The sequence below is a fragment of the Eleutherodactylus coqui genome, chromosome 2 (assembly GCF_035609145.1).
Source record: "Eleutherodactylus coqui strain aEleCoq1 chromosome 2, aEleCoq1.hap1, whole genome shotgun sequence".
NCBI classification, from domain to species: domain Eukaryota; kingdom Metazoa; phylum Chordata; class Amphibia; order Anura; family Eleutherodactylidae; genus Eleutherodactylus; species Eleutherodactylus coqui.
The window spans coordinates 233,633,744-233,766,577 of NC_089838.1; the positions used below are offsets into that span (position 1 = coordinate 233,633,744).

The 132,834-nt window shown below is 45.6% G+C and overlaps 2 protein-coding genes across 2 annotated transcripts; one reads left to right on the top strand and one right to left on the bottom strand.

The window, feature by feature from the left end:
* Positions 1-45,146: 45,146 nt before the first annotated feature.
* SLC24A5 (solute carrier family 24 member 5) lies at positions 45,147-95,497 on the top strand. Its single transcript, XM_066589971.1, has 9 exons — positions 45,147-45,297; positions 66,885-67,064; positions 69,658-69,741; positions 75,637-75,740; positions 77,570-77,670; positions 79,348-79,634; positions 84,915-85,121; positions 94,554-94,655; positions 95,170-95,497. The coding sequence occupies exons 1-9, from the start codon at positions 45,147-45,149 to the stop codon at positions 95,490-95,492; spliced, it is 1,539 nt and encodes a 512-aa protein (XP_066446068.1). The 3' UTR covers positions 95,493-95,497.
* Positions 95,498-99,316: 3,819 nt separating this feature from the next.
* On the bottom strand, positions 99,317-119,677 carry MYEF2 (myelin expression factor 2). The gene is made up of 18 exons (XM_066592613.1): positions 119,433-119,677; positions 110,379-110,584; positions 109,344-109,396; positions 108,522-108,529; positions 108,326-108,419; positions 107,960-108,151; positions 106,155-106,308; positions 104,706-104,755; positions 104,539-104,599; positions 103,607-103,708; positions 103,481-103,525; positions 103,302-103,373; positions 101,487-101,591; positions 101,313-101,411; positions 100,801-100,869; positions 100,092-100,297; positions 99,951-100,002; positions 99,317-99,829 (listed from the first exon to the last, which is right to left on the bottom strand). Exons 1-18 carry the CDS (start codon positions 119,555-119,557, stop codon positions 99,666-99,668), a joined length of 1,857 nt encoding a protein of 618 aa, XP_066448710.1. The 5' UTR covers positions 119,558-119,677; the 3' UTR covers positions 99,317-99,665.
* Positions 119,678-132,834: the final 13,157 nt, after the last annotated feature.

The window sequence follows — 132,834 nt, forward strand, 5'->3', positions numbered from 1 at the left end:
TCTGCTGTAGAAGAAGGCCCATCTACAGATAAGGGAAAGGAGTCTATGCCAAAATATTCCTGTCTGAAAGTAAGAAGGCAAGTCAAAGTTAGATGTAGGCTTGACCTTCTTAAACCAATTAATTTACAAAAAGAAATTCAAAATAGAGACAATTCGCTCAGTGCTAGAGGAAGGGGACTTCCTTGCCAATATAGACCTCACAGATGCTTACCTTCATGTGCCAATCTGGTCCAGCTACAAGATGTTTTAGAGAATTGCAGTTCACTAAGGACACTGGATTTCAACATTTTCAATTCACATGTCTGCCATTTGTCATATCATCAGTGCTGGGTGCATTCATGGTAGTACTAACATCAGCTCACTGAATTCATGGTAGAAATGGTATATGCATCATATCATTTCTAAGCAATTGGCTAGTGAAAGCCTGCTCAAGTAATTTACTGTAGCGAGATCTTTAGGTTACAATTCAACTCCTGCAAGACCATGGATTTTCAATCAATCTCAACAAGTTTCATTTCATTCCCTGTCAACAACTGAATTACCTATTGTGGTCTCCCTCCTGTTCCTAGTGAAAACTGTCTCCAGAGAGAATAGCGTCAATATTATGATCAATAAAGACCCTTAAATCCCATCAGAACTATGGCCTGATTTGCTATGAGAGTATTGGATATTCTAATTTATGCCACAGTCCCCATTCCACGGGCAAAGGCGCACGTTTGAACATTGTAGAGTAATGTTCTTTCTCCTGGAACAGATACTATAGGTACCTACACAGCGCCATATTAATCAACCCTTCCATTTATCATGCTCTACAGTGGTGGTTACACACTGTGGTAGGTTTCTGGGTCCCCAGTTTCCTCACTACAGATGCCTCCTCATCAGGCTAGGGTGCCCATGTGGACTAATTTTGTGGTCCAAAGGATGCGGAAGAAGAAGGCTTTATCCTCTAACATGAAACAATTGAGAATGATCAGACTAGCCCTGTCCCACTTTCAGGCTTATGTCCATTATCATGTTCTAGTACAGTCGGACAACTTGGGTCCCTTTTACATGGGCTGACAGTATTTTAAACGGCTGCATAAATGCTGACATTACCGCTAAGCTCGTCAGCGCTCATGCAGAGCATTTAAACAGAAAGACTTGCCGCCGACTCGCTGGCTTCTCATCCGCTTCTCACTCAGCGTTTCACCTTCTATGGAAAGCGCTGAGTGGGGAGCATATATATATGGAATGACAAGCCAGCGAGTCAACAAGGTTTTTTAAGCTGACTGAAAAGTTAGATTAAAACAAACGCAAACGACAAGTGAGCGATTTTTTTCACATTCACACTGAACGATTATCACTCAAATTCATTTGTTAGAACAAATTTTGAGCGATAATTGTTCCGTGTAAATGGGTCTTTACCTGCAACCAAAACCAACAGATGGCAAGTGAATGTAGGCCAGTTATGCAAAAAAATATATACTGGGGATCTCGGCCATTCATATGAGGAGAGTCTAAAATATCAAAGCAGACTATCTCAGCCACAAGAGCCTGCATCCTTTAGGATGGAGTCTCAATTCAGCATTATTTACACAGATAGCGTGGAGGATTGAGAGGGCAATGTTATGCTGACAGAGGAGAGTGCCAAAGTCAAAGTTTTGCTCTCTTAGCGACCTCAGGCACTAGACGGTCTTCTGATAGCTGGAGAGGAAAGTATACATGCACCCTTCTCTCCCTCTCATACTCAAAGTATTGAGAAAAGTGCTAGAGTTGCAAAACAAATTGATCCGTATCTTTCCATCATGGCCCCATCGGACCTGGTTCTCTTTGGCATGGGTGCTATCAAGGGCAACTATTGGAGATTTCCATTCCCAGTGGATCTGTTTTCCCACAGGGTCATTCTGCATCCATATCCTCACAGACCACATCTCACAGCCTGAATGCAAAAATTTAAGGTTTCCATAACAAAGTAATCCCTATTATGTTAGCTGCTCAGAGACCGTCTACCATCAAAGTATATAATAAGAGTCCGGGGTCTCTTCAAAACATGGTGTGATCAAAACAGCCTCTCCCTGGATTCTCTGACCGCTATCCTACAAATCAAAATTACAGAATGGCTTAAAGAAAAAATAAAACCTTGAAGTTGAATCCACTCAAAGTGCAACTTACAGCCACCAATGTAGAGTTACAGGGGAAGAGCTCTAACAATTACATGGTTAGAATTTCTAAAGAGCCCTGAGCCTTCCAGGCTCCTGCATATGATCTAACTGTGGTGTTCGTCTTTTGTGAAAAACAACAGTTTGAGCCAATGGCTAGCTGCTCTGAAATTCTTAACCTTCTGAGAAACAAATCAAGCAGAAAATAAAGCATTATAGTTGGGGGCCCCGTTACAGGTTTTACATTGGGGCCCAGAAGCTTACCTCCAGATCCACAGAAGAACAAGAAAAGCAGCATACTCTGGATGTCAAAAAAGCAGTCTTACGGTATATCCATAGGACTCAGAGAAACTATTACCACCAAGTTCCCAATCAAGGACAAAAGGCCAGCAAAGCTACCCTTGCAAGGTGGGTTAGAGGGCAAATCGAAAAATGTTCTGACCTCCCAGGGCTACCTTCCCTCATGTATATAAGAGCAGATTCTACAGCTACATCCTGGACTAAAGTTGTACATGAACCATTAGATCAATCCTGGCAAGCTACCACGTGGTCACCTTCATCCGTACTACAGGCTAGGCAAATTCTCAACAGAGGGCTTGAATTTTGGCAACAGAGTGCAAGAAATAGCGTCTGCTGTCCCACTTATATAAAGCAGTATTATTGCTTTACAAATCGCATTCATGCTTGTGCTGCCATAAGTCGATCAAGAAAGTGTAATATTACTTACCAAAATTTCCATTTCCTTGAGTCCATAGGCAGCACAAGTCTCCCATACTAAGTTATAATTTATTATTGCTTTATTATGCTATACAGATTCTAAGACCTCTGCCTTGCTTTATGGGATAGGCTAAATGACTGATTAATCACTGTAATTAACCAATCTTTGTTTGGTTGTACCTAGGGGAGTTTACCCATTCATGCTTTTGCTGCCTATGGTCTCCAGGAAATATGTCCTGCAAAAAAACAAGCCCTAGTGTGGGACTAGGTCACGGGAAAAAAATTAAAAAAGTTATGGCTCTTTGAAAAATGTGAAAATGAAAACCGAAAAAAAGGCTGGTAGTTAGGCCCTCTGTCCACGGACGTGATTTCGCCGGCGGTAAATCGGCAGAGAATCACGCCATCAGAAGCTTTTGCATAGCATTGCTATGGAAAGCGCTGGCCCCGTGTCAATGAGCAGAGAATCATTGCAAATCTCCGCTCGCGGCTGGCAATTCGCAGCATGCTGCGAATTGCCACGATTCTCCGCGGTCAGCCTGACCGGCGGAGATTCGTCTGCCGGCTCCTGCTCCCGGGCGGCGGCTACCACGGCGGAGATCCGCCGTGGGATACCGCAACGCCCGTGGGCAGGGGGCCTTAAAGGATTAATCACGTTTGTCTCTTTTTATTATCCTAGTCTGACTATGAATCTAACCATCTGAACTTACAACATCATATTGCAAAACTGTGCCCTTATTATACTTGTGTGAAGCTAGCCTTAGGCGACATTCACATCTGCGTTTGGCCCTTCTGTCAGGTATTGCCACTTCTCTTGGATAGATTATCAAGGATGTCATCACTGTTGATAGTAAGAAACATGCTTTTTGCCATCAGAATGCTAGAGGTTTCAATGGAACTCGACAGACACCATTATAAATCAAAGGGGACCATTCAATACACCCTCATGGCTTCTGTTATAAACAGATGTTATATGCAGATGGAAGCTTTCTTACGTTTACAATATTGCAACTACAGGGATACCTTGGGTTAACAGTGCCTCAGCTTACAAGCTTGTTGACTTGATAGCATTTCTCTGATTTGAGAGCAAAAATTTGCGTTAGAAGTTTACCGGTTACCACTGCTGCGGGCGGCCCCATTGAAAGCAATTGCCTGCCGGCAACCCCTGAAGTGATTTTCGGGGAAGGGCTTTAAATATAAGCCCTTCCCAGAAAATCATCCCTAGCTGTAGTAAAAAATATATACTCACCTGTCCGCTGCTGCCGGGGCTCAGGCGTGTCTTGCCTCCGCTTGTTCTCCCTGCATTCTTAATTCCCACCTGCTGAAAAGCTTCACAGCAGTGCAGGGAGAACAAGCGGCGGCTAGCGACGCCTGAGCCCCGGCAGACAGGTAAGTGTATATTTTTACTATAGCTAGGGATGATTTTAAGGGAAGGGCTTGTATTTAAATCCCTTTCCCGAAAATCACTACGGGGGTGCCGGCGTCCTATTGCTTTTAATGGGCAATGACATCCCAATTGAAATCAGTGGGAGAGCTTCACGATCCGGAACGGACTAATGGCTTTTCCATTCATTTTAATGGGGAAAATTGATTTGACTTATGAGTGTTTTGGGTTAAGAGCTCCGTCATGGAATGAATTATACTCTTAACCCAAGGCACCACTGGATATATAAAAATAAGAGCAATAAATAATGAAAGCAAAGAAATGAAAAAAAATTATAATAAATTATCAGCATTTTCTATTAAAAAAAACTTTTCTGAATACGTTAAAACAGAAGTAAAGACGTTTCGATTCAAGAGACAATGTGACATTTTTTCCCAGTATCCATCACACAACACTAAAGTCTACACTATGTGCAGTAAAAATAACATAAGAAAGTGCAGCTTCATTTGACCTTCAGCTTTCTAAAGCCTCCCAGGTGTTATGACAGTACTCCCCCATGCTCCACCGAGGAAGATTATTAAAAACCTCTGGCTGAGGGAGAGTTTCAGATGTGAACCATGCCTGGCACGTCAGTGACTTCTGTTCAGCGGATTCTGTAATAGCTCTCTTCAGTGAGCAGAGATTGTTTCTGTGCAAGATGCAATATCCATCGCATTTCAAACTTTAGCCTCTGGCAAATCTGTCACATCAGGAGCATTCCCCCATTTCTTTGACAGATTGGCCTAAGGCTGGAAGTTAATCTTATATGTCAGAAAAGTAGAAGGAAAGAAAGAACACAATTACTACACTAGGGCAACGTTATTAAAACAATGTTCCAGAGCAAAGGAACACAAATGAGTTCCAACATATTCTTAATGTGCCATGATGCCGCAGCAGGGAATAATTAGAGTTTGGATGGCAACTTCCATGACTTGTCGAATCTCCACAGTACAGCTACTTTTAGCTGATTATGTTGGTACTGTACCACATCAGATACTGTCCTTGCAAAATGAGCTGTAAATTCTATACTTTTTTCTTTTTTTTTACCAGGTCCTGGTTTATACAGGGACATCAATCAAAGGTAAGTAACACACTTTTGCAGCTGCTAGAAAAAATATATAAAACAGTGTACTTTAGTGGTTTGCTACTTCTGGGCTAATTTAGATCTTACACGTTAATTCTGCAGTACTACAGCCAGAAAAAAGTCACATTTCTGCAGGAACTAATATCTGCCCACCTGCCATGAGTAACGGTTTTCTAGCATAATAGTGTAGAATGAAAAAATTGCAAATTATAGCAGGTGGGTGGGGGGACGGGTGACTCAAGAATATGGTTTTTAACGGGGCTATTTGCGTCTTCCTTTTTATTTAGCACATTCATTGGAAACGCTCTTGGATACTGTATTAGCCTATGAATGATAGATGCCACTGTATGCACTGACATAACTATAGGGGATGCAGTTGCACCCGGGCCCAGGAGCCTTAGTGGGCCCATAAGGCCTCTCTTCTCGATATAAGGAGCCCAGTACTATGAATAAAGCATTATAGTTGGGGGCCCATAAACATGTTTTACATTGGGGCCCAGAAGTTTCGAATTACGCTTCTGTCTTAAGGGGTTAAGAGAAGTTGGGGGGGCCCCAAGGTAAACTTTTGCACCCAGGCTCATGAGCCTTTAGCTACACCCCTGACTGTATGGCATACTTCACATGGATATATTTAATGGATTGGTTATAAGATTTTCATCACGGGTCCATTTGATAGATGCCCAATAGTGGCATCCGTCACCCACAGGCCTGATGATATCCCTTCACACTGGTGATCACGATATCGCCGCAAGAAAAATGGAAGCAAAAAAAAAAAAATCACAGTTTTGCTCATGAGATGTCAGCTTCAGTGATGCTTTTTCTTGCAAAAACATCGCTGTCATTTGCAATTTTCTCCCACTGTTTTTTCACACGATTTTTAAACATAAAAGTCAACAGGATTTTTTATGTTAAAAATGTATCGTACAAAAAACGCGAGTTTGTGCTTTGCGATGCGATAAAAAGGAGGCTATACAGGGAAACATGGGAGATTTAAAAAAAAAAAAAAAAAAAAGGCGCAAAATGCAGAAAGAAAGGACATGCTGCGATTTTTTTATTCCTCGCAACATCGCATGAGTGAAAACATTGCAAATGTGAAGGAAACCATTGAAAATCATTGGTTTCATAATTTTGTGTTTTCACTCACTCCCGCATCGCACAGAAATCGCAGCATTTTATCGCTGTTGTGAAGGCGCCAGAACAGATTAGTCATGAAAAAACTCACAATGTATGGGTTGAATGGATACCATATTAGTCTATGGATGATGGATGCCACTGTCAGGCATCCGTCAGAACCTGTTTAAAATATATACTGAGAGCTCTTCCCAATAAATGTACACAAAAACCGGGAGGTAAACAGCCCCTAAGTGCCAGTTTTGCATGACTAATATACCGTACCGATCTTTACACTACTTCAAATCGTGTCTCTCACACACAGCGTCCGAAATATGCATGCAAAAAGAATGCAGCATGCACTATCTTGGCGCATATTACGCATGCAGACATGCAGATAATGTATGGGGATTTGTTGGAATGCAGTAGTATGCTGCGTGCTCCCCACACGGGAGATACACATGCGGTAAACACTCTTGTGAGAGAGCCTGAAGGAATAAGATACTCAGGGGATTCCTTAAAAATTCATACTCATACAAATGTGGCAAGCCCATAAACACCCGTTAATAACTCCCAGAATCTTTTTACGGTAGCCACTAATGGGCTTCCTTCTAATGCAAATGATTTTTTATGCCGGTGTATTAGAAGCCCTGAATGTGTGTCCCATACCAGTAAAAGCAGGCGCTCAGCTCTCTGATGACAGCTGGGCCCCAGCTCTAACAGCCGGGATTGTGCATGTGTCGTGTGTGTGGTGAGGGGAAAGAGCTGCAGCCAAAAGCTTGCCCACTTACTCAGTACCGAACTTTCCACCAATTATAAACCAACATTAGATGACACATTAATGCCCATCCCTCCTATGTGCACACCAGATTCTATACTCTCATTAACAGATGGAATCTCATGAAGAATTCTAATATCCAGAACTTAGACAGCACCTTGTCACGTCTCATAAGCCTGGTCTATTACTGGAGGTAACAAAGTCTGTAGCTGTACATGGGGTCAAACCAGTGGTCAGATAGAAGGGATATATTTGGTCTAACGGAGAAAATTATAATTGACTGCAACAAGGTACTGTGGCAATGGAAACCAAGCTGGACTGCCCCACAAGTGGCGCACCCGCTCCGAAAAGGGTGATCCTAGTGCGGGAGACCCGGTCTAAGATGAACTGGCAAGACCAACCACCGAATGCCAATGCACAAAGTACTTGGGTTCAAAAGCACAGAGCAGATCAACTAAGCACTACAAACACAGAGCACAGAACTCACTGGCACAGCGTGCTAGGCAATATGCAGGATGCATAACCGGCAAGGCATGAATCAAAGGGACAGTTCAAGTACTCTAACATAGAACTTGATATGCTGACTGGGCTGGAGGACAACTTAGCCAGCCTATTAGCGCTAAAACCAAAAGGAGTTGGTGTCCAACACAGAATAACAGCATTATGTGGTTCGGGGTTGATGTAGTGGCAACAACTTGGACCCACATCCAGCAACCCGGAAGGCACAGTGCAGTTGATCCCACGGCACACCTCTTTCATAAAACTTCACATTTAGGATCTATTACAGAGGTTTCTCCAGAAATAACATTTAGGGCATATTCACATATGGAATTGTATGTGTAAAATCTGAAGTATACTACAGCTCCAATAAAGTGGATGAGACTGTAAGAAATTTGCAGCATGACAATTTGAGTAAAGGACAGGGAAAAAAAAAAAATCAAAAAAAAAAATTCGGTGCTACGAGTTCATAAGGCAAAGTATAACCAGGGTCCACGTAGTTGGAAATATTCCATTTATGAGAAGCACAGAGGGACAAAGGACCAGACTAGTTCTATTACTGGCAGCATCTTATGTCAGCTGACTGGTCAGGAAGGCAGTGCGCCCTGCAAATATGCCACGGGAGCATAAATTCCAAAGGCAGACCAAAGCTGGACATAGGAGGCAGTTCTGGGCAATCGTGAGGTTAGCTTTTACATATATAGAATAATTCTACATGTTAACTGCAAAACCATGTTCAAAAGGTGAAAGAGATTACTTTAAAAGGAGCACTAACCTTTCAGACAACTTATGCTCATCTTCTAGCTTATGATAGTCTCATCATTTCTGTAATATACTGGCATTAAACATTTTGTTGCTTTAAATCACGTTTGAAGTGGCTGCCACTAGGGGTCTCCCTTCAAGCTTCTCTGCAATCTACTCTCTGGTGTAGGTACAGAACATCTGGGATCATTTAGTGAATCCTGCACTGAGCAGGGGCTTGGACCCGATGACCCTGGAGCTCTCCCTTCCAACTCTACCATTCTATGATTCTAACATCTATAGTAACAAGCACACAGGGACATTTTCATAGCAACAGGCACAAGTGCTATCTTCACAGGCGGCTGTCGTGCACTCACAGGATGCAGTCTGACAGATCTGCGGACATTGTGAAAACAATCTCCACAATCTCTGCCTCTCCTGGGTATATGTGTGTCTTTGTGTGTACATACATTATATTGGGTTTTCTGACCATTTGGCCAGAATATCTGAATAATCCTGGGAGAGCAGAGGATACTGCCCCCCTGCTGACTGGACCACAGACTGTGCAATGCAGCATAGGAATTTAGGGCAAGGACGTGCAGGACAGTGGACTACTGGCAGAATGCTAGGCTTGCTACAAAGTGGATTGCACATAGCAGAACAGAAAAGTTGGGAAGACTACCTGAAAAATCTGAATTTACAGACATGAAACAAGGTGCAAACAGTAGTAAATAAGGAGAACATGGTGTACTTTATAACACTTGTTGAAAACTTAGGGCTCTTTCACATGAGCGTAGCTATTTTCAGTCAGCTGTGTCACGGGCACAGCGTGACCAAAAATCATGTGAACGGGCACACAAATCTGCTTTGTGTGCCCATTCAGACGATCCAGGTCCGGTGCATATCTGCCGAGCCCGGAGTTCCGTCGGGTGGGGGGGGGGGGGGGGGAGGATTGCCTCCCCCTTTCTGCCCCCTCGCCGGCTCTCAGCAAGGGAAGGGGGCGGGAGCTAGTATGCTAAACTCCTGCCTCCTCGTCGGCTGCCAGCAATGGGAGGGGGTGGAATGGGAGCTTAGCAACTAGCTTCCGTCCCCTCCCATTGCAAACAGCCAGCAAGGGGCAGAGAGAAAAGGGTGGGAGTTCAACAGACATGCTGCTAATCTCCCTTCCACCTCCCTTCTCCTACAGCTCCCATAGAAGCCGCCGCCGTAGTATTCCAGCCAGGAAGATACTTCCTAAACAATCTTTCCTGGACGACGTTAAAGCGCCCGGCCGTAATGTGCTAATTAGGGCACTTTTAGGCCGCGGGAATACGCCCATCTGAACTGATGTATTGTAAACCAATGCAGCAGATGGGCAGCGTATATCGGCTGGGTGTGAAAGTGTGGCCGATATACGCTCATGTGAATGAAGCCTAAGGTCCGCTTTAAAGGCTCTGATATTTGTTTCAATCGTTCCTACTTACAATTAAGGTAATTCAGCTATTAAACTACATAAAAGAATTTCTGATCATGCTGTGTCCTAGTATTGTAGTGACCGTAAACTAGAGGTACAGCATTACATTTTTACCAACAAGTGCCTTTTCAATGCTGGATTGTAGATGTCTTCACATGCCAGTCTACAAGTATTCCCTTCACAAATACATAGACTCAGCTGGAGTTCACAGCATATTTGGATATGGTTAGGAGTTTTTTTTTTAAACCATGATATTTATTTCTTACATACACTTGTTATCTTTCTCTGCTTTTCCACTTTTTGGGGACATTCTCCTGTCTGCTTTATCTATTAAATAAAGCAGACAGCTCTTATCAATACGGCTATATGCAACATTAACACAATTATCAGCATAACCATACGTTTTTTGAAGCTTGACCTACATAATAACATAAATTGCTTTGTCACCACCTTTTATGACTTCTGTAGTTTGAATAGAAACGAATGAACGGGTTTCCATCCTGCCTAAACGAGTGACACATTTATACCCCCACACCTGGCCATAAAAAATTACAATGGAAAAATATAACAAGCATCAAATACCACCTAAAGGGTACGCATCTGCAAGAAACCAGATTAAGAAGACAGGGATGAACAACAAAAAAGTGTAACTCCTTAATAGCATCAACTGCTGCTTCACTAATCACAGAGAAAACATTGCCTTCTGTCTCAGCTTAGTGCAGTAAAGCATATCTGCACTATTGAAGACCTTCATTTGGAGTAATTAGAAGATGGAGAATACCAGACATTGTGCACATCATGTGATCAGTTAACAATATCAAGTATTAAAAGCTCATATGCTTCAAACCTGCAGACAAATGAAAGATAAGCACAATCAATTCTTCAAAGTGTAAGGTGGAAACTCTGAACAGTGTAGCAGACAGGCACATGTTCAAGCCCCACTTACTCCGGTTGGGGACTCCGCCAGGAAGGGAACTGGCAGAGCAGGGTAGCAGACGAAGCTTGCCATTTCTGATCTGTCAAGCTCGGCAGTGCTGTGTAACAGACTCCCTTCTGCCGGCCAGAGCCACAGCCAGAGTGGGGAGGCAGAGAGGCACATGGCACCATTTTGTCATAGCCTCTTAGAGGCTTCACATGGAGGCTCCGCTCCTAGTGATGTGCTGTAAAGCTAGTGCATCACTACTATCAAGGAAAAGAGTGAGTGCTGAATCCCAGCCCCCAGTCCCAGAGCTCAGGAAAGTTTGGCACCAAGGAGGTACGCTATAAAAGCTTAGATGCTGAGTCACAGCTTCAGTGGCAGGTTTATTATTACCATGTCAGTGCAGCAAGCCCCAGAGATTTTCCTGAAGTAATTTGAAGTGACAACGTGTACAGTGGCACAACAACTGCGTGTCTTGTCCAGCATTTTAGCACTAGAGCTGTCCACGGAAATCTTCCAGGGTTTAACTGCATGTTCAGTGCAGCAAACCCTGGAGATTTTCTGGGCGTGCCACTAAAGGGGCTAAGGCTGCCTATCCATGGGCATTGCAAAATCACGCGGCGGTTCTCCGCCGCCCGGGAGCAGGAGCCAGCAGACGGATCTCCGCGTTGAGCCTATCTGACACATAGGCTCACTGCAGAGATCGAGACCGCACCATCAAATAACATCCACTTGCATATTTCATTTTTGGCGTAGTTGGCAGAATTGAGCAACCACTGGCAGGCAGAGTTTAGCAACTAATCCCTCAAGGACTTTGTATGGCCTTTGCAGAGTTTACAAGGGTGGCAGTCGAAAAATGAGGAAGAAATGTAAGGTCACCCTTATCATAGACTCACAGAATGGTAGAGTTGGAAGGGACCTCCAGGGTCATCTGGTCCAACCCCCCTGCTCAATGCAGGATCACTAAATCATCCTAGACAGATATTTGTCCAGCCTTTGTTTGAACACTTCCATTGAATGAGAACTCGCCATCTCCTGTGGTAACCTGTTCCCCTCATTGATCACCTTCACTGTCAGAAAGTTTTTTCTAATATCTAATTCGTGTCTCCTCCCTTTCAGTTTCATCCCATTGCTTCTGGTCTTTCCTTGTACAAATGAGAATAGGGCTGATCCCTTTGCACTGTGACAGCCCTTCAGATATTTGTAGACCGATATTAAGTCTCATCTCAGCCTTCTTTTTTGCAAGCTAAACATTCCCAGATCCTTTAACCGTTCATAGGACATGATTTGCAGACTGCTCACCATCTTGGTAACTCTTTGCTGAACTTGCTCTAGTTTGTCTATGTCTTTTTTAAAGTGGGGTGCCCAGAACTGGACACAGTATTCCAGATGAGGTCTGACTAAGGAAGAGTAGAGGAGGAGAATTCCCTCACAGAATCTAGACTGTCTGCTTCTCTTAATACATTCCAGAATTGTGTTTGCCTTTTGGCTGCTGCATCACATTGTTAACTCATGCTCAGTTTATGATCTATTAGTACACCCAAGTCTTTTAGTCTTTTTGCTGCTTAGCCCAATTCCTCTTATTCCGTATGCGCTTTTTTTTTAAATTGTTCTTGCCCAGATATAGGACTTTACTTTTCTCCTTGTTAAATGCCATTCTGTTAGTCACTTCCCACTGTTGAAGCTTTTCTAGATCTTTTTAAATACGCTCTCTTTTCCCTAGTGTTAGCCATCCCTCCTAGCTTTGTGTCGTCTGCAAATTTAATCAGTTTCCCCTTAATTACCTCTATCCTAGTCTCTTTAACTGCTTCTCATTCTTCCTTTTTTTAGGAATTGTTAACGATTGTGCTTTGAGAATCTCATTTCACAATATTTCCCAACCTTCTTGGACATTTCTGTCCTTAAGAACATCCAGCCATTGGATTCTTCCTATCCTCTTTCTGAGTTCATTAAAATCTTTCTGAAATCCAACCTTGAGGTCTGAGTCTTCTCAGGTCCTCCTCCTCTTGTTATGCAAAATTCAAGGATAGCATGATCACTGCCTCCTAAGGTCCCAGTCACCCTTACTTCCTCAACCATTTCCTCCCTGTTAAGAATTAGGTCCAAGATAGCAGATCCCATTGTTTTTTCTTCTACCTTTTGGAAGATAAAGTTGTCAGCAAGAGCGGATAAGAATACTTTTGCCTGAGAGAGATTCCCAGCAAAATCTCCCATGCTCACTATGTCATGCTTTATTGAGAGCTTGGCCATCTGATGTAGAAAGAGTTCATCCATATCTTCTGCTTGTCCAGTTGTCTGTTGTTCTCTCCTTGCATTCTTACCCAAACAGTTTCTACAGAACTCCCATGCTCTGAAGCTTGAATCTCTGTGGAGATTAATGTTTTCCTAACATACAACACAACACCTCCTCCCCTTTTATTAGGTCTGTTTCTTATAAATAAATGTATCCTTCAATCACTGTATTCCAATCATGTGTATCATTCCACCAAGTTTCCATGATGCCTATGACATCATATTTCTCTTCCTGTGTTAGGAGCTCCAATTCTCCTTGTTTGTTTCCAATGCTCTGGGCATTTGTGTAGAAACATTTTAGTTTGTGATCGGTGTCTCTTGCTCCTCTACTTTCCTTCTGAATTTTCTTTGTCTTTGTTCTTTCTTTCCATTTCTAATAGCGAGTTTCTCAAAATGTATTAATTAGCTGTATTTATTTCAGATAAGGAAGCTGTGAACCCCAATGGGGATAAGAGTGATATGAATATGACATTGCTATATTGGCAAAGGCAAATAATTACTGTAAATAAATAGAAATGTATATCTTATACAATTTGCAATATTCTTATAAAGAACTTATTGAAGTTATTTAGTTGCAATGACAAGACCAATATCACTAGAATAACCTGTAACATTCTGCAGAATGATGGAGTTCTTCAAATAACCGCATACTGGCAGAAGATCTGTGTGTTATTTCATGCACATTGAAATATTGTAGAAATCAAGATTAACAATTCCAGCTGTGTAGAAATGAAGATTTAAGCACTGGATTTAGAAGAAGTGAAATGTGTTGCCGAAAAAAAAAAAATATTCCCACAGAGCTCAGTTTCATTCTTTGATTCAAGGTGCAGAACATATCATAAAAAAAGAAATAAAAATTGCATTTTGATAAAGTATATCGCTGGGTCATTATTACACATATTGACATTGTTTGTCTTCGGCTTTGGCATTTCAAGATTTTGTTCTGTCAGAATTCACATTCACCTTTAAAGTGACTTCATTAATCGTCTGCTGGCTCTGCTCATTCAACAAAATGAACAGATCTAATCTAGAAAATATGACACGGCTTTGTTTCCTCAACGAGAAAGGAATTCTGTATGTCATACTAACCAAGCTGTACAATTTTACAATCACCACATCTATGGTGCATTTATGATGCTGAAAATAATGGTTACCAACTGAGATCTGCTACAGTGTCTGTGAGACTGTGTGGGACTGGACAAAGTCTGGTGGGTTTTGGTAGTAAATATAAAAATCATACAATTTAATTTACTACTGTCTGAGAAACACACAAGTGGGTCGTGCAAAAGCATGACATTCCCATAGGAAAGAATTGCTTGTATCAAATAAAAGCATTGTATTTTTGCCATTATTGTGAAAATTGTGACAAAAATTCATCAGCTTGATACTCCTATATGTATAGAATCCATTAAGGGATTTGTCAAAATCAGACTTCTTAAAGGGGTTTTCCAAGACTGAATAGTTGATGACCTCAACATTGGTTATAAATAGTGACCTTGTACTCGCACCGATTTCGCTATTCGCCAAGCTGTGCAATGCCGATTTGTTGCTGAAAAGGCACAGCTCCACACACACTGCAGTGGCCCGTGATAGTATTGCAAACACAAATGAGAAATGTGCTCAATGGACTGGCAATTACCTGACTAATGGAGGTTGCAAGGCAGTGGACCCCACCGATCAACAATATATTTTGCTGAGTTTAAAGACAGTTTTTAAGATATTTAAGTCTCTGCAACAAGGACAGACTTTCACAACAAGTTGATACCACCACCTGCTAAAGTCTGGATCAGGAAAGGGAACTCCTAGAGTAGTCTTCTATGCGCCCAATCCTAGATTGGATGTTTTAAACTGGAGATCTAATGTGGTTGGACAAATGTTCAGTTTAATGCTATAGAAACTCCCTACTGTATTGCAATAGAGGCAATTATATGCCGCATGATAGTGATGCATACTTCATGTCACTGTATTGTAACTGTTTAATAGGGTATTCCGGACACAGACTAATATTTTAAAATCTAATGTACATCACAATAAGTCATGTCGTAATAGGCCCACTGCATCTGGTCTAGATACTTTATTTTCTATCTCTCATGTGGCCCTCAACCTGAAAAATATCTCCACTTCCTCCCCTGTTTATAGCTTCCAACATCTTGTGAGCAGTGCATGATGGGAGGTCAGGAGCAGACAGGTTTTATTGCTCATGTGCAGTTCAGAGTGCCGGAAGCTCCTGTCTGTCGGCTTCAGCAGCTTTCTCTGGCTCTCAGTAAGAGGGAGGTTAGTGCTGGTAAGTTGTAGGACCTGTGATATGTGGGAAGAGCTACAGAGCTGGCCAGTAGACAAGCTCGGTACTGTTGTATCTTGTCTCCACCAGAGCACCTTCCCGCTGTTGTCACTGTCCCTGCCGCTTGCATTTATCTGCTCCCCGCTCCAGACAAGCACTCTTCATCGGTAATCTTACCTCCCCGCTGCTGTCACTGTTGTAAATTGTGAGTGTCCTCAGCGGCCTGCCATCAGCGCTGCAAGATCTGGCAGCGCTGATGTGAGTTCGGCATCGAGAATGACAGCGGGGACCAAACAGCAGCAAAGCAGAGAGGGGAGAAGGAACAGCGCTGGGGACAGTGACAGGTGACGGAAGGGGAGCCTGAACGTGCCAGACATATTGCAATGCTGATGGCAGGCCGGCGGGGAGTGTCACTATGGACAGTGCTGGAGCAGGGAGCCGATAACTCCAAGCGCCAGTGACAGCAGTGGCGAGGTGAGATTACCAGGAGACAGTGGTTGTCCCAAGCAGGGAGAGGATAAATCCAAGCGGCATGGAGAGTGACAGCAGCGGGGAGGTGAAATGACGGGGTGGAAATTCACCTAGAAGTCGGGGACCAATAGCCAGCTGTGGGCATCCAATGTTACTCCAGCAGCACAACCCCGTGTCTCCACTGACAGTTCCGGTGGAGACAAGATACAACAGAACCAACAAGCTCTATGCATGCTGGGAGTGGTAGGCAACAGTCTGTGGTGCATGTAAACACAGCGGCAGATCAGCGGCTGCATGGGACAAAGAGGGTCCAGAGCTGCAGATAAAAAGTGCAGTTTGCTGCTACATAGCTGTACCTCCTAGATTTCAGCATTTTCAGAATTTCCATTTTGTACCCGGAAAACCCCTATAAGCTATAAATAGATTAATTTGGAGCAACTGTTTCCCAGTTATTTTTATCCATAGCAATTCTAAATAGGATCTGTCAAAGCATCCAGGCTTGAAAAAAATGATATAGAGATCTAGCCATAATTATTACAAAAGCTATTAATATAAAAACAAGCATACATTTGTTGTAATCCACAAAAGGCAATTAATGAAATAAGAAGAATATACCTTGCAAATAGAAAGTAGTCAACGTGTAAACTCATAAAGTGAACTGCAAAGCATGTAACAATCAACAAATAGATTACACTACCGTTCAAAAGTTTGGGGTCACATTGAAATATCCTTATTTTTGAAGGAAAAGCACTGTACTTTTCAATGTAGATAACTTTAAACTAGTCCTAACTTTAAACAAATGCACTCTATACATTGCTAATGTGGTAAATGACTATTCTAGCTGCAAATGCCTGTTTTTTGTGCAAAATCTACAAAGGTGAATAGAGGCCCATTTCCAGCAACTATCACTCCAGTGTTCTAATGGTACAATGTGTTTGCTCATTGGCTCAGAAGGCTAATTGATGATTAGAAAACCCTTGTGCAATCATGTTCACACATCTGAAAACAGTCTAGCTCGTTACAGAAGCTACAAAACTGACCTTCCTGTGAGCAGATTGAGTTTCTGGAGCATCACATTTGTGGGGTCAATTAAACGCTCAAAATGGCCAGAAAAAGAGAACTTTCATCTGAAACTCGACAGTCTATTCTTGTTCTTAGAAATGAAGGCCATTCCATGCGAGAAATTGCTAAGAAATTGAAGATTTCTTACAACGGTGTGTACTACTCCCTTCAGAGGACAGCACAAACAGGCTCTAACCAGAGTAGAAAAAGAAGTGGGAGGCCGCGTTGCACAACTAAGCAAGAAGATAAGCACATTAGAGTCTCTAGTTTGAGAAACAGACGCCTCACAGGTACCCAACTGGCATCTTCATTAAATAGTACCCGCAAAACACCAGTGTCAACATCTACAGTGAAGAGACGGCTGCGGGATTTTGGGCTTCAGGGCAGAGTGGCAAAGAAAAAGCCATATCTGAGACTGGCCAATAAAAGAAAAAGATTAAGATGGGCAAAAGAACACAGACATTGGACAGAGGAAGACTGGAAAAAAGTGTTGTGGACGGATGAATCCAAGTTTGAGGTGTTTGGATCACAAAGAAGAACGTTTGTGAGACGCAGAACAAATGAAAAGATGCTGGAAGAATGCCTGACGCCATCTGTTAAGCATGGTGGAGGTAATGTGATGGTCTGGGGTTGCTTTGGTGCTGGTAAGGTGGGAGATTTGTACAGGGTAAAAGGGATTCTGAATAAGGAAGGCTATCACTCCATTTTGCAACGCCATGCCATACCCAGTGGACAGCGCTTGATTGGAACCAATTTCATCCTACAACAGGACAATGACCCTAAACACACCTCCAAATTGTGCAAGAACTATTTACAGCAGAAGCAGGCAGCTGGTATTCTATCGGTAATGGAGTGGCCAGCGCAGTCACCAGATCTGAACCCCATTGAGCTGTTATGGGAGCAGCTTGACCGTATGGTACGCCAGAAGTGCCCATCCAACCAATCCAACTTGTGGGAGATGCTTCTAGAAGCGTGGGGTGCAATTTCACAAGCTTACCTCAACAAATTAACAGCTAGAATGTCAAAGGTGTGCAATGCTGTAATTGCTGCAAAAGGAGGATTCTTTGACGAAAGCAAAGTTTGATGTAAAAACAATGTTATTTCAAATACAAATCATTATTTCTAACCTTGTCAATGTCTTGACTCTATTTTCTATTCATTTCACAACGCATGGTGGTGAATAAGTGTGACTTTTCATGGAAAACACAAAATTGTTTGGGTGACCCCAAACTTTTGAACGGTAGTGTATATAACACTGCAACAAACAATAATAGACATTTTAGTATCAAAAGGAGAAGTCGTATTAACTCACCGGAGACTCTGCTGTTTACTTCCATAGCACTCCAACATGTCTGTGAGACTGTGTGGGACTGGACAAAGTCTGGTGGGTCTGGGTGGACATGCCTGGACATGAATGGGTTCCCAGTGACCAGTAAGGAGACTCCTTGCATCTGCAACTTCCCTATAAGACCGAAGGCACCTACTCGTTTTTTTCTATTACTATTTAATGTACTATATACTCCATACAGATTTCACTGTGATGCAAATCCATGACTCCACTGTTTTTTCTTCGTCTAATAAAATAGCAGTTCTGCAAGTCACAGTAAGGGCTTAAACAGACGGGCGCCTGAGCAAATACGCTCACTGCAATGGAGTGCATTTAATATCAATATGCAGGAAAGAAGGGCCATCTATGCACTTAAGAGCAACAAGGAAATCACCATTAAGCCTGCAGATAAGGGTGGTGCTATAGTCCTCATAAATACATCGGACTACAAGAAAGAAGCAGACAGACAGCTAACGGACACCAGATACTACACCAAACTGAATCAAGATCCGACTCAGAAATATGTGAGGGAATTAAGAAGGATCATCAGAAGCCTGTGTGTGGGCTCCCCAAATTTCTGGACTTCATACCGGAGAACTCCAAGGTTGGAACGTTCAACATGCTTCCAAAACTACACAAAGCTGGCAACCCAGGGAGGCCGGTTATCTCGGGTGTGGGAACCCTCACTGAAGGAATCTCAGGATGGGTAAAAGGTGTCCTCAAACCACTGGTGAGGAACACAACCAGCTACTTGCAGGACACCACGGACCTACTGAACAAACTATCAACCATAGGTCCCCTCTCCGGCCATCCTGGCCACTATGGATGTGAAATCCTTGTATTCCAACATCCCCCACGAAGATGGGCTAATCACCTGCCAGGCACACCCTGAGGCCAATGGGGTTGCCTCTGATGCAGTGCTACAACTCACAAGATTCATCCTCAAACACAATTATTTCTCCTTTGGCAAAGATATATTCCTGCAACTCACCAGGACTGCCATGGGCAGGAAAATGGCCCCACAATATGCCAACCTTTTTATGGCAAAACTGGAGAGTGACTTTCTGGCCTCCTGCCCCAGCAAACTATTGGCCTACTTCCGCTACATTGATGACATCATGACCAACACCGAACAAGAATTAATAAAATTCCATGAGAGATTCAATGCATTCCACTCCACCATAAACCTCACATTAAGCTACTCGTATACAGAAATCAACTTTTTGGACACCATCATAAAGATTTCAAACAACTCAATACAGACATCCCTATACCGAAAACCGATTGATCAGCCCATATACCTCAGATAGGACAGTTCCCATCCTAAACACATCAAAAAGTCCATCGTCTACAGCCAGGCCATCAGATACAACTGGATCTGCTCTAACCCAACAGACAGAGAGGAACATTTATACTATCTTAAAAGGACATTTTTAAATTAGGGCTACCATTCCACCTCAATTGATGACCAAATCACCAGAGCCTCCAGGATACCCAGGAATCAAATACTGCAATAGAAGGAGAAGTAAAGGAACAATTGTGTGCCTCTAGTAGTGACCTACAATCCGCAACTAGAGGTACTAAGGAAAACCGCAAAGAAACTCCATCACATCCTACACAAGGATGACCGTCTGAAAACCATATTCCCAGACCCTCCCCTTCTGTGTTACAGGCAACCTCCTAACTTGAGGACTTTATAATCAGGAGTGCATTACCCTCTGACACACAAAAAGGAACTTATCCCTGTAATATAAAGAGCTGCAAGACCTGCTCACATATACTGACTGCGGACAAGATACAAATGCCCAACACACAACAGGACGATAAGATTCCAGGGACATTCACATGTTCCATGTCCAATGTTGTGTACCTGATCATGTGCAGTAAATGTCCTGTTGGGGCCTTTATGTTGGAGAAACAGGGCAAAAACTTAGAGCAAGGATGAGATCTCATTGCCACACAATTAATCACAGAAAGACAGAATTACCTGTGGCCGAGCACTTTTCTAACCATTGACATGACGTAGGAGATATGAGAGTTTTGATTTTGAAGGTTGGTTTCAAGTCACAAAACCACAGAAGAATTTGTGAATATAAATTGATAACACCTTTGACACGCTGAATACTGGGTTAAATTATTCACAAGGATTTATGGGTGAATGGGAGATATGAGACATTTATTGCACAGATAAGACTGCTGGCCTGGTAAAAACCACACTTCAACAGTAATTCAGGGACCATAAACTTATAATCCCTTATCAGTGTCTAGTTAAAAATGTTTGTGTACCTCTTGCAGCATTCCAGGCCTGACGCCACCCCCCCCCCCCCCAACAGTAATTCAGGGACCATAAAACTTTCACTCCGTTATTAGCGCCTAGACAAAAAAGTTTGTTTTCTGTTCTAGTATTCCTTTTAAGTGCAAACCAATCACATCCATGTCTGTGCCTTGTCATAAGTATGTATGTTATAAGTGTGTATAAATATTTATGCCTCTTCAGATCTATTCCATTTTTAGCCAGACGAAGAACCCAAGAGGTTTGCAAGCTCGCTATAACATCATGTATTTTTGTTAGCCATTAAAAGGTTTCATATCTACAGGATTACGTAGTTTCTCTTAGTGGGAACAATCACATTTTGTTAATTATCACACTGGCTATCAATTAACACAGTGACAAATGCAGTGATCATTAGAATAAATATGCCATTTTCTGATGATACATTCCTTCAAGCATATATGGAATAGGCATAAGTCCCTCGTTAGACAACTTCCAAGCACATATAAAACAGAAAACAACAATAGAAATAATATATGAATTGAAAAAAAAATTTGGATACACATAAGGTCAAACTTGAAGGACATCTGGGTGTTTAGCCGTTTTCACATTTCTATGGAACAATGCAATATTATCCTTGTGATAATTGCATTGATAATTACCTATTAACACATTGAAATAGCAATCACACAAGACATATGGTCAGCAAAATGTTCATTGAGGTTTTCCATCTGTTTCACAATTCTTGTGCGAGTTCCGAAGGCATCTTATTTAACTGTAAAGTATCAATCATGAACTAAGATGAGCATTACACACACAATACAAATATCCTACTCTATATTGAAAAAAAACAACTGTGATATTAAAGTGTTGTACCAAGAGTGACCAGCTACCAATGGGATATGAGATAAAACTCTGATTGGCGGGTGCCTCACTGCTTAACCCCACAGGACGTAAATGTATGCCCTAGCAAAGGGGTAGTTAACGCAACAGGATGTACACTTACGTCCTGTGGATAGCGCACGATCAGAAGAGATGTCGCGCTATCCCGTAGCGGGAGCCAGGTGTCACTGATAGCCGGTCTCCCACTGCAACAGCGGGGGTGTATCGGGACAGCGAACCCCGCCGTTAACCCCTTCCCTGCTGTGATCTATGTAGATCGCAGCATGTAAAGGGTTCATCGGACTATCGCAATGAAATCGTAGAAAGGTTGCCATGGCAACGGGATGCCAGATACCGGCGTCCTGCATTGCCAGTGCCTATGATTGCTAATACAAGCAATAAGGCATTGCAGGACAGAAACCTGCAATGCCTTATCATAGTGATTATAGGTGCTATTGTACAATTCCCCTACAGGGACATAAGAAATGTGTAAAAAAAAACAACAAAATGTTAAAACCCCTTTTTTGTGCTTTTTCCCATATTAGCAGAAAACGGTTTTTTTTTTTAATCCCACAAATTTGGTATTGTCGTATCCATAACAACTTGCACAATAAATTGAACATGTTTTTATCCTGCACGGCAAAAAGCGAAAAAAAATAATAAAAACACTAAAAATCTGCAACTATAGTGATCAAAAAAGCCATATGTATCCCAAAATGGTACCAATACAAACTACAGCTCGTCTCGCAAAAAATAAGCCCTCACAGAGCTCCGCCCATGGAAAAATAAAGAAGTTATAGGACTTTGAATTTAGCTAACTAGAAAAATTAATTTTTTTTTAAAAAAAAGGGGGGTTTTGCGGAAAAGTGGAAAAACCTAAAAAAATAAGAATTTTGGTATCGTAATCATACCGGCCCGCAAAAAATATTTATGGTGTCAATTATGCTGCATGATTAACTCTTTAAAAAATAAAATAAAATCTATGGCATTGATGTGTTTTCTCTCCCTACGATCATAAAAAAAATTAATACAAATTTTACAATATAGTCTTATGTACACAAAAATGGCACCATTAAATCTACAGTTCGCCATGCAAAAAACAAGCCCTTATATGGCTGCGTAGACTGAAAAATAAAAAAAGTTATGGCTTTTGAAAAATAGAGATGAAAATCTGCCAAAAATCGCTGTGTCCTTAAGCCCAAAATAGGCCATGTCCTTAAGGGGTTAAACCTCTTCTGATCCTGGGAATGAGGGTCCCAGGTCCTTCTCTTTACATCACTGTAGGTTCATGGCTGGCATCTGGTTGCCATGACAATCCATCAGCCCTCCACAATCAAATTGTCGAACAATCAAACAAGCCGCTCTACAAGTGGTCTGTCCTGGGAATTCTGAGCCAAGCTGCCTGTGTCTGTCCCCTCTTGCATCCACTGGTCCCAACACCTGCTAACAGTCTGGTCAGAACAGTCCAGATGGCGACAATTTATCAATACGACCAGACAGCTTCCTGCATTCCAATAATGCGCCCCTCTCAAACTCTGCTAACTGCGCAAAATATCTTTGATTGCATCGTAGCGGTGTCTAGTGGTCAACAAGCTCTACACAACCGGAAGAAGAGGTCACTACACACAAGGAGCCTCTGAGAGCCTTTTATAGGCCAAGGGGGGAACCATTTTTAGGGCCTCAGGTGGTAAGACTGTTCATCTAATCACGCCACAACTCTAATCATTTGCGGATCTGCCTGAGATGTAACTGCAGTAAAACAACAACTTCTAGGTGCTTGATTTTTATTTACAAACAGTATACTTATCACTAGCTCGTTACCAGTGACTTTGTCCACGTTGAATTTGTATTTTTTATCTAATCTGTGTTTTGCTGTATATTGGAACGTAAAAAGTTGAAATAGTGAAAGGAATCTAACTGTATCATGCTGTACACAACGTTTTTGGTCGTGTCATTTTTGCTAGGATATAAATGGTCTCAGCAGCTCTAAAGGCATGCGTGACGCTCAGTATCTAGGGTCCGGTAGCCCTGAGATTGCTCCAATGTCTGTGTAGCTCTAAAAGACGCATTGCCAAGACCAAAAACAAAAAGTTTCCCTGCGCTCGTTTAAACAGGCGCCCCAAGGTGACCACCGTTATTGTCCGTTAAAACTTATGTTATTCTAACAAATAGAATAACATGGGAGCAACGTGTTTCAACACTCTGTAGCACCTTTAAACGACGGTGCAAGAAATACAAACAAAATTGTGTACTGCGCATGACCACCTGTGTGAGTACGCAGTTATGCGCAATACATTACACGGCCGTACGCAGGGCCACAGCCGGGCTCACAGCTGGGATCCACTGTGGGCCTCAGCAAGCAGATTCCACATACGCTTGTTGAGCGCCTTCTGTGAGATCGCCGCACCTCAGCGAGCCTACGAAGCCTCGCAGAGTGCCACTTTTTACACCCCGTCCCTGCCGCTGAAGTCAAGAAGTACCCCCCCAAAAAGCATGGGAGCAGGAGGGATATCTGGCTTCATTGCCCCATGTGCCCATCCCAACTAGGCCACCGTAATTACACCTGTCTTCACACATACCATGCAGTTTACATTATTACTTTTATCTAAAATTTAGGGAACACCAAAAAGAGCGCAGAGGGGGGGTGGTGGTGGGATTATTTTTAGGGAGTCAATTTTTATTCCACACAAGTGAGCAATGGGGCCTGGAATTTATTCAGTTGTGCCCCGAAATCCAACGGGTGTTCCCTCCATTATAGGCCTAGTCATGTGTCCTGTACATAGATTAGGGCCACAATGGATACATTTCTGAACAGGGGACATACAGGGGTATCCATTTTGGGGGGCAAGTCTTCATTCATATGTGTGCTGTACAAAAAAACTGTTTTTAAATTGACACAATTGCCACAAAAATAAAAATCGTAATTTTTTCCTACTGCTTTGATTAGATTCATTCAAAAACTGTGGGGTCAAAATTCTCAGTACACCCCTAGAGGAATTCGTTAAGGGGTCAAGTTTTCAAAATGGGGTCATTTGTGGGGGTTTTCTGTCGTTTTGGTCGCTCAAAAGCTCTTCAAGTGGGCAATGGGGCCTAAATCACCTTCATGTAAAATTTCTGTTCTGATAGCCACAGGCTACTCCTTTTGGTCTAAATTAATTTGTTAAGGGGTCTAGTTTTCAAAATGGGGTCGTTTGTGGGGTTCTCTAACTTTTTGGCCACTCATGGGCTCTACAAGTGTGCTATGGGGCCTAAAAGGACTTCAAGCAAAATTTCTGTTCTGAAAGCCACCGGCTGCTCCTTTCATTTTGAGCCCCGTTGGGCATCCAGACATAAGGTTAGGGCCACAATGGGTATATTTCTGAACACAGGACAAACAGGGGTATCCATTTTGGGGTGTAAATTCTCATTTTCATTTGCACTATAGAAAAAAAATGCCTTTAAAATGTCGTATTTGCAAATATGAAATTTTATTTTTTTCTCCTCTAAATTGCATTAATTTCTGAAAAAAAATGGTGGCGTCAAAATACTCATGAGCCCCCTAAGTGAATACATTAAAGGGTGTAGTTTTTAAAATGGGGTAATTTGTTGGGTTATCTATCATTCTGACACCCATGAGCCTTTGCAATCTTGGCTTGGTGTAGGAAAACAAAGTGTTTATCAGAATGTTTATAATTAGAGATGAGCGAACGTACTCGTTACGAGTACATACGCACCCGAGCACCGCCATTTTCGAGTACAGCAGTACTCGTGCGTAAAGATTCGGGGGGCGCCGTGGCGGCACGGGGGGTAGCAGTGGGGAGTGGGGGGGAGATGGAGAGAGAGAGGGCTCCCCCCTGTTCCCCGCTGCTACCCCCCGCACCGCCGCGCCTCTCCCCGCCCCCCGGCGCCCCCCGAATCTTTACGCCCGAGTACTGAAGTACTCGAAAATGGCGGTACTCGGGTGCGTAAGTACTCATTACGAGTACGTTCGCTCATCTCTATTTATAATCAATGTTAAATTTGTACATATCCAAAATGGTTTTAAAAAAAAAACAAGTTTTTCAAATGTGCGTCCAGAATAAAGTAAACAGATGGAAATATATATCTTATCAAAAATTTGTACAGCATGTTTGTACATATTTAAGATATTGCAATTGAAAAGGTGAAAAAAAGATTATTTTTTCAAAATTTTCCCAATTTTGGCGCTTTTAATAAATATGCATAAATTCTATCAGTCTATTTTTATCACCTAAATGAAGTAAAATATTTGCCGAAAAAACATTGTCAGAATCACTAGGATATGCAAAATCTTTATGGAGTTATTCTATGTCAAAGTGACATGTCAGATTTCCAAAATTTGGCTCCATCACTAAGGCGCAGACAGGCTTCGTCACTAAGGGGCTAATTATGTTAAAATAATTGGTGGCAAACTCTTTATTAAAAACACAGCTAGTGCGTCTATCTATTCAATTGACTGCCTTCCAGGCACACCTTGAGGCCAATGTGGTTGCTTCTAAATCTGTGTTACAAGTCTCAAGATTCATCCTCACACACAATTATTTCTCCTTTGGCAAAGAGATATTCCTGCAACTCACCAAAACTGCTGTGGGCAGTAAAATGGCACCACAATATGTCAACCTTTTCATGGCAAAACTGGAGTGACTTTCTGGCCTCCTGCTTCAACAAACCATTGGCCTACTTCTGCTACATTTGATTACATCATAATCATCTGGACCAACACCGAACAAGAACTAATACAATTCCATGAGAGATTCAATGCATTCCACCCCACCATAAACCTGACATTAAGCTACTCGTATACAGAAATCAACTTTTTGGACACCACCATAAAATTTTGAACAATTCCATTCAGACATCCCTATTCCGAAAACTGATTAAAGGGGTTGTCTCGCGGCAGCAAGTGGGGTTAAGCACTTCTGTATGGCCATATTAATGCACTTTGTAATATACATCGTGCATTAAATATGAGCTATACAGAAGTTATTCACTTACCTTCACTGCGCTGGCGTCCCCGTCTCCATGGCTCCGTCTAACTTCAGCGTCTAATCGCCCGATTAGACGCGCTTGCGCAGAAGGGTCTTCTGCCTTCAGGAGGCTGGAATCGGCACACGTGAGGGGGCGGAGCTACGCGATGGTGCGTAGAAGGGGGCGGGGCCAGAACACCGCTGCTGCCGGACAGACCCGAAGGCAGAAGACCCTTCTGCGCAAGCGCGTCTAATCAGACGATTAGACGCTGAAGTTAGACGGAGCCATGGAGACGGGGACGCCAGCGCAGTGAAGGTAAGTGAATAACTTCTGTATGGCTCATATTTAATGCACGATGTATATTACAAAGTACATTAATATGGCCATACAGAAGTGCTTAACCCCACTTGCTGCCGCGAGACAACCCCTTTAATCGACCCATATACCTCATGGGACAGTTCCCATCCTAAACACATTAAAAAGTCCATAGTCTACAGCTAGGCCATCAGATACAACTGGATCTGCTCCAACCCAGCAGACAGAGAGGAACATCTATATAATCTTAAAAGAACATTTATAAATCAGGGCTACCATCCCACCTCAATTGATGACCAAGTCACCAGAGCTACCAGGATATCCAGGAATTAACTACTCCGATACAATTAGAAGGAAGGAAATGATCGTGTACCTCTAGTAGTAACCTACAATCCGCAGCTAGAGATACTAAGGAAAACCGCAAAGAAACTCTATCATACCCTACACAAAGATGACTGTCTAAAAACCATATTCCCGGATCCTCCCCTGCTATGATACAGGCAACCTCCAAATTTGAGGAACTTTATAAATCAGGAGTGCGTTGCCCTCCGACACACAAAAAGGAACCTATCCCTGTAATATAAGGAGCTGCAAGACCTGCTCACATATACTGATCACGGACAGGATACAAATCCCCAACACACAACGGGACTATAAGATCCCGGGGACATTCACATGTCCCACGTCTGATGTTGTGTACCTGCTCCTGTGCAGTAAATGTCCTGTTGGGGGCCTTTATGTTGGAGAAACAGGACAAAAACTGTAAGCGAAGATGAGATCTCATCGCCACTAGAGATGAGCGAACGTACTCGTCCGAGCTTGATGCTCGGGCGAATATTAGCGTGTTCGGGATGCTCGTTACTCTTAACGAGTACCACGCGATGTTCGGGTTACTTTCAGTTTCCTCTCTGAGACGTTAGCGCGCTTTTCTGGCCAATTGAAAGACAGGGAAGGCATTACAACTTCCCCCTGTGATGTTCAAGCCCTATACCACCCCCCTGCTGTGAGTGGCTGGGGCGATCAGATGTCACCCGAGTATAAAAGTCGGCCCCTCCCGCGGCTCGCCTCAGATGCCTTGTGAGTTAGCTGAGGGACAGTGATGCTGATGCCGGAGCTGCTGTAGGGAAAGTGTTAGTAGTGAGTGTAGGCTTCAAGAACCCCAACGGTCCTTCTTAGGGCCACATCTATCCATGTGGAGGCTGCTGTTAGCAGTGTTGCCCTTTTTTTTTTTTTTCAAAATCGGCTGTGCAGAACATTGCGCCCTGCAGTAATACTACAGGGACAGAAGTGGTGGTTAGGCAGGGAGAGTGTTAGGAGTGAGTGTAGGCTTCAAGAACCCCAACGGTCCTTCTTAGGGCCACATTTAACCGTGTGCAGTACTGTGCAGGCTGCTGTTAGCAGTGTTGCATTTTTTATTTATTTTTTTTAAATCGGCTGTGCAGAGCATTGCGCCCTGCAGTAATACTACAGGGACAGAATTGTGTAGGCAGGGCCAGAAGACATATATTATTGATTGAATATACGCAGTGGGCCTTTTCTTTAACCAAAAAAAGGGAAACATTCTATTTGGCCTGCCTCTGACAGTCCTCAGCGTTCTGGGTACGTGTGTGGTGGGTGCAGAACGTTAACAAAAAACATACGCAGCCAGCTACGTTTAACAGCAGGCTTGCGCCAATTTCTTTCCTGCCTGGGAAATCAAATCACTGGTAATACACCATGCTGAGGGGTAGGGGTAGGCCTATAGGATGTGGACGCGGGCGAGGACGCGGAGGCCCAAGTCAGGGTGTGGGCACAGGCCGAGCCAGTGCGGTGGCCAGGGGTAGAGGCAGGGCCAGACCGAATAATCCACCAACTGTTTCCCAAAGCGCCCCCTCGCGCCATGCCACCCTGCAGAGGTCAAGGTGCTCTACGGTGTGCAAGTTTTTCACAGAGACGCCTGACGACCGACGAACAGTGGTGTGCAACCTTTGTCGCGCCAAGATCAGCTGGGGAGGCACCACCAACAGCATGCGCAGGCATATGATGGCCAAGCACCCCACAAGGTGGGACGATGCCCGTTCACCGCCTCCGGTTTGCACCACTGCCTCTCCCCCTGTGCCCCAACCTGCCACTGAGATCCAACCCCCCTCTGAGGACACAGGCACTACCGTCTCCTGGCCTGCACCCACACCCTCACCTCCGCTGTCCTCGGCCCCATCCAGCAATGTCTCTCAGCGTAGCGTCCAGACGTCGCTAGCGCCACAGTTTGAGCGCAAGCGCAAGTACGATGCCACGCACACGCACGCTCAAGCGTTAAACGTGCACATTGCAAAATTGATCAGCCTAGAGATGCTGCCGTATAGGCTTGTGGAAACGGAGGCATTCAAAAGCATGATGGCGGCGGCGGCCCCGCGTGACTCGGTTCCCAGTCGCCACTACTTTTCCTGATGTGCCGTCCCAGGCCTGCACGACCACGTCTCCCGCAACATTGTACGCGCCCTCACCAACGCGGTTACTGCCAAGGTCCACTTAACAACAGACACGTGGACAAGCACAGGCGGGCAGGGCCACTATATCTCCCTGATGGCACATTGGGTGAATTTAGTGGAGGCTGGGACAGAGTCAGAGCCTGGGACCGCTCACATACTACCCACCCCCCGAATTGCGTGCCCCAGCTCGGTGGTGGTATCTGCGGGGGTGTATGCTTCCTCCACTAAACCACCCTCCTCCTCCTCCTACGCAACCTCTGTCTCGCAATCAAGATGTGTCAGCAGCAGCACGTCGCCAGCAGTCGGTGTCACGCGGCGTGGCAGCACAGCGGTGGGCAAGCGTCAGCAGGCCGTGCTGAAACTACTCAGCTTAGGAGATAAGAGGCACACGGCCCACGAACTGCTGCAGGGTCTGACAGAGCAGACCGACCGCTGGCTTGCGCCGCTGAGCCTCCAACCGGGCATGGTCATGTGTGACAATGGCCGTAAGCTGGTGGCGGCTCTGCAGCTCGGCAGCCTCACGCACATGCCATGCCTGGCCCATGTGTTTAATTTGGTGGTTCAGCGCTTTCTGAAAAGCTACCCCCACTTCTCATACCTGCTCGGAAAGGTGCGCCAGCCCTGCGCACATTTCCGCAAATCACACACGCACGCTGCCACCCTGCGGACCCTGCAACATCGGTTTAATCTGCCAGTGCACCGACTGCTGTGCGACGTGCCCACACAGTGGAACTCTACGCTCCACATGTTGGCCAGACTCTATGAGCAGCGTAGAGCTATAGTGGAATACCAACTCCAACTTGCGCGGCGCAGTGGGAGTCAGCCTCCTCAATTATTTACAGAAGAGTGGGCCTGGTTGGCAGCCATCTGCCAGGTCCTTGGAAAGTTTGAGGAGTCTACCCAGATGGTGAGCGGCGATGCTGCAATCATTAGCGTCACCATTCCTCTGCTATGCATCTTGAGAAGTTCCCTGCAAAGCATAAAGGCAGACGCTTTGCGCTCGGAAACAGAGCCGGGGGAAGACAGTATGTCGCTGGATAGTCAGAGCACCCTCCTGTCTATATCTCAGCGCGTTCAGGAGGAGGAGCATGAGGAGGATGAGGAGGAGGGGGAAGAGACAGCTTGGCCCACTGCTGACGGTACCCATGCTGCTTGCCTGTCATCCTTTCAGCGTGTATGGCCTGAGGAGGAGGAGGAGGAGGAGGAGGATCCTGAAAGTGATCTTCCTAGTGAAGATAGCCATGTGTTGCGTACAGGTACCCTGGCACACATGGCTGACTTCATGTTAGGATGCCTTTCTCGTGACCCTCGCGTTACACGCATTCTGGCCACGACGGATTACTGGGTGTACACACTGCTCGATCCACGGTATAAGGAGAGCCTTTGCACTCTCATTCCCGAAGAGGAAAGGGGTTCGAGAATGATGCTATACCACAGGGCGCTGGTGGACAAACTGATGGTAAACTTCCCATCCGACAGCGCTAGTGGCAGAAGGCGCAGTTCCGAGGGCCAGGTAGCAGGGGAGGCGCAGAGATCAGGCAGCATGTACAGCGCAGGCAGGGGAACATTCTCCAAGGCCTTTGCCAGCTTTATGGCTCCCCAGCAAGACTGTGTCACCGGTCCCCAGTCAAGGCTGAGTTGGCGGGAGCACTGTAAAAGGATGGTGAGGGAGTACGTAGCCGATTGCAGCACCGTCCTCGGTGACGCCTCCGCCCCCTACAACTACTGGGTGTCGAAGCTGGACACGTGGCCTGAACTCGCGCTGTATGCCCTGGAGGTGCTTGCTTGTCCTGCGGCTAGCGTCTTGTCAGAGAGTGTGTTTAGTGTGGCTGGGGGAATCATCATGGATAAGCGTACCCACCTGTCAACCGACAGTGCCGACAGGCTTACACTCATCAAGATGAACAAAGCCTGGATTTCCCCAGACTTCTCTTCTCCACCAGCGGACAGCAGCGATACCTAAGCAATACGTAGGCTGCACTCGCGGATGGAAGCATCATTCTCTCTCACCATCCAAAACGGGGACATTTCTGCTTCATCAATCTGTGAATAATATTCCTCCTCCTCCTCCTCCTGCTCCTCCTCCTGAAACCTCACGTAATCACGCCGAATGGGCAATTTTTCTTAGGGCCACAAGGCTCAGTCATATAATTTTTCTAAACAATTTTTATACGTTTCAATGCTCTTAAAAGCATTGAAACTTTAACTTGAACCAATTTTTCGTTCAACTGGGCTGCCTCAAGGCCTAGTTACCACTTAAGCCACATTAACCAAAGCGATTAATGGGTTTCACCTGCCCTCTTGGTTGGCCATGGCCAATTTTTTGGATGTACATTAGTACTGTTGATACAGCAATTTTTGTGGGCCCTCGCCTACAGTGTAATCAAATGACTTTTTAGCCCACCTGCATTACAGCTGACGTTACATCCGCTGTGTTGGGCAATGCAATGTTATATTTTTATGTACCGCCGGTGGCTTCCTGGCACCCACCCATGCTGTGGGTCCACAGAGAATTATAAATGCATCTGAAACCACATCTAAAGAACCCCAGTCAGACTGGGGCATGCAGTGTGGGCCGAAGCCCACCTGCATTAAGCACGACATTACTACCTCAGCTGTGTTGGGCAATGCAATGGGATATTTTTATGTACCGCCGGTGGCTTCCTGGCACCCACCCATGCTGTGGGTCCACAGGGACTTCACAATAGGGAGTTGTACCTGCCTGTGTCTATGAATTAAAAACCGCGGTCTGACTGGGGCATGCAGACACCTTGACAGAATGAATAGTGTGTGGCACATAGGTTCCCCATTGCTATGCCCACGTGTGCAGCTCCTGATGGCGGTGGCACAGGATTATATTTCTCATTGCTTCTGTACAGCATTGTGGGCTACCGCCCCGCCCCTTTTAAAGAGGGTCGCTGCCTAGCCGTGCCAACCCTCTGCAGTGTGTGCCTGCTTTTCCTGTGGCAGACGCACTTATAAATAGACATGAGTGTGGCGTGGCATGAGGGCAGCTGAAGGCTGCGCAGGGACAATTTGGTGTGCGCTGTGGACACAGGGTCGTGCAGGGGGGGTTGGGCAGCATGTAACCCAGGAGAAGTGGCAGCGGAGTGTCATGCAGGCAGTGATTGTGCTTTGTTGGAGGTAGTGTGGTGCTTAGCTAAGGTATCCATTGCTAATGAGGGCTTTTCAGAAGTAAAAGTTGTTGGGAGGGGGGGGGGGGGCACTCTTGCCGGTATTGTGGCTTAATAGTGGGACCTGTGAACTTGAGATGCAGCCCAACATGTAGCCCCTCGCCTGCCCTATCCGTTGCTGTGTCGTTCCCATCACTTTCTTGAATTGCCCAGATTTTCACACATGAAAACCTTAGCGAGCATCGGCGAAATACAAAAATGCTCGGGTCGCCCATTGACTTCAATGGGGTTCGTTATTCGAAACGAACCCTCGAGCATCGCGATAATTTCGTCCCGAGTAACGAGCACCCGAGCATTTTGGTGCTCGCTCATCTCTAATCGCCACACGATTAAACAGAGAAAGACAGAATTACCTGTGGCCGAGCACTTTTCTAGTCACGGACACAACATAAAACACATGAAAGTTATTATACTTAAAAGCAATTTCAAAACACAAAGCCCCAGACAAATTTGGGAGTATAAATTTATAACAGGTTTTGAGACTTTCAATAGAGGGCTAAATTCTTCAGGAGGATTCACACTTGACTCGGACATCTATAACACAGATAACACTGCTGGCCTGGTGACCCACTAACACCAATTCAGGGACCATAAAACCTTCACATTCTTATCAGTGGACTATTTAAGTATTTATTTATTTCTCCACACATCCTGTTGTGGTATCCTTTTAAGTGCAAATTAATCACATCCATGTCTGTGCCTTGTCATAAGTGATATATATATATATATATATACACACACACACACACACACACACCTCTTCGGATCTATTTCATTATGCCTGAGGAAGCAACCCAAGAGGTTCGAAAGCTTGCAATAACATCATGTATTTTTGTTAGCCATCAAGATTGCTTGGTTTCTCTTGCTTGGAACAATCACATTTTTATCTATTCAATATAACAATTGTCCATTAACAATTGCTAAGCTATACAAAACCACAGCTGCAGATGGGTCATAATGTGGTGCAATGGCTGCTATTAAAACTTAAAGGAGTTGTCCGGCCACACAGGGTAAAAAATTTTATAATGCTGCTGCTTTCCTTTCAGTAAGGATAGTAACAGACAGCATACAGGGGCTCAAACCGGCCGGCAGATCAGCTGCAATGTCAGTTTCTTACCTTAGATTCTGACTTCACTGCAGCTTTCAAAGATGGCGCCTCTGTGTGCGCGCTCCCGATGGTAGTAAGAGACATGAATTTGTGTCTCCCTCAGCTCACGTCCTAGCCCCGCCCACGACACGCCCACCTCTATCGAACTGCTCTACAGTCTCTCCCCGCCCAGGCCCCGCCCCCTGCTGCATACTATAATCAGAGGGGGTGTGGCCAGGGGAGACGACGTTATACACTCATGTCAGGAGGGGGGAGGGGGGAGGAGCGAGCGGCAGTGATGTGTGTCTGTGCAATGTCAGGATGGATGGATGGATGTGTGCAAGTGGCTGTCAGAAGTCCCGAGGGACGGGGGGGGGGGGGAGGATGGATGGATGTGTGCAAGTGACAGCCACTTGCTTGCACACATCCATCCATCCTAAGCCCCCCCCCGGACTTCTGACAGCCACTTGCACACATCCATCCATCCATCCTGACATTGCACAGACACACATCACTGCCGCTCGCTCCCCCCCCCCCCTCCCCCCGGGTCTCCTGACATTGCACACATCACTGCCGCTGCCCCCCCCCCCCGACTTCTGACAGCCACTTGCACACATCCATCCATCCAGACATTGCACACACACACATCACTGCCGCTCCCCCCCCCCCCCCGGACTTCTGACAGCCACTTGCACACATCCATCCATCCATCCTGACATTGCACACACACACACACATCACTGCCGCTGCCCCCCCCCCTCCCCCCGGGACTTCTGACAGCCACTTGCACGCACACATCCATCCATCCATCCCCCCCCCTCCCTCCCTCCTCCCCCCCCCACGAGAGCCCGCCCCTCCTCTCATTCTTACCTTGGAGATGAAGAGCCAGCAGCCACGCCTCCTCAGGCAGAACTGAGCTTCCCAGGCTGAAGTTCTTCTGCACATGCGCAGAGCTGTGCTGGAGAGGCGCGTCCCCGGTCGTCCCGACAAGAAGAGGACTAGAGACTTGTCGGAACCAGGAACCATGGCAACCGAGGAGCAACACAGGGGGGGCAGTCAAGAGGTAAGTGAATAACTTCTGTTTGCCTAATTTACAATGCACAATGTATATTACAAAGTGCATTGTATTGGGCAAACAGAAGTAATGAGACCTAATGTTTATGGCCGGACAACCCCTTTAATCTACACAGCCCCGGTGACATGTTTTGCCGCTACTCCAGAATCATCAGAGGGTTTGGCTAATAGGAAGCTCCGCCACTTGATGACATGGAAGATGCTGATGTAGAATTATTGAGCCAGACCCTTTGGCTGACTGGCACATTACTGTGATGTGGATGCTGCCTATAGGGTGGTAACCAATCAATCAGTTGGGTCCATTCTAATTGGACCTGATGCACACTGATGATGCAAGGAGGAGGGTATATAACTGAGCCCGACCCTTGGATGATGATGCTGCAGTAGCAGCAAAACATGTCACAGGGCCTGTGTAGATTAAATTTTAATAGCAGCCATTGCACCACATTATAACCCATCTGCAGCTGTGGTTTGTATAGTTTAGTAAGGGCAGAGTCAAAGCAAATGAGCAAATACGCTCACTGCAGAGCAGGGTATTTGCACATGGTAAGAACAGGTACATAATCTCCATGTTGCGGCTGTCTGCGCATATTACTGTAATTTTTGCGCACACAAGGCCAGTTCACATGCGTGTGTGACACACCATTCCCGTAGATTTATTGGCAAATTAAAGCCTAATAAGGTCCAGAGATGTTCTTTTTCGTGCATTTTGCGCGTGCGCAAATACGGTTGTGTGACGAAGTCCTAACTGTCAATGAACAATTGTTATATGGAATAGATAGACGCACTAACTGTGGCTTTAATCGAGTTTGCCACTAATTATTTTAACAGAATTAATAAAGGTTCCGTTTTAGCAGCAAGTAACTTAGAAGGGCCCTTATTTCTAATGCGCAAATTAATATATACTCTTTCTGTTAACAATGATGTGATCAACATTGATCGTGGCACATAAGGCGTTAACAGCCAGGATCAGAGATCTCGCCGATTCCTTCAGTTGCAGTGGGAGGGCACCTATTAGTCATAGCCGTCCTGCTGTGGTTGGCGAGCTCAGCTCCTGGCCCTGCGCCACATTCGTGCTGTAAATATGCTGCATTTCGCCTTAACCTCTCGCTTCCCATGAAGCACATGTACGTCTTTGGGTGTGAAAGGGTTAACTACTAGAGATGAGCGAGCACCAAAATGCTCGGGTGCTCGTTACTCGGGACGAAATTATCGCGATGCTCGAGGGTTCGTTTCGAGTAACGAACCCCATTGAAGTCAATGGGTGACCCGAGCATTTTTGTATATCGCCGATGCTCGCTAAGGTTTTCATGTGTGAAAATCTGGGCAATTCAAGAAAGTGATGGGAACGACACAGCAACGGATAGGGCAGGCGAGGGGCTACATGGTGGGCTGCATCTCAAGTTCACAGGTCCCACTATTAAGCCACAATACCGGCAAGAGTGGCCCCCCCCCTCCCAACAACTTTTACTTCTGAAAAGCCCTCATTAGCAATGGATACCTTAGCTAAGCACCACACTACCTCCAACAAAGCACAATCACTGCCTGCATGACACTCCGCTGCCACTTCTCCTGGGTTACATGCTGCCCAACCCCCCCTGCACGACCCTGTGTCCACAGCGCACACCAAATTGTCCCTGCGCAGCCTTCAGCTGCCCTCATGCCACGCCACACTCATGTCTATTTATAAGTGCGTCTGCCACAGGAAAAGCAGGCACACACTGCAGAGGGTTGGCACGGCTAGGCAGCGACCCTCTTTAAAAGGGGCGGGGCGGTAGCCCACAATGCTGTACAGAAGCAATGAGAAATATAATCCTGTGCCACCGCCATCAGGAGCTGCACACGTGGGCATAGCAATGGGGAACCTATGTGCCACACACTATTCATTCTGTCAAGGTGTCTGCATGCCCCAGTCAGACCGCGGTTTTTAATTCATAGACACAGGCAGGTACAACTCCCTATTGTGAAGTCCCTGTGGACCCACAGCATGGGTGGGTGCCAGGAAGCCACCGGCGGTACATAAAAATATCCCATTGCATTGCCCAACACAGCTGAGGTAGTAATGTCGTGCTTAATGCAGGTGGGCTTCGGCCCACACTGCATGCCCCAGTCTGACTGGGGTTCTTTAGATGTGGTTTCAGATGCATTTATAATTCTCTGTGGACCCACAGCATGGGTGGGTGCCAGGAAGCCACCGGCGGTACATAAAAATATACCATTGCATTGCCCAACACAGCGGATGTAACGTCAGCTGTAATGCAGGTGGGCATCGGCCCACACTGCATGCCCCAGTCTGACTGGGGTTCTTTAGATGTGGTTTCAGATGCATTTATAATTCTCTGTGGACCCACAGCATGGGTGGGTGCCAGGAAGCCACCGGCGGTACATAAAAATATACCATTGCATTGCCCAACACAGCGGATGTAACGTCAGCTGTAATGCAGGTGGGCTAAAAATTCATTTGATTACACTGTAGGCGAGGGCCCACAAAAATTGCTGTATCAACAGTACTAATGTACATCCAAAAAATTGGCCATGGCCAACCAAGAGGGCAGGTGAAACCCATTAATCGCTTTGGTTAATGTGGCTTAAGTGGTAACTAGGCCTTGAGGCAGCCCAGTTGAACGAAAAATTGGTTCAAGTTAAAGTTTCAACGCTTTTAAGAGCATTGAAACGTATAAAAATTGTTTAGAAAAATTATATGACTGAGCCTTGTGGCCCTAAGAAAAATTGCCCGTTCGGCGTGATTACGTGAGGTTTCAGGAGGAGGAGCAGGAGGAGGAGGAGGAATATTATACACAGATTGATGAAGCAGAAATGTCCCCGTTTTGGATGGTGAGAGAGAACAATGCTTCCATCCGCGGGTGCAGCCTACGTATTGCTTAGGTATCGCTGCTGTCCGCTGGTGGAGAAGAGAAGTCTGGGGAAATCCAGGCTTTGTTCATCTTGATGAGTGTAAGCCTGTCAACACTGTCGGTTGACAGGTGGGTACGCTTATCCGTGATGATTCTCTGACAAGACGCTAGCCGCAGGACAAGCAAGCACCTCCAGGGCATACAGCGCGAGTTCAGGCCATGTATCCAGCTTCGACACCCAGTAGTTGTAGGGGGCAGAGGCGTCACCGAGGACGGTGCTGCAATCGGCTACGTACTCCCTCACCATCCTTTTACAGTGCTCCCGCCAACTCAGCCTTGACTGGGGACCGGTGACACAGTCTTGCTGGGGAGCCATAAAGCTGGCAAAGGCCTTGGAGAATGTTCCCCTGCCTGCGCTGTACATGCTGCCTGATCTCTGCGCCTCCCCTGCTACCTGGCCCTCGGAACTGCGCCTTCTGCCACTAGCGCTGTCGGATGGGAAGTTTACCATCAGTTTGTCCACCAGCGCCCTGTGGTATAGCATCATTCTCGAACCCCTTTCCTCTTCGGGAATGAGAGTGCAAAGGCTCTCCTTATACCGTGGATCGAGCAGTGTGTACACCCAGTAATCCGTAGTGGTCAGAATGCGTGTAACGCGAGGGTCACGAGAAAGGCATCCTAACATGAAGTCAGCCATGTGTGCCAGGGTACCTGTACGCAACACATGGCTGTCTTCACTAGGAAGATCACTTTCAGGATCCTCCTCCTCCTCAGGCCATACACGCTGAAAGGATGACAGGCAAGCAGCATGGGTACCGTCAGCAGTGGGCCCAGCTATCTCTTCCCCCTCCTCCTCATCCTCCTCATGCTCCTCCTCCTCCTCCTGAACGCGCTGAGATATAGACAGGAGGGTGCTCTGACTATCCAGCGACATACTGTCTTCCCCCGGCTCTGTTTCCGAGCGCAAAGCGTCTGCCTTTATGCTTTGCAGGGAACTTCTCAAGATGCATAGCAGAGGAATGGTGACGCTAATGATTGCAGCATCGCCGCTCACCATCTGGGTAGACTCCTCAAACTTTCCAAGGACCTGGCAGATGGCTGCCAACCAGGCCCACTCTTCTGTAAATAATTGAGGAGGCTGACTCCCACTGCGCCGCGCAAGTTGGAGTTGGTATTCCACTATAGCTCTACGCTGCTCATAGAGTCTCGCCAACATGTGGAGCGTAGAGTTCCACTGTGTGGGCACGTCGTACAGCAGTCGGTGCACTGGCAGATTAAACCGATGTTGCAGGGTCCGCAGGGTGGCAGCGTGCGTGTGTGATTTGCGGAAATGTGCGCAGAGCTGGTGCACCTTTCCGAGCAGGTATGACAAGTGGAGGTAGCTTTTCAGAAAGCGCTGAACCACCAAATTAAACACATGGGCCAGGCATGGCATGTGCGTGAGGCTGCCGAGCTGCAGAGCCGCCACCAGCTTACGGCCGTTGTCACACATGACCATGCCCGGTTGGAGGCTCAGCGGCGCAAGCCAGCGGTCGGTCTGCTCTGTCAGACCCTGCAGCAGTTCGTGGGCCGTGTGCCTCTTATCTCCTAAGCTGAGTAGTTTCAGCACGGCCTGCTGACGCTTGCCCACCGCTGTGCTGCCACGCCGCGTGACACCGACTGCTGGCAACGTGCTGCTGCTGACACATCTTGATTGCGAGACAGAGGTTGCGTAGGAGGAGAAGGAGGGTGGTTTAGTGGAGGAAGCATACACCCCCGCAGATACCACCACCGAGCTGGGGCACGCAATTCGGGGGGTGAGTAGGATGTGAGCGGTCCCAGGCTCTGACTCTGTCCCAGCCTCCACTAAATTCACCCAATGTGCCGTCAGGGAGATATAGTGGCCCTGCCCGCCTGTGCTTGTCCACGTGTCTGTTGTTAAGTGGACCTTGGCAGTAACCGCGTTGGTGAGGGCGCGTACAATGTTTCGGGAGACGTGGTCGTGCAGGCCTGGGACGGCACATCGGGAAAAGTAGTGGCGACTGGGAACCGAGTAGCGCGGGGCCGCCGCCGCCATCATGCTTTTGAAAGCCTCCGTTTCCACAAGCCTATACGGCAGCATCTCTAGGCTGATCAATTTTGCAATGTGCACGTTTAACGCTTGAGCGTGCGTGTGCGTGGCGTCGTTCTTGCGCTTGCGCTCAAACTGTGGCGCTAGCGACGTCTGGACGCTACGCTGAGAGACATTGCTGGATGGGGCCGAGGACAGCGGAGGTGAGGGTGTGGGTGCAGGCCAGGAGACGGTAGTGCCTGTGTCCTCAGAGGGGGGTTGGATCTCAGTGGCAGGTTGGGGCACAGGGGGAGAGGCAGTGGTGCAAACCGGAGGCGGTGAACGGGCATCGTCCCACCTTGTGGGGTGCTTGGCCATCATATGCCTGCGCATGCTGTTGGTGGTGCCTCCCCAGCTGATCTTGGTGCGACAAAGGTTGCACACCACTGTTCGTCGGTCGTCAGGCGTCTCTGTGAAAAACTGCCACACCGTAGAGCACCTTGACCTCTGCAGGGTGGCATGGCGCGAGGGGGCGCTTTGGGAAACAGTTGGTGGATTATTCGGTCTGGCCCTGCCTCTACCCCTGGCCACCGCACTGGCTCGGCCTGTGCCCACACCCTGACTTGGGCCTCCGCGTCCTCGCCCGCGTCCACATCCTATAGGCCTACCCCTACCCCTCAGCATGGTGTATTACCAGTGATTTGATTTCCCAGGCAGGAAAGAAATTGGCGCAAGCCTGCTGTTAAACGTAGCTGGCTGCGTATGTTTTTTGTTAACGTTCTGCACCCACCACACACGTACCCAGAACGCTGAGGACTGTCAGAGGCAGGCCAAATAGAATGTTTCCCTTTTTTTGGTAAAGAAAAGGCCCACTGACTATATTCAATCAATAATATATGTCTTCTGGCCCTGCAAATGTGTCACAGAACTGCAGGGTTGCAGAGTTATTAACTACAGCAGAGCGGTGATTTTTCCCAGGCAGGAAAGAAATTGGCGCAAGCCTGCTGTTAAACGTAGCTGGCTGCGTATGATTTCTGTTTACGTTCTGCACCCACCACACACGTACCCAGAATGCTGAGGACTGTCAGAGGCAGGCCAAATAGAATGTTTCCCTTTTTTGGTTAAAGAAAAGGCCCACTGCGTATATTCAATCAATAATATATGTCTTCTGGCCCTGCCTACACAATTCTGTCCCTGGAGTATTACTGCAGGGCGCAATGCTCTGCACAGCCGATTTAAAAAAAAAAAAAAAAAAGCAACACTGCTAACAGCAGCCTGCACAGTTCTGCACACGGTTAAATGTGGCCCTAAGAAGGACCGTTGGGTTTCTTGAAGCCTACACTCACTCCTAACACTCTCCCTGCCTAAACACCACTTCTGTCCCTGTAGTATTACTGCAGGGCGCAATGCTCTGCACAGCCGATTTTGAAAAAAAAAAAAGGGCAACACTGCTAACAGCAGCCTCCACACGGATAGATGTGGCCCTAAGAAGGACCGTTGGGGTTCTTGAAGCCTACACTCACTACTAACACTCTCCCTACAGCAGCTCCGGCACCAGCATCACTGTCCCTCAGCTAACTCACAAGGCATCTGAGGCGAGCCGCGGGAGGGGCCGACTTTTATACTCGGGTGACATCTGATCTCCCCAGCCACTCACTGCAGGGGGGTGGTATAGGGCTTGAACGTCACAGGGGGGAGTTGTAATGCCTTCCCTGTCTTTCAATTGGCCAGAAAAGCGTGCTAACGTCTCAGAGAGGAAACTGAAAGTAACCCGAACATCGCGTGGTACTCGTTAAGAGTAACGAGCATCCCGAACACGCTAATATTCGCCCGAGCATCAAGCTCGGACGAGTACGTTCGCTCATCTCTATTCACTACATATTTGGTATTAGAATTTTATTCTGCTTTATCTTCCTCAAGTTTTCTACCATAACAAATACATTTAGTGTGTTTCTTATGGCTGTCCAATAATCCAGAATATCTCCGAAACCCCATTAAATTAATTTTCCTGTCTGTAGCCAGACTCGGTGCCCCTGTGTGGATTCAATATGCATGCTATGCAATAATGCCCAATAAAAACTGTATCTGCGTGTTTGCCAGGTATTGATGGCTTAGTATTTCATCTGTACTGCTGTGCTACTTCTGCAAACATGTGCCAATATAGAAGTGTGTGCCGAACTAATTCATTTAAGGGGTTTAAGTCCAGAATTTACCTTTTAGAGGTAAAGTATTTAATGTTCTACATTCGCCTGATTCTGGCATTTCTGCCTCCATATAAAACATTCATTGTCTTGTAAACACTTAGAAACCATTTTCAGAACATAAACACATTAACCTTTAAGTATTCCTTTGTTGAGGAAACCACTTTTCTGCACCTAGACCTTCACATAATCAAAATCTGCATTTACTATCAGAAAAGTAAAGAAAATTCTAAAAGGTTACGTTCATAAAAGGTCAACCTACACCAAGAAATTATAGAATAGCTTAAAGTGACCCTCCAGGCCTGGAGAAACAATGATGGCTCTGACTACCTGATGTACACTGTGCATAGTATGTACTGGTAGTCTACGACACTACATGCTGCTCTGACTGCACAGCACTGGCCAATCAAAGCAGGTGTAGTGCCTTACACTAATGATGCAAACTAATACACAGTGTGCATTAGGTAGTCAGAGAAGCGGTGCGGGCATAAGGTCTCATTCATACGGGCGGCAAACTCGCGCGATTTTGTAGCGTTGCTACAAATCGCATGTATGAGAAGCCCATGCTTTCCCATGAGCTACTTCACACATGCGATGTTTTGTAGCATGCTACAAACGACACAAAAACCTCACGGGTCCCGCTATATGCACGCGACTCGTGAGATTTTGTAGCCCATGTTTCTCTATGGAGCCTTCCTCCCTGTTGCATCGCACGAAAACATGATTTTTGTGCGATGCGATGCAACTTTGACAGGAGGAAATCCTACTGTCAAAGCTAAAATTTAAGCCCTGGCTGCAGAAAAAAAACAAAAACAAAAAAAAAACACACACATACATCACCTGTCCTGCGCTGTCAGCCCGGCCGCTTCTTCTCCCCGGGTCCCGGCAGTGATCTTCTCCTCTTCTGGCCAGGGATTTAAAAGTCCCCGCCTTCTGGAAGCACTGGCTGTGATTGGCTAAGCCTCAGCCAATCACAGCCAGCGCTCGATGAATGGCAGTGATTGATCCAATCACTGCCATTCATCGAGCGCTGGCTGTGATTGGCTAAGCTGACAGCGCGGGACAGGTGATGTATGTGGGTTTTTTTTTTCTTCAGCTACGGTGTATATTCGGGGAAGGGCTTACACTTCAAGCCTCCCCCAAAAAACCTCACATGTGGTGCTACAAACTCGCAGTATCACTGCGAGACATAGCAGCGATATCGCAAAGACCAGTGATGCGATATCGCTGCGATTTTCTCGCAGGGATGCCGTGTCGCCCGTGTGAACAAGGCCTTAATGACCCCTCATACGTCTTTTAAAAGATGGATGTTAAGGGGCTTTAATCTGCAGCACCGTCTTTTGACAGCGGCAGCATTATAAGTCCGGCACTTGTTCTAACATCGGGGACTAGAGAAAGTTCAGATTCCATGTTTAACCCTTTAGATGCTAGTGCGACCGTATGTAAAAGGCTGACGGAGGAGACTCCCTCTGTCCCTCATCGGACCCCTATGATGTGATTGTGGGGTCCCAATGGGTTGCTATGGCACCCGGAGTCTTGAATATAGCCTCCGGGTTTGTCAGAAATGGTGGCCTATAAGGCTTAGCTTTATAGGCTTTCCAATACACTACTATACTTCAGAATAGTAGTGTATCAGACGAACGATAAAAAATGCTGATATTTTAGTCCCCTAGTGGGACAAAAATAAAAACCAAAAAAGGGATTAAAAAATAATGAAACCAATACATCAAAACCCTGCCTTTCCCTCTTTACTATATTAAAAAAAAACACACAAAAACAAAAAGACACATGTGGTATCGCTGCCTTCATAAATGACCCAGAGAAACAAGTTAGTACATTACCTGCACATTTCACACCATGAAAAAAAAACATGGGGAAAATAACTAACTTTGCCTACCTCTCCTTACAAAAAACAGAATAGTTATCAAAACGTTGCATGGATCAACAAATGGTGCTAATAAAAGGTACAACGTATTCAGCAAAACAAAGAAAAAACCCTTGGGGATTATTCACATAGACATATCGGCCAGGTTTTCACACCCAGACGATATACGCAGCTCCTCTCTGCAAGGGGAGGAGGCGGGACGGGAGCTAGTGTGCTGAGCTCCCATCCCCTCTCCACTGTTTGCAATGGGAGGGGTGGGACAGGGCTAAGCTTAGCTCTGCCCCATCCCACCCCTCCCATTGCAAACAGTGGCAGGGGGCAGGAGCTCAGCACATTAGCTCCTGCCCCGTCTCCTCCCCCTGCAGAGAGCGGCAGCGAATATCTGCCGGGCGTGAAAACCCGGCCGATACACGCCCATGTGAATAAGCCCATTGGGCAGTTCAACACGGGCGATCGCAACTTTGCCACAAGAAAAACGCGGCAAAATTGTGTCTTTGTTTCCATGATTTTTTTGAGCGTCAGCGATGCTTTTTTTTTTTTTTTTTTAGAACTTAGATTTCTTATCGCGAAAGTCAAAAGGACTTACTAATGTTAAAAAAAAGTTTGTGCGTTGTGATGCCATAAAAAGGGGGCTCCATAGAGAACATGGGAGAGTAAAGAAAGCAAAGCGCAGGAGGATAGGGCACGCCGCGATTTATTTTGCACTTCCCATCGCACAAATGAAAACATCGCAAAACGGAATGGAATTATTAAAAAATCATTGGTTTCATAATTCTGCATTTTCACTCACTCTCGCATTGCTCGTAAAACCCCGGGGATGTTACCAGGTTTTGCAAGCAGCAATAAACAAAAAATACATTTTATTAAAAAACAAAAAGTGAAAAAGTTTTTAAAAAAACTCTAAATTTGGTGTTGGTGTAACCGTACTGGTCTGCAGAATTAATTTAGCCTGTTATTAGAACTGCACAGTGAATGCAGATAAAAATTGAGATAAAAACATGCCAGAATTGCAGATTTTGTTAATCTTGCCTCTAGAAAAAAATGGAATAAAAGGCAAACAAAATGTAATATGTTCCCAAAAATTGGAAAATGAAGTCTAAAATTCATCCCGCAAAAAACAAGCACCATAAGACCCGTTTACACGCAACGACTGGTGTTCGAACAACTAAGGCCACCCTCACACACGCGGATGGCAAAACGCTGCAAAGTCGAACGGGGTAAGATGGAGCGCACGGCTGCAAGGCCCCGTAGCAATGGGACCGAGAATCGTGCGATATGAACCCGCGGCACGAGCCGCACCCGCTGGGGATGGCATCTCGCCCAGGCAGACTATCAGCCCCTGTAATGGGGGCAGTAGCTTCTCCTGGGCAGCCATGTCCCATATTTGCCCCTGAGGGGTCAGCTCTCATGAGCCATGTATTACTGCCCTCCAGCAGGGCTCAGCTGATGGCGGCCGCTGCTCTCACCCCGTGACCCGCCATCAGCCGAGGAGGACTGTTCAGAACTTTGTTCTCACAGTCTGCTGTAACCCCCAGGCAATGAGCGGCCATGTGGACGGGACAGCCCGCCTCACATGACAGGGATTACCGAGCGCTCCCCGCCAGCACACGGCACTCAGTGCACAGAGCATGGAGGCGGCCGGCAGCACAGGAGGACAGAGAACTAGCCGGGCCGGCAGGATGGCGCTGGCCGCCGCCACCTTCATGCTACTAGTATGGGCGGCCGCACACCTGTTGCATGAGGGCGGGAGCGCACGGCGGCGTGTGAGGAGAGCAGCAGGTAAGCGGCTGTGTGTGCAGTCTGTACATCACCTGTGGGGGCGCTGGTCCGCACTCTGCTGACGGGAGCTGTAGGCACTATGGCTGCAGGGACATTACCACACAGCACTAGTACCCCTATAGAGAGCGTACACTACACCTCTGCTCACCGCCACTCATTACGATAGTGCTATTTAATAAGGGCGGACGGGCGATTTGCATATGGTTTAGTGTTTACGCTCATATTCAGTGGTTTTGCGCTAATAGTTCCACGAGCGCAAACATATATGCTCCATGTTTGTCTGCTCCATTCGTGTGTGTTTGCACACTGACAGCACCATACGAGTCTATGGGGGTGCGCACCCCGTCCACAGAAAAGTGCACACCGAACTGCGTGATTTTGCGGTGTTAATAACGCCGGAGACTAATTAGTTGGCCCAGCCGGTTTGATCACAGCGCAGCTGATGGGACCGCGCCCGGCGGCGTAGAGAAGTGCAGTAGCATGCGCTCACTGCACAGTATACCTACACCCCGTTTTCATGAGCGTATATGCGCCTCCGCTCGTTTGCGGGAGCCCTGGGGCGGTATAAGGGCTCCCTCACACAGCTGTACACGTTTTTGCACTTACGTTGTAAATGAAGCGCCTTTGCGTGCATATCCCCATAATTTACTGTACCTTTTGTGCGCAGGGCATGTTCACATGGGCGCAGGAACCCCCCGCCATGATTTAAAGAGCTATTCAGCCTAATGAACTTCAGATGCGTTATTTTCCACTTGGATTTGCGCAGAATCTCGCCCATGCCGTTGCGTATTGCGTGAGCCTTTGCGCACTTCCATAGACTTCCATGGCCCCTTTTGTATGCAAATGTGCACAAAATATAGCATGTATTATTTTTTTGCACACGAACGAAATGAACGACTAAAATACGGAGAATGAGAACGAACCCATTGCTCTGCGCATTGTGCAGATACACCCGTGTGCAGGAGCCCTGCTAGTGTCTTCTTTATGCCACGTGCCCACAGAGTCCGGGCACCTGGTGGGTACAGGGGCAGCTGCTGAGCCACTCACCTCGGCAGTGTCTCCATCCCTGTGTTAGTTGATGACAGGAGGAGCAGCAAGAGGAGCTGTCAGTCAGAAGGGACTGTTAGGGTGTGCTGACTTCATGGTGGCTGTTGTGCTGCAGCATCTATAGGTGGGGTAGAGGCACATTTATAATACCGTATGTCTGACAGATGGCGGTAGTAAGTACTAGAAGTCCCAGAGAAACTGCTCTTGTAAGTTACCGGCTGTAACCCTTGCACTGCTGGAGATGACCTGCGCTCCTCACACTGCAGTGCAGCATGGAGGACAATTAGTTAGGAGTTTAACTTTTTATGACACTCAGGGCTTCTTCAGACGACCGTATTTCAGTGCGTACAACGCGGAGAATAGAAACCATTGATTTCAATGGGTTTGTTCTCAATTCTTTTTTCTTTGTACGCACGGTTCTTGTGGAATGCAAAAAAATATCGACCTGCTCTATCTTGTGCGCATTTGTTCACTAGAGAGCCCCATAGAGGGGAGGTGCGCAAATGCCCACATATGTATGCACAAAACGATGAGCAAACCCGCGCCCACCAGCACCTCGTTTTGGCTTAATAGCCACCTCCACTCCATGTCAGATGTTGCAAAAGAGGGGAGAAACTACGATCTATCTGGAGCAAACAGAAACTCTAAGGAAAGAAACATTGAGAGAGCCGTCAGTGGTAAGTAGCGCAGCATACTGCGCAATTTCCTCGTGTAAATAGCCAGAAGCCCGGACAGACCAGGGCAGTCAGTGGGGTCTATCTGATTCCATTATAGGATGGATCTGCTCCCTAAATTGTGTGGAGAGATGGAACCCCCGAGTCCTGATGAATAACTGCAGTACAAAATCTAGTGCAAATAAAAACGACCTGATCTAAGCCGGCGCTATTCTGCCTGCGCTGTCTACTATCCTCCCGGCGGCTTCTCACGAGCGTATGCGCAAATACACTTGCCTCAGTGCAACATATTAGCACAATGAACGAGGTTAATTTGGAACGTATTGGCACATAGTACTGTACATTTTGCGTATGCAGAGCCTTTTCACATGCGCACAACCCCCACCACCACCACCACCCCTGATTTAAAAAGCTATTTAGCCTAACGAGGTCCAGATATGTTCTTTCTTCCATGGAACTGGGCAGAGTATTGCGCACGCATTGAGCGTACATTTGCCTCCCGTAGACTTCTATAGGGCCCTTGGTGCACAGATATGCCGTAAAATAGAGCCGGTCCTATTTTTCCGTACGCGTAACAAATGTGCAGTAACGAGAATAAACCTATCAACATCAATGGGTTCTGTTCTCTGCATATTGTGCGTGCGCAAAAATGCACACAATAGCGTCTGACAGAAGCCGCCCTCAGATGATAGTCCACGGCTCCAGCAACATTATACAGTGCTGATGTCACATGGTGTTGTAACGGCGGTGTGCACATGACTAAGGGTAGTGCTCCTGCTGGCGGCAGAGAAGAGGTGCAGCAGGGGTGAGAGGAGGACACATCAACATTTGCTTTAAATGAAGAATCAAAAGAGTCGGCCCTTTTTGGTGAGACGAGCCAAATGATCCAGTTAACCAAAAAGGGCCAGGAATGCCCATCACTGGTGACTACAGGAGGGACAGTATGATACAAGATCAGCGTCTGGGATTACCCTCCCACTGCAGGTTAGGGCTCATTCACACGACTGTGTTTTTGGCATGTATTACGGCTGCATTAATCAGCCGCATGACGCACGGTGAATGGAGTCAATAAAAGTAAATGGGCTTTCATTGATCCGTTCACATTAGCGTGTAGATACGCATAAGAAATAGTTTGCAGCATGCTGTATTTCATTGCGTACCACGCAGCGTGAGCCCTATACCTTTGTGTCGGCGGGGTATGCAACGCTGTCCATACCCAATACATTGTGTTCAGGCTTTGATTCATACACAACCCTGCTATGAGACAGAATGTCTGCGTGCGTGTGATATGTGGTTATCGGCACTACACTTGCTGCCATACGCGGTCTCTTCCGGCAGAGCCCGCATCATACAAACCGGTACACCACTGTGGGACACCCGCAGCGTTTTATGCATACGGTCGTGTGAATGAGGCCTAAGATAAGAGAGCGGCGATCAGTGGTGCAAATAGGAAGTCACTTGTGAAGGTGAGCTGAGCGCGGTATCTACCAGGTAAAGAGCGCCTGGCCATGCTAACGTGTCTATTGGGACAGAATATTCCGCTGTCACAACCCACACAATCGACAGATCTAAATACGGACTTTAATGCAGAATTACTGGCACCAATTGATTCCACTGATTACAGTTCCACATCTAAATCTGCATGTTATACGGATTTAGGTGCGGGTTTTCCTGCACACTGGGATATTCTGTCCTGTATGAAAGCGTCCTTGTATTCCCCGTGAAATAGCGATTCTAGAAGAGTTTAGTGTTGTTCCTCTGTTATTCTTCCGAGAAACCTATAAATAAGCTGACACCGGGGATGTGACCCTATAGCCTAAGGCCGGGCTCAGACGAGCAGAAGTTTACTGCATATTACGCGTACAATGTATGTGCGTGTGATAAATAGTTATTCGCAGTCAATCAAATACATTGCCTTACGCTGTTTGGCTCACATTTGCGTGTATGCATTGCATAATACGCAAGTGCAAAAAAGAATGCAGCATGTTCGATTTTGCCGCGTATTACATGTGATAGAGCTCAGCATTCTCTATGGACACGTAATCAACGCTGCCTATACACAATGACATTGCATATGGGCGGTGAACAAGGACTGAACTGTTCACTTTTCATTCATTATTCATTTTATGCAGACACAAAAACCATCGTCAGCTCTTATGCGCTCTCCACCTGTTGTTTTTTTTTTTTGGTTATTTTTCCCGCGCTGTTGCGAATGGGCGCATGTATATACGTGCCTATATAGAACAATGGGCTCCATCTCTCGTATATATGCAGCAAAATAGAACATGCAACGTTCTTTTTTGTGCTCGCATGTTACACAATTCTGACACGCTAATGTGATTGTAACTGCGTAATTGATTTCCTGCGAGTTACCGCGTATCATGCAAGAGTATAGCGCACGTGTAATACGCAGTAATCATACGCCGGTGTAAGCCCGGCCTAACACTGCCCAGAGTCAAATGTTCAGCTTGGCCCCCCATCACCTATCGTGATAGGATAACATTGCCCCACTGTACTTTTTATCAACTGCATACCAATACTAAATAGTACCACCACACCAGCTGTGACTGGACATCATTGTCATAACGTGGCCAGATAACGCTACCATACTGTGACTAGGGGGCACTATACACACCTTCTTCCATTTTGACTATGTAGTTTTACGTTTTCACTTTAGAAACTGATTTCCTAAGGCCGGGCTTACATGGGTGGACCGAATGCGGGAGGCCCACAGTGGATTCCAGCTGTGAGCCCAGCTAGCGACCATGCGTACGTGCTATTTCTGTATCACGAATGACCACGGCAACGGTCATGTGCAGTACATTTTTTAAAAATGTGTTTGTTTTTCCTTGTGCCGTTGCTTAGCGATGACGCATGTACCCGCAGCCCATATGCAATGTTAATTGCATATGGGCTGCGGATCAGACGGCCTTCATTGATATCAATTCGGATTTCGGGGCTGCGATTCTTCTTGCGCTCACAGAATACGCAATTTGTATCGACGAGTGTGAAAGAAAAAATGGAAATGCATGCCTTTTGATGTCTGCGGTTTACCACAGATCTCCCTCACGGACAGTGATCCGCAATGCAAATCTGCCCGTGTGAGTCCGGCCTAAAGTCCCCCATGACTTTTTATTTTTACTGACTGTTTTCACAAATATGGACACATTAAGGCACTCCTACACAATTGTTTTAAAGGGATTTCCAGGAGTGAAAAAAATTATCCTATGGGCAAGGAATGGTCGAAAATAGAAAAACAAGCCAGACTCACTTATGCAGTTGCCTGCCTACGCAGGAGCCCAGGTCATTGCCGCTGTGATCCTGGAAGAAGCTGCTGACCGCTCAGCCAATCACTGGCTGCCGCTGTGATACTGGTATGAATGGCATGTGACCATAAAGCCAGTGATTGGCTGAGCAGTCATGTGTATAGTGAATGGGATGTTTCCCGGATCAGAGCGGTGGGGACCGGGCTCCTGTGCTGAACCCCTGAACATGTACATGGTAAGTATGGTTTATATTTCTATTTTCAACCATTCCCTGTTTTTTTTCTGCTGCCAGAAACCCCCTCTAATGTGTCTGACGCTGCAATAGAATGGGCAAGGAATGGGAACACCCAATTGTCAATTTGTTCATATGTTTCCAAATGGAGGAAAAACAGAGGGACAGTACAATGCAGAGTTTTAAGAAAAGATGCTACAGAATCGCTATCAGGAAATCACATTATTTAACTTTATTACAGTCTAATGTGCAAAGACTGATGGGAAAGGAGAGCAGCAGGAGGCAGTGGCGGAGATTTGTCATTACTGTCATAAAAGCCAAATTTTATAATGTTGTGCAATTTGGGCCAAATTTACATGCTGCTTGGCACTCATTAAATTGGGTGCAGCACCTGCTACACGCCTTCCTACACCCGCTCTTAAATGCCAATCATGTTCACTAATATGGGGCATCAAAAACCATATGGATCAGATGAGTAAATGGAAAATGTGTGAGCCGTGCCTTTTCTGACAAATCACTCGTGATACAAGCTGGACCAAAAGTAGCAGAATAGTTTGATACATTTGGCAATACTTCAGTTCCAGCATTCTACTAATACTACACCAATACATCTCCCAGTGAGGATTTTCTTTCATTGACCTAATGTTATGACTTTCTGGTTATTACATCAGGTGTAATACGTAATAGATTCCCTGACCCCATATTATTAGTATCAGCGGTTCCCTTCAGCGTGCCGATGACAGCAGATTGTCTGCACTCCTATGTCACGTACAGCAGAATTAGCGCAGCATTTTATTGAAGTCTTATTAATGCACAATTGCGTTTTATGTTCATTTATCTACCAGCTAATACTTAAACTGTAAAGAAGAATAACAGCGCTGGAAATTGTACATTGGGCTCTTGTTACGGTGATTATACTACAAATTCCACTATTAGGATGCTATTACTCTCAGATATAAAAAGCCTATGAAACATGGCTGCTTGTAATGGATCGGCTGGATTGGTTAAGAAGCCTTCTGAAGATTATAGTATCTGATGGCATTTAAGTGAAACTTGTCAGAAAGTGTCGTTAGTGGGGATCTGGTTTTCAGGTCATGAGCTCCCTGTTATGTATAAAGACATTTTCCCTCTGCTATCACTAAGGCTGGGTTCACACAGGGCGAATTTGCCGCGGTTTTTACGTTGCGGTTTTGCTGCAGAAGAACTGCTTCTGCAGCAAAACCGCTTCAAAAGTTAATTTGGGCTTGCGGATTTTTCTGCGGATTTTCGTGCGGAAAAATCCACAAGCGTTTTTTTCCGCAACACTTTTTTAACTTTTTGCCGCGTATTTGCCGTGGATTTAGCTGTGTCCATAGAGGTCTATGGACAAAAGAGCGCTGCGGATAAGACATGCTGCATCTTTTAAAACCGCGCCGCAGTTGCATTTCCGCACTGCGGCTGTGCGGAAAAAATCCGTCCTGTGAGAACAGTTTTTTGGCAAATCTCATTTGTGCTGCAGCGGTTTTGCCGCAGTGCGGATATGCAACGGCAATCCGCGGCAAAACCGCAGCAAATCTGCACTGTGTGAACCCAGCCTAAGGCTGGTTTCATCCTCCGTGCAGAGAACTGCATGGGATAGAAACCACAATGTAACCATAGGGGAGAACGTGAGCCGGAGACCTCTGTGAGTCTATTACATTGGACAGAGAAGCACTGAGCCCAACGCTCTTCCGTCCGGCGTAAAGGACTGACAGAGATAGAAACTATGTGAGATGGAGAGATAAGAGGTTTCCATCCTGTCTATTCTCCCCTACGGTCCATCCATCTTGCGTCCTGGTTGCCTTCCACCAGATTCCGGGGTGGACCACTTAAAATGTGAATGAAGCCTAGAAGGAAATATGTTTTTAAGGGCTTAAACACAAGACCGGGATTTCAGATCGTTATGAGGGCGGGAAAATCATGCCCGCAAAACGGGACGAAGCAAAACCATTGATTTAAATGGTTTAGTTCTCACAGCTATGTTTCTCACGCGATATTACTACAAGCAAGAAAAGATAGGGCAGGATCTATCCTTTTCCTTTTTTCATTTTGCTCACGCGCAATAGTACAGAGTTGGAACCTTCAAAAGAGAAAAAAAAATTTGGTAGTTCCATGCACTAATATGCTGAGTAGTGGCAAGTGTAATAGCACATGCGCCCCTCAGAAGGAGCCTTTAGGCTACTTACACACGGGCAAGGCTGATATTGCGCCTGCCACTGCATTTTCATGGCAAAGTGAGGCAAAGTTTTTATGTTAAAACCACCTCCCCTCGTTTCTGTGAAGTAGCGATCCTCTGGCGTGACTTTGGGCCACATTGGAGGATCTGGAAGGATTTCCCATTGTTTTCAATGGGAAACTTACATTGCACCCGTGTGCACATCACGTGCTGTGCAGTGTGTTTTATTGTGTCATTGAAAACAATGGTAGAGAAATGCAAAAAGATAGGAAATGCAGAATGTTTTTCAAAACATCACTCACGTATATGACTTTATGCAAAACAATGGGGTTCATATTCATGCGAGATTTATGCATCTCGCAAACCACAAATCTTGTACGAGTTTTTCGACTGTGTGAAACCAGGTGGAGAAGTCCACATCTGGTCTTCATGGGCTTTGAGGTAAGTAGACCTCATCATGTGGAAGTTGATGCATGTGCCCCTCAGAGACAGAAGTGCCATGGCGCAGCTTTTGCGGTGACCTTGAAGCCGCTGTCACACAGCCGTGAAATCAAGACGCACAAATCTCGCATGAATATGACCCCATTCTTTTGAATGGGCCATACACATGAGCGATTTTTCATCCCACATTGCATTGTGATGCGGGGAATAATCATGGCATGTCCTATCTTTTGGCGTTCCCTCGGATGGCCTCGCCCATTGTTTTCAATGGGGTTGGCAAAGCATTGCATGGTGTGTGAGGTGCACACGAGTGCGATTCGAGATTTTCCATTGAAAACAATGGGAAATGCTCTGTGATCCTCCACCTTGGCTTTTAACTGAAGGCATTCTAGGCTTTTTTAACACAAAACGCCGCACATCTGCGGGGACATTGTATGTTGGTAAGCACGATATTGGGCTGAGTTCCACGATCCGATATTGCACTCTCCGTGTGAAATTAGCCTTAGGCCGGGCTCACACAAAGGGGTCAGATTCCGCGTGCGGATTTCCACAGCGGAAGACCTGCGATCATTCAAAAAAAGTAATTCCAAAAGATCGCAGATGCGTGCATTTTTCCGCACGGATGTATGCTATGCACAGCATATCGTCCACGTGGAAGAAAGATCTCTCTCTCCCTTCCAGATTTTCTATCTCTGTTGCTTTGAAGTTGTGTTTCCGCTGCTCATACACCATGTTAATTGGGTGACGGAATACTCGCGTCCATTGACTTCAGTGGGGGCCGTCTGCATTGAATCTGCGCTAAAATAGAGCATGCTGCGATTTTTCTTTCGCGGATGGCTATTGCGGATTCCACAATTAAAATCCGTTCATGTTCGACTCCCCTTATTGTGTTAGGACCTACCGGTGAGTGATCTACTTCCGTGCTGTTAAAAACTCTGACCCCCCGGGGGGCGTGGCCTAGGCATGGAGGAGTAAGGAAGCAGGGAAAGTGCTCCTCCGCCGTTAACAGCAGCAGAACAACTCCCTGACATCCCAAAGGAGAAACCCAGCCAAATGCCGGGAGGAAGACGCAGGGGAGACCCCCCACCAACCACAAACACGCCGCTGAGGAGGTACCTGCAAGGAGCGGGAGCCACAGAGACGGACCGCAAGTCAGGGAACATGGCGCCGGGCAGACACGTGGAGCGGCAGTCCCCGAGCTCCGCTGGGAAAGCGCTGCCGCCGGCGCGGACCGCGCCGCAGACTCAGAGCGGGGACAAGAAAAAGAGCGGAGCGCTGACAGAGGAGGTCCCCGCAGACATCCCCACACAAGAAGGCGCCCAGCTGACGGCGGGGAAAAGACGGGAGAGAGAGCCAGTCACCGCTACCAGGCAGAGGAAGCTCCACAACACCGCAGGTACCGGGAGGGTCTCCCAGGGGCAGCCCAACACAAGTGCAGGAGGGCATTCAGAGCACCCCCATGAAGAGAACAGCTCAGCAAGCAGAAGTACCTGCTCAAGATATGCAGAGAAAGGGGCTTAGCTGCAGAGAACACCCCAGTCAGGATGACACAGAGTGCCCACAACAACTAACAAGCACAGAGTACAGGGCAAATGGAACAACTACTACCCCCTCCATCCTCACAGCAGCCCCATACTCAGATGGCCCAAGGGGCTTGGGGAGCAGCACAACCGCTAGTAATGCATATACAGCGCCAGCCAGTGCCTCTCAAAAACCGCAAGAACCCCCTTCAGATGACACCCAGACCCTAAAGGCTCTATGGAAAATGATGCGTGAACTACCCACCAAATTGGATCTTGAAACGCACCTGAGGCGTATCGAAGAGAAACAAGAAGTAGCCATATCAGCGGTGAAGCTCTCAGTACAAGAACTTACGGAACGGGTCAACACCCTAGAACAGACAACAGGCGCCCCGAGTATGGACTTTCAACATCTTGCTGAAACAATGGAAAAGCAGCAAAAACAAATCAGAGATCTAACCCTGCACTTAGATGATGTAGAAAACAGGGGCCGCCGCAACAATTTAAAACTGAGAGGCATCCCAGAAGACGTCCCGCCAGAAGCGCTGCACGACTGCGTCACGGCAATATTCAATAAACTTCTACAGCGATCAGAAGACAGGGCGATAGAGCTCGACAGAGTCCATCGCCTACTGGGGGGGAGAGCACGGAACACGAACTTTCCCAGAGATGTCATCTGCCGGGTACATTTCTACCGACAAAAAGAGGAGATTATGCGACTGGCATGGGAACAAGGCCCGGTCAGATTCAGGGGAAACGAGATCACCATCCTGCCAGACGTATCCAGATTTACCTTAAATTGCCGGAGGACGATCCGCCCCCTATTAGACGCAGCAAGAAGAGCAGACGCTACCTACAAATGGGGACACCCCTTCCACCTGATCTTGCGCAAAAGAGGCCGTCTGTACACGGTCAAAACACCATCCGACCTAGAAGGGGCGTTCGCATTCCTGGAAGAGCAGCCAGTCCCTATCCCAGACTGGACACAACCAATAGACTCACCTGCGATATCCAATTAAGGCGATGACTCCAGCAATTACCAGCAATCGAAAAATGTTACCAGCCACGACATACAAAGATCATCAACATCCTCAACGCAGAAACCCAAAGAAAAAAAAGAACTTTTACGGGGTCATCTCACACCGAAGCACAGAACTCGGCACTATACCCGAACGGGCACAAAGAAAATAGACCTAGCAAATACCACTCACATAGCCCTTTAAAGGGCATAAAGCGGCCCCACAGAAGGAACCCCCGTCAATCAGAGCCGCCATGCCCAAGAGCTAAAGGACAACCCACTTGAAAGGTCGGGACCCCACAGTCGTGGACAGACAAGCTACGGCGGAGCAGCTCACACCCATAATAGAGCGAATTAACCACCCTTCGCTTACGCCGGTCCGTGAAGACTACACTGCCGAGAAACACCACAGAGAACGGACCAGCGGCCCTCTTCTCTGACCAGAGCCTTACCTCGTATCCCCCAAATAGGGCGCCGGAGACCTCGGCCCAGCCTCCCTTTGGACGGGGGCCCAGGCCTCCGGATAAACTTAAAGTATAGAGTGATTAATATTTTATTTTTACTGTGTCTGTCAAATCCCCTGTCCACTAACCACCCCTTTTTACCCTCCCCTCCTATCCCTCCCCACACCTACCCAAGTTACTAACCACAAGTCGTTAATAACTGTCTTTGACTTCCAGGTTACCTAGCCAATTGACCATGTCCACAGACCACGCTAACCTCTCGGTGATTTCCATTAACGCGCAGGGGCTCAACATTCCTGAAAAAAGGTCCTCCATCCTCCATCTCCTCTGGAAGAAAAGGGCAAAGATAGTCTTTGTACAAGAAACCCACTTCCGCACAGACGCCGTCCCGAGGTTTGAGAACGCGAGATTCCCGAAAGCGTACCACAGCACAAACGCAGAGGCCAAAACAAAGGGGGTGTCAATCCTAATATCCAACACCATCCCGTGGGAACATGGGGAGGCGCGCAGTGATCCAGGAGGAAGATTCCTATACGTCAAGGGTAAGCTCGCAAATACACAAGTCACACTGGCAACCTTGTATCTTCCCAACTCCAACCAGGCGTCCTTCCTGGAAAGGGCCCTGGAGGACCTGGGTGAATTCAAGGAGGGCACCCTGATACTTGGGGGGGATTTGAACATGCCACTAGACCCACAAGTAGATACATCAAGAGGAAGCAGCTCCCTCCCGACATCCACGCACCGCAGGTTCAAAAAGATCCTACACAGGCATCAGCTGATTGATGCTTGGAGGATCTTACACCCGACCACTAAGGATTATACCTTCTTCTCCCCACCACATAACGTGTACTCCAGAATCGATTACTTTCTAGTACACCACTCCTCCCTGGCCCAGCTCATATCAGCTGAAATAGATAGCATCACATTCTCGGACCATGCCCTAGTCACCCTCACACTATCACTCCCCACTATACACAAAAGAGAATGGAATTGGAGACTAAACGAATCCCTGCTTAGAGACCCGACAGTAGCAGAGAAACTAAGCCTTACTCTACAAAACTACTTCGAACAAAACAACACCCCAGAAATAAACCCCATGACGGTATGGGAAGCACATAAGTGCGTTATACGGGGGTCCCTCATTAGCCTGGGGGCCCACATCAAAAAACAAAAAGGAGCACAGCTACAAGAGCTATTAAAACGCATACAAAACCTAGAACTGGCCCACAAATCATCACTAGATAGGACGCAAGGAGAGGAACTAGCACAATTGAGGGACAAAGTACGTAAAATAAGTCTAGGCCAGGCGAAGACTAACTTGTTAAAGTGCAGAAGGAACTTCTTTGAATTCGGCAACAAGCCTAGCCGGACACTGGCGCGGGCATTACGCAACGCCAGGGAGAGAACATATGTCCCACAAGTCACAAACTCTAAAGGGAAGACTCTGCACATACCTAAACAGATCTCGGAGGCATTTAGGGAATATTATCAGAAACTATACAACCTCTCCCCCCCCCAATCAGAGCAGGACAGAGAATCACGTAAAAATCGGATCAAGGAGTACATCCAACAAGCAAAACTAGGTAAATTTACGCAAGGAGCAATAGAAGTAATGGACGCCCCAATAACGAAGAACGAATTAGCCAAAGTTCTGTCAGAAGCCCCCACGGGGAAAGCACCAGGCCCAGATGGCCTAACCTTACCATACTACAAAAAATTCATAGAAATCCTATCACCCCAGTTCTTAAGGGCATACAACTCACTGACAATGGGGCACAAAATGCCCAGAGACTCACTGAGAGCCCACATAACTGTGATCCCAAAGGAGGGGAAAGACCCTGCGCAGTGCCAGAGTTATAGGCCCATCTCTCTGTTGAATGCAGATTTAAAAATTTTCTCCAAGATACTAGCAAACCGAATATCCCCTTACCTGCAGCAACTGATACACAAAGATCAAGTGGGCTTCGTCCCACAGAGAGAAGCCCGAGATAACACGATAAAGGCCATAAACCTGATCCATCTCGCGGAAAAATTATCCACCCCCATGTGTATACTGTCAACGGATGCAGAAAAAGCATTCGACAGGGTGGACTGGGACTTTCTATTTGCCACCCTGTCACAACTCGGGACGGGACCCCACATGACACAGTGGCTAGCGAGTCTGTACTCTAACCCAACAGCAGAAATCAGGGTAAATGGTCTGCTTTCGTCCTCCTTTCCCATTACAAACGGGACAAGACAGGGCTGCCCGTTATCGCCACTGATTTTTGTCATATGCCTGGAACCTCTCCTAAACCATATCCGGTCCAATCAAGACATAGGGGGGCTAGCCCTTAAAGACACAGAGTATAAAATTGCGGCCTACGCGGACGACCTCCTATTTTTTATTACTAAACCGCGAATATCATTACCCAACTTAGTAGCAGAAATCGATAGATACACTAAATTATCAAACTTTAAGATCAACTACCAGAAATCCGCGGCAATGAACATCTCACTCCCACGGTCCCTCGCGGAAGAGCTCAAAGATGCATTTTCATTCCCCTGGAGGAGAGACAAAATCCTATACCTAGGGATCTACTTGACGCCCAAGGTGACAGAGTTATTTCCCGCAAACTACCCAAACCTAATAAATAAGATCCGCATAGACCTGAATTCTTGGACAAAGGGGCTCTTCTCATGGTTCGGGAGGGGGGCCATATTTAAGATGAACATCTTACCAAGAGTGCTTTACCTACTCCAGGCACTACCGATACACGTACCCAGGCAATTCTTTCGGCAACTACTCTCCCTCATGTCTAATTTCATCTGGGCATCTAAACCTACCCGGGTATCCCGCAACATCTTGACTAGATCAAAAAAGGAGGGAGGGATGGGTCTGCCGAACTTCCCCCGGTACTACCAGGCGGTGCATCTTGCACGCATAATAGACTGGCACAGACACAGGGGAGCCAAACAGTGGATAGACATAGAACAGATGGCGACATCGGTACCCCTAGTAGTACTCCCATGGAGGAATAACCTGGCCACAACAGAACTGACAAACCACCCAACTATCGGCCCCACACTAACGAGTCTCGCAAGGATCACGGAGGATGCGGGAGTGTCTCCTAGACCCTCCCCCATGTACCCGATATTAGGCAACCCGGATTTCCCACCGGGTAATGAGGGCAAAATATATCAAGAGAGGCTTGTGAGAGGGAATTTCAGGGCAAGCCATTTCCTAAGAGAGGGCCAGTGGTGTACGGATGAGGACCCGGGAAGTGAGAGGGACCTAGCTGGGCTAACATTCTGGCAAAGTGTTCAGTTAAGACATTTTCTTCGATCCCTCCCCCAAGCCAACCTGTACACGCGCCCTAAGACACAATTCGAAACAGCATGTAGCGAAGTAGGTCCCTCTAGGCACACACTGTCAAGGATGTATAATATGTTAAACACGCAAGAAGAAAACCCACCCCCGAGATACATGCTGCAGTGGGAGGAGGACCTAAATACAACATACAGCCCAGAGGAAAGGGAGAGAATATACACATTGACGCACACAACCTCCCTAGCAAGTCAAATACAAGAATCAGGATACAAGATCCTGTCCCGCTGGTACAGGGTGCCCTCCCACCTACATAAGATGTTCCCCTCGGTCTCCCCATTATGCTGGAGATGCGGATCAGAACAGGGGACGCTACTGCACATATTCTGGGACTGCACGTTGTTGACGAGTTACTGGACAGAGGTGTGGAGAATCACATCCAAATTCACCACATACACCTTAAGCAAAACACCGGCCCTCTTCCTCCTGCACCACTGCGAGGTACCCATTTCTACATACAAGAACTCAATGCTTCGTCACCTGATTAACGCAGCGAGATCCTGTGTCCCCAGAATGTGGAGACAGACAGAACCCCCCACTGTAAGGATGTGGTTAAACGCAGTAAATTGGACGATGGAGATGGAGGACCTTACGGCCACACTGAGAGGTACGCAAAACAAATTTAGGAAGACCTGGTACCATTGGATAGAATTTCAAAACACGACAGAGTTCGCCCAACTTTGAGATTACTTAGAGACGTTTGTGTACCCCACCCGCTTCCCCCGAACCTTTCCGCCCCACCTCCTCCCCCAATAAATGTGAGTTCTCATTAAGGTGTTACCCTTAGTAGTTATACAGCTAAGTTTATTGGAAAACCAAAAGTTCAGACAGACTCGGTCCAGGAAAACAAGACTCAATATCTAACAGAAATACAATTCGGACCAGCTAGAGTAATCACAAGCTGTTACTGTAATACCTGTCAAAGTTACCTAAATATTTTAGTACCCAGATGGAACCATTTAACGGTAAATCGATTGAATGTAAACCATAATGAAAATGTTAAATAAAGAATTTATAAAAAAAAAAAACTCTGACCCCATGTTATTGTACTCTTCTCCTTGGCCTGCGGGCCCTCCAGTAGCAGGGTACATACACTGATAACATACATCCCTCGCAACAAATGCTTTGGTCAAACACACTGAACCTATGAGAATAAAACAAAAGCCATAACTGTGTGGAGAAACTCTAATTTATTGGAGATTTTTCTTTATAATAGCAAAGCAGATTTATTAATCTCCCTCAGAAGACAGTATGTGATTCATAGACGTTCTCACAGAGACAAAATGACTTATTGAGTAGAGACATTTCTACAGATAACACCCTATTTTATTATTTCCAACCTGTAGCAGGACAAATCACCCGTCCGTGTTCACACATAGAATTAAGGCTCCTTGTGTAAGTAAAGCACACCCGTATATTTATACTGTTACATATTTACGTGCCGCCCAACATTCTGGATAAGACTGAAGGCCCTTAAGCCGTTCCTGTACCCAGAACTTTGGCCAAGTAACAAAGTCCCATTCTGCACGCCATGGTTGCCAGAAGAGCTGCTTTCCAGGGACACATACCTGTGTGCATGTCATCCTGATAGTCTGTAACTTGAGGTGGGCCGGTGACACACCACCGTACTTCAGCCACATTTTTGCATCCGTAATAGTTGACGTGTTCTTACCTGACCGTGGATCTTATGACCCAAACTCCAAACATTATGGGAATCTATGATGCTCGGAGTTCGGGTCAGGCTGGCTGAAATGTGGTGGCGTGTCACCGGCCAATGATTTCTGAGGAATCCCGTTGAAGGATTCTTTTTTGGATTTAGCCAGAAGCACTTATGCTGGCCATCCACAGTAATGCATTATGTAAGATATAAAGTATTGCTGAATCTTGCCATGGAGCTGGCTGTATATTTTACGCTTTGCAATGCAAAAGGTGGAATCTGTGCTAAAACCCAGAGATGACAGATTCAGATTTTGCTGCATATTTTTTGTAGCTAGTCCTCAAAAGAAAACTTTCACTGCGTATGATACAATTGTTGGTTGTCATTGGAAGTGAAGGGAGGGCAAATCACAGGTTATCTATGGTAGCAAAGGGGCTAATGGGTACATCTCCAAGTCAAGTACCCGGGGTCCAGTGATTTACTCACTGCCTCCTCTGGCTCCCGCACTGATCCACAACTAGGCAAGCAGGAGGTGAGAGTTCAGGAATCCTGCCATACCGACAGCCAACGACAGATGCGCTGTCACCAACACTAATGTGAACATTTAGGGCTCATGTCCACGGGGAAAAGAAGAATTAAAATCCGCAGCGGATTTTAACTCTTCTCCCGCGCGCGGATCCGCACCCCATAGGGATGCATTGACCACCCGCGGGTAGATAAATACCCGCGGATCGTCAATAAAAGTGGACATGAGCCCTTAGGGTGGGTGTAAGTTAGGGCTCATGCCCACGACCGCGTATTTTTAAAAATAGATCGCAGCATGCTCTATTTCTTTGTGCATCACCCAGCATTAGCCCTATATACTTGTATGGGCTGCATATGAAACGTTGTCCATACACAATACATTGCATATGGACAGCGTTTTCATAAGCATCCTTGCTCTGAAACAGAGCGAGGAATAAGAAGTCACACTGCACAGGCATGTGCTGTGCCATACGCAGTCTCTGCCAGCAGAATGTATGGTTAAAAAATGGGTAAAACGCTGCGGGGAGACCTGCAGCATTTTACACATACACCCGTAGGCATGAGCCCTTACGCCTAAGAGTTTTAGACACAACTTACATTGAACTCCTGTCCATGTGCTGCCCACTGACTGCCCACACATTGACATGCATTTGCATGTCCTAATTCTCATCCATAACATGGACAAGAATAGGACATGCAATTAATTTTTTCACAAAGATCACCATTCCGCGTGAAAAAATGTCAGTGTGCATAGCCCCATCGACTATAATGGGTCCACGTGCTGCCTGTGAAGTAACACAGACAGCATATGGACCCAAATATGCTACTATACCAGATGTATTAGGTACAGGTTTATACTCACAAGCACACTTCTCCAACATCATGCATATGCATCTTATGTCTTACACATGCATCATATAAACAACATGGCTCATATAGACACATACCGCTAACATACATATTTACACAACTGTAATTGGGTGATGATCCACTTTTTCCACTTTTGCAGCCATGTTACCTGGTTTCAGGTCGTTGACCAAACGTATACTAGTCCTTCTATAGTTCCTACACACAACTATAATCCCAAAGAATGCAGCTCTTGTTATATTCACAATAACAGAAATCTCTGAGCAGTGCCAAAGGCATACACCTCTGGTCCTGGGACAAAATGTGGGAAGGGAAATATTACATACTGGTCTCCATTTGTAGCATTCTGCCATGGATCCATTGGTTTCTTTGAAGTTTCAAGATGGCCGACTGCCTAGTACATCAGTGGGCTAAGACCCTACTCACTGCTCTCTGATTCTCCAGCGCTGCTCATGTGAAAGCAACATTGAGTGTCTCAGACCACTGACGTACAGTGTGCATTAGGTAGTAAGAGGTCTAGTGTTGCCATGTTGGAAGACTGAAGAAGGGATGAGGGTGCACATGGATGAGGGTGCTGGTAATGTTACTTCCTCCATCCCCTTCCGGTCCAATGACCAGTTTTGTCCGCAGGACTGGATGGTCACTTTATTTGCAGATATATGTGGTAATCTCACATTACAAACTTGACCAACATCATGCGTATTTATGACATTTCAGGAGATTTTTTTTTACAAACATTTCCTCTTTTCTGCATGACTGTGTGAAGAAAAGCTGGGAATTTTGATCTCTACAATCTAAAAATAGGCTGCAACTCCTATAATTAATAAAATATTATTAATAAGCACAGAATTTATATCTTTGGACTGGAATATATACTGTATGTACACCAAAATAAGGTACTGTATAATGAAAATATAACTCATCCCACAAGACTTCGGCTGTGTGGGCCAAAAATAACATCATAAGCCCAGGAGGGGTAAGGAAGAATAAACTCCATTCAAAGACCACAGCTAGGACAGTTATACATGGATGATACAGGGGGTGGACAAAAAAATGGAAGCCCTGTATGAAATGCATGTCTTAAGTTACACACGATTATAAATTATACTTTAATAAGACATGTAGAGACCGATTTTAAGAGGAGGTAATATGACAAAGATAGATGCTGTTGGGCAGAAGAGAACATCTGCCTGAGCAACAAAGTTCCACTGGTCAGGGGTTTGAGCCACTCAGTATTAGGGTGAAGTCACACGAACGTATATCGGCTCGGTTTTCCCGCCGAGCCGATATACGTTGTCCTCGTGTGCAGGGGGGGGGGGGGGGGGATGGAAGAGCCAAGTGCAAGAACTGAGCTCCCGCCCCCCTCTCTGCCCCTCTGCACTATTTGCAATGGGGAACAGTGGGCCGGGGCTAATTCTCAGAACTTAGCCCCGCCCCTTCCCATTACAAATAGTGCAGAGGGGCGGAGAGGGGGCCGGGAGCTCAGTTCCTGCTCCTGGCTCTTCCATCCTCCCCCCCCCCCCCCCTGCACACGAGGACAACATATATCGACTCGGCGTAAAAACCGATCCGATATACGTTCGTGTGACTTCACCCTTAGGTATAGCAGACATGTCTGCTGCTCTGCCCTGTCTGTTATCTGAGTTTGTGTTTATTTTGCTCCAGCATCTCTGGAGTTAACAGTTCCTGACTCCTGCTATATAGCTCCCTCAGATCTGGCCTCCAGTGCGTCAGAGTCGTTGTTCTCCTATAACGGCTCGTAGCTGCTGCTCCTGCAGTAATCTCTGTGGCAACCGTTCTGCAATCTGCTGTAGCTGTGAGCTACTTGTGCTTCATACAGAGCCTCTGTTATTGACTCACATCCTCGGTTCCTGTTCCTGCTTGACAGTGTTATTCAATGCCCAGATTCCAGCTTGGGCCTGGCTTTGTCAGGGCGATCACTCCTTCCTCTGTTAGCAGGGACTTCCTTATTCCACACCAGTCCAGGGCTAGCTCAGTCCTTGTGTCTGCCTAGTACCAAGCTATGCGCTAAGAAGTGAGCATCTGGTCCATGGGTCAGCTGTCAGTCCTGCCGGGAGAATTTGGCCTGCTTGGAGAAACAACACTTGTTCCACACCCAAATATGTAACACTCAGCTACTGTTACCAGCTGGCTCTTAAAACTACCCAGAGCAGGGCAAAAGGTGAAGTAAACACAAATTTGTCGGGAAAGCTCACAACCAAATTTTGACTACGTACCTTCGTCAGTTTATTAATGCCCATCATGAGATGAAGGCTCAGCCTTTTGCCGCGGGCGGAGTTCTCTTACAACCAGCACGTGAGTGACTCCACCAAAACCTCTCCTTTTTGTATTGTACATGGCCGACAACTCGGGATTCCCTTGCCAATATCCACCACTTCTGAGGTACCTGCAGTAGTTGCTTCTGCAGAGGGTTTCACCAGGATATGGCAGGAGACCAGACAAAGCTTGAAGGTTCAGTAGCTACTATGAAGAAATTTGGTGATCGCAGGCGTAGGGAACCTCCGCGATTTTCACCTGGGGAAAAAGGTTTAGCTGTCCTCCAAAAATATCAGGTGGAGGATACCATCCTTTAAGTTTGCCCCATGGTTTTTGGGCCCTTTTGAAGTTCTACAGAGAATTAATTTGGCGTCTTACAAGCTTAGATTTCCTCCCTCCCTTCGCATTCCCAACTCTTTTCATGTGTCCCTGCTTAAACCTTTAATACTTAGTAGGTTTTTCTGGAAACCCAAATCAGTGTCCACCCAGATTCATTCTGAAGACCCTTTTGCGGTAAAAAATATTCTGGATAGCAAGAGGGTAAGGAATAAAACCTTCTAGTGGATTAGTAGGGTTATGGGCCTGAGGGGAAGTCGTGGGAGCCCTCCAAGAACATCAACCCCCCCCCCCCTGCTCATTTGGAAATTCATGCAGCGAACCGGCAGGGGAGGAAGGGGGGCTTAGGGAGGGGGGTACTGTTAGGTATAGCAGACATGTCTGCTGCTCTGCCCTGTTATCTGCGTTTATTTTGCTCCAGCATCTCTGGAGTTAACAGTTTCTGACTCCTCCACCCAGCTGGAGGCTGTTTGCCAATTACTCCGCTATATAGCTCCTTCAGATCTGGCCTTTAATGCTTCAGAGTTGTTGTTCTCCTATGACAGCTCATAGCTGCTGCTCCTGCAGTAATCTCTCTGGCATCCATTCTCCAGTCTGCTATAGCTGTGATCTACTTGCGTTCATCCAGAGCCTCTGTTACTCACTCACATCCTTGGTTCCTGTTCATGGTTGGTACGACCTGTTCAGGTTGTAGGGTCTAGACAAGGTTATTCAGCGCCTAGGTTCCAGCTAGGGGCCGTCCTTGTCAGGACAATCACTCCTCCCGCTGTTAGGCAGAGACTTCCGTATTCAGCACCAGTCCAGGGCTAGCTCAGTTCTAGTGCCTGCCTCATACCAAGCTACGTGCTAAGAAGTGAGCATCTGGTCCCTGGGTCAGCTGTCAGTCCTGCCGGGTGGATTCTGCCTGCTGAGAGGAACAACACATTGGTTCCACACCCAAATATGTAACACTCAGCTACTGTTACCAGCTGGCTCTTAAAACCACCCAGAGCAGGGCAAGAGGTGAAGTAAACACAAACTTGTCGGGAAAGCTCTCTGCCATGAAGGGGTCAAAAGAGCAGCTCAGTGCTAATGATTAAAATCCCATGCATTTTGTATGGTGTTTCCGTATTTTTGTCCCCCGTCTAGTCATTTATCTAATGTTATGCTGTGGTGTCCAATGTGTAGTCTAATAAAAAAGTTGAGATGTACATTACTAGAGAAATTTTAGAAACGTGTTAGAAAATATATAAATATATTATAGACCTTTTCCATGGAACCTAGGGTGGCTGTCACTTGTCGCAGCATTATGTATGTTTTCATCATGACCGTATCACGGATACTATCAGTGTACCCATGAGATCAGCAGTAGGGACTGGTATGTCCTCATAGGCACCGCTGCTATTTTTCTGCGCAGGCCTAACATACTGGCATGCTGTTTTTCCATATTGATTTTTGTTATTATTACCTTTTTTTTTTTTAAAAGCAAAACCCTTTGTAATTCAGTGTCAGAAAATGTGGCAGAGGATCTTTATAAATATGGTGTTCATGCTGCCCACTGCTTTCATCAGAATCTGCTGTAGTAGCGTCCCTAAGTCTTCCTGCCGCGGTTGTCTCTCCCACCGAGGGCCGCACAGAAAGCCATTGCTGCTGCTGCACCTCCTGTGTGTGTGATGAAGGGTTAAACATTAGGCGTGAATAATGCCATGCTTGTCTGTTTCAGAGAATGAAAGTCTCTGCGTCTTTTCACCATCGTCTGAATTCCCGAAAGGACTGTTCACGGAACAGGAGAGAAAAGATGGAGGAATCGTCATTCATTTCCTGGTCATCGCCTACATGTTTCTAGCCGTGTCCATTGTCTGTGATTGCTACTTCATCCCTTCGCTGGAAGTCATCAGTGAACGTAGGTGCAGAACTTGGTTTCATGACCATTCTGTAATGTCGAGTTCTAGAAAGGCCTGGAAGCGTCCGGTATGACCGCGGCATTTCATTTCTAAAGGGAACTTTGCGTTTGCGTAAATTCGCTTGCTGCAGCGCAGCATATTAGCACGTGAATGAGGTTTGAAGAGGACCATAATCAGCCTTTTACATGTCAGCGTATATTGCTGACATTTTTGCACATGCAAGGCCAGTTCACACGCACGCGTGACGCTCCTTTCCATGGAACCTAATGGCTATTTAAGCCTAATAAGGTCCAGCTGTTTTTTTTTTTTTTGCGTTTCCGCAGTATCACACCCTTTCTCTTGCACATTTTCGCACCTGCCATAGACTTCTATGGCACTTTTGCTGCTGAAAATGCAGGAAAATAGAGTAGGTCCTATTTTTTTTAATGCACGCAGAAGTTATGAGAACAAATCAATTGAAATCAATGGGATCTATTCTCTGTTTTTAGCGCTCGCAGATTTTACGTGCGCCAATACCTGCACAAACACGGTCACGTGACTTAGCCTTTAGGGCGCCCACCCACTGGCGATTTTTTTCCCTGCGAAATTCGCAGCATTTTTTTCTCTGCAGGGGTCTATGGGACTTGTAATGTTAAAATCGCGATTTACCGCGAAATCGCGATTTTGCGCGATCGCGATTTTAACATTACAAGTCCCATAGACCCCTGCAGAGAAAAAAATGCTGCGAATTTCGCAGGGAAAAAAATCGCCAGTGGGTGGGCGCCCTTAGGGCGCTTTTATTATACAAGTGCTAGCAGCTGCCGCTAGCGCTACTATAATAGGGTGTTTTGGACTTCACATGGGATGCACAAAACTCGCACAACTATGAACTCCATTCTTTTGAATGAACCTATTCATATGAGCAATTTTTTTTCTTCCTCACTGCGATACTGCAGGGGGAAAACAAATTGCAGCACGTTCTATCTTTGAACGTTCCCTCAGAACATCTCGTCCATTGTTCTTAAAGGGACAGTAAATGTATTGCATGGCACTCACATCCCGTGCGATGTGCATGTGAGTGTGAAGCAATGTTTCCCATTGAAATCAATGGAAAACACTTGCGATCCTTTGATGCGCCTGAGGATCGCAATTTTACAGAAGTGATGTGAGCCATTTTGAAGGAAAAACTCCTCGGCAAGCGCAATATTGGGCTGAGAATTGCGCACATCCGTGGGAATGTAGCCTTAAGCTGTTTTCACACGAACGAGAACATCGTGTGAGATATGTGCGTTGTGAGACGCACAAATATGGTCGTGCTCTCACATTGCATTGCCCATTGTTCTCAATGGGACCAGCGGCAGCATCACTAGGTGGATGTGGTGTGATGCCAGGTTTCCCCATTGAAAACAATGGAAGAAATTTGGCGATCAGCCATGGCAGAGAATCGCTACTTCCCCAAAGCGATGCCAGGCAGTTTTGTTGCAAAAACACCCCGCGTCCGCGGCAAAATCGCATGTTGGTGAGTGCGATATCGGACTGTGATTCACGGGCCGATATTGCACTCACCCGTGTGAAATTAGCCTTAATGTAAGTTAGCCTGAGAGCAGTTCAGTCCCATTTAAGTGAATGGAATCCAGCTGCTATAGCAGGGACTGGCACTGCAAGATGTACAACACTGTGCTCGGTATGCAGTGAAGAGACCGCAGCGCTCGCCCAAATGTCATAACCTCGTCAAACAGCTGATCTCGAGGGGCCCGGGCTGTGTACCTTCACCAATCATATACTGATCAATATTGGAGTCCCAGAAAATGTGACTGTAACTTCTTTAGGCCGGTCTCAGGCGACCGGATTTGTATTGCGGATTCCGCGATCAGTGTCTGCGTGGACTTTCCAGGGTAAAATGCAGGCATTGAAAGGCTTACATACTCTAATTATCTTCACACTCGCGGAAACAACTGCGGAATCCGCACTCACAGTTGTGAATGGAGGCATCCGACCTGTAGCCCATACACAATTAACACCTACTTGCCGTTCGCAGGGTCACATGTACACACTATAAATTACACCTGTACCTTCCCTACACTGTCATATATTAAAGGAAATCAATGACTGGGTGACTGCGGTCTAAATGGCGGGCAGCATGAACCTGGGACCTAGGATCATTAATTGTATGGGCTAGAAAAGATGGGGCATGTCCTATCTTTCCCGCACTATGTGCGACAAAGATAGAGCAAGGCCTATCGTCCTGCTCTTTTTTTTCAAACTTCTGAGCAATGGTGTCGAGTTTCAACGACCGGCAAGAAAAAAAGAAAAATCTCATTCATGTGCAACTGCCCTCCGTACCGGTGAGCGTAGTTGCACATACAGCCGTCTGCAACCGCTCTAAGGCAACTCTCACACAAGCGTTTGTAAGAACCACTAGTGTGAGTGGTCCCATTGAAATGAATGGAGCCTTAGTGCTCCGTAATACGCGGTAAAAAACCGCTTGTGTGAGAGTGAACTAATGTACAGAAATACAAATAAGACTCCAGTGATGTTGCTGATGATACATTTGTCCTACTATTTGTGAACTGAATGACATTGTTCTCTGTCCTGTCTGTGTGGCATTTCCAGGTCTTGGCCTCTCGCAGGATGTTGCAGGAGCTACCTTCATGGCAATAGGGAGTTCAGCACCAGAATTTGTCACAGCATTTCTAGGTACGTGGTATAAAAAGGGAGAAGGGAAAGGTTCCCAAAATGTTACTTTAAAGGTGCTCTCTACTTTGGCAAATGTGTACTAGTTAGAATGGTCTGTTGACAGTAAGCTGATCATAAAAAGTCCCAGTGCTGAGACCCCCAACAATCAATTGTGATCTGCAGCAAAACCTGGCAGTAAGTGCCACCGCATGAGAAACTAGGCATTACATAGCGCATAGTCAGAACAAAGAGTTGTCTGTATAATCCAGGACAGGGCAAGACCTACAGAGAGAAATACTGTCTCACATGGGACCACTCTTTACTATAGCTGAGAGACGAAGATCTTAAACCGAGGACTCCCTCTATTACCTCCAAATTCCCCAATAGGGTGTAGGAAAATAGGTTTGGATGGCACCTGAGACATTTGAATTTTGCCTTTCAAAAAGAGGGTGTGGTGGGGGAATCACTTAAAGGGGTTGTCCCGCGAAAGCAAGTGGGGTTATACACTTCTGTATGGCCATATTAATGCACTTTGTAATATACATCGTGCATTAATTATGAGCCATACAGAAGTTATTCACTTACCTGTTCCGTTGCTAGCGTCCCCGTCTCCATGGTGCCGTCTAATTTCAGCGTCTAATCGCCCAATTAGACGCGCTTGCGCAGTCCGGTCTTCTCCCTGGTGAATGGGGCCGCTCGTGCCGGAGAGCTGGTCCTCGTAGCTCCGCCCCGTCACGTGTGCCGATTCCAGCCAATCAGGAGGCTGGAATCGGCAATGGACCGCACAGAGCCCACGGTGCACCATGGGAGAAGACCCGCGGTGCATCGTGGGTGAAGATCCCGGCGGCCATCTTGGTAAGGTAAGTAAGAAGTCGCCGCAGCGCGGGGATTCGGGTAAGTTCTAAACGTTTTTATTTTTAACCCATGCATTGGGTTTGTCTCGCGCCGAACGGGGGGCCTATTGAATAAAAAAAAAAACGTTTCGGCGCGGGACAACCCCTTTAAGGCCCATTTACAGGTAATGATTATCACTCAAAATTTGTTTAAATGACATGGGGGCTGGAACAGAGGCCTGCAGGGGTGTGAGTGGAGGCCCACATGACAGCCAAGTGGGAAGGAAAGGGTTAACGGTAAACAAGAGAGGAGTAGCAGAGGGATGGGAGGAGTTACAAAAGTTTTTTTTTTCTTTAGTTTTTTTTTTTGGTGGGGAGACCATTGCAGAAAACAGAGAAGCAGCATAAGCAGGAGAACAAGGGAGTCCCACCCTATGAATGTTTTGTTACAAGGGAGTAAAATGGTCAATGTAATATGTGGGTTGGGTTGTTGAAAAGTTATTAACATTGTCGTGGCAGCGATTGGCGGGTCCTTGGAGTCGGTTATAAAATTGGTCTGAGCAAGGGGAAGCAGGGTGTGGATAGCCACCTTCTCCTCCTCTCGTTGGATGGTGCGTGTTGGTGTATGTCAACTCTTGGCTGTGACAGGGTGGAGTCCTTGCAGAGATGGCGGAGTGTCTAGTCCTGTAAAGGCTACTGGTGTCTCCGAGTCAGTTGGAGTGCGGTTGGGGGCAATTGGGATATTTCTTTTTTAAATGGTGAGGTGACAGATTTTGAGTCTCCAAGGACTTCCCCTCTTTTGGCAGATGGTGAATACTTAATCAATAAAAATCAATATAAGAACAGCGCTTGGATAGACCAAAAAATAATGAAAGTGCAAAAAACAGATAGAGGGAACTCACCCGGTGTGTGTGGTTGGACCAGATAACCAAAACGACTGCTACACCCAGAAGACGCCCCTAGACTTCGTTGGAAGAACCTTTAGAACGGTCAAATCTCCATGTGAGAAGAGCTGCAGGATGGGACACCAGATACCTTAAAGGCTCAAGATATGAACAGAAAATCAATAATAAAAACAAAATCTTGCGCTCCTTAATGGGGGTGAAACAAATGTTCACATACTTCTTGGGGGGGGGGGGGGGGGGGGCTCTCCATGGAGACCCCCCTGAATGAAGAATTAGTGTTTTATGCCAAAAAGTCCATTGGTAAAACTCCAGACTCTTCCAAAGGAGATGTGCAGACCAGAGCGGTAATTAACAGGAAGACTATTTATTTATTGAACTATTATTTTATAAACCTCTTTGGCTCGCTGGCTATTCATCCTGTGTAAATGCTCCCTGCTTAGCGCTTCCCATAGGAGGCGAAGCGAGAAGCTGAAGAGAAGCCCACGATCCAGCGGCAAGTTTTTCTGTTTAAGGCCTCATGTCCACGGGGAAAATCAGGCCCGCCGCGGATTCTTCATGTAGAATCCGTAAGGAAGGAAGATCTGCATCATCCGGAGCAGGTGAGTTTAATTCTGGTACGGGTCTCCGGCGGATCCGGACGGCTTCCATAGGCTTCAATAGAAGCCTGCAGGAGCCGTCCCCACGGGAGACCCGCACGAAAATGGAGCATGTCCATTTTTTTTTCCCGCACGCGCATCCGCGCCTGACGGGAAAAATGACATCCACAGGTATTTAACTACCTGCGGGTGTCTAATGCATCCCTATGGGGCGCGGATCATGCTGCACGAAAAACGCTGCGGATTTAAAATAAAAATTATCCCGTGGACATGAGGCTAAAATGTTCTGCACGAGGGCTGACGACCTTAGCGGTGACGTCGGCACTTGTGCAGTAGTTTAAAAGATTGTCAACGCGTGTAAAAGGGGCTGAAAGAACCTTTCACATAGGATGGAATAGGCCGCATGACGCACCGCTAACCACAGTAAATTCTGCACCAAAATCCACAGGCTACTTGCAGATTCTGAAGCAGAATTGAAAATGGCCTAAACCTGCCTGCAATTCTACATCACAGTCTGCAGTTAGACCTATGGACTTGGGTGTGGAATTCTGCAGCTGCGGATTTGGCTGCGTCCTGCGTCAGGGAGCCTTCACACTTGCGATCGCTGCGTTTTCTTAACGCAAATATCAATGGGGCTTTCTAGTGTTAAAAACGCATCAAACAAAAATTGCAAGTTTGTTTGAAAAAACGCAGCGATATCGCAATTGCAAGTGTGAAGGCACCCTTATAATTTCATCCCGTGTGAAAGATCCCCAAGGCTGTTCCCACATGATGTTGGAATTGAGTGGATTTACTGTGTTTTCAGGACATTCCTACTGCGTTTTTGATGTGCAATTAATTTCTTACGTGTTTGCCGTTTTCTGTATAAGGTACAGTATTTAGGTGCCTTCTTCAGATACCTTGTTATAGCATGCCTGATGAAGAGACCTAAGTAATTTAAATAAACTACCTGTTACTAGCTATTTTGTTTCTCTTACTGACCGCAATAACATCATGCATATTATAAATGTCGTAGAAATTCCCTGGATACGTGGTAAAACCCTGATTCCAACCCCACGCAAGACAACAGCCTTGTTGTGATCACTTTTCACAAAAAAAAAAATTGATGTTCAATCTAATTTTGTTGTGTGGAGGTGTCCCTTGAAAATAAATTGCTTGCATAATACAGGATGATTCATAAGTCTACATACATAGGGGATAGTCTGACATATCAGATCTAAAACCAACAGAATTTAGAAGTGTGTATGTATGTGCATGCATATATGCTTAATGTCGTAATTATCAGGCCCCCAGAAGGAGTTGTCGGGATCGAATGAAACTTTCTATATGTGATTGTAACGTTGATATAAGTGAGTGATTACAATGTCAGAGCAAAAGGATAATTTATTGCAGAACACTGAACACTTGAAGGGAGGCTCGAAAACCTTGTTGTACCACCTCCAACTTGGATGCAAGATATGATATGGGCGGGCATAGAGGCTCTAGTACCCTGTTGTACCACCTCTAGACTTGTATACAAGATGTGATACGGGTGGACATGGAGGCATACAGGTTCCATAGGGTATCCTGCAGCATATCAGCCCACATTTGCTGTAACTGAGCCTCTAGATTATGCAAACTCGTAGGCTGTTGAAGTTGTTATCCCAGATGGTCCTATACATGTTCTATTGGTAATAATTATGCTGACCGGGCAGGCCACGGAAGTGTGGCAATTTTAGGGAGGCTTCCTGTGACACCCTTGATGAGTATTATCCTACTGGAAAATGCCCCTGCATGAGAGGCAAGACGTGGCTAAGTTGTCATTGTCCCTCGTACCACAGTATGGGTCATCGAGTGTCGTATGTGATGCCCCCAAGACCATCACACCAGCAGTGGGGGCAGTGTGCTGCTCCACAGAAAAGACAGGATTGAGGCTCTCACCCCTAGGTCTCCAGACATGAACACAGCCATTGTCAGTGCCCAATATATACATGGATTTGTCGCTGAAGACAACCTGGTTCTACTCCATAGCAGTCTAGTTTCATCGTTGACGACCCCACTGCCAACTGAGGTGACAGTGGGTGGATGTTAAAGGTAGTACACCTAATGGGTGCCATGAGGCCAAATATCCTTTAGCCAAACCCCTTGAAATGGTTCCAACAGGCACATGGGCTTGCAATGATGGTGCTACCTGTCTCTGGATGGCGGACAACAAAACAGTTAATGCTGCTTATCAGACGATCCTCTCTACTGGTGGTCTGTTGAGGGTGTCCTGAGCCAAGTCGCCTTGTGTGCGTGCCCTCATGCATCCACTGGTCCCAACATCTCCAAACGATGTGGTCAAAACTGCCCAGGTATCGGGCAATTTGTTGATCTGACTATCCAGATTTTCACATTCCAATAATGCACCACCTCTCAGACTGGGCAAAATCTCTTGGATTGCATCGTGGAGGTATACCTAGTGGTCAACAAGTTCTATACACTCGAAAAAAGAGATCCACTACACAAAAGTAGCCTCTGAGAGCCTTTTATAGGCCAAGGATGGAATCACTTTTAGGGCCTCAGGTGGCAAAACCGGTCATCTAATCACATCACAACTCTAATCATTTGTATATCTGCCTGATCTGTAACTGCATGACGAGTTTTGCAGCAAAACGACAACTCCTTCTAGGTGCTTGTTTTTTTTTCTTTTTACAAAGAGTGCCTATTAGAGATGAGCGAACGTACTCGGTAAGGGCGATTTCGCAATCGAGCACCGCGATTTTCGAGTACTTCACTACTCGGGTGAAAAGTACTCGGGTGCGCTGTGGGTGAGCGGGGGGTTGCAGCGGGGAGTGGGGGGGAGAGGGAGAGAGAGAGGGCTCCCCGCTGCTACCCCCCACTCCCCTCTGCAACCCCCCGCCCCACAGCGCACCCGAGTAGTGAAGTACTCGAAAATCGCGGTGCTCGATTGCGAAATCGCCCTTACCGAGTACGTTCGCTCATCTCTAGTGCCTATGTATGTACCGTGTTTCCCTAATAATAAGCCCTAGCTAGACTACATGTAAAAAAAAAAAGAAGAAAAAAAAACAATACTCACCTATCAGCCGGCGTTCGGGTCCCCCGCGCTGGCCTGTGGCGCTGCTGCACACTTCCGTTTCCTCTGGCAGCCCGACAGAGCAGTTCTTCCTGGTAGCGGGGCTTGAATACACCACCTCCAGCAAGCTAATACTATAATTGGTTAATCGAGCGCCGTGTCAGCCAATGAAAGCAGGTGCACGATTAACCAATCACAGCCATTTAATGATGTCATTCAATGAATGGCTGTAATTGGTTAATGAAGCGCCAGCTCTCATTGGCTGACACGGCGCTCGATTAACCAATCTGAACATTAGCTTGCTCTATCGGCGTGCAGGAGGACACGGGAGCCTGCAGCAGCAACAGAGACCAACGCGAGGGACCTGAAGGCTGCTAGGTAGGTATTATAAGACACTGTGCCTCTTTTGAGGCAAAAATTAATATACGACAGTGTTTTATTTTCAGGGAAACACTGTGTGTGTATGTATGTATAAATATATGCTATATTTAGTCTGCTTTAAATATATATTTCCTTTTGTTTTGCAGGTGTGTTTGTCACTAAGGGGGATATTGGAGTAAGCACTATTGTTGGCTCAGCTGTATATAATCTCCTTGGGATAAGTGCTGCTTGTTGCCTACTATCATCTGCGGTATGGTACTCAGTACAGCTTTTTCTCTTCAGCTTGTTCACATTTTTTTACAATATTTTATGCATGCAAAAATATCATATTATGTAGAAATTGTCAGGACAAATATAAACGTCATCAATTCCATTACTTAGTGATAACACAATTGCTCTAGGTTATTGAAATGTGTGAGTAAGCAAAGTCAGATTTTATCATCTATTTGCTATGCACAATAAATTGCTGCAGTTGCTGAAGTGAAGCCCTTATATTTTGTTAGCGAGCAGATGTTTGGAATGCTTCCGATAGGAATATATGAAGCTCCTATTCACACATTCCATTCTTCTACCCTGCGGTTATAATGAAGCTGAAGGGCTCCTTCAGACAGGTGTAAGCACAAATATGTTGCACTGAGGTGTGCGCAATTGTGCAAAGAATGAGGTAGATTTGCATGCATATTGACGCATTTTAATGTACTTTTTACGCCCAGCTTAAAAGGCTATATAGCCTAATGAGGTCCGTTTGCGTGCCCATTGAATGCCCATTTTTGTACCCCCCATAGACTTCTATGGCGATCTTTGATGTACAAATGCGCAGAAAGATGGAGCATGTTCTAATTTTTTGTGCACACGAGAAATGCGTGTACAAAAAAAGAAGGAAATGTGCATGAACCCATGGAATTCAATGGGTTCTATTCTCTGCGTATTAAGCATGCAATTTTGGCGTGCGCAAATACGGTTGTGTGAAGAAGCCCTTAGAGAGGGCTGCATTTAATAAATATAGAAATATCCATATATATATAGCATGGGTAAGTTTTAGAGCCCTACAGATGCAGGGATGGACAAAAGTCAATATAATTCTTACAGGCCTTAATTAGTTCAATATGTGCTATTTTCGTGCGCAATAGTGTGGGAAAATAGAACATACTGCTTATTTTTTTGCGTGCAAGCAATATAGCTTATGTGAATGAGCCCATTGAAATCAATGATTTCTATTCTCTATGTTTTGAGCATGAAAAATTTGCACACGCTAAACACTGCGAAAATAGGTGTTACAAAGGTCCTAATGTGTAAAGTAGAGACCACTTTAGGAGGCTAGAAAAGTGCGGTCCAGTGGGCTTTTTTATTCTCCTAAAATACTAGAAACCTTGCAAAACAGAAACTGCGTTAGTCTACGTTTTATGCATTTAAACCCTGTGGTTCCATTTCAGGGTTCTGTCTCAATGCGATTTTTGTGTGTAGAAACATGGTGTGAACGCTCCACAAGTCATGTTGCAACCCACTCTATGATGTTTATGAAGACGACAATTCAGTGTGATGATGTATGAATGATGGCCAACTAGTCACAACGCACCCATCACCCTGTATAAGAACTCATTGGGGCTTATTTACTAATGCTGTCTAAAACTACACAGCGCAAACTTACTTGACAGTCTTAAAATGCGCCACATTTATCATTCAATGGTAAATCTGTTGAATTTTAAGACTGTCTAGTCTAAGTTTAGTCCACCTACTACCCAGCTTAGTTTACACCAGAAATTGCACCAAAATATTGTTGCAATTTGGCACAATGTGTGGTGTTATTTAGGCCATGTCCCTTTTGGACAATACGGAAAATCTGTCCAAAAGACATGATAAATGTAGTGCTAGCATGTAAGACAGTATTCTGGTGTAATTGGCTAGAAAATTAGAAGTAGCAACAAGGGGGCTATTCAGTTTAGTTGGTCTAGTGCTCACTACCAGGCCCCAAAATCTAGTGCTGTCAGCACATATCCTTTTTTCCTACTTTGGCATATGAAGTTGAACTTTGTATTTAGTTCTCCATTTCTTAGTTCTTTCATTTTTTTTCTTGCACAGATATGCAGGTTGACTTGTTGGCCCTTATTCCGTGATTGTGTTGCGTATGCTGTCAGTGTAGGAACAGTAATTGCCATAACATTTGACAATAAGATTTACTGGTGAGTAACATTTTGTTCCATGCATTACGTCTTTTACAGTAATAGATCTTTTTCTTGCAATTAATATCAGAATAGTATTAATAATGTAACGATCAATGTGCAACTCCAATAAATGTCATATGAGACTCTCACCTTGTGGCGTTGAGTAAGACTGGGCACAACTCCAGTGAGCGCAAGATCATAGGACACACAATCCGTGAAGGTGGCAAGCTTTTAGCTGTAATGCAAGCCAGGTCATCTTTCATGGGAGCCTCAAAGTGGCTGAATGAATGGTGAGAAGTACGAAGAAGAAAACATCACTTTTAAAGGGGGTTTCAAGGCACAAATACCAGTGATGATGTATCCTCAGGGTAGGTCATCAATAGTTGATTGTTTGGGGTCCACCATTCATTACCTGACTGATCAGCTGAGTGGGTACATATTGTCAGCACTGCTTTGCCCAGGGGTCAGAACGAAAGCTGCTGCTGAGACCTCTGCATAGTGGCCAGCGCTTGAAATTGTCGCCTGGGGTCTTATTGAAATCCAGAGGAGCTGCACCGGCAATTCCAAGCACTGGCCACTACACAGGGGTTGAAGCAGTGACTTCCACTCCGACCCCTGTGTATAGCGGCACTAACAGCAAGTGCCCACTCAACTGAGTTCTCGAGCGATGGACCCTGCCCAATCAGTTCTTTATGACCTATTCTGAGGACAGATCATCTATATAGTTTTTGTGATCAGAAAACCCCTTTATGGCACTGCTTGCTAGTGGAACGCAAAAAGCCATGATGGGGCCATTGGATAAAATAAACACGTTTCTATCCTGTCGCTCAAGACCCCTCTCTATGAGCTAGCTTGCAGACCCTGCCTGTCCATGTATTACATAGCCATTAACTTAAGTGGCCGGCATGTAACGCTAAATATCCTTTGCAGAGGTCGATGCAGGAGAAATGTTTATCTAGATGCGGATTCTGCTGGCAATAACAGCTAATCGCAGGTGATAAGTCGGCTTCTTTTTAAAAAAGGATTAACGTGTTGTTAGCATTCCCGAACTCAACTTTAGGGCGCATTCAGACGACCATATATCGGCCGGGTATTTACGCCGGCCGATATACGGCGTCTCTCTCTGCAGGGGGAGGAGGCTGGAAGAGCCGGGAGCAGTGCACTGAGCTCCCGCCCCCTCTCCACCCCCATGCACTATTTTCTATGAGGAGAGGCCGGATGGGGGCGGAGCTAATTCCTAGAACTTAGCCCCGCCTCCTCTCAATGCAAATAGTGCAGGGGGGTAGAGAGGAGGCAGAGAGGGGACAGAACACTGCTCCCGGCTCTTCCAGCCTCCTGCAGAGAGAGACGCCGTATATCGGCCGGCGTGAATACCCGGCCGATATACGGTCGTCTGAATGCAGCCTTAGGGCCATTTATTCATACTCCTCCAGCAATTTGTAGCCATGGACAATATTGTACAATATTATACAATGGGCAGCTGTGAAAACCCAACATGCTTAATACCATTTGTGCCAGACGTAAGTTGGCTGTTGGCTTTGGCAATGACTGTGTGTGTGTCAAAATGTAAACTGATGCTTAATAAATCATTTCAAGCAACTCCCAAATGCCTTCAGCCAACTCAACAAGGTAGATATTTTTCAGGTGGTACGGGTGCGGTTCTTTCCAACATTCTGCCTTTTTTCACTTCTTCAGGTATGAATCTGCATGGCTGCTCTTGATATATGGACTCTACATTGTAATGTTGTGCTTTGACATTAGAATTAATCAGTATATGTTTAAGAAGTTTAGTCCTTGCTGTACATGTTTTGCTGAAGCTCTGGAGGAAAACAATGAACAGCAGCAGCCCTTGATAGGATGGAAAGAAGAGAGCGTACGAGTTGTTCGCCAGCACTCCCGATCGGATAGCGGCATCTTTCAGGAAGATTTGGAATATTCTCATCTATCAATAAGCTTGCATGGGCTTAATGAAATTTCAGCTGGTCAGTAATGGTTTTAATTTATTGATCATCTTATTTTTTTCCCCATAAGACACAGCGGGACACATTTGTAGGGGAAATTTATAACAAAAATGGTCAGATCAAGTCGGTGAGCCGGACAACTACTGATCTGCAGCTGTAGTAGTCAGTAGAGCATATGAACCTCCTCGGAGACTATAGCTACTGGAGATCTGACACAGCAGTCCAACAAAAGTGCCATTGATTTGAAAGGCCTCTTGTTTGGAATATTGTCCTTTTCAGGAATGACTCTGAGCTCTGCAGTCTGCCATTGGGTCTCTGACATATTAGATCATTTAGGGTTGATTTCCCCTTTAAAAAGAGTCAATCAGTTGTTTTGACCTATCAGAACTACTGGCTTCAAATTATAGGCGACGGGGAGAGCAGTTTCAATCTGCCCATGTTGCTGGTCATGCAGATCACATGACTGAGAAATTCAAGTTTAATCACTCTGGCGCTGCAATCCCAAGAGCCTTGAGGGTTGTATTCTCATGTGCGATGGATACAAACTGGTCTGTGGCGCTACTTTCCACTAAAGTGAATAAAAGGCGAGAAAATAAATCCAACTTCTCTTTTTGCTTATTTTAGCTTCCCGTCCCCTGTTCACTTTATTGCAAGGTTCCCCCCCCCCCCCCCCCCAGTTTATCCTGTGCTTTTACACGCCCCGTAGGGTGTCCATCTGGCTGGGTAGCAGCTCCATAATAGCCGCATACGTTTTCTTGTCACCATGATACGGCTGCCCCGTCCATTTCTCTCTGCGCACCAGTCTTCCTGTGCTTTCTCGCAGGCTCTCTGCATTGAATGCTCTACAACAATACCCCTCTGCTGGCAGTCACCGATATAACAGTCTCTTGAATGAACGCTACAGACATCACCAAGCTGTCAGCATTTTTGATGGTGGGGATTGTACAGTATTAGAAAATCATAGTTGCTTTCTTCCAAAAACAGTGCTTCAACTACAGGGGTGGATTGGGAAATCAAAGTGGTCCTGGAAAAAATTATAAAGTAGCTCCAGGTCGTACGGAGGCCCAAACCAGCATCAAGTGGGGCGAATACAAGTAGGCAGTGGACAGTAAGTTGGTAGGATGGGAGAAGCCGATCCGCATGCACAGCTCACTAGAGGAAAATTACTATGAAGCACAGAACATGTTAGAACTAGAGGCATGCATTAAGGCACCACCTATTTCTAACCCGTTAAGCCTCCATGACGTAAATGAAAATCCTAGACTGGCTTGTCTTTAGCTTCTATGACAGATATCTATGTCATGTGTCCTGAGCCCCCATATAATTACTTCCATACTGTCACTGAACAAATTGCACTATGCCTAGACCAATATTACCAATAATGACACTATATACCACCACGCCATGACCACATAATACCATCATAGTGAGTAATACCAACATACCGTCACTGAATAAAGAGCAACGCAAAGATCAGTATAACTCTAATCACAACATATGAGGGCCAGATTATACCCCCAGACCATGACCACATAATACTACTATTGTGTTGCTGAAAATGACACTATACAAAGACTTATTACCTAGCCCACATACAGTGACCGTATAGCAGTATATACTAGATCTACAGACTGTATAAGTGATCACAGGTGACGTCCCCTCTGACTGAAGTCGTTCACTTTCTGTTTTTCTTTATCTGGGCCGTACCGTAATTATTGAATTTTCCTAACCACGACTTGTCTCTGCAGAATTTGACTCCTCTATTTTCCAAGGACCTGGATTTGTTTTCCAAGCTTCTACCTAATCTCCCCATCCACAATGCACCAGATACTAGTAATGCCATCTGTGGTGATCCACACAGTAATATCATCCCCCTTTTTGTGCTCCCTGTAGGCCCCACAAGTAAATGTCACTTTTAATCTTCCATCTAGGTCCCCACCCAGTAATAATGCTCATCACAGGCTCCAGTCTGTAATACTGCTCCATATAGGCTCTCACTCAGTAATAATGCCCCACATAGGTCCCACACAGTAATAATCCCCCTTACAGGCCCCACACTCAGTAATAATGCCCCACCATAGCTCCCAGCCCTACCAGTGATAATGCCCCTCATAGGCAGCCCCCTTACTCAGTAACAGTGCCCCTCATAGGTTGCCCCCAGCCTCACACTCAGTAAGGGCTCTTTTTCACAAGCGTATATCGGTCCGCTATTTTCACAGTTGTCCAAGATACACTGTAATCTGATGCATTAGATTCCAATGCATCAGATCACATGGCCGCATTCCTGCGACGTAAAAGCGCCTGGCTGGCCAATATAGCGGCAGGTGTTTTTACGTCGGGCCCAAAAGATAGTCCTGGAACTATCTTTTGGGCCGAAATACGTCGGCCACATGGGCTCCTATGGGAGCCAATGACAGCGGACGGAGAAGGGAGGTGGGAGGGAGTTTAGCAGTGTGACTGCTAAACTCCCTCCCTCTTGTCTCCTCTGGCTGATTCCAATAGGGGGGCGGAGCTAAGCTCCCATCCCTTGTCTATAGCCAGCAATGGGAGGAGGCGGGGCAACACTTAGCTCCACCCCTATCCCACCCACACCCATTGGAATCAGCCGTAAGAGAGAAGAGGTGAGGTGGAGGGAAGGGGAAGTCTCAACAATATGGCAGCCTCGACGTATATGTTAGATTTGTGCGCCCGTTTACAAGGTTTTACACCTCACATCGTAGCGTATATTGGCCGGCCGTGAAAACGGCGGCTGATATATGCTCATTGGAATAAAGCCTAAAGCTGCCCTTTATGTATAGCTAAAACAAAGCATTCATACTCCCTTGTGTTACACCTCCCGCTCTTGGGGCGTTGACTGCAGAGGCCGAAAGCAGGAGAAGTAACATAAGTGAGTATGAATGTTAATTTTTCTTAGATCTTTCACAGAATGGATTTTTGTTAAGTTTCTACCCGTCCACCGGACACCCCCCCCCCCCCCCCCCCCCCCGCCCACTGGGAATTTTCCTGAAGGGTTGAATGGCCAATTCACCCCTACTCTACCGTCCACTGCTTTTGTAAGGCCTAGCAGTTCAGCCCCATCCCCTTAGAAGGAGCTGAGCTGTAATTCCAGGTACAAACCATAGACAGGTATGGCGCTATTTTAGAAGGTAGCCGCCATGTTTTTCTAATCCTGGGCAAGCCCTTCAACATAATTAATGTAACTGGAGGAGAATTTCCCCATAGAAGCCAACTGGATTACAGCCCTCGTTTTGTCAATGAGGAATATCAGTCAATTTCATGAGTAAAAACTATATGGGTACGTTCACACATCACAGATACACTCTGATTTTCCATCCAGATTTGTGGACAGAAATTCACAGCATATATTACATATAAACAGCTAAATGAATGAGATTTTTTATAAGAGTGAAAAATTAACCTGCGGTGCAGATATTAAATCCACAGCATGTTGCTTCTGTCTGTGGATTTTATCCTATGCAATGCATGGGGAGAAATCTGAGGCAAATCTGCATGGGTTTGGGGTGAAATTCACAACAACATTCTCCCAATACATAAATTGTTCCTCCTGTGATTTGACTTGAAGCAACCCTCCAGTCCTGGACAAAGAATGGCGCACCGCTTCTCAGGACTACATGATGCATTAGTATGCATCGTTAGTGTAAGACACTAAATGTAGCTCTAGCTGGCCAGGGCTCTCACAGTGTGCATCAGGTAGTCAAAAAGCGTTGCGGCCATCTTTGTTTGTCCAGGACCAGAGGGTCGCTTTAAATGTAAAAATATTATCCTTTTTATGCTGCCCTCACTGAAGGGAGCATAAAGTAATGGCAGACATGCAGATTTCTGCGGTCTGTCGTTTCTATGCTAATGTGCGGCATGTCTTTATTCTACAGCAGACAGGAACAAGGTTGTTTACATTCATGCTAAAGGTACATTTACACTAGGCGATTATATCGCCTAAATCTTTGCTGGACTCCGCTAATTCAGGCGATAGCTGCCCCTTGTATACGCAGTCACTAACCGGGCACTCAGCGAGAAATCGTTCACCTGCCGGAGTCGCTTGGTTTTGAGCGCCTGTTGGGCCGTGTAAATGATCCCTGGCTGCTCTGCTTCCATTCAATTGAACAACTATCACTCCTGTGTAAAGCACTGCAGCAGTAGTCAGGCGGCAACCCATGGGAAAGTTGTTGGGCGTTTATGCGTCCTATGTAAGGGTACCTTAAAAAACAATGGATGTACGATTTCCATAGAAAAGCCTTGCATACTACGTATTTGTTTTGTGTGAATTCTGCTCTAAAATCTGCACTACTATCTGCACCCTTATTGCTTTCAACAGAAGTCTGTGCTGTAGTTCATGTGGTGCAGACTGTGAAATCCATGTCACGAAAAGGAACTGAGATGTCAATTTTTGACATCAAATCAATGGATCCGCCCCTTTAATTGGCGATAAGTGCGGATACTAATGCAAAATCGTAATAAACTATCCTTCTTGCCTTTAGCAACCAATCAGAGCTAAGCTTTTAATTCTGTGGCAAAAAGGAGAGTCCTACTGCTACAACTGGGCTCATGTTTATCAGCTTGGTTCAGTGTCCCTTTAATTTCATTAAAGCTCCCCTTTTTTAAAGAGTATTTGTTTCATTAGAGTGGCTCCAAGCTGGAAGGTTACTTTACCCCACTGTAACTGCCGAAGGATGCAATACAATGTACAGTGTTGTTACCTGTATGAGTACTGCTCCATTATGTAATAAGCTACCTGTATACATAGACATGGTGATGAGTAAGGCCGGTAGCACACAAACTGATTTGCATTGCGGAATCTGCACTGCAAATCCCCTGCAAATACCGTTCAGAACATGCTATGAAAAATTGCTTTTTCCTACACACTCACGGAATCGAATTGCGATTTCTGCGAGCGGAGGAAAAATCGCAGCGTGTTCTGTTTTTGTGCAGAATCCGCACGGACGATTTTCATTGAATTTAATTGACATTGCGGATAGGTTGCGGGTACCCGCAGCATCGCCTAGCGATGGCACGGGAAAAACAGATTTAAAAAAAAAATAAAATAAAATCTGTACTGCGCATATCTGTTGGCGATTGTCAGCGACGATCTGCAATACAGATGAAGATGAAAGAAGGCAGCTACGCAGGGTCGCCGGCCGCGGTCAAGCCAGATTCATGTGCCACCAGCTTAAGTGAGAATTTTGCATATATAGAATAAAGATAAGACAGCAGACGGGGCCTCTCTCTTTTTGTTTTGACAGTCTGTTTTTGTTCCTATCATATTGTCTTTTATGTCCATATTAGACCCTCCCAGCGTATTCACAATGCCCGAGGAGGACTTCAAAAGGATTCTCTGGGTTCTATCACTGCCCATCATTACACTGCTCTACGTGACTGTACCAGACTGCAGAAGACAGTGGTGGAGGAAATGGTTCATTTTGACCTTTATAATGTCAGCAGTATGGATCTCTGGAGTAACCTACATTTTGGTTTGGATGGTGACAATAATAGGTAGGTGACCTCTAGCATATTCTAAACCATAGTACACTTGCTTATCTCTGGGGTTTAGTTTTAGAGCACCAATCATAGAAAATGCCAGTTCAGGATCTCAAATTCTAAGGCTCTTTCACTAAAAAACATGTTTAATAAAAGGACCTTTGGATTGAGTGCTTCTACACATTGCAAGGACTTTGGATCGGGTTTAATTGGGCTTGCACCAGCTCATATCTCATCCAGTGCTGCCTTGAGATCCCACCTAGGTCAGACAGGCAAAGTGTTCTTAATTTGACTTCCTTTTTATGTGCAGGGGTTCTACAAGCATTTCCTTTCAGCCTCAAACATCCACCTCCTGGTTGTGCCCTCATGCTTTAAAGATATGTAGTTGGAATAATGGTAAGCTAAGATGTAGGTTTCTTCTCCAATAAAAATTCCTCTACGACAACCTGATGGTCTGTGTGCTCAGTCGGCTCTCGGCACAGGGACGTTTTAGTTGCTGGAGGCAGCTGTGTGACAACCTTTGTTTATAGACCTCTGTTACCATTTTGTTACTACAAGGGACAGATCGTTCCCGTGTTTGTTTCTGCAGTGTAGAGTATGACTAGGTGTCAGTAGAAATTCAGCATGCCTTTGGCATGTACAGGTGACCGATATGACCTTTGTCTTCCCATTGGAATACAAGATTGAGAAGCAGCAGAGCACATTCTCCTCTGTCAGAATAGATAGTGACTCTGAGTTGAGACTATGATCACTGCAGACATACATCAGGGGATACTGCAGTCTGTTGGAGTGTCCTGGTAGGACACACGTGGCATATGAGGTTCGGGGAAGGATTGAAGCAGAAATATTAATATAAACTTGTGTTACATCCTCTCGCTGCCTGGACCGTAGCTTGTCTAGTTATGTTCTCTCTGGTCCTTTATGAGGACAAATATTAAACTGATGTTTTGCCAAGAACTACATAGTTCAAATTCTGTATGAGACTCGTGTCTCTCATTCTTAGCCCAGGGATTACTGTCACATGCCTTTAACTTGAAAAGTGTATTGATTTAAAAAAAGGGGGGCTTGTCACATGACTTGAGGTTCATATGGGCAGACTCCTTAGGAATATAATAAGCATATTATTCTATTTCAAATCAGATAATCACAAGGAAGTCTTATGTTTGTTTTTAGGAAGTAACTTTTTTTCCCCCAGTGCTTAAAAAAAGACTTACAGGAAATGGTATTCTATTTGTATTGAGAGAGGGGAGTAAGGACCTGCAAAGGTCAGCCTAAGTAGGTGCTGAAGGACCAAGACTGGATGTTTACTGGAAGGAATCTATAGATAGATAGCTACGCTTTACTGGGAGTAAATTGGGGACTGGTTAAAGGGTTTTTTCATGTAAGATACTATTGATGACCTGTCCTCAGGATAGGTCATTAATAGCTGATCGGCTGAGATCCTCCGCTCACTGGTATCCCCGCAATACAGAGGTCAGAGCGGAAGCTGCTGCTGTTTCAACCCCCAAATAGTGGCTGGCACGTGTAACTGCAGGCACAGCTCCCATTGATTTCAGTGAGACCACAGCCTGTAGTTACAAGCACTGACCACTGCACAGGGGTTGGAGCAGCAGCTTCTGCTCTGATCGGTGTGTATTGAGGTGCTACCAGTGGATGCGCAATCAGCTATTGATGATCTATCCTGAAAACTCCTTTAACCCCTTAAAGACCAGACATTATTTAAAGGGGTTGTCTCGCGGCAAACCTCAAAATTTTACATTACCCCATTCCCCCTGTCACCCCCCTGGCATAAAATAGCAAATTAAAGTGGTTTTTAAACCGCTTGCTACTCACCGATCCGAAGAAATAAGGACTTTAAAAAATCTTCTCCCAAAGATGGCCGCCGGGCCTTTCCCAGGGATGCACTGCGGTTTTCTCCCATGGTGCACCGCGGGTCTTCTCCCATGGTGCACCATGGGCTCTGTGCGTTCCATTGCCGATTCCAGCCTCCTGATTGGCTGGAATCGGCACATGTGACGGGGCGGAGCTACGATGACGCGGTGACCAGCTCTCCGGCACGAGCGGCCCCATTTACCAGGCAGAAGACCGCACAGCGCAAGCGCGTCTAAAAAAGCAAGAAGACATCAGAATTAGACGGATCCATGGCTACAGGGATGCTAGCAACGGAGCAGGTAAGTGAATAACTTCTGTATGGCTCATATTTAATGCACGATGTATATTACAAAGTGCATTAATATGGCCATACAGAAGTGTATAACCCCACTTGCTGCCGCGAGACAACCCCTTTAAGGATTTTAGCCATGTGGTGATTTTACTGACCTATTTTTCTTTTCCTTCAGCTACCAAAATAATTTTTGCTAGGTTTTATTTTTTTGTGACTTTATTTTTAATATCTTTTTCACTGACTTTTTTCAGGTTTTTTTTGTTCATTTTATTGGGGGTAAAAAAAGCTCCAAAAAATGATTTCACATTTATAGCAGTTTTTTTTTTTTGTCTGTTTTTTTTTTTTAATTTTGTATATTTACACTAAAGTAAAGGAATGGGTCCCTCATTTTGTTTTGATGTATAATATGTATGGTTTCGGATTACAGAGTGCATACAGCGTCGGTTCTGGGTCATTTTATTTTTTATGTATATTTTTTTTATTTTATTCTGTAGTTTTTTCTTACTAATGTTTGTAACTATTGTTTAACATCTATGACCCCCATGACATCATATAAGACCTCACATGTTTTTTTTATTATTACACACTTTTCCACTGTAGCCGGGGCATCCATAGGAGCCCGTTACAGAGCCACATTCCCCTGTAGTGACAATAGTCACTGCCAGAGCTGATCTGGCTTCGCTGTGCCAGCTCACATAGTGGAAGAAATACTTCCACTTTTTAGAACATAGCGCTCATTGAGCAATGTACCCGGGAAAGGAGAAGGCAGAAGTGGTTAAAACTGCTTCTCCCTTCTCCTCTGTAACTAACAGCTGAGACCCTGACCAGCTCCTTCTTGATTGCAGGAGCAGAGGCTTTAATCCCACGCCACATTTCTGTAATTGGGTAGGATTAAAGCCCAGGACCAAACACTGTAAATTTACAGCGCTTGGTCCTCACGGTGTTAACAAACCACTGTAAAAGCTTGATCTTTACAGGAATTTATACCTCTCATCTGGCTCAAGAAGGTTAAATATTTATATGCAGTATTATCTCTTACCACTTTTGAGATTTGAGGTGCACAACCTGCGGCCCAGGATGCCATAATGTGCTGCTACCAGTTCTCTGTTCAGAGGAATGTAAATGGTAAGAACGAGCAGCACTCTTATATAGTCTCACAGTGAAGCAGGACTGGAAAAATGCACGCCACTACAGGGAATCCGGATCCAAGGATTCCAGCCAGACACAGGAAAAAATAGTTCGTGGCAGCATAAAGTGATGCAATAAAAATCAAAGCTTTATTTTACCTCCAGAGTAAAAGCTGCAACGTTTTGATCAAGAGATCTTTGTCAAGCATCTCTTGATCAAAACGTTGCAGCTTTTACTCGGGAGGTAAAATAAAGCTGTGATTTTTATTGCATCACTTTATGCTGCCACAAATTATTTTTTCCAGTTCTCTGTTCAGATATGTTTGTCTGTGTCTGGTGCTGTGCCCATATATTTTCCATGTCTGAAAGATGAGTACTAATGGTGCACTGTGTGGCCATTTCTGGGACCCCCCATATATTGATAGAATGGGGGGCTACTGCTCCCTGTGTGGAACTCCAGAATGTAATAGATGAGGTGGACATGCACGTGTGCAACTAGTTTATGGGACTAATGAAACATTTATCTGTTTTAGCAATGTGCTTGCATGGTACCCTCAGTCTAGAGTGCAAATGGGGAGAAGAGGACCCCAGGTCTCCCAATAGGTGGGATACCTGGAAGTGGTACCTATCAGACACTTAAGACATTATCTTGATATGCCATAATTGTCTCAGGTGATAATACCACTTTAAGTTTTATTGTGGACTTTGAGATATGTTCAATCTGACAAGGTGGCCCTCAGACCAGAAAAGCATGTGTGGCGGTCAAGCTAACCCAATCTGTTGATACTTTCTGAATGTAATCTTCAGTCCTCACAAGACCTACTTCCCTGTTGTCCTCCTGTCTGCTCCTCACACAACTCTCTTCAAGATTTTCCCTGGCAGACCTCTGACACTCATTAGCCCAACACATCAGACTCTCTCCCACCTTTAAAACAGTCTAATTATGCAGTGAGGGCGAAGCTTTTAGGCTTGGTTCACACAGGGCAGAGGTCTCACGGAATGTCCGCAGCAGGACCGCACAAAAAAGCGAGATTTCTGCAGCTGAAGTCCCAGGACATTTGGCACAGGTTTTGAAAGCGGCTTATTCTGCTGCAGCCCTCTCTCCCCATAGAGAGAAGAGAGCCCACAGCGGAAACAGCGATACAATTGACATGCCACGGCTTTGAATTCAGCGTGGCTTGTCCTCAGTGTGTGGGTGAGATTTCTGCAAATTTCACTCACTTTGCTGCTTAGGCTTTATATTGCAGGTGGCATTTCCATGGAACAATTCTGCCCCATGTGAACCCAGCCTTAGAGATCAAGTGTGCAAACTGCAACCCGAAACCCACTTAATCACCCCATGTAAATGGCCATGTTGGCACTTTGCGATGAATATCACTCAACATTCATTCATGAGCAATAATCGTGCTGTGTAGATGGGGGGGGGAAAAAAAAAAAGCAGATGGGTGTGAGCACACTACCACTCACCGCTACATAGTTGCGCCTGAACTGTTTATTTTTTTACCTCTGACTTTTTAAACTCAACATGTTTAAAACAAAAAAAAAACCTGGAAGATAGCTCCTGTTCTTTCTTTTTCGCATGTAGGACTTTTCTTTTGTCTGTTAATATCTTCTAATAAAGGTTGCGATAGCTTTTCCAGCTTTATACCTTGTGGAAAGGGGTTTTAGCGCAGTCGCCAATCTTCTTACGAAAAAGAAGAAATCGATTGCAAATCGCTGGAGGTGGAGATTTGAGACTATACCTCACTAATTTGAAGCCAAATATTGAACAATTGCTATCAGAGCGTCCGGCTCATCCCTCCCATCAACAGCATGATTTGTGTACTGATTTTATGTAAGAATTTTACTAGGTTCTGATTTGTTTCGGCCCAAATCCAAATATTTACTTGCATTTTGTGTCTTTTCAATAAAGGTCTGAATAAAAATTGTACAGGTTTTTTTCCCCACAAATTGTCCACTCTACATAAAACCCTATCTTAGTGAGAAGCACTGTGTCAGCGGTGAAAACCCATTTGACTTTAATAACTTAAGGAAAATTCAATATTAGGCCGGCAGGGGGTCTACAGAAAACAAGCTGGAAAAAAAATTGGCATGTGGTCTATGGGGCAAAAAAAAAGTTTGTAAACCTCTGTTCTACACGAACCACAACCAAACAAGCATACTAAATATGAACATGGCATTATGCAACATAGTAACATAGTATGTAAGGCCGAATGAAGACATTGTCCATCTAGTCCAGCCTGTCTATCCTACTGTGTTGATCCAGAGGAAGGCAAAAAACCCCAAGGCCAGAAGTGAATTAGCCCTTTTGGGGGAAAAATTCCTTCCCGACTCCCTAATGGCAATCAGACTGTTCCCTGGATCAACCCCTAATAGTTCCTACCTGCCTATATACCCGGATTGACACTTAACCTAATATTTATATCCTGTAATATCCTTCTCCAGAAAGACATCAAGTCCCCTTTTAAACTCCTCTATGGATTTTGCCATCACCACTTCCTCCGGTAGAGAGTTCCACAGTCTAACTGCTCTTACAGTAAAGAACCCCTTTCTGTTTTGGTGATGAAACCTACTTTCCTCTAATCGTAGCGGATGTCCTCTTGTTACCGTCGTGGTCCTGGGTGTAAACAGATCGCGGGAGAGATCCATGTGTTGTCCCCTCATGTACTTATACATGGTTATTTGGTCGCCTCTTAACCTTCTTTTTTCTAAAGTAAATAGTCCCAATTTGGACAGCCTCTCTGGGTATTCCAGTCCCGTCATTCCATGTATTAGTTTAGTCGCTCTTCTTTGAATCCCCTCAAGCACTGTGACATCTTTCCTGAGCACCGGTGTCCAGAATTGTACGCAGTATTCCATGTGAGGCCTGACAAGTGCCTTATATAATGGAAGGATAATGTTCTCGTCCTTCGCCCCTATACCTCTTTTGATGCACCCCAAGACTTTATTTGCCTTTGCAGCGGCTGACTGGCATTGGTTACTCCAGTTTAGTCTTTTATCCACTAATACCCCCAGATCCTTTTCCATATCACTTTTCCCTAGTGGTACCCCATTAAGTGAGTATTTGTGACATCCGTTCCTCCTGCCCATGTGCATAGTCTTACATTTTTCAACATTGAACTTCATTTGCCATTTTTCTGCCCAAGCCCCCAGCTTATCCAGGTCCTTTTGTAGCCGCACATTGTCCTCCGTTGCATTAATTATATTGTATAATTTTGTGTCATCTGCAAATATTGATATTTTGCTGTGCAGCCCCTCTATCAGGTCATTGATAAATATGTTGAACAGAGTGGGGCCTAATACTGAACCCTGTGGCACCCCGCTAGCGACTGTGGTCCAATCAGAGTACGAACCATTTATTGCCACCCTCTGCTTTCTATCGTTGAGCCAATTTTTTACCCACTTACACACGTTTTCGCCCAGTCCGAGCTGCCTCATTTTGTATATTAGCCTATTATGTGGCACGGTGTCAAAGGCTTTAGAGAAGTCCAGATATACAAGATCAATAGATTCTCCCTGGTCCAGCTTAGAGCTTACTTCATCGTAGAAACTGATCAGATTTGTCTGACATGAGCGACCCTTCATGAATCCATGCTGGTGAGGAGTTATTCCCTTAATCTCCTTGAGGTACTCATCGATGGCGTCTCTCAGAATCCCCTCGAAAATTTTTCCCGTTACTGAAGTGAGACTTACTGGCCTGTAGTTACCAGGCTCACTTTTGCTCCCTTTTTTGTAAATTGGAACCACGTTGGCAATGCGCCAGTCCAATGGTACTACTCCGGTCTTGATAGTGTCTAGAAATATTAGGTATAGCGGCCTAGCTATCTCGTCACTTAGTTCCTTTAGTATCCTTGGGTGTAATCCATCTGGGCCCGGTGATTTATCAATTTTAGTTTTCTTTAGACGCTTCCGCACCTCCTCCTGCGTTAGGTATGAGATATTTTGTGAGGGGTTCGTTTTATTCCCCTGCATCTCGTGTGGCATTTCCTTTTCTTTGGTGAACACACTTGAGAAGAAACTGTTTAGTAGATTTGCTTTCCCTTCGTCATCATCAATGATTTCTCCTGCATTGTTTTTTAAAGGGCCAGAGCTCTCCCTGCAAATCCTTTTGCTGTTTATGTAGTTGAAAAATAGCTTCGGGTTGTTTCTGCTCTCTTTTGCGATCCGTCTTTCTGCTTCCTCCTTGGCAGTCTTAATCGTATCTTTGCATATTTTGTTTTTTTCCCTGTATGATTTTAGCGCTTCTTCGCTGCCTTGTTGCTTTAGTAGTTTGAACGCTTTCTTCTTTTCGTTTATTGCCCCTCGTACCGTCTTGTCGAGCCACATTGGTTTCCTTTTAGCTGAGTTTCTTTTATTTTTAAAGGGAATGAACTGCTCACATGAGGCGATTAGGATCCTTTTGAACTTTTCCCAATAAGAAGATAGAAGACCCCTATCAGGATTTTGTTATTTTTTCCTCCCTGTATTTCTACCCACAGAGATTCTACCTGTTCGTCTCCTACCCCTATATCCTCCCGTAGCCTCGGCTTCAAGTTCGATTTGACGTACAGACATACCCCTCCCCCTTTCTGGTTCCTTCGGTCTCTTCTGAAGAGATTGTACCCCTGCAAATTCACCGCCCAATCGCACTTATCATCAAGCCATGTTTCAGTAATTCCGACTATATCATAACTTTCATCAGTCATTCTTGCTTCAAGCTCGCCCACTTTACCGATCAGACTTCGTGCATTCGTGATCATACAATTTATTTCATTTTTTTTGTTTTTTAAATTTGTTTTGTTGCTATTCATACTTATGGCTGATCTATCAGTTCTAACTGTACTAACCCCACCCCCTGCTCGTCCCCCATTCCCTTTGCTTGGACCCAGATCGCTAATTACACTGGCTACCCCACTATTTCTCATTTTACCCTCCCCCCCAGTCCCTAGTTTAAACATTCCTCCAGCCTTCTAGCCATCTTTTCCCCCAGCACAGCTGCACCCTCCCCATTTAGATGCAGCCCGTCCCTACGGTAGAGCCTGTAGCCGACCGCAAAGTCAGCCCAGTTCTCCAGGAACCCAAATCCCTCCTTCTTGCACCAACTCCGGAGCCACTTGTTTACCTCCCTAAGGTCCTGCTGCCTTTCTAGTGTGGCTTTAGGTACAGGTAGTATTTCCGAGAAAACTACCCTGGAGGTCCGCGCCCTGAGCTTGGACCCTAAGTCCCTGAAATCATTTTTGAGGGCCCTCCATTGACCTCTAACTTGTTCATTGGTGCCAACGTGCACCATGACTGCTGGATCCTCACCAGCCCCTCCCAGTAATCTGTCAATCCGATCCGCGATGTGTCGAACTCGAGCGCCAGGAAGACAACACACCGTTCGACGATCCCGGTCTTTATGGCAGATTGCCCTCTCTGTCCCCCTAATAATTGAGTCCCCCACCACTAGAACCTGTCTAGCCTGCCCTGCGCTCCCCGTCCCCGTCTCACTGGAGCAGTCATCCCCCTGGCGTTCAGAGGGCGTGTCGTGCTGCAGCGGTGCTGGCTCTGTAATGGCATCCCCCTCATCTGCCAATCTTGCAAATTTGTTGGGTTGTGCCAGTTCAGGACTAGCCTCCCTGGTTCTCTTCCCTCTATCCCTCCTTCTTTCTGTCACCCAGCTGACTGCCTGCTCCCCCTGCACTTCCGTACTACCATCCGCCCCCGCCTCTACCCCAGCGAGTGCCTGCTCAGTGAGCACCAAACTCCTTTCCATGATGTCAATGGCTCTCAGTGTTGCCAGTTGCCCATTTAGATCCAGAATTTGGGCTTCTAAATTTGCAACGTGCATGCATCTTGCGCAACAGTATGCACCCTCGATCGGCTGATCAAGGACCGCATACATTGCACAAGTAGCACACTGGATGACATTGCCAGGCATGGAGCTCATCCTAATGGGGATCTACAATTTACTTGTGGAAGTAGTGAAGATAGACTTGCTCACACTCCGCTGACCCGCTGTCGCAACCGCTGTGCCGCTGTCGCAACCCCTCACCCGCTGCCGCAACCCCTCACCCGCTGCCTCTCTCGCGCAACCTCTTACCCGCTGACACTTATGCGCAAGCAGTCAAAAATTTTTTTTTTCTTTTTTTACATGTTACTGTAAATATTCAATACTTTCATTATTCATACTTGCAGGTGAAACACTGAGCATTCCAGACACTGTTATGGGCCTTACCCTACTAGCAGCAGGCACAAGTATACCAGACACTGTTGCAAGCGTGCTTGTGGCAAGAGAAGGTAAGCAGCAGTATATACACTTTGTGGCCCTCCGGTCCCAGGACAAAATTTGAAGTTAGCTTGAGGGGGAAGTAATAGAATCTGGTGTGCTCTGTTCTGACATGAATCCAAGTCCCCAGACCCCTCTTTTATCATCTGAGATGGCGATAAGTGGTTTTCAGACTACACAGTGCACACTCTGCATCAGTAGATGGGAAACTTCATACTGTCTACATGATAGGTGCCATATATTAGAGACTCATGGATAGAAGTCTTGTGTTCATGAAGGGATTTTTGTCCTACCCCCGTCAGCAGTAATTGCTGTTAGGTCTAGTTACACAAAAGCCTATAAATTAATGAAGAGTGCAGGGGTATCACTCCCCTTATGAATACAAAAGACTGAGTTTATAGTGCGTTTTTCTTTTTTAGTCCCCAGTAAAGTCCCCGGCTTGGCAGCCGCCCTTACACAGAACAGCATATTTATGTGACAGACCTAAATAATGTACTTAAGTGTCTTTTTTTGTTTTTTTTACAGGTAAGGGTGACATGGCCATGTCAAACATTGTGGGATCAAATGTATTTGACATGCTTTGTTTGGGAGTTCCTTGGTTTATTAAGACTGTTTTCATAGACCGGTCATCACCAGTGGAAGTAAATAGCACTGGATTAACCTATACTACCATCTCTCTGTTGTTCTCAATCCTCTTTATGTTTGTGGCAGTGCATATAAATGGATGGAAGCTCGATAAGAAGTTGGGTGTCGTTTGTTTATTTATGTACCTTGTTTTTGCTACATTGTCCATTTTGTATGAACTGGGTATTATTGGAAGCATGCCTATGCGGTCCTGTGGAGACTAATAAATGTGACTTTGGAATACCATCTTTATTTATTAGCATCAATTTGCACATTTTTTAAAATTTTTCCTTACAGAATCAGCTTTAAGGGTTTTTTTTCCCAGAGAATATACTACTGATGACCTATCCTGGAACATAGGTCATCAATAGTTGATCATCTCATCGCCTGCTGCGTCACATCCCCAAACTCCTGGCATCATGGTGGCCCAGATATGACCACTGATGCCAGGAGCACCAATCGTGATGCTGCAGCCAATCAGCTTCCAGGCAGCCAGATCAACCCAGAAATCACAGCTGATGGGCAACACCTGCTACAGTGGGGGGAAAAAAAGTATTTAGTCAGATACCAATTGTACAAGTTCTCCTACTTAAAAAGATGAGGCCTGTAAATGACATCATAGGTAGACTAGACCCACTATGAGAGACATGAGAAAACCTATCCAGAAAAGCACTTTAATTTTTAATGAATTAGCAAATAACGGAGGAAAATAAGTATTTGGTCAATAACAAAAGTTCATCTCAATACTTTGTTATATATCCTTTATTGACAATGACAGATCAAACGTTCTCTGTAAGTCCTCACAAGGTTGGCACACACTGTTGCTGGTATGTTGGCCGATTCCTCCATGCAGATCTCAAGAGCAGTGATGTGTTGGGTCTGTCGCTGGGCAACAGGGACTTTCAACTCCCTGAAAAGGTTTCCTACAGGGTTGAGATCTGGAGACTGGCTAGGCCACTCCAGGACCTTGAAATGCTTCTTACGAAGCCCCTCCTTTGTTGCCCTGGCGGTGTGCTTGGGATCATTGTCATGCTGAAAGACCCAGCCACATGTCATTTTCAGTGCCCTTGCTGATGGAAGGAGGATTGCACTCAAATCTCACGATACATGGCTCCATTCATTCTTTCATGTATACGGATCAGCCGTCCTGGTTCCTTTGCAGAGAAACAGCCCCAAAGCATGATGTTGCCACCCCCATGCTGCACAGTAGGTATGGTGTTCTTTGGATGCAACTCAGCATTTGTTCTCCTCCAAACACGACGAGTTGTGTTTCTGCCAAACAGTTCTACTTTGGTTTCATCGGACCATATGACATTCTCCCAATACTCTTTAGAATCATCCAAATGCTCTCTAGCAAACTTCAGTTGGCCACTGACATGTACTGGCTTAAGCCGGGGGACACGGTCTGGCACTGCAGGATCTGAGTCCCTGGCTGCGTAGTGTGTTACTGATGGTAGCCTTTGTTACGTTGGTCCCAGCTCTCTGCAGGTCATTCACTAGGTTCCCCCGGGTGGTTCTGGGATTTTTGCTTACCGTTCTTGTGATCATTTTGACCCCACGGGGTGAGATCTTGTGTGGAGCCCCAGATCGAGGGAGATCAGGGGTCTTGTATCTCTTCCATTTTCTAATTATTGCTCCCACAGTTTTCTTCACACCAAGTTGCTTGCCTATTGCAGAATCAGTCTTCCCAGTCTGGTGCAGGGCTACAATTTTGTTTCTGGTGTCTTTCGAGAGCTCTTTGGTCTTCACCATAGTGGAGTTTGGAGTGTGACTGCTTGAGGCTGTGGGCAGGTGTCTTATATACTGATAAGTTCAGACAGGTGCCATTACTACAGGTAATGAGTGGAGGACAGAGCCTCTTGAAGTTACAGGTCTGTGAGACCCAGAAATCTTGCTTGTTTGCATGTGACCAAATACTTATTTTCTACCATAATTTGCAAATACATTTGGTAAAAATCAAACTGACTTTCTGGATGTGTTTTCTCATGTTGTCTCATAGTTGGTCTACCTATGATCTTTTTAAGTGGGAGAACTTGTACAATTGGTATCTGACTAAATACTTTTCTTCCCCACTGTATATCCCTTTGAACCCTGATGCAAAATGCAACGCTTATATAAGTCCCCACATAAAAACATTAAATAACAGTAAAAACCTCAGACAAAACTCCTTGTAAGCTTTGATGTATAGGCTGTAGTTTCCAAAGTGAGGTCAGTTTGGATGGTTTTCACTGAACTGGCACTTTATAGATACAACTGACAAGGCGCCTGAAAAGCATTGCAGCAAAAGCTGCGTTCCAAAAGCTAAAATGCTTGTTTTTGCTTTCTGAGCCCTGCAGTGTGCCCAAGATGACGTTTATGAATACATATGGCATTGCTGTATCTGGGAGAACCTGTTTAACAATTTAAGGCATCTTGCTGTTGGCACAAATTGGAGCACTGAAAGACTTCCTACCCCCACTACACATAGGTTCTGCAAAAATGTATGTCAGAATGCGACCTAGATGAATTACTTTAAAGATGTAGTTTACAGAATGGGTTTACAATAAACAGGTACCCCAGGGGTTCAAAATGCAACGTGCCAACCCCCAAAAAAATTTTCAGCAAAAGCTGCACTGCACATGGCACAGCTTCCAATCAGTCACACTGTGTCCAAACTACTGTTGGCAACCACAGAGTTATTCTGCATTGAGAAGTGTGCGACAAATTGTGGATGCTTCTTTTCTGATACACTAACTTTAAATAGCCAGACTATTTTAGAAGCCGAATGGAGCAGTTTTTTTTTTTAACCTGGCATGATCAGGATCTGTAACAAGTTTGTAAAATAAAAAAAAACACTAAGTGGATATTCATAAAAGTTATGCTAGTTTTACATTTTTGTGCAAGAGGGAATTTGCACAAAAGCGCACAACTTTCTGCAGCACCTTTCCCAGGGAGGTAGATGTGCACCCCAGACTGATACTTACATATAATTTCTATCAGAGGCTGGCATAAAATTATAACCAGAAACCTACATGCGCATCCTGTGCCAGGGAAAATCCTACTGAGTACAGAGTTTTCAATGCCGGTCTTAGTAAATTTCCCTCTACGTTTTTAACAAAATGAACAAAGTGGAAAGTGCCCAGTAAATTATCTATGAAGGAACCAGATGGGTTATGACAATCCCCTCAGATTAAACAGGATTAGGAGAAAGTATAGATATAGCAGTACACAAGTTATGTTTTTACAATATATACCATTAGACCGAGAGTAGACCTAGGACTTCTAAAATGTGTCACTTTGCTAGCCACTAAAAGCATAGTGAGGGTAGTGCAAACAAAAGCAGGTCTCTCAGAAACAATGTGCACTTTTAATTAGAATCTTGGGGTAACTGAACACAGATGCAGCGTGACATCCAAGGCAGGGGAAGGCACAAAAAAAAAAACAAAAAAAAAACAACCACCTTTAATATCGATGTGAAGGAGGGGGAAAAAAACTTCAATAATGGCATGCAAGCATCCAAACATGAAGATGCTCTAGCTGGGAGCTTGCATGACTCACTTCCACAAATTTTCATGTAGAATTGCCACCACATCTGGACTTAATTGTTACAGTATAAAATTAATGTGTGCTTTATTCTCATCACCCACATCAATCATCTAACCAGTGTTTAAACATACCCCTCCCACTAGCCGGAAGCCAAATTTTTTTTCTATGGTGTAGTGCTTCCAACACAGTGGCTTATTTGCTGGCAATCACTTGGTAACCAGAAAAACATTCTTGCCATCTGTTATGGCTCAAGATGTTTGGCATATAGCAATAATGGTGACTGACATTAGTGTATCAAAGTTTGCTTTGAAAATTGAGGTTTGCGCCTAATAAAAAAGGAAGCTGAACCTTACTTCAATCCTCATGACTCCTGTCCAAATTGTTTTTCACCCATTCAAATCATCCCTAGCAGTCAACTTAATTGTTTTTTTTGGAACAGTGAAGAGCGCCCTTGTTCTACTGAAACCACATGTAGCCATCCAAATTAAATATGGTTAAAAAAGCCACACAGGACAGACCAATATTTACCAGTTTCACTCAACCATTGAAACAAATTTTTATTAATATGGGGAGTTTGGACTGTGCTGGATATGTCAAAACAAAATACAGCATTAGAACCCCACAATGTAGACTTTCAAACTAGCTGTGAGAAATTGGCTTTATTAAAAACAGCAAGTCCATTCATATAAACTGAATTACTAGAGACATGGTGTTTAAAAATCAAAATATATAACAAAATAATACATTAAACACCACACTAGCACAGGCTTGCACCTAAAAGTAAGCCTTTTCTGCTCTAACAATGTTTACTAAAATGTATTTACCAAAAAGGACTGAACAAATGTGGGAATGCCACTGGACAAAATAAGGAATTATGCATTACGATCTATGCGGACATCAATTTCTCTACCGTTGATTTTTATTCCATTCATTAGTCTGCAAGACTTCTCTGCAGTTTCTGGAGAGTCATATCTTACAGTCCCGCAGCCTTTAGATTTGCCATTCTCCATTTTTATCTCTGCAAACATAACCCGACCTACAGAAGAAAAAAAAATAGTTGAGAATGAAGTCATTAATATATTTGAAGAGAAAAAAACCCCACCACCTCAGGACACTGATGAATTCAAAGTTTGTATTTCACTACAAATTTAACCTACCACACTGGCTGAACTTCTCCTTTAGTTTTTGCCATGTTAAGTCAAATGGGAGCTAAAAGTGGAAAAATAGAATAGTAAAAACCTTAGCATAATATAAACACACTTCTACTAAAGGAAAAAAATAAGCTGGCAACTCCTTACGTTTCTAACAAATATTTGACATCCTTTGTTCCCTCGCTCTCTTAAGCCGCCGCCACCTCCTCCTAGTGGAGTGGAACCAAACCCTCCAAATCCTCGGTCCATATCCATGGGTCTGTCCAAGCCACCCCCAATGCGATCAAAACTGGAGCTCATTCTGTCCATGCCAAGCCCCATACTCATGCTATTCACAGCACTCATTCCAGAACCTAAAAAAAAGTTCACATACAACATTGTTACTTTACCATATATATTCAAAGCTGGGGTTTAAGTACGATTTCTTGTGATATGAACACTTCTGGGCATTAGGGTTATGACAATTTACTTTAGTATCTTTATTCCATTTTCAGTAACCTGAAGAGGGATTGCTTGTATCCCAAAGTCTAAAAGCAGGAGGGTTTTGACTAGATTCAGTGCAGCTTATAGTATAATTCTTGTGATCAACCAGTTTACTAACTAAATATTGTTTTTTTAAGACAAGGGTGGAAACTATATATTAGAAGCAAAGATGTTGTACATTATACACTTTAATCACCTATCCATATGATAGGTGATGCGTGAGCAGTAGTTGTCTCACTGCTGACATCCCCACCTATCATACTTTTCACCTATCCTGGTAGAAAAAAAGTTTTAGGACAGCTGCAGTGCAGGTGGCTGAAAGAAACCCAGTCATTGCAAGACAGAAAACACAAAATGTGAGCAAAATACTTACTCATGCCAGATCCTAGAGGACCAAGTGAAGAGGAGCCCATCCCACCAAAGCTTCCAACCATAGCACTACCTTAAAAACAAAAATAAGCACACTTTTAACAAGGTTTTTGATGACCAATAGAGGGTATTTTCACATGTAGTGGAAATGCTGTAGTAAAATATTTACAAGTGTTGTAGATTGGATTTTAAAAGAAATCCATTCCACATCCTGCAGAGCAAATCTGCTGCGTAAACTCACCTACACTGCAGATTTCACTTTTTCAAATGATGGGGCAAAATCTTTGGTGATTCTACTACAGAACTCCCCACCAGTTGGTATGTATTTGCAAAAATTCACATGGTGTGAAAACACACTAACAGCAGAAAGTCATATATACACTAATATTCAGAGTTTAAAAAAAATGATTTTTTTAAATCTTGCACTATAGATGATTGGATGAAAAAAAACAGAAATGGAAGTGGGCTGTACATTTACTGTAATTTAGAGAAAAGTCTAGAATAGCATCAACTTACTCATTCCTCCAAATGAATCTCCAAAGCCACGACTTAAACCAATGTCACTTCGACTGAAGTCTCTTTCCATGCTGCTTCCCATGCCTCCTCTGTACATGTCTAAATTACACAGTGTGTGTTAAATAAAAGTTTATTTTACATCCAAGTAGTTCAATTTATATGTCAGCTCCTTACCTCCCATGCTGCTTGCCATGCTTCCCATGCCTGCCATGCTGCTGGACATGCTTCCACTCATGCCAGATCCTATACTGCCCCTGAAGTCATCAACACCACCCATTCCTACATGGAAATAAAATAAATATTCAGCAAAACCGCACAAAAAAAAATTTGAAGTGCTGGGTCAAGATTGTGAAATGTACCAACAATCAAAAGGATAAATGATAAGCTTCTTATTGGTGGGGATCTAACCATGAACAGCAGCAGGGGTGTCAGAGTCCAATTTAAATGGAGCGGCAGTTAAGCAGGTGTACCGCCACTACAACTCTATAGGACTGCTGAAGAGAAGCCGAATATAGAGCTTTGATATCTACAGCAGTCTGAAAGTAGAATGAGGGCAGCAGTTGGCATATTCAATTGCTGTTCCATTCAAATGGAGAACTGAGACCAATATAATAAAGGTCATTCCTCAGAGATCAGACACGTACCAACTATCTCATAAGGCTGTTCACATGAGCTGTCTTTTTGAATTAAAAAAAAAAAAAAAAGTTTTAAAACACCTACCGACTATTTATTTAGGTACTTTAAAGGGGTTTGTCCCATTCCTAGCAGTATTGCTGAAGTGGACAGCTCCATACATTGCCTGCAGTACTAACCTGGGCTAATGTGTAGAGTCCTAATGAAGTGAGTGGGATAAATGTAAGAAAAAAAAATGTGGTTATAGGCACAATCCCATTTAACTCGGAGGCACGAGACATGTTTTTGAGCTCGACCCCTGTGTTTTTATTAAAAATTAGTCCGCATATAATAAAGTTTCGGGCCGTTGCGCCCCTTCATCAGTATTTTAGCTGGGGATACACAGCCAGCATTGGAGTGTTCTCTTTGCAGTCAGCTCCTCCGCAAAGGGAACACTCCAATGCTGGCTGTGAATCCCCAGCTAAAATACTGAGGAAGGGGAGCAACGGCCCAAAACTATTATATGCGGACTAATTTTTAATAAAAACAGAGGAGTCAAGCTCAAAAACATGTCTCGTGCCTCCAAGTTAAGTGGGATTGTGCCTATAACCACATTTTCCTACATTTATCTCATGTTCTTCCACATCCCCTTTGGAAGGTGACGTTTAGTGGATTCACTCCCAGACATAGAATAAAGGGAGGAGGAGGGGAAAAAAACTTCAAACCAAAACATCAGTATATAGATTTGCTCCACTCCTTTTTTCTTCTCATCTTTCATTAGCTAATGAAGTGAATGGAACTAACAGCGAGACAGCTAGAAGTGGGTCAAACCTCTAAGTGCTGATTAAGCTGTTAAAACGCTTAGTTTTCAAGGGTAGTTATATTTACATATTTTTTCATTGTTTTAAAATCATGTAATTTGTCAATACCATGACTCGATTACTTGCACACGGATCATGATTGCTGGGTTCTTCAGTTTTGGCGATTGTGTGAAGTGTGTATGAACCCTGCAAATCAGTTTTTTGGTTTTTTTGGGGGGTGGGTGTTTGCATCCAAGGCCACACAGGCATTTTTTTACAGCGTTGTCAAAAATGCATGACAACGCTGCTGAAACCCTAGTAAAACGCAGCGTTAAAAAACGCGGCGTTTCTGCAAACGCCTGTGTCAGGGAGGCCTAAGGCAACACAAATTTTTTTTCTATATAAACTCTACACTGATGGGGTGGGGTGGGAGGAAATGCATTTCAGTTACAAGTATAGTGTGTCTACTTCAAAAACCTGAAAATATTTTTAAGTTTATAAGTTAATTTGTGTGTGAATATTTTGCAGGCAGTACAAGAGCTACACTGTTTTACAATATATAATATACACCACATACCTGTCATTCGGCTCACTCCACTAAATCCTGACATATTGCTTATTCCATCCATGCCACCAAATCCACTAGCTGCTGGAGGCAGGAGAAAAACCAAAATAAAATTAATATAAGTGTCAATTCTTACTACTGTTGTAAAAGTTTAAGTAAATTTCAAAAACCCAAAATGTGAAAACACTAACCTCCCATTCTACTCATTCCACCAAAGCCGCCAGGGCCATCCATACCTAAAAAAGAAACCAAGAGTGACCATTACCTTCTTTGTAAAATTTTAGTACCTTTGGTGTGACTAAATGTTATATACTTGCCTGATGGACCCATGCTGCCCATTCCACAACCCATTCCAATTTGCGTTGCACTAATTGGCTGTCCACCGGGTCCAAGTCCCATGCCTATGCCTCCTAGCCCACCTGAAGGGGGGAAAAAGGTTATGAAAGTCATAATTGAGCTATGACATTAGCCTTTTTTTCCCTGACTGCACCAGTTTTACTAAAAGTGGAAATTTGAAGGAAAAAAAAAAAAAAAAAAGTGAAAAGCATCTGTAAGCTTTCCACCCACAGCTTTTTAGCATTTAAAACATGGTGACTTTTCAATGAATGTGAATTACTGGTTAGCACTGCTTACAATGCTGGTGTTCTAGGTTCAAAGCTTACCAAGGGCAACATCACCTTTGAAAAACGCCATATAGCCATCACTCTTGGTCAGATTTGAACCTACAACTACAGCACTGTAAGGAAGCAGTGATAACAAATTAGCCACCATGCCGGTTCTACTTTCTGGAGGATGAGGGAGGAGAAGAACAAGAAAGCCTGAACAAAGTCCATGCAGATGTGGCGCTTGGTCAAATTTGACCCTAGAGCTTCAGTCTAACAGTGGTAATAGACCAAGCCACAAGGAAGGAGAAAGCAGCTTGATGGGTTCATTCTCTGCACTGCGCATGTGGGGCGGTGCGCCAGCTGGCACATCCGTAGCACAGCGAAGACGACATCGCACAGGTGCGCGGGAGTCCGATTCCACTGAGATCTCGGTCGGAATCCTTTTTAGGCCAAATGCATATTGCCGGGTTGAACAGTCAGCAGATTAGTTTTGCACATCTAGGAGATAGGTCCAACAGAAACTAAGCTGCTGAATGGAACCACAAACTGTCAGTTGGTCACAAAAGGGCATGCCATGATCTGCCAAAAAAAGACTACACCAAGAAACGAGCACGTTGCCATCTCCTCCCCCATTTTCTACTTACGAGGTAACTGAGGGGCTTTTTCCATGGCATGGAAGTCATCTGGAGGAAGAGATTTGTCATCCTAATAAAAGAACCAACAAAGGTTTTGGAAATATAAAAGTGATTAGGTTATACATCCGAAACATCTTTTACGTGCCGCTTTTTGGCTTGCAATGCACTGTACGTACCATTTTTACATGCATAGGGCGATCAAATAAAAACTGTCCATTGAACATAGCTGAGAGAAATTGGTTAAGGAATAGTCATTCCACTGCAACATTGTTAAATTATCCCTTACCAACTTACTCCTGAATGTGCGTTAGGAACAGCCAATTTACATTTTCATATCAAATATTTCGCATTTGAAGCTAGTTTGCAAAAAAAAAGGTAGAAAAGACAGCAACTATATACACAGTGTATCGTAATACATATTATACACAATGTATATATACTTTCCGATGGAAAATTTCACATCCCATCTTAAGGCATAATTAGACAATTATTGTCACTTAAAAGCCGTCTTGAGCGATAATCGTGTGCAACTGCACTTACATCGTGCAGTTTTCGTTAAGCTGAACGATGAGCCTCATCAGGGATTCCCAACGGGATACAGCTGATACTATTGTATCAGCTGTATCCCACTCCCCGATGACAGGTTGGGTATGAAAAACAGAGCTGTGTTCTCCATACCTCGCTCGGAGCATTTGGCTGTATAACAGCCAGGTGCTCTGAGCAGAGAACAGCTGGATGCAGAAGACAAGTGTCCCCGCTTGTCTTCTGCATCCTCCGCTCGGAGCGCAAGGTAATCGCTCAACGTTTGAGTGATCACCCTACGCTGTAAACGACAATTATCGCTCAAAAGACATCTTTTGACCGATAATCGTTATCTAAATGGGCCTTTACAGACCATTTAAACGTAATGATTGGCTGCAATCCTGCAAAATTTGTTCAAACGAACGAATACGAGTGTTAATTGGTCAGTGTAAATGCGGGAGTGAGGGTTGGGGTGGGGGTGGAGAACCCCACTCACTATTCGTTAACTTGTTATCTCTGACTTTCAGTCAGCATAAAAACTATTGCTGGCTTCTTGCTATGTGTAAATGTGCTCAGTGCTCAGAAGGTGAAGCACTGAGTGAGAAGCCAGCAGAACCGGACGTCAGTGATCGTGAAGTTGTTTAAACGACTATCAGCCTGTGTGAAAGGGCCATTACAAAGTTTACCCAATGTGTCCACTGCCTCTGGTTATATATGATCAGTTTCTCAGTCCCAAAAGCATAAACTCCACCAGTATAGTATACTGGAGCGCTTCCCCATTTTGGAGGCCTGTCAATAATACATACAATGGAAGCAGATTGCTCAAGTCAGCACAGGACAGATTAAGTAGACATTCAATCAACAGAACACCAACATAACAAGTATGCACACAAGCTTTTTCTTAAGTGATTTTAAGAGGAAGCTTTTAATCTAGCAGTAATTTAATAATCACGTTTAACAAATGTTGCTGTAGCATATTTTGAAAGCCAAAAGGATTTCTAAATGCTGAGGTCTTGCCTAGAAATACAACTAGCAAAAAAGTTCTATAAACACACTACTGCCTACATATCAGCCAGATAAACATTCAAAAATAAAAAGGATACAGATGGCTTGCACTGCTTCTATAGCTTGTTCAAAGGTGACTGTTCCCATTCCTCGGCTTTTGCCATCCTTGTCCTCCTTTATATCTGCCCTCTTCACATTGCCAGCTATGCTAAATACTTCTTTCAATTTCTTCCAACCAACTTTAAAGTCAAGCTGTGAAAAAAAGAGGGGGAGTGTGATTTTTGGTTTAAATTCAGAGTTAAATCAGAAGAGCAAAGTTCCTAAGGCCTCAAGTCCACGGGGAAATTCAGGCCCACACAGATTCCCTATGCAAAATCCTGCAGCGGGTCCCCCCTGCCCCACACACGAGACCAAGAAATTAGATCTACTTTTACCTGTTCGAACGCTGAATCTGCCCAGCGTCACGGCCAGATCTTCTTTCTGCGACCCGGCGGATGTGCTCAGCACACCGGCAGCATGCCGCTCGCATGCGCCGTGCAGTATTTCTTTTTTTGAACTCCTGCTTTCACGCGGTCCCGTGGCACAGCACAAATACAGCTGCGGCTGCGCCGCGGGACCAGACGACTTCCATAGGCTTCAATGAAAGCTGCAGGAGCTGTTTGTGTGGGAGACCAACACAAAATGGAGTATGCTGTGGGCGCTTTCCTGCATGTGCGATCCGCGCGCCAAGAAAAAAAAAAACGGCATCCGCAGGTATTTAATTACCTGCAGGTGTCCAATGATTCCCTATGGGTGCGGATCACATGTGCGGGACACCCGCGCCAATTTACAAATTCTATTTTGCCCGTAAACATTGGGCCTAATCAGCTCAAATAATGGTATCAGTAACAGTGGCCTTATATGAGGAAATGCTACATTTCAATGTGTTGTAACTTTGTAAATGTACAAGTGTGAAAAAACCTCAGTATGATTGAATGTAAACATGTAGCAGATGACATTTCAGATAATCATCCATCTACTTTAAGGTATTGTAACTTGGGGAATGCAGCCAGTGTAAAGAAAATACTCACAAAAGGAGGATCTACCCCAAAAATAAGCCCTACCCCGATATAACACACACACACACACACACACACACACACACACGCGGTCCCTCCCGACGGTTTCTGTTGCTCTTGCTTCAGTCTTCAGCAGCTGACAGAACATTGTTTCCGGGTAATGGAGATTGTAAACCCTGTTTCCAGGAATTGATGGCTGTGATTGGCTTAGCTGTGGCACTCGAAAACCAATCACAGCCATCGCTTCCTGGAGGCGCAGTTTACAGACTTACCAAGAAGCAATTTTCTGTCAGCTCCCGAGGACTGAAGCAAGAGCTCTGGAGACCAGGAGGGACCCAGACGGCACCTGCTAAGTATAAGACATCCTCTGAAAATAAGACCCAGTGCTTCTTTTGGTTGCCAAACTTTAATATAAGACAGGGTCTTCATTTCTAGGGAAACACTGAAGTCCAAGCAAGCACTATGACTGTTGTAGCCAGTAGCCACAGCAGTCATGTGCCCTACTACTGTCAGGAGCACTGGAAGTAAAGATGCCAGGAGTATGGCACTTGACAGCCACTAACAGGCTGCAGTGGTCACCAGTAGTAGAAAAAGTAACTGCGGTCTGTTAGTTTGTCCAGGGAAAGTGAATGGCAAGTACCTGTTCTGATTTTGTGCTTTACAAAATGGTTTTAAAAGAAAACTAAAGAATGTCAGACAACCCCTATAAACAAAAAAGGACAGCTGGAAAGAATTCAACCATACAAGTCCAACTAAATCAATATCTGAAGTAGTGTGTGTTAGGGCCTATAAGTTATTCATACAACTTCCATTCTAAAGAAGAAAATCAGTTAAGTAACACATACATTTGCAACAAAAACTGTTGTTCCGAGTCTTCCAGCTCTTAATGCACTGATAATTTCAGGTGGGATGTTAGGATTGTTAACAATTGATGGAGGGAGATTCATTAGGCCAGGACCCATGTCTGTGTTATGACCTCCAGGAAATGGACCTCCACCACGCTGCAACACTCTGCGTGCATGCTCTCCGTCTGGATCCTACAAACAGAAGGTTATAAAGTCTTAACACGCATTATCAGAGCTACTGTACTCTATGCAGGACTTATGTACAAGATCGTCATTCATTAAAAAAAAAAAAAAAAAAAAAAAAAAAAAGGTAGATGAAAACCATTATGGTACTAAATGTTTTAACTCCTAAAAACAAGTTCTTACTGCTTTGATGTTAAGAGGTCGTCCATTTAGATCATATTTATTCATTACATCAATGGCCATTGTTACAAATTCCATGTCTCTAAACTCCACCACACTGCAAGAGGGAAAAAAACAGAGCTATAAAAACCACGCAACACAGTATAAAAAAACATAAAATGACACTATTTGCACAAGGAAAAGATAAAAACCAACTTACCCACAACCCTAAATCCAAAACGTCACATGAGAGAAGAGAAAATAACAAAAAACGAAAAAAAGATAAGTCAGTACATCAATAGTGTGACACAAACTGGCAAACAATTTTGCTGTAGGTGAACTTTACTGGACATATGGAGTATAAAAATGACTATTTAGAATGGGCCTTTTGCCACTTACAAAATGTCACAACATTTTCTCCTAGATTTACGCTTTATACAACTATAGCATCCAAATTCAAATTCCATTAATTAGAAAAAAGTTCAACTTTTAGCATTAATAAGTGCACAAAAGTTTCAAAAATAAAAAATGATCCTGGGATACAAATTAGTCTCCTAGACCATAACCAATGACTCGCTTGTCTCATCAGAAAAATGGAAGCCTGAACCTGTTTATTCAGTTTCAATTTAAGAGTCTAGCTCAATGACTCGAAACATTTACAGCACTGACAGTTGCGCAGCCTCGCAAGCCACAACAGGTATTTCAAAAATATATTCTAGACAAATGCAGTACAATCCCAAGAACTGTCAGATTTGCCAGTGAATTTTAGCAAAGAACAAGTTAAAGGACCAGTATAAAGAACCTTACATACGTCTGCATTGAGCTTTTAGCAGCAAACAAGAATTGTTCAAGAAAATGCTTAGAAACAATGGAAATGCAACCTCGTGCAATTTGGATGGAGAGTAGCAGGCAGTGAGCCTTGGAACATTCATACTGCAATACAGTATAGAAAAATGAAACTTACTTTCCAAATAAAAACTTGTACAGTGAAAACTGATGAGGGACTTTACACCTCAAACAGCATGTTGCCCACGGCACTTACCCTTGATTTTCCTTCAGCATCCTTAAAGAGCTCCACGTATGTAACCTCACCAACTACATAAGACATACAAAGGGAAAATACCAAGAAACAAAGCATTTAACACCAGTCACTTTACTGTGCCCTGTGCACAGCTCTACAGAACAAATGACCTATTATTCACCAACACTCGGACACAGAACCAGCATACCAATTGTCATTTAGCTACTTGACAGGATTGCAAAGCAGCCACATTGTCGAGAGCAATACAATCTACCAGATTTTTACACCTCATTACTGTATGTACGGTATTTTGGTATGATATAGTTGGTGAACAAGTTCAAATATGAAAATAGTCCCTAAGCAACTTGTTTATGTAAACATTAGAACGTTAAATAAAGAGGTTTTCATCCGACTCACAACAACTGTTTTAAGGTGACTTTCTACCTGAATGTCTTCAATGGTAAAGATTAGATCCAAATTAACAAAGTCAATGCGTTTCACAGCAAGCTACAAGCAAAGAAATACAGTGAATAAAAACCAATCAAATAGTCATGTCACCTTACAACAGAGACACCAGACAATTACAAATGTTACAAGGTTGAACACGCTACCGTGACGCCAAGGTTTACATTTTGGCTTTTAGCCAATTCCACTAAAAATCTTGTAGGACAAATAAATCCCACCCAACCCAAATTTGGTAGTAATTAAGCCAATTTCACAACTGCAGCAGGCACTAAACAAGAACTGCACAACGACAGCCTTGCCAGAAACAATATCACCAAAATTGCCCCTTACAATATGTCACTACATGACAAACAAGCAATCACTGCTTTTACGTTTATCAGAACAGTTTACATTATTGGCCTGTTCCCTCACAATTACTGCAGCACATTTAATGCCATCATTGTGTAAGCCAATACTTTTCAGTTGGCTAGGATTTTAGTTACTGTAAATTTAAATTAAGTACTTTACCTGGATTACCTGCTGAATCAAGGCTTTGGGAACAGTTAAGAAAACATTTATGGGTGGAAATGCGTTAATTTCAGAGCCATTTACCTCTGTCCCTCATGAGGTCCTTGATGGCTTGCCACTTCATGTCATAAGGAATATTGCTGATGAATACTCTATTGCGGCTCTGACCCTTCTTGTCACCACCAGAGGCAGATTTCTCTTTTCCATATGGATGAAATCTGTTTCCCTTTCGGTTACCCCCAGATTTTTCCTTTAGTGGCTTATCTTCTTTACTAGACTCTTCATTATCCCTATGTTAGGGGAGACACACATTAACATAATAGTCATTGCTCAGTTATTGTCCCTGGTGTGATATTAGATAAAGTGTGAAGGGTTAAAAAAAAACAAAAAAACACATGCACAACCCAGCCTAAATATAAAGCCTCAACCTGTTCCTTTACTATTGTGCAGTACCCCATCAGCAATAGCGACAACTCAAGTTCATAGCAGTTTGACAAAACAAACCTGTATCTGATCTAGTGGTCTGACCTCTGCAACAAACTGTTGCTAAGAGCCTATGGCTTTAGTATGCTATGCCGCTTCATCCCATGTATCAATGTGTGAGAAGATCTCAAAAGAGAGAAGCAGGAAAAGGTCTCATCTAAGAAACCCCTTTCCTTCCATATGAGATCAAATCTAGATTTGAGCACAAAAGACTGACCTCAACAACAGCCTTAGGGCTCCTGCACCCTTGCATTTTTCTTGCGCGTTTTTTCATGCGATTGTCAATGGACTTTCTAATTTAAAAAATGTATCGCACAAAAATTGCAAAGCACCAACTTGTGATGCGTTTTTAACATTAGAAAAACCCAATGACAAATCTCGTAAAAAAAATGCAGCGATATCGCAGCGTTAAAGAGACACAAGTGGCCTTAGGGGGCCTTTCCACATCGCTGCGTTTTTTTAAACGCGATTGTCAATGGGACTTTCTAATGTTAAAAACGCAACGCAATGCAATTGCGTTTTTGGTGCGTTGCGTTAACATTAGAAAGTCCCATTGACAATCGCATTTAAAAAAAACGCAGCGATAAAAAAAGGCTAGTGGAAAGGAGCCCTAGCCTTAGAGCACTTTTACAAGGGAAAACCGAGGATGCTTAAGAGAGATTGCCACCTACTTTTTGCCCTATAAATTAAGCTTATGGCCCATTTACACATAACGATTGTCACTCAAAATTCAAATTAAAGTGCGCGATAATAGTCATGCCTAGACGCGAAGCAGTCACGCACTATTTGCCACAGTTTCAGCCTACATAAAAATAAACGCTGGTTCGCTGATTTCTCGTTACGTTTAAACTCTCCCCACTCAGTGTTTCACATAGGATGTATAGCACTGAACGAGAAGTTAACGATTCTCAGCAATGATCTGCGTGTTTAAACATCCTGCACAAGCAGCTAGCAGTGACATCACTCGCTTGTGCACTCGTTTAAACAATCAACCCACGTAAAAGGGGAATTCTGCACTGAAAGTAGGTGACCTGCTGAGTCTAGTGATGCAAGAGTAGCTTACCTTGCAGTCTGGACAGCAGGTTCAAGCAAAGCAATCTCTTCCTGTCCACTTCTAATAATATTCCAGCAATTCCAAAAGTCTTGAGATAGCATGTTGGAGCCGAAAAGTTCTCTGTAAGGTTATATATCTATTAGGGCTCGGTCACACGAGCGCTGTCCGCGCAGTATAGCCGCGTGCAAAGACCGCGACTATACTGCTCTAAAGAATGGATGAATAGGCCAATTCCAGCTACTTGAGGTAGCCCGTTCACACGATCTGAGGTGCGTGATGCGTGCTTTCCAGCTCCCATAGGATTGTATGGAAAGCACGCAGTAAAGATAAAGACAGGTCCCATCTTTGCACGAACCACAGAGCCAAGATGCGGTTTCGCACTCGCATGTCCTACCTTTGTTAGGTGCGCAAATTTAGTGTGTAACCATCATTCACGTGAATACTTCTTTAGGAACCTATTTGTTTCTGTAGAAGCACGTCCTGTGCACTACTCTAATGCGTGCAGACAGCGTTCGTTTGAACGAGGCCTTAGGCTAACTTCACACAAGCGAGTGCAACATCAGGCCGTAAGTCACTTTGGGGAAGTAGCGATCCTCTGTGGTAGCGATTTACCCATGGTTTTCAATGAGGAAGCCTCGCCTCGCATGGTGTGCACCTAACAATGCTGCTGCTGGCCCCATAAAAAAAAAAAAAAGGGAAACGCTACAATTTGTTTCCTGCATCGCACCGCAATGCAGGAAAACATCGCTCATGTGTACGAGTCCATTCATAAGAATGGTGCGCATAGCCGTGCATCTCGCAACGCACAATTCTCGCGCAATTTTCTCGCCCGTATGAAGCCAGCCATAGGCTACATTCACAGATGAACGCGATATCAGGCAGAGAAGTTTGGGCTGATATCATGCTTGCCAATGTACGTTTTTCACGTGAATGTGAGGTAGTTTTGAATTTAAAAAAAAAACAAACCTCAACAGTTCTGTGAAATTGCAATCCTCAGGCGCGCGTTTCACATGCATTAGAAGATCACAAGAGTCTCCTATTGATTTCAATGAGAAACATCACACGGCACAAGAGTGCCATGTGTGGCCTTTTGAGGTCCCATTGAAAACAATGGGAAGGCAGTTCTGAGGGATCATCAAAAGAAAAAAAAAAAAAAAACCAGCAGCATGTTCTATCCTCGCAGCACAACGAACACACTCACGTCAATAATTCCATTTTAAAAAAATGGAGTTCGTATTTATAACGCACAAAACCCACAATTCCTGCCTGTGTGAATAAGACCTTAGGCTATGGCCACATGTTGCGAAATTTCCACTGTAGATTGTAATACAGATTTCACCCCCTGATGAAGCTGCACAGCATACATTGCACATTTGACAGATTAAAATCCACACAGTTCAACTTACTCTGCAGCATGTGGACAAGATTTCTTGAAACCTCATCCACATCACTTATACTGCAAAACACTGCAGATTTCCACTACGTGTGAACATATTACCGTATTTTCCGGCGTATAAGACGACCCCCAACTGTCGACTTATACACCAGATACACACTGTAGAAGAGAAAAAATACTCACCTTCTGCGGTGCTACTGCAGGCTGTCGCTCCCTCCTCCACGCCGACAGAGCATTGCTTGAATGCCCTGCCTCCGGAAAGCTAATGCTCTGATTGGGTAACTCAACGCGGCATCAGCCAATGAAAGCTGGTGCTGTGTTAGGCCAGCTGTCCACGGGAGCAGGAGCTGTCGGTGAATCTCCACCGGTCAGCCCTATTTAATAGACAGGCTGACCATGGAGAATCGGGGCGATTTGCAGCATGTTGCGAATGCCCGCCGCGAGCGGAGAATCGCAAGGATTCTCCGCGCGTGGACAGCACTTTCCATAGCAATGCTATGGGAAGCGTCGGCCAGCGTGTTTCGCCCCGCTGAGTTAGCCAATCCGAGCATTAGCTTTATGGGGGCAGGGCATTCAAGCCCCACATCCAGAAAGCAATGCTCTGTCAGTGTGGATGAGGGAGCGACAGCCTGCAGCAGTGCCGCAGGAGGAGTGTATAGCTTTTTTTTCTACAGCGTATTTTCGGCATATAAGACGACCCCCGACTTTGGAGAAGTTTTCCTGGGTTAAAAAGTAGTCTTATACGCCGGAAAATACGGTACTTTTGAACCCTATTTAGAGTTTTTGCATGCAGATTCTATGACGAAATTCGTGTGGGGGTCAAATTGGTACGTCAATTCTTGATGCCATTTCCACATTAAGTGGCTACATGTGGATCTGCCCCATCAAATGGGGCCAAATCCACGTGAAATTCCATTGCACGTTAAAATGGAAATCCACAGCAGATATCCAAGGGTGGCCTTCAAATTATGCAGATCTGAGATGGATATTATCTGTGTGAATAAAGCCTAAGGCTGACCGTGCACGGGCGTTATTGCTATGGAAAGCGCAGCGAACAGTGCATTATGGCAGCGCATTTAGACAACGATTATCACTGAAAAGATGGCTTTTGAGCGATAATCATTGTGTCTAAATGGGCCTTTAAGTACTGCTGCCTTTAGTGTTTAGTTTATTTATAACAAAAGGGTAAACACAGGGAGGAGGATACCCCCATCCAAAGGCTATAAATACAATGAATGCAAAGATGTGCAACACAAATACAAAGTCAAGCGAACTATTAGGCCTCCTGTTCACGGGCGATCAAGATGCGGAATCCGCACGAAAGTCGCAATTCAAGCCGCCCATAGGGAAGCATGGGCATCCGCACCTGTTGCAAAGTATGCAAATTTGTTTTGTGAACCTTTTGTTGTGGAAAACAAATCGCAGCATGCTCCATTGTACCGCGGATTCCATTGAAGTCAATTGACATCGCAGCCGGGCCATGAAAAAGGAGTTTAAAACAACAACAACAACAAAAAAAGAAAAAGAAAGTGTAGTGCGCATATGCTCCGGCACACCTCTTTAGTGCAGAAAAAAAGACAAAAAACGACCTGGTCAGGTATAAACAGCACAATACATGCACAAGCCGGCGTTGGTTTTTATGCCGGCTGAAACTGGACAAGCAAAACTTATGATTCTCACTTGTCATTCGCCGTTTGTCTGCAACAAATCTGAATGATATTCAGTGTCGTTTGTTAGAACAATTCTCTTAACGATAATCATTCCGTCTACATAGGGCATTAGACAGGATTAGAAAAGCTACCTCAGTATGCTGCAAGCTTCTACCAGTGGAGGCTCCAGCATTTTATCCGTTAAGAGTTCATTTACACCGGTGAATGGTTCTCATGCCTTACGCAGCGGTTTCACAGACCGAAACTGTGCGTATTTACGTTATATTAAATTTAAAGGGGTTGTCCCGCGAAAGCAAGTGGGGGTATACACTTCTGTGTGGCCATATTAATGCACTTTGTAATATACATCGTGCATTAAATATGAGCCATACAGAAGTTATTCACTTACCCACTCCGTTGCTGGCGTCCCCGTCTCCATGGCTCCGTCTAATTTCAGCGTCTAATCGCCCGATTGGACGCGCTTGCGCAGAAGGGTCTTCTCCCTTCTGGTCGGTCTGGGCACGAGCGGCATTCTGGCTCCGCCCCTTCTACGTGTCATCACGTAGCTCCGCCCCGTCACGTGTGCCGATTCCAGCCAATCAAGAGGCTAGAATCGGCAATGGACCGCACAGAGCCCGCGGTGCACCATGGGAGAAGACCGCGGTGCACCATGGGAGAAGACCGCGGTGCACCATAGGGAAAGAACCGGCGGCCATCTTTAAAAGAAGAAAAGAAAATGCTGCGCGAACTGGGAAGGAGGTAAGAGATTTTTTTTTTTTTAATTACAAACGGTATTGATTTTAACGGGGCAGAATGCGGGAGTAGGTTGAAAAAAAAAATTTGCATTTCGCCGCGGGACAACCCCTTTAATACTGCGATTTCTTTCATACCCCAATGCAAATCAACAGGGTTTCAGCATTCTGTTTTAAGCCGCTTGCACACAAACGAGTTGCATTGCATAATCCGCGGTCGGCACCACAGCAAATACCATTCATAGAATGCTATGGGAAAATCGCTTCATTCTACACATGAGCAGAAACCCAATGCTGACAGCACTTGACTATTTAATGACAACTAGTGGTAGACAGTAAGCTTACCTGTGGGTGAATGTGTAAGAGCTAGAAAGGCTTGTTCCCTTGCCTGGGACAACAAAGTGGAATCACAATTTATTTCATCCAGGTTTAGGAAAAAGGCGCTACTCCAAGGAGTTTATAAGTAATGCCAAGTCCATCACATACAATAGATCTAGGAATTATCTGTCTGATGCAACCAGTTTTGGAGGCTCAATTGTTTTTTCCACTCCTTATAATGTTCATTTTTTCTACCATTACAAAAATGATACTAAATAATCTGCCTATATAAGGCCAAGATGATTATTTTATTGGGCCCACATCCTGGATTGTGGACATTCATCCTGTCATAAGGGCTCCTACTACTAGTAATAAAATCTCTTGCAGTTTAAATACAAAAAGCCGGCTTAGATGGCAAGATTGTTTGCAATGCGGTGGTAACATGTAACAATTGATGATACGAGAAAAAGATTTTCAATCTTTCAACAATTCTACATGTGGCCATATCGGTCTTTATGAATTGTAATTCTTCTTACAGTGTGTTTCATAGTATTCACTGAATGTTATCTTCACGAAAACTAGAACCACATTTCATCTGATTGGGCGTATGACAAAAACTGCGCTCTGTGTGGAGCTACCCACCATTTTCTTGTTACGTTCGCACTGCAGACATCTCATATCCCTAAGGTCACTATCACACACGGTAAAACACCATGTTTCAAACATGGCGTTATACTGCGATCTCAAACAGCTTTTTCGAATGCGCGCTAAAGCATTTTTTAAGCACACTCCAATACAACAATGAGGAGAGTTAAAAAGTGCTAAGATACTAAAATAGAGTAGACAGCATTCGAAAAAGAGTGTTTAAAACATCTGCATTGGAACGCTAGTCTGCGAAGCCCCATTTAAATCAATGGCGGAGTTTAACAACGTTTAGCACGGTGTTTGAAATGCCGCACTGAACGCTGTGAAAAATTAGTGAGTGAGAGTGGCCTAAGGCTTTATTGGCATCGGGAAGGTGCTCAGTCCTGCTCAGGGTGGCAAAGATTTCCAAAAGGTGTAACCTACAGACTGATCATGTATTTTATTGATTTAATGAAGTGAGCATACCGGTAATTTCCATTTGCATGTTTTGGGGAGGTACATACATTTGCCTATTCAGGTCATATCTTTGACCATTTATTGTCTGTACAGTAGTGTAGGCTATGAATGGATAACATCTGTGCTCAGGGTTTCTCATGCAGCGCTTTTTTCCCCCAGTATTTTGTGCCCGATCTGCAGCAGAACCTCCAACCAGCGCAGACGTAAAACCACTAAGGCTCTGAGCTAGCTGAAGGCAGGGCCAATATTTGCAGTCATGTGCACATGGGTCTCTTCATGCAGTTTTCAAGAATTTTTACAGAAATACTTGTGGATTGTAGCTGGATTTTGTTTATTCAGGACACAGCGCTAATCGCGATAAAAAAAACATTATGAGAGAGCGGCCTTAGTCCAGGCTCGCACGAATAAGTCGGATTCTGCTGACGGATATCCGCAGCAGAAGACCTGCGTGTGATTGCGGAAAGAAATTGTGAATGGACACATTTCTGCGGTTTTCGACGCAGATGTACGCATGTGGACAGAAAACTTACAAGCAGTGAATGACACCAGACAGTAGCAGTCTACTGGCCTGGTAAAAATTCTCTTGGCTTTTCTATCTAGCCTCCAGCTGCAAGCAATTCTGCCGCCCATATTCAATGTTAATTGCGTGTGGGCAGCGGGTCGCATACAGCCATAGACATCCATGAGGAATCTGCATTAACATAGAGCATGCTATGACTTATTCCACTCGCGGAAACCACAATTTGTGCCCGCAGATGTGGAGAAAGCTTCAAAATTAGGCTTTTTTTCACAGTGTTTTAGCGGGTGTTTGAAACACCCGCTAAAAAAACGCCGCACTGAGCCTCCATTGATTTCAATGGGGCTTCTCACACAAGCGTTTTAAACGCGGCACCAGATGAACGCTGCCTGCTTTAGTGTGTTGCAGTGCTTTAACACACATCACCCGTTGCATTAATGGGGTGTTAAAAACAGTGTTGAGCGCATTTTAAAAAAAACCCTTTCCAAAGCTGTAAGGGCTCCTGCACACTGGGGAGGGGTGATACGGGGTGGTGATTCACGGCCTGGTAACGCCTCACAAACCTTCTGAAAACTTGTGGATGCGAGGCGTTTTCACATAGAAACAGCCTTGCATCCCTGTGGGGGTTCCCTTCATCCTCGCCGCATCTGTCACAGCAGCGGCAGGAGATCCCAATGTTCGCCCATTGTTTTCAATGGGGCCGGCGCTACTGCTGCCAACAGCCTCGCACCGCTGCAGGGCTGAAGGAATCCCCCATTGCAGCGGGTGATCGTGATCTTCTCCCACTGATTTAAATGGGAGAAATCGCAAGAGGAAAGGAGCGGCTGCAATTTTCTTTCCATGCAGCATCGCAGGAGTGGAAACATGACAAGTGTGAAGGAAACCATTTGTTTCATAATCATGAGTTTTCACTCACCTGGTTTTCTTGCCAGTGTGAAGGCGCCCTAAAATGTGGCATTTCTACAAAGGCCTATGTGAGAGTGGCCTGAAGGATACCCGCAGCGGAGGGTGACCGGCTGGGATCTGTGGAGCGTGCGCTCCTATCCACCAACTCCTGCTGCGCACTGCTGTCTCTTTGCACAGAATGGCTTCTGAGATGTGCAAAACCCCGCTTGGTCAGAAGCCTTTCTACACAGAGCAGCAGATCCACAGATCCCAGCTGATCACTGAATATGGAGATAGGAGGTGCAGGTGCCATTTCCACTCTACAGCGGAGTTGGTCGATCCGCTAGCAGCAAGTAGCTTTAGAGCCGACTACAGCTCTTCAAGGCAATGGGACATTCCTGCAGCACACAGGCCGAGGGCTACAGGTTAGCAGCACCCTGCAATGTGGCTCCTGAGATGGGAATACCTCTTTAGCAACGGTTACCGCCAGAGAACTTGGCCCTATGCAGACAGCGGCTTCACCTGCGGCCTACAGCACACCGGCGAGGAGCCCGGGCAGCCGCACTCACCTGCGGCCTCAGCAGGTAACCAGCCGGCCGCTCACCTGCGGCCTACAACACACTGTTAGGCGCTCCGGCAGCCGCGCTCACCTGTGGCCTCAGCGGGTAACCAGCCGGTCGCTCTCACCTACGGCCTACAGCACACTGGCGAGGCACCCCGGCATCCGCTCTCATCGGCGGCCTCAGCGGGTAACCAGCCGGCCGCTCACCGCAGCACTGACGTCATCCGAGTCATGTCGGCGCGAGCGGGGAGCGCGGCCCGCACTGAGGTCCAACTGCCAGTCACACGGCCGGCAGGTAGTACGGACTCCTAGAGCTGAGGTGAAAGCCCGCCATTCCCGCCTGCACGATACACCAGCCTTATTACACACGGCGCCCCCCCTTCCCCCTCGTGCAGCCGGCCGCCATTGTGTGTGCACCTACTTCTTCACCCCGTTGGAGGTGCTCTCCTCCGCCATGCTCGCGTCACACTGGTCGTCGCACACGCTGTTGTTTTCGCTGCCATTGTTCAGGGCGTCCTGCGAGTCGTGCTGGTCGAGCTCCGCCATAGTTCTCCGCTGATGGAAACCTTCACACAGCGCGGCCGTCGGGCAAAGAAAAGGTTCAAAAGGCCGGAACGTCTCCTCTTCACCAACTGCGCAACCAATGCGAGTCCTCGCGAGAACTCAGGCCCCGCCCACGGGATCTGCGGCTCACACAACTTTATTGTCCGCGCGCCGTGCGCACCCTGCGAGGACAATAGAGGGAAGATGGAGCCGGGAGGAGGATTGGGTTTCCTGGTGACGTGTAGCTTCCATGTCCCTCACTCTGCGTGTTCCGCAGGAGGACAGACAGGGGAAATAGGCCAAAACTGTACAATTGTCAGCATTACAGTAACAGAAATCATACGAAATTCTCAAAACAGAAGAAAAACGTTTGCAAAAACACTACTTTTTGGGGTTTATATTAGGCTATGAAATTGCGATATTGGGCTATGAAATCCGGCCGCAGATCGCGCTCGCAAAAGTGCGATTTATCCGCGGCTGCAAAGCGTTTTTCTATCAAAACCTCCCATCACTTTAGGTAAAGTAGCGATCCTCCGGCGCGGTTTTCAGCCGTGTTAGAAGATCGGCAAGTGCTTCCTATTGTTTTCACTGGGAAGCCTCGTATCACACTCGCATGATCCTCGCTCGCCGTGCGCTGGGTTTTACTGTCCCATTGAAAACAATGGGCGGCGCGTTCTGAGAAATACGAAAATATAGAGCGTGCCGTGATTTTTTTCCCGCTCATGTATAAGACTCCATTAAAAAAAATGGGGTCCATATTTGTGCGAGATGTGTACGTCTCACAATGCACACGATTACGTGATTTTCTTGGCTGTGCGAAAGCGACCTAAGTGCTACCAGCGGTCTGTTTTCCTTTAACGCATTCAAATCCAGTGTCGGCCCTCATCCAGCATTATGATTTCCCTGCGTAGCTCCCATGTCGGGCGAAGTCTGACACTTGTTTCTAAGAGTCCGCAGGACAGCGCTCCGATGTGGGAGGCTGCTCTACATATGTATGTTACAGTATACAGGACAGCGCTGCATCGGAGCGCTGTCCTGTATACTGTAACATACCTATGCAGAACCGCCTCCAACATCAGAGAGTATGTTAAGGCCCTTTTACTCGCAATGATTATCGCTCAAAATCCGGCCAAGCAGCCAAAAATGAGCGATAATCGTTACATGTAAACGCAGGCATCGCGCGGTTTTCGTTTGAACAATGGATTTCAGTTCACTTAAAATCCATCGTTCAACCGCTGAAAGACTGAGCAAATACGAGGGGCTGCTGATAAGTCTTTGGCTTTACCCAGAAAGAAACAAGATAGGAAGATGAAACTTTACATTTATTCCACATACTCTCCACTGATGTCAGCACACTTCTTACATCGGTATTCCAACTTCTGTAAGCCTTGCAAAAAGAAGGATTTCGGTTTGTTCCTCAAACCAGTCATCCGTAGCAGCCATGGCATCAGAAATGGTGTGAAATTTGGTACCCTTGAGGTGTTTCTTCAGGTTTGGAAACAGATGATAGTCGGAGGGAGCTAGATCTAGTGAATAAGGTGGGTGGTCAACCAGCTGGAAGCCTAGCTCCACCAGTTTTGCCGTGGTCGCTTGTGCAGTGTGAGCAGAGGCATTGTCTTGCAGGAGCAAGATTCCTTTGGACAGCTTGCTGCGCCCTTTGGCCTTCAGAGCTGCCTTCAATTGGTCCAAAAGTTCAATGTAATACCTTGCATTGATGGTGGAACCATTTTGAAGGTAGTGCACTAGCAGCACGCCCTCCTAATCCCAGAACACAGACGCCATCACCATAGTTGCTGATTTTTACACCCTGAACTTCTTTGGGCGAGGAGAACCACTGTGCCTCCACTCTTTTGACTGCTCCTTGGTTTCAGGTCTCATCCATAGTGACCAGTCGATCAAGGAAGTTCTTATCAGTCCGGAAACACTAACAAATGGACCGGGAAGTTTTTACTCGCATGCTTTTCTGATCTGTTGTCAAACATTTGGGGACCCACTTTGCAGATAGCTTCTTCATGATCAAATGTTCATGAATAATGACACAAACACGTTCACGAGAAATCCCCATGATGTCTGCTGTTCCTTTAGCTGAAATTGGCCGATTCTCCAGTATGAGGTTGTGCACAGCATCAACGATCTCCAGAACAACAACCTCTCTCGGTCGTCCAGGACGTTCCACATCATTGGTGCTGAAGTGGCCCGCTTTAAATTTGACAACCCAGTTCTTAACTGTAGAATATGAAGGGCATTGATCCCCCAATTTCTGCAATATATCACCATGAATATCCTTCGCGGACTTTCCTTGCAGAAACAAGAATTTTATCACTCCTCTGCTCTCATTTGCTGTGAATATCGCCTTAGACTCCGCCATTTTGTTTTCCTGCGTGCCTAGATCACGGTTGCCATAAGCTACTAACACAAAATTTTGAAATCATATATTAGACACATAAGGCTTTCATGTGATGTAACATTCGTTACCATAGAAACAAATAAAGAACACAAAGCCAAAGACTTATCAGCACCCCCTCGTATATTCCATTTGAATGCATTTTGTCCATCTTTCAATAGACTGCAGGATGTTCCCCCCACGGCATGTTTATATTAGCCATGAGGAGAACAATGGAATGTGTCGGCAGCTGTTTGCACAGCTGGGAGTGTGTTTAAACACATGCTGAGCTCTGCAAACAACTCCTAGAGTTGCTTTTACATGCAAATGAAGATGTTAAAGTGTTAATGGCCATTAACACTTTATGCAAATAGATTGCTAAATCTTTCAATCTTTCTTTATCTTTGCGTGTAAAAGGACCTATAGAAACATGCTACACACTTTCTATGCAGTTATAGGATGCCTCCTTATGGCACTGTATTACAGGGATATCTATCTTCTATCTATCTATCTATCTATCTATCTATCTATCTATCTATCTATCTATCTATCTATCTATCTATCTATCTATCTATCTATCTTTCTAGAAATTAGCAATGACTACAGTCTTATTTTATAAATGTTTTTGTTATCAATATACATATATTTGCAGAATTATTACAAATGTTCTTCTCGATGTGAAACACTCATAACTCCCCTCAAATTTTCATAAAATTGCTAATAAAATCATTATTCTAAGTCATTTTGATGTGTTTCTGTTGCGTCATTCCAAGGAATCCACAACGCGCTTTCCCACCCAAAATAAATAAGAGCTGGGGAGGGTGCGGGTGGCAGGAAAATTGGATTGGAAAGGGTTAAATAGTCTAAAAGCTATGTTTCATTATGCTGTGACCAAGAACCATGAAGGTTCGAAATGTGTAAGAGTATATAGTTTGCTGCAGACCATGGTCTAAATTGGTTTATGTTCTATTTTTCTAATAAAGTGGATTCCTTTACCCAGTAGTGCTGGACTTCCATTTTCCTGTATGTCTTTCATTCCCACCCGACCCATTGATCCCAACCTAGAACAGGTCTAAACCCCACAGCAATAATACCCAAAAGGGCACAAAATCTATAGCAAAGTAGAAGAGAGAAGAGCAAGAGCAGAACATACCTATAATATATGATAAGCAATATCACTGATATATAAACAAGCAGTATTGCCAAGAGTTTGAGAGGAGAAAAATGACCCAGAAAAACAATACATATAGTAGCAGTGCCGCGCTAAAAAGGCAGGATAGCTGTTAGGCCTAATGCACATGGGCATATTTGCACTGCGGGATCCGGAGCTCCGGATCGCACAGTTAATACAGCCCATAGGACATGCATTGAAAAATGAATTTCCATGCCCACGAGTGGAAATCAACTCCGATATTCCGCTTGTGGGGTGGAAATTGCGGCATGTCCTATTCTAGTGCAAGCCTCGCAGAGGCTCACACAGCCACATCATCTATGACGCGCCATCTCTACACTGCGCATGTGCGGCTGTGTGCCTGCCGGCACATCCACAGCGCAGAGTGAAGATTCTTGGACAGGTAACCTGCGGGTCACTGCAGGGGCACAGTGTGGCATCTTGTAGTTGGAATCTGACCCGACCGTCTGCATTCTGGGATGAAATTGTACGTGACCGGAGAGGAGCAAACATCTCTTTGTACTGGTTTAGGTATGAAACTTGGAAATGGGATCTGGCTGCTGGAGTTAGTGAAGGAAAGCGTAGGCTTCCATTCCACCCATCCATTCATGAGTTTAGGTGGTGGTAATGAGACACATTATACTTTGCGTCATTAAGAGAAGAGTGTGCCTCTTAGGGCCCTTTCACATGGGGGTGATAAATTATTCAGTGGGAATCTGAAGGATCACACTGATAAACAAAGATTTTGCTACTGGGAGTAGATCATGTTAACCGTGCGCATAAAAAAACAGAGCCTTTCTTTTTCCACACACACAGTTAATTTATTCAGATGTTTAACCCCAGCAAGTACTGAGGAAGAGGTTCCAATACCTCGAAACACGTATACAAGCTGATTTTAATAATAAAAAGATCTTATTGGGCTAATACACGTCTTGCAAATGTATTTTATTTACGTAAAAAAGGTTGCACCAATAGTACCCTCCAGAAGATACATATGTATATATATATATATATATATATATACACACACACACACACACATCACCCTCTTCTTTTTGTTCTCTTTCTATCACTTATATTCTCCAAGTTTGTCCCTAGATTATATACAGTTTCCCCCGATAATAAGCCCTAGCTAACCTACATGAAAAAAAAAACAATACTTACCTGGTCCGGGGCGTCCCGATGCCTCGCAATGGACTCTGGTGGTGCTGCAGTAAGCTGCAGTGTCATCCGCGCTGACATTTCAGTTTCTTTCTGTTGACGGGGCTTTGAATACCCCGCCTCCAGCAAAGCGAGTGCTGTGATTGGATCGAGCGCCAGCCAATCACAGCCTGCACTTGATCATTCACAGCCATTCAGCGAATGACATCACTGAATGGCTGTGATTGGCTCATCAAGCGCCTGCTGTGATTGGCTGGTGCTCGATCGAATCACAGCACTCGCTTTGCTGAAGGCGGGGTATTGAAAGTCCCGTTTACCAGAAAGACACTGAAATGTCAGAGCAGAGGACACTGCAGCTTTCCGCAGCGCCACCGGAGACCATCGCGAGGCATCAGGATGCTGCGGACCAGGTAAATTTAAGCTCCCCCTGAAAATAAGACACCGTGCCTCTTTTGGGGCAAAAATTTATATAAGACAGTATCTTATTTTCAGGGAAACACAGTAATTATCAGGCAGGCAGTTGTGGATCCTTGCTACACACCAATTTGACCTTCGTATATCTAGGAAGTCCGTACCTGGGGAATTCAGGTTGTATAGGTCTTTGCTGTAAGGCCCCCATGCTGTTGCTCGCACGTATGGTTTCAGTAGTTTGGCTGCTAACACTGCACTGGGCTGAGGCGTAGTATCTGGAGGTTTGATTAAAAGTGTAGCAGGAAGACAGGCTGTAGTCAGAACTGGCGTTACAGGTACAAGAAGGACATTCAGGCTGTAAGTCACAGCAGGTGGCAGGCAATAACAAAGTCCAGAGTATAGAGCTGAGGTCATGGAGCACAGAAGTCAGTGTAGGCAAAGTCAGGCAAGGGTCAGAGCCAGAATAAATACAACCAGGGTCTCTGTCACAAATGATAGTAGGAGACCAAACTGTTTATCCATCCTCCATGAGGAGAGGATACCTAATATAGCCAGAGGTGCAGCGGGTTTGGTGGGGAAATGAATTGGGAACGCTCAAGCCCTACAGGCAGAGACCATAGAGACTGAGGATGAAGTGCATTGTGCAGGACAATGATAGGTGAGCCACAGCGATAATGCACTGTGACAGTACTTCCCCCCCACACACACACACACACACAAGGCTTCCACCTTTTTTCTGAATAAAATTTTATTATTAATTCAGAAGTATTGATGTTTTCATGGAGCTGTTGTGATCTTTGCTTAGGACCATTACCCTTCCAATTCACCACAAAGTACAGCTTGCCTCTCATTTTTTTAACATCAAGAATCTCTTGGACTTGAGGGGACCTGGGAAGTGGGGTGCAAATTTGGAAGAAGGCATCTTTAGTAGAGATGAGCGAACACCAAAATGTTCGGGTGTTCGTTATTCGTAACGAACTTCCCGTGATGCTCGAGGGTTCGTTTCGAACAACGAACCCCATTGAAGTCAATGGGCGACCAGAACATTTTTGTATTTCGCCGATGCTCGCTAAGGTTTTCATGTGTGAAAATCTGGGCAATTCAGGAAAGTGATGGGAATGACACAGTGACGGATAGGGCAGGCGAGGGGCTACATGGTGGGCTGCATCTCAAGTTCACAGGTCCCACTATTAAGCCACAATAGCGGCAAGAGTGGGCCCCCCCCCCTCCCAACAACTTTTACTTCTGAAAAGCCCTCATTAGCATGGCATACCTTTGCTAAGCACCACACTACCTCCAACAAAGCACAATCACTGCCTGCATGACACTCCACTGACACTTCTCCTGGGTTACATGCTGACCAACCGCCCCCCCTCCCCCCCACAGCGCACACCAAAGTGTCCCTGGGCAGCCTTCAGCTGCCCTCATGCCACACCACGCTCATGTCTATTTAGAAGTGCGTCTGCCATGACGAGGGACCGCAGGCACACACTGCAGAGGTTGGCACGGCTAGGCAGCGACCCTCTTTAAAAGTGGCGGAGCGATAGCCCACAATGCTGTACAGAAGCAATGAGAAATAGAATCCTGTGCCACCGCCATCAGGAGCTGCACACGTGGGCATAGCAATGGGGAACCTATGTGCCACACACTATTCATTCTGTCAAGGTGTCTGCATGCCCCAGTCAGACCGGGCTTTTTAATTCATAGACACAGGCAGGTACAACTCCCTATTGTGAAGTCCCTGTCGACCCACAGCATGGGTGGCTCCCTGGAACCCACCGGCGGTACACAGAAATATCCCATTGCATTGCCCAACACAGCTGAGGTAGTAATGTCGTGCTTAATGCAGGTGGGCTTCGGCCCACACTGCATGCCCCAGTCAGACTGGGGTTCTTTAGAAGTGTACAGATGTAGTAAAAACTCCGTGTGCACCTACAGCATGGGTGGGTGCCAGGAAGCCACCGGCGGTACATAGAAATATCCCATTGCATTGCCCAACACAGCTGAGGTAGTAATGTTGTGCTTAACCCTTTCCAATCCAATTTGTATATGGTTTTCCTAGGGGGCTTACTCTTTTTCTGCCGTTATACAACGGCGCTATATGCTGGCTAAAGCCAGTACTGCATGAGCTGACACGTAGGATAGGCTCCGACAGCAGAGAGGCTGGCAATATACAGTAAGAGAACCCCGACGGACGTCTACCAACAACGGAGCTGTACAGCCTTAAAACCCTAATGTCTTCACAGGTCACACAGTGGACTGGAAAGGGTTAATGCAGGTGGGTTTCGGCCCACACTGCATGCCCCAGTCAGACTGGGTTTCTTTATAAGTGGAAACAGATGCATTTATAATTCCCTGTGGACCCACTGCCTGGGTGGGTGCCAGGAAGCCAGCGGCGGTACACAGAAATATCCCATTGCATTGCCCAACACAGCTGAGGTAGTAATGTCGTGCGTAATACAGGTGGGCTTCGGCCCACACTGCATGCCCCAGTCAGACTGGGGTTCTTTAGAAGTGTACAGATGTATTAAAAACTCCGTGTGCACCTACAGCATGGGTGGCTCCCTGGAACCCACCGGCGGTACATAAAAATATCCCATTGCATTGCCCAACACAGCTGAGGTAACGTCAGCTGTAATGCAGGTGGGCTAAAAATTAATTTGATTACACTGTAGGCGAGGGCCCACAAAAATTGCTGTATCAACAGTACTAATGTACATCCAAAAAATTGGCCATGGCCAGCCAAGAGGGCAGGTGAAACCCATTAATCGCTTTGGTTAATGTGGCTTAAGTGGTAACTAGGCCTGGAGGCAGCCCAGTGTAACGAAAAATTGGTTCAAGTTAAAGTTCCAATGCTTTTAAGCGCATTGAAACTTATAAAAATTGTTCAGAAAAATTATTTGACTGAGCCTTGTGGCCCTAAGAAAAATTGCCCGTTCAGCGTGATTACGTGAGGTTTCAGGAGGAGGAGCAGGAGGAGGAGGAGGAATATTAGACACAGATTGATGAAGCAGAAATGTCCCCGTTTTGGATGGTGAGAGAGAACGTAGCTTCCATCCGCGGGTGCAGCCTACGTATTGCTTACGTATCGCTGCTGTCCGCTGGTGGAGAACAGAAGTCTGGGGAAATCCAGCCTTTGTTCATCTTGATGAGTGTTAGCCTGTCGGCACTGTCGGTTGACAAGCGGCTACGCTTATCTGTGATGATTCCCCCAGCCGCACTAAACACCCTTTCCGACAAGACGCTAGCCGCAGGACAAGCAAGCACCTCCAGGGCATACAGCGCTAGTTCAGGCCACGTGTCCAGCTTCGACACCCAGTAGTTGTAGGGGGCAGAGGCGTCACCAAGGATGGTCGTGCGATCCGCTACGTACTCCCTCACCATCCTTTTACAGTGCTCCCGCCGACTCAGCCGTGACTGGGGAGCGGTGACACAGTCTTGGTGGGGAGCCATAAAGCTGGCCAGGCCCTTAAAGACTGTTGCACTGCCTGGGATGTACATGCTGCTCGATCTACGCACATCCCCTGCTACCTTGCCCTCGGTACTGCGCCTTCTGCCACTAGCGCTGTCGGCTGGGAATTTTACCATCAGCTTGTCCGCAAGGGTCCTGTGGTATAGCAACACTCTCGAACCCCTTTCCTCTTCGGGAATCAGAGTGGGCAGGTTCTCCTTATACCGTGGATCGAGCAGTGTGTACACCCAGTAATCCGTCGTGGCCAGAATGCGTGCAACGCGAGGGTCACGAGAAAGGCATCCTAACATGAAGTCAGCCATGTGTGCCAGGGTACCTGTACGCAACACATGGCTGTCCTCACTAGGAAGATCACTTTCAGGATCCTCCTCCTCCTCCTCCTCCTCAGGCCATACACGCTGAAAGGATGACAGGCAATCAGCCGGTGTACCGTCAGCAGCGGCCCAAGCTGTCTCTTCCCCCTCCTCCTCATCCTCCTCATGCTCCTCCTCCTCCTCCTGTACGCGCTGAGAAATAGACAGGAGGGTGCCCTGACTATCCAGCGGCATACTGTCTTCCCCCGCCCCCGTTTCCGAGCGCAAAGCAGCTGCCTTTATGGTTTGCAGGGAATTTCTCAAGATGCATAGCAGAGGAATGGTGACGCTAATGATTGTAGCATCGCCGCTCACCACCTGGGTAGACTCCTCAAAATTACCAAGGACATGGCAGATGTCTGCCAACCAGGCCCACTCTTCTGAAAGGAATTGAGGAGGCTGACTCCCACTGCGCCGCCCATGTTGGAGTTGGTATTCGACTATAGCTCTCCGTTGTTCATAGAGCCTGGCCAACATGTGGAGCGTAGAGTTCCACCGTGTGGGCACGTCGCACAGCAGTCGGTGCACTGGCAGCTTAAAGTGATGTTGCAGGGTGCGCAGGGTGGCAGCGTCCGTGTGGGACTTGCGGAAATGTGCGCAGAGCCGGCGCGCCTTTACGAGCAGGTCTGACAAGCGTGGGTAGCTTTTCAGAAAGCGCTGAACCACCAAATTAAAGACGTGGGCCAGGCATGGCACGTGCGTGAGGCTGCTGAGCTGCAGAGCCGCCACCAGGTTACGGCCGTTGTCACACACGACCATGCCCGGTTGGAGGCTCAGCGGCGCAAGCCAGCGGTCGGTCTGCTCTGTCAGACCCTGCAGCAGTTCGTGGGCCGTGTGCCTCTTATCGCCTAAGCTGAGTAGTTTCAGCACGGCCTGCTGACGCTTGCCCACCGCTGTGCTGCCACACCGCGCGACACCGACTGCTGGCGACATGCTGCTGCTAACACATCTTGATTGCGAGACAGAGGAGGAGGAGGAGGAGGAGGGTGCTTTAGTGGAGGAAGCATACACCTCCGCAGATACCAGCACCGAGCTGGGGCCCGCAATTCTGGGGGTGGGTAGGACGTGAGCGGTCCCAGGCTCTGACTCTGTCCCAGCCTCCACTAAATTCACCCAATGTGCCGTCAGGGAGATGTAGTGGCCCTGCCCGCCTGTGCTTGTCCACGTGTCCGTAGTTAAGTGGACCGTGGCAGTAACCGCGTTGGTGAGGGCGCGTACAATGTTGCGGGAGACGTGGTCGTGCAGGGCTGGGACGGCACATCGGGAAAAGTAGTGGCGACTGGGAACTGAGTAGCGCGGGGCCGCCGCCTCCATGATACTTTTGAAGGACTCCGTTTCCACAACCCTATACGGCAGCATCTCAAGGCTGATGAATTTTGCGATGCGGACGGTTAACGTTTGAGCGTGCGGGTGCGTGGCGGCGTACTTGCGCTTGCGCTCCAACAGTTGCGCTAGCGACGGCTGGACTGTGCGGTGCGAGACATTGGTGGATGGGGCCGAGGACAGCGGAGGTGAGGGTGTGGGTGCAGGCCATGAGACGGTCGTGCCTGTGTCCTGAGAGGGGGGTTGCATCTCAGTGGCAGGTTGGGGCACAGGGGGAGAGGCAGGGGTGCAAACCGGAGGCGGTGAACGGCCTTCGTCCCACCTTGTGGGGTGCTTGGCCATCATATGCCTGCGCATGGTGGTGGTGGTGAGGCTGTTGGTGTTGGCTCCCCGGCTGAGCTTTGCGCAACAAAGGTTGCACACCACTGTTCGTCGGTCGTCAGGCGTCTCTGTGAAAAACTGCCAGACCTTAGAGCACCTCGGCCTCTGCAGGGTGGCATGGCGCGAGGGGGCGCTTTGGGAAACACTTGGTGGATTATTCGGCCTGGCCCTGCCTCTACCCCTGGCCCTGGCCACCGCACTGCCTCTTGCAACCTGCCCTGCTGATGCCCTTGACTCCCCCTCTGAAGACCTGTCCTCCTGAGTAAGCGTTGCACACCAGGTGGGGTCAGTCACCTCATCGTCCTGCTGCTCTTCCTCCGAATCCTCTGTGCGCTGCTCCCTCGGACTTACTGCCCTTACTACTACCTCACTGCAAGACAACTGTGTATGATCGTCATCGTCCTCCTCACCCACAGAAAGTTGTTGAGACAGTTGGCGGAAGTCCCCAGCCTCATCCCCCGGACCCCGGGAACTTTCGAATGGTTGGGCATCAGTGACTATAAACTCCTCTGGTGGGAGAGGAACCGCTGCTGCCCAATCTGAGCAGGGGCCCGAGAACAGTTCCTGGGAGTGTTCCCGCTCCTGAGCAGGTGTCATTGTAGTGGAGTGAGGAGGCTGGGAGGAAGGAGGAGCAGCAGACAGAGGATTCGGATTTGCAGCAGTGGACGGCGCAGAACTGCGTGTTGACGATAGGTTGCTCGAAGCACTTTCTGCCATCCAGGACAGGACCTGCTCACACTGCTCATTTTCTAATAACCGTCTCCCGCGTGGACCCATTAATTGGGCGATGAATGTGGGGACGCCAGAAACGTGCCTCTCTCCTAATCGCGCAGCAGTCGGCTGCGACACACCGGGATCAGGAGCTCGGCCTGTGCCCACACCCTGACTTGGCCCTCCGCGTCCTCGGCCGCATCCACGTCCTCTAGGCCTACCCCTACCCCTCAGCATGCTGTATTACCAGTGATTTGATTTTACAGGCAGGAAATAAATTGGCGCAAGACTGCAGGCCAAATATAATTTTTGCCCTTTTTGGAAAACGAAAGGCCCCACTGCCTCTAGTGAATGAATAATCTAAGTTTAATAACTGTGCTGTGTCCCTGCTTATGTGTCACAGAACGTGAGGGTAGCAGAGTTATTATAACTCTGGCAGAGTAGGTATTTTTTTTCCCAATTAAGGAAAGCAAATGGCGAAGCCAGCAGTAAAGCGTAGCTGGGTGCGTATGATTTAGCAATGTTTTTCACGCAGCTCACACGTGTCCACAGGCGTTAGGACGGACAGAGGCTGGACAAATAGATTTGTTTTCAGTTTTTTCCCACCAAAAGGCAGCACTGCGTATATTCAATGAACATGAGAAGTTTAATAACTGTGCTGTGTCCCTGCTTATGTGTCACAGAACGTGAGGGTAGCAGAGTTATTATAACTCTGGCAGAGCAGGTATTTTTTTTCCCAATTAAGGAAAGCAAATGGCGAAGCCAGCAGTAAAGCGTAGCTGGGTGCGTATGATTTAGCAATGTTTTTCACGCAGCTCACACGTGTCCACAGGCGTTAGGACGGACAGAGGCTGGACAAATAGATTTGTTTTCAGTTTTTTCCCACCAAAAGGCAGCACTGCGTATATTCAATGAACATGAGAAGTTTAATAACTGTGCTGTGTCCCTGCTTATGTGTCACAGAACGTGAGGGTAGCAGAGTTATTATAACTCTGGCAGAGCAGGTATTTTTTTTCCCAATTAAGGAAAGCAAATGGCGAAGCCAGCAGTAAAGCGTAGCTGGGTGCGTATGATTTAGCAATGTTTTTCACGCAGCTCACACGTGTCCACAGGCGTTAGGACGGACAGAGGCTGGACAAATAGATTTGTTTTCAGTTTTTTCCCACCAAAAGGCAGCACTGCGTATATTCAATGAACATGAGAAGTTTAATAACTGTGCTGTGTCCCTGCTTATGTGTCACAGAACGTGAGGGTAGCAGAGTTATTATAACTCTGGCAGAGCAGGTATTTTTTTTCCCAATTAAGGAAAGCAAATGGCGAAGCCAGCAGTAAAGCGTAGCTGGGTGCGTATGATTTAGCAATGTTTTTCACGCAGCTCACACGTGTCCACAGGCGTTAGGACGGACAGAGGCTGGACAAATAGATTTGTTTTCAGTTTTTTCCCACCAAAAGGCAGCACTGCGAAATATTCAATGAACATGAGAAGTTTAATAACTGTGCTGTGTCCCTGCTTATGTGTCACAGAACGTGAGGGTAGCAGAGTTATTATAACTCTGGCAGAGCAGGTATTTTTTTTCCCAATTAAGGAAAGCAAATGGCGAAGCCAGCAGTAAAGCGTAGCTGGGTGCGTATGATTTAGCAATGTTTTTCACGCAGCTCACACGTGTCCACCGCCCGTAAGGACGGACACAGGCTGGACAAATAGATTTGTTTCCACTTGTTTTTCCACCAAAAGGCAGCACTGCGTATATTCTATGAATAATAACTGTGTTGTGGCCCTGCCTATACAATTCTTTCCCTGCAGTATCAATGGAGGGTGGAATGCTCTGCAGAGGCGATTTTGAGAAGCCCAAAAAAAATGCAGCACAGCTAACAGCAGCCTGAACAGAACTGCACACGGATAAATATGGCCCT

Bases quoted from the DNA above. Each gene is read 5' to 3' on its own strand.
- MYEF2 (XM_066592613.1), bottom strand. From the start codon at position 119,557: ATGGCGGAGCTCGACCAGCACGACTCGCAGGACGCCCTGAACAATGGC. The intron at 109,397-110,378 runs GTAAATGGCTCT...TGTCTTATGTAG, and splicing joins GGACCTCATGAGGGACAGAG to TTGGTGAGGTTACATACGTG. The intron at 103,709-104,538 runs GTAAGTAGAAAA...TCCCCCCTTCAG, and splicing joins AAAAGCCCCTCAGTTACCTC to GTGGGCTAGGAGGCATAGGC.
- SLC24A5 (XM_066589971.1), top strand. From the start codon at position 45,147: ATGGAGGCGGCCGGCAGCACAGGAGGACAGAGAACTAGCCGGGCCGGC. The intron at 69,742-75,636 runs GTACGTGGTATA...TTTGTTTTGCAG, and splicing joins ATTTGTCACAGCATTTCTAG to GTGTGTTTGTCACTAAGGGG. The intron at 94,656-95,169 runs GTAAGCAGCAGT...TTTTTTTTACAG, and splicing joins CGTGCTTGTGGCAAGAGAAG to GTAAGGGTGACATGGCCATG.